At 37.7% G+C, this 144,179-nt stretch overlaps 4 protein-coding genes across 12 annotated transcripts in view; 3 read left to right on the plus strand and 1 right to left on the minus strand.

The window, feature by feature from the left end:
- Positions 1–1,538: 1,538 nt before the first annotated feature.
- Positions 1,539–73,459, minus strand: CFAP46 (cilia and flagella associated protein 46; the record flags this gene model as incomplete). Its single annotated transcript, XM_082286372.1, has 54 exons — positions 1,539–1,672; positions 3,063–3,199; positions 5,054–5,135; positions 7,266–7,378; positions 8,593–8,695; positions 12,434–12,598; positions 13,518–13,603; positions 13,981–14,102; positions 16,831–16,982; positions 17,409–17,488; positions 18,179–18,276; positions 19,092–19,259; positions 20,763–20,942; positions 22,515–22,703; positions 23,132–23,311; positions 24,029–24,164; positions 24,964–25,146; positions 25,892–25,998; positions 26,931–27,131; positions 28,417–28,563; positions 29,051–29,054; positions 29,860–29,958; positions 31,383–31,531; positions 31,887–32,054; positions 32,439–32,558; positions 34,554–34,777; positions 35,987–36,146; positions 36,574–36,757; positions 37,276–37,414; positions 37,522–37,606; positions 41,295–41,460; positions 42,800–42,931; positions 44,297–44,478; positions 46,040–46,147; positions 46,932–47,081; positions 47,422–47,632; positions 49,247–49,459; positions 51,006–51,139; positions 51,663–51,808; positions 53,147–53,277; positions 54,158–54,275; positions 56,689–56,809; positions 57,840–58,068; positions 60,000–60,190; positions 61,602–61,700; positions 63,363–63,462; positions 64,471–64,578; positions 65,357–65,451; positions 66,808–66,931; positions 68,246–68,410; positions 68,910–68,974; positions 71,830–71,961; positions 72,942–73,066; positions 73,411–73,459. 54 exons carry the CDS (start codon positions 73,457–73,459, stop codon positions 1,539–1,541), a joined length of 7,389 nt encoding a protein of 2,462 aa, XP_082142498.1.
- A 3,842-nt stretch (positions 73,460–77,301) lies between these two features.
- Positions 77,302–92,144, plus strand: TCTN3 (tectonic family member 3). Of its 6 annotated transcripts, XM_082286302.1 has the most exons (14): positions 77,302–77,415; positions 77,890–78,066; positions 80,959–81,089; positions 82,013–82,121; positions 82,196–82,314; positions 83,404–83,439; positions 83,785–83,859; positions 83,963–84,088; positions 85,361–85,456; positions 85,651–85,748; positions 86,330–86,495; positions 87,203–87,340; positions 90,067–90,162; positions 90,644–90,771. In XM_082286302.1, exons 4-13 carry the CDS (start codon positions 82,061–82,063, stop codon positions 90,118–90,120), a joined length of 969 nt encoding a protein of 322 aa, XP_082142428.1. In that variant the 5' UTR covers positions 77,302–77,415; positions 77,890–78,066; positions 80,959–81,089; positions 82,013–82,060; the 3' UTR covers positions 90,121–90,162; positions 90,644–90,771. The 6 variants fall into 6 exon arrangements, with proteins under 6 accessions (XP_082142428.1, XP_082142424.1, XP_082142425.1 ...); XM_082286298.1 differs by lacking the exon at positions 90,067–90,162 and having other exon boundaries at positions 90,644–92,144; XM_082286299.1 differs by lacking the exon at positions 90,067–90,162 and having other exon boundaries at positions 82,209–82,314; positions 90,644–92,144.
- A 1,253-nt stretch (positions 92,145–93,397) lies between these two features.
- On the plus strand, positions 93,398–125,178 carry ALDH18A1 (aldehyde dehydrogenase 18 family member A1). Of its 4 annotated transcripts, none has more exons than XM_082285643.1 (18): positions 93,398–93,416; positions 102,932–103,055; positions 105,701–105,924; positions 107,449–107,598; positions 107,689–107,793; positions 109,097–109,255; positions 109,776–109,866; positions 111,472–111,596; positions 112,881–113,025; positions 114,591–114,664; positions 115,315–115,414; positions 116,479–116,699; positions 119,382–119,519; positions 119,629–119,824; positions 119,980–120,101; positions 122,399–122,585; positions 123,474–123,569; positions 124,503–125,178. In XM_082285643.1, exons 2-18 carry the CDS (start codon positions 102,962–102,964, stop codon positions 124,682–124,684), a joined length of 2,409 nt encoding a protein of 802 aa, XP_082141769.1. In that variant the 5' UTR covers positions 93,398–93,416; positions 102,932–102,961; the 3' UTR covers positions 124,685–125,178. The 4 variants fall into 4 exon arrangements, with proteins under 4 accessions (XP_082141769.1, XP_082141768.1, XP_082141771.1 ...); XM_082285642.1 differs by lacking the exon at positions 93,398–93,416 and adding an exon at positions 102,613–102,646; XM_082285645.1 differs by lacking the exon at positions 93,398–93,416 and adding an exon at positions 102,613–102,646 and having other exon boundaries at positions 116,479–116,636.
- A 3,009-nt stretch (positions 125,179–128,187) lies between these two features.
- The window catches only part of MSH4 (mutS homolog 4), a gene marked incomplete at its 5' end in the record, with an annotated part of 24,578 nt that continues 8,586 nt past the window's right edge, over positions 128,188–144,179 (plus strand). Inside the window, 13 exons of the mRNA XM_082285942.1 lie at positions 128,188–128,455; positions 130,477–130,641; positions 131,465–131,628; positions 134,176–134,286; positions 135,040–135,155; positions 135,785–135,958; positions 138,145–138,320; positions 139,094–139,161; positions 141,374–141,448; positions 141,849–141,913; positions 142,474–142,643; positions 143,479–143,615; positions 144,023–144,126. Of these exons, the coding sequence (XP_082142068.1) occupies positions 128,188–128,455; positions 130,477–130,641; positions 131,465–131,628; positions 134,176–134,286; positions 135,040–135,155; positions 135,785–135,958; positions 138,145–138,320; positions 139,094–139,161; positions 141,374–141,448; positions 141,849–141,913; positions 142,474–142,643; positions 143,479–143,615; positions 144,023–144,126 (1,793 nt within the window). The remainder of the gene's footprint in view (positions 128,456–130,476; positions 130,642–131,464; positions 131,629–134,175; positions 134,287–135,039; positions 135,156–135,784; positions 135,959–138,144; positions 138,321–139,093; positions 139,162–141,373; positions 141,449–141,848; positions 141,914–142,473; positions 142,644–143,478; positions 143,616–144,022; positions 144,127–144,179) is intronic.

Below are 144,179 nucleotides of genomic sequence, written 5' to 3' on the forward strand. Positions count from 1 at the left end.
AAAAAGAGACAGCACTAGAAAGATGGCGTTCAAGGTAAACAATGACATTAAGAGCAGGGAAATACAGTTTCATGGCAATTAATATGTTGGAGAATTATGTGAAAATTAATATTGCACATACTTAGAGAAATTAACAATATGTGTACATTTGCTATAGTGAACAAGAAGTGTGAACACTTGCTTCCTTCAACACAAATTGCATCTTCAAACTCAGCAATACTTTAGCTTCCCAAATACCATTCATGGGATGTAAAAAAAGCAGCCATGTTATAGAAGTACAATGAAAAGGTATCTTACAAGACCTAAAACTAAACAAATCAATACCAGAACTTGGAGACTCATGCCAGTATCTGGCAAAACATGGCAAGTTCAGAGACTTGATAATATTTGTTATTATCTGAATCCTTAATTTTCAGACCGGGTAACCTCAGTTACTTCTTTACTTAATTTGTAATGTATTAAAGGCCAAGATACATGCCATAAAAAATATGTATGTCCTATGTCTAACTTAAGTTATAAGGGGAATAAAAATCATGCATGTTATGGAACACAGTTTGACAGACCAGCTGCTGTTCACATAAGGTCATGTAATTAAATGGAGTGAAAGAGGGAAGGAAGCACAAATTTATATTCTCTTAAGTGCAGAAAGTATTTAACATACCATTATTTTGTATTGTGGTCTATATAGCCCTATAACCCTTTACCAGGTTCTAACTGATTGTAACACATCAGGCAGCCAAGGACAGCATCTTCTCAGTACCATTTTGATGCTCTATCAGATACAAAAGAAGTGTCACAGGAAATAGACATCACCATTTTACTGGGAAAAAAGACTCTTGAAATTATTTTAGTTGCCGTAACAACCAAACTTTATACTTTCCATAAATGCTAAATTTTTTTACATCTATTTCTATTGCTATGAAGTTTTAAAGTGTGTAATTAAAAATGGATTGCTGTTAAACAGAGCATATTACAAAATCCATACACACAATAATCTTATTTGGGATTTTGAAATAATGTAATATATATTCATATGTTATTGAGGAAAAACACAGGACAATAAAGACAGCAAAAATTATTAACCATTTTATTTAACACTAACTTGTTTTCTAATTAAACTACAACTACCTCTATATAAAAAGATCAGTTCGTTCAGAATAAGGTCACTTGGTAAATTTTTTAGCTAAGTTCCTGATGAATCATCCATGTGAAAATAAAACAGATCAAGGAAACATTTTTCCAAACGGAAGCACTGACATCGACACATTCCAATTTATGCATCAAGGCTGAAAAATACTAATCCACTTTTCTTTAAGATATGTTGGTACTTAGCAAATTTTTAAAGGATTCATCAAGTTAAAAAAACCTTACAGTACTAACTGACATTTCTGAATTACATGTTCTATTTTCCTGACTCTTATTCTAATATCAAACTGTTTACATCTGAAAGAGGAATCAGCAATATGCAAATTTTCTTAATCTCACCTCTCCTTAGACCACCAGTGCAGGTATTCCTAGCATGAAAAGACTGACAAAAATTACCTCAGAATTATGTTTGGTAAACCATAGATCACACAATTAAAAAATGATGGATGAGTTGCAGGAAGATCTGAGGAAGTGCAAACAGTCTGCTCTTCTTTTCTGTCTCCAGGAGAGGTGTGAGAATCTTCCACTATAAAAACGTATCAAAAACCATTGTTATTTCTGAATATGACTAAATGTAAGAATGCTGTAAATGCCATAATTTAGCACACATTCTCTTTGATTAATACTTGTGGTTCTTTTACATTCTTTTAAAAATATTAACAACTGCCACTATATTGAAGAAGCATTGTTTGAAAAAAAAAAAAAAAAAAAAACCCCTAGAAAACTAGGGAATATTTCTGATGTGAATTCTTTCTCTCTTCAATTCTATGACAGTGCAAGTTATAAATAAAATTTATTTTATTAAACCTTATTTTACAAGGTAAGTCCTGTACACTGAAAAATGGCAGTACAATTTTATAGACAGTCTATTATAAGCTGTTTTACTCAAAAATTCTTCCCTGCTCTCCAACAAGATGCCAGATACTTCTTATATCTAGTATGCCCTTTAAAATGCAGACTGTCTAGAATCATTGCAGATCCTACTGATCTCTTTGCAGTCTACAATCCTGTTCCATTTATATTGTTCATGTTGTGCTCCGGATATACCTTGTTAGTAACATTACTTTATTTGTTCAGTGGAAAACAAATTTTAGCTTTTGGTCAGCTATGTCAAAGTCTCCCCAGAATTTTATTTGTAAAAAATATAGCTACTCCAATTATGATATTGTATCAGTGGTCTTTTGACTCAATTCTTTTAAGAAGTTTCAGAGAAAATTGTAATAGCTCATCTGGAAGGTTTCACTTATACCCATGAACCACCGTATTGATCTACCTATCTAAAGGTTCTAGTTAGTGTTTACAGCCAGTCTTTCATAGTAAGCCTTTTAATTCTTACTTTTAATGGAATCCCTTTTCCTGTGACTTCTACTTTGAAGAATATGAACTGTCTGCCCAGCCGTTTTACCAAAGTTCAGCAAATCTGGAAAGAAATGTTAGTTTCTGTGAGTTTTTAATGAAAGTTTTGAAAAACAAGAAAAAATCAACCATACAGCCTGGTGCTTTCACATTTAAAACTTAATGAAAAGGAAGATTGAAGTGATGTATCTGTGCAGATGTAAGTTAAATCCAGGGGCTTTTTTTCTCATAGTTTATGTAGCTACAGATGGCTGTGTCCTAGGGCACTGCTTCTCACCGTATAAATCCTATTCTTACCATAAACATCCTTATATAGTACGATAAACAAACACTCCACTAAAACTGTTCAAATAGGTTACTGTTCTGTATGAAAGATCAACCTGTCAGCCACCTGGTGGCTCCTGCAGGCAGTTCACCACCTATGGAAACTCCAGGCAAAATTTGGTAAGGAGCAAAGAAAGAAGAGACAGGAGACAGGCAGGTACACACACTCCATGAGCACACACACACAAATGTCTGATGCAATATACATACAAACTAAGACAAAAACAAACACTTACTCTCAAACAAGACCTCCAGCCTTTCTGCATTCTCCTGCAAGGTTGTGTACCACTGGGTGGCAATTACAGAACCAACACCTGTAAGGCTTAGAAGCATTGCTGTCTCTGTTGGTCTCTCTAAAGCAATATGTAGACCACTAAGGAAGATCAGAATTGTGAGATCAGTAAAAGAAAAATGTACATAAGATATAAAAAACATAACCAAATATACAATGCTCTTTAATAGAAGGAGAAAGAATGCCAACTGCATTTTCTTGTTTGCTGAGCATCAAGTGGTTTTTTTATGTTCATACAGCACTTTGAATTTAATACAATGAATTCAGGTAACTTTCTCTCTACATTTTTTCATGATGCAATTTTACTATGGGGATTACTCTCTGTCATATTACTGTAGTTCCGGACATCTCTGGAAACGTGAAATGAGGAGTAACATTCTAACTTTTACAAAACACTGCAGAAAATATTGCCAATCAGGTGTGAAAAGACTTGTTTAGACATAAAATATTGCAGGAACTGAGACCTTGTTCTTTGTCATAAATTTGGTGTTGATTTGGAGGCTTAAAAGCAAATCACTTGTAATGTGCCATTTGAGTTTTTACTGCTGAATATTTCAGTAAGTATCTTTGGTATTATTGCCTCAGTCATAAAATGGGAGGGATACTCTAAGGTTGAAACTGCAGTAAATAAAAGGTTGCATTTTGATTTTATTCAGATCTGCTTTTCATAGTAACTTTATAAAAAGATTATAAAGTTTTCTGTAATCTTTTGGGGAAATGCTGTCTGATTGTCTATGGAGTTTATGTGACTCATTTTTAAATTGTTATTCTAAATTTTCAGGAAGCTTTTGGAATTAAACAAGTAAGACTTATTGATAAATTCACCAAACTATTAAACTGAGACTTCAAAATTTTTGAGTTTGAAAAACTAGTTTAAGAAACTGTGTTTTGGTTTACTTTAGGAAACGGCTGTTTGGGATCAAAAAGGATATAAAAAAATATCAGGAGATTGTTTATACACTCAGACATCTGTATACTTACATACGTAGATGTGTGTATAACCTATCTTACACACAATTGGATTTAACTTACGCATCATTGCACTAATTAAACAGTATTTTTAGATAATTTTTTTTCTATTTCTTCTTCACAGAATGAATAACTAGAAAAGTCAAAAGATGCTCATGTCCCCAGGATGTGCTTTGCTCACTTGCTGCCCAGGCACACTGTTGGCTCAGCCTCAAAAGTGCCTTTCTGCAGGGCTGCCCTCCAGCCACCCCTCTCCAAGTTTATACTTGTGTCTGGCATTACTCTGTCACCAGTGAAGAGTCTGTCATTTTTTTCTTGTTAAATTTCATGTCACTGTTGATTGCCCAGTGTTCCAATCTATCTACATTCCTGTGCAAGGCATCTCATCCCTCAAGAGAATGATCAGGTTATCTGAAAATTCAGCATGGACTAAATAATTAACAAGTAAAATTAGGACACTGTGGCATCTATCAAGAATTCATATGGACATGCAACAAAAGAATGCAAATCCTACCAGCTGTCAACTTAAAAGCAAAGAAAATACTGAGATGCTTTTAAAGATAAAAAAGCTGCAATTAATTATATTAAAAATTCTAAACAGGTTATTTAACATGCCATAATAATTCATTTAAATAAAAATCTGTCAGAGTGCTTAAAACTTTTCCATGTATGAATCCTCAGAGGTACTCGTAGCAGTTTATCTGTTAAAGGAAAATTTTATAAATTCAGTTAGAACATTTTGAGAATCTTGATCTCAGACTTGTGAGGTACCTGTAATGTAGCAAGGTTTCTGCATCATATTTTCTTATCACTTCCACGTAAGAGAGCTTTCATCCTATTTAGTAGTCCTATGAAGAAGCTCTTCTACTTGCAGAAGTAAAGGAGAATATTCAAAACTCAAAATTTTAACTTTGTTTTGAAATAATCTGCCTTATTGTGGACTTCACTGAAATTGACTTTACCTACCTTTTGTGGATATCAGAGTTTGTAATTCTTTGGTAACTTTGCTGTGACCGTACCAGATCCAGAAGAATCACCAAACGGCATTCTGGAAAAAAATACAGCAATGGTATTTGCACGAATAATAACACCCAGCATAATAATTAAAGTAAATCAGGCATTTTCTAAGTTAATTACTTTCTTGAACATAGTCTAAGCCACTAGTATAAAATCTACATATTTCAGCCACAATTGTCAAGTATTATGTAAATGTACACGCATAGAAGTCATTGTAGTGTTATTTAATGTAATTTTGCTACACTTTTCCATAGTGTTTTGCAGGGGTTTTTTACTATGCCACATTAGTGTAATAGGTAATGAAGTCTACATACCATCTTATTACAGCCAATGACCTAGATGACCCAGCTCTGTAGTTATGAACTCCTGGAAGAGTTTATGGTATGCTGGTATTGAAATTTTTTATACCACAGTTCCTCTCCAAAAATCACAACAAGTTACATCCCTAACATGCCTTATTTTCCTTAAAGGTCTCCAGTGAAATAACTCAGAATACTCTCAGAATTAAAAGGTTTTGCCTACTGTTTGGTTTGCTGCAGCTTCAATCTGTTAATTATTCTCCTAACCCAAGCATATGAGAGGCAAATTTGTAATACTTTTCTGCCTGGAAAGTCTTCAACACACTTAAAACTTTTATCATGTCTCCTCTCAATATGTCAATTTTTCCTCCGAAAGCATGTTTTAAATCCATATAAACATACCAATGCACATACATTTTTATTAATAAAACTAAGCACACAAGCTGTGGTACATCCTTCTGACCACTCCTAATATTCTCCAGCAATAACTTATTCTATGTGGTCAATATTCTTCTCCAGTTGAGACCTTTGCAATACTACATAGAGTGGAAAATTATTTCATACAGCTTGCACATGACGCTCCTGTGTAGTTACCCCTATACAGACCTCGGGGGTTTTTTAACACTAGCAAGGGTACATTGTTTAATTTGTGATCCATCTCTTGACTCTGTTCTGTAACTCTGCTCCTTAAACAGTCACACCTTAACTTATTAATGATTAACTGATTATTTTCCCTTAAGTATAATGTCTCCCACTAGACTTTCCCAAATCACCCCTGCACAAAGGTTAATTTATATCACGATCTCGCATTTCAGGATTTGCTAAACCACTGCATTCTCTTTGTCAGCCTGGTCTCATGCTCAGATTTAGCAATGATATATATTTCATCATGTAAATGACCAAACTGAATACTTAATAATATCTGATCTAGGTTAGAGCTTTCAGTAATCTCAGACAGAATTAATCCAGGTTTATTTTAAGAGCAGGACAAAGGGCAAGGTTTAACAACTTTCCAAAAGTTGCCAGACCTGTAAGTATCAGGTCTATGGATATCTGAAACATCATCTTCAGACATGACCCATGTGTATAGAAGACATATTTTCTTATTTCTTGTAATATTTACATACAGATATTTAAATCACTTTTAAAACCAAAGCGTCATGAAGAAGCTTCCTGTTGCTCTACAGGGCTTCACAATCTGATGTGTACTCTCCTCCTCAGTTTCACACGTCAACACAATATAGCTACCCTGACAAATTCAGCACAACTCCAAAGTCAAGTTTCTTCCAGATGTGCAAGGAAAACAGGAGGAGAAAGGAAGATCGCGAATCTGAAAAACCAGTCCTGTATCTAAGCCTTATGCTACAACAGAAAGACTAAATAGTTGTGAAGAAACAGAGAAAAAATACCTTCTCAGAGTCTACAAATGCTCTGTAATACTGGAGTAATCCTTCAGCATTAACCTAGCCTTGATGGACAATTCTTGTTTGCCTCAGCAGAGACTTCCAAATTTTGAAGTGGTACTGCAGAGGTTGTTCTTACCATTAAAAAATATTTTGCAACCAAATACTTCTAAAGAAAAAGAGAAGGTTTACTGAGAAAACCATTGGATGATGACTTAATTTTTGAAACCTAAGAAATTCCATCATATTGAAGAAAGACTAAGCTTATCTGTGAGGATTAACAAGAAAGCTGTGCAACAGAACAAAACCTACATAATACAGAGGTTTTCTGACTAAAAACCCTGGATCTAGAAAAAGCCCTTAATTGCCAACATCAATACTGCGATAAAGATACAGTAGGACAGATCTAGGAATAAAAGTTAGTGTAATTAAAAATATTTCTCAATTTGCTTATCTTACTTGGGATGTTCATAGCAACCAACCAATTAAGCAATACATGAGACATGAATCTCTCCATCCCATAGAACAGAAATGCACTACAGTTTGTCAGCAGCTGCTCCCATTCAGCTTGGCTGAAAGGAAGGAAGAAGAAAGAAAGGAAGTTACTTTCATGTTACTGTTTTACAAGAATACTTTTCAGAAATTATCCACAGCAAACACTTCAGTGCTATTTACTCCAGAAATTATTGTAATAAAGTCAGCATGCAAAGCAAGGAGACAAACATGACTGCAGAATTCTGTGAAAAGTGTAATAACTCATATGGATTATTAATACTGTACTCTTGTATTAAAATGATTACTAACATCTCATAGTGAGCAATAGTGTATTTCAGATAAATAGAGGCATAGCGTATTTTTAGATAAATACCAACCTCTCCATCAAAAAAAACAAAAAAAAATCATTGTTGTATGTATTGTACAGCTTTAAAATAAGGTCTTTCTCTAACATTCAAAGGGAGTAGTTGTGTATATACCCACCAGGACATGAGCAATTGGTTTTTGAAAAGAGATGTGGATAATCAGACTATCTGGCAGCAAAAACTGCAATTTGATAATAACAATTTTTGCAATTGTTATGAAAAAATATTTGAGTACCTACTCAGTGGTATTAGCTAAGTAGAGAAAATTCCAAAGGACTGATTGCTAAACTAGCAGTTAGGAAGGAATGTCGAGCAATGGTCATGTCGACTCCTAGGGCTTGTCACTGTCTGACCTCTTGAAATCCCTTTTATTCCTCTATGGCTATGATCTTAAAAGTAAAGTATTTCTATAAAAAACAAAGCGTGTTTACGCGTAGACTCCATAAAATGGTATTAGCTTCATGATCATGTTTGAAATTGGAAACTGTGTGATGTACCTTCACTAGTCTGCCTCTGAAATCTGTGCTCCCATTTATGGTTGACTGAAGGTGCCTGAAGATGCTATGTTTTTAACACTTGGATTTAAAAACAAATATGAGCAAAGCCAGAAATTACACTTATGCTCACATATGTGTATTCATCAAAGACCGCACCAGAAGACTTTCTGTCAAAATTAGATTATTTACATATACAGCAACTCTGACAAAACCAACCTGGCTAAATCACGTTGTGGCACTTTATTTCAGATCCCTCGATTATTCTGTCTACAAACATAGATCTGTGTTTCATACAACAACAGTGGTTTGCTATGTGTTTATCAGCTCAGCAAAATGTGACCCTATTATATGACCAAAGTCTCTGACAATAGGCACAATTTTAAACCATAAACATGGATAAAACAAGAAAGAAGACAGAATATTACATACCTTGGAACGCACATATTGCCAACGACGCCTTCCCACTGCAGTGTAAATAGGTCACGGTATTTTTCTAGTATTTCTTTTATTTTTTGGGAAGGACTTGAACCTTCTGTAACAACAGAATTTCATCAGTATGGATGTAACATACTACAAACTACATTGGGCAATCTCAATTTCAATAATTTTAAAATGACACTATCATATTTAGGGGATTTTAGGTCATCATTAGATTTGATGTTTTTTGAAACTTAAGTCTGGCTTTTAAAATTGAAGCAATTGTGACAGAGTAAAACTGGGATGCCCATTTGAAAGGCGTATTTTATAATGAACAAGGATTATTTGGTAGACAGGTTAAAGACACAAAGAAAAAGTTTTAGATACCCTGAAAAAAGGATAAAGAATTGAAAACCAGTACTGCTCATACGGTTCTGTTCCAGAGGCTCAGAGAGGACTAAAGTAGGTGGATAAACTAACTGAGTTTCCAGAGTCTTGATTTCAGAAAACAAGACTCCAAGCCCACCTCTTCTCTCCAAGGACATTGCACAATTAATGATAAACAATTTTCTCCTTTCGACTACATTTTCCCACTAGTATAAGTTAAAAGACACATTCTAGAGTCAGATATTGAGCACATAAAGTGTTTTATATTCATCTGCTGTGAAGAAGAACTGCAAACGCATGGAGACATACTCTGTTATGCTACTGATTGTTCTGTAGCTCCTTTTGCATTGTGTTTAAACTTAATAACTATTTCAAGACTTGAAAGGAGCCAATAAGACAGATAGAGAGAGACTATTTACAAGAGCATGTATTGACAGAACAAGGGAGAATGGCTTCACACTGAAACGTAGTTGGTTTAGGTTAGATATCAGGAAGAAATTCTTCCCTGTGAGGGTGGTGAGGCCCTGGCACAGGTTGCCCAGAGAAGCTGTGGCTACCCCATCCCTGGAAGAATTCAAGGCCATGTTAAATGAGGCTTGGAGCAACCTGGTTCAGTGGAAGATGTCCCTGCCTGTGGCAGGGGGTGGAATGAAATGAGCTTATAGGTCCCTTCCAACCCAAACCAGTCTGTCTTCCTGTGATTGAACTAAAAACCTCCATTTAACTGTTATACTGTTTCACCGATGCACCATTTACAGGTGATAAGCTGTGCTGTTCCGATGAAAAGGAACACTTTTGCCAACATCTTGATGTCATGACTTCATTTTTTTGGTACAAAAAAATTCTAAATTCCATGGGTAGATGGTGAATAAAATATTATTTAATATATTACCTGCTTCTCTTCCTTCATTATAGGGGTCCACAATATCTGATGAACAGTTAATCACAAACAATGATATTTAAACAACAAAAGAAGGAAATTTAGCTAATAAGTAACTTATAATAATAACTTATAATAATAACTTAGCTAATAGGTGAAAGGATACATTTAAAATTACGTGCATCAACAGGCAAGCAATTAGAGGGTAGATCACGATTAACCAGTGCCTACAATTAAAAAGAATACATAATCTCTTACGTGTTAAAGTTTCAACCAAATGCTAACAGTATTGCATTTTTTGTGTCAAATAAATAAGAGAAAGACACGCCAAACAACTAACAAAGTTTTGAAAGCGGGTTTAAAAGCATCGTGATACTCAACTGTCAATGGAAATTAATAAACTATTCTGCTTTAGCTACAATGTATATACAAATATTACACATATATACACACGTGTTTGCACATAGATATATACACAAATATAAACATAGATTTATAAAGACATATGTATATACTACATAAAATACAATATATTGTTGAAGAAATTATTTTCAGTAACTTTAAGTAACTTCCTTCATGGGTTATTAAATATGTCCCATTTACAAAGTGTGATTTTTCAAAGAAAAACCCCTTGCAAAATCAACAGGAAGCGAGATTCTTTTGGACTTATGTGACATTTATTCCACTTCAGAATTCTAGCACACATATTGCTTTCCATGCAACCCACTTTCACACTTTTTTATGCAAGTTCTCTGGTTATTTATAAAAAATGTGGAAAGTTCACCATTTGGACATTCTTTTTCTCATGAGCTTTTGTATTTGTTTCTTTAGACGCTTCAACAGTTTTTTTAAATTGAGTTTCTGTGAAAATGAAAAGAAAAAAATTTTTTAATATATATGCAGTTTTAGCAAATAAATGTCCTTGAAGGACTGCATATATTTAATACGACGCATGTAGTAGTAGTAGAAGTAGTAGTAGTAATAACAACAACAACAGATTGAAATAGAAAAGTAAAAATCCATTTCAAAGCACAGCAAGGCAAGGACATTACCCAAACCTTCTTGCCTAAAAATAAAGGCTTTAAAGGGGAAAACAAGGAGGAGATGTGATCCCTTAGATATGAAAATGCTTCATTTCACTGCCAATTTTGGATAGAGTTGAACAGTGATCATCAATGCACTTTCTAAATCATTTACCATATCTATTAACTGTTGATGTTAAAGTAATAACTGAAGTTTCTCTGGACACACAGTGATCCATAGGAAAAAGGGAGTTTCACATTTGAATTGGAACTTTTATTTCTTTAAAGGAATTTTAAAAAGCAGAGAAAACTGTCCTATGTTTCTCACTGTATATATGATTATCACCCAGAGTACATGTCTCAGCCAGCTATCACTGAGTGCCCTGAAAGGTCATGGAAGCTTGAGATACACATTAATATCATACTGCTCATGTTTCCTCATTCAGTGGCCACTGTCATCATTGCAAGAACACTTTTCAACTATGCTTCCTCTCATTTATCCACTTCTAAAATTATGCAACCATAAGAAGTTCCACTCTGAAAAACGGAAAAACATAAATAGAAAAATCCCTACATGTTCTGAAACTCGTATTTCTGAAAGACCTGTTTACATACATACTGTTGTATGTAAACTGAAAATATGCTAATCTCAGATTATGTACAATTCTTTCCCTTTAGAAAGAAGGTGTGAAATGGAAAAACAGAACAGGTTATATGGGAGGCTAAATATTACTATTGTTATATACTATACTACAGATATGGACACAATACAAGAACCTCTCTGGAACAGCATGCTTTCATGGTACAGTGTGATTTTCCTCGGTCTATTTTTTGTCTTGGACCAACTGGTTTTAATAATTCTATGTGTTTTTTTATATGTATGAGAAAAATGCAGCTTCAGATTTTTAACTTCATAAATAGAAGGTATCTTTGATGCATACAAAAAATGGCTTTGTGCCTGGATTTATTACTCACTTCTAGATCTAAGAAATGAGTTTTAAGATGCCATAAGGACAAGTTTACCAACTGTCCAACTACCTTACTTAACTTCATTTTGCTGAAGAGTTTATGTAGGGTATAAGTGTCTGGAGTAGGGAAAGTTCATAAAGCCTGTGGGGATTTGATTTTGCCCAGGTGAAGCACAAGAACTGAAAGTATTCCAGAGATTAAGATTTTACACTTGGTATTTTGAGCAAAGTCTTATAGTAATGATAAAGAAAAATTAACAGAAATGTAAATTCTTACTTCCTTTTTTAAATTGCAGTTGAAAATACCTTTGAAGTTTTAACAACATGCTTGTAAATTTGTTTACAATTTTAGATTCCAATTTTTATATAATTCTTTATGTGTCAAGGTTATTTTAAACTAGGTACCACTGCACCTATAATCACCCTGTACATTACTGAAATAAGTCTACTGTACTATCTAGTCCACCTAAAATACTGGAAACCTATTGCATGTGGCTGTCTTCCAGTAAAATATACACCACCATTCATATTTAAATTTTTAAATATCTTTTTAATGCATCATTATGCTAAAGGAAAAAATGTTTATCTAGTAGTACCTGACTCAGTCCAACGTAGTCGATTGTAGAGAATCTGTAGAGAAAAATCTCTGGAAACAGAACTTATTCCTTCTTCTTTAAATATACTCAGAGCTTCCAAAGGCAATTCCATAAATAATGTATCCCCTAGTAATACCACACACAACCCCAAATCCATTGGTGTATCTAAAGAGATGTGACAGAACATGATCGAGATTTAGTTCTCAGTTTGCATATAAATAATTGCAGTTAGATGTAAAAACTTAAGTTTCCTCTATTTTATGACACATGAACTTCATGGTACTGCAGATTAAGTGCATCAAGAAAAAATATTTCTTTTGATACCATTACACTTAAGATGTTCTCAAATTTCTATGCACTTGTTAATACCAATTCTTCACAGGGAAAAATATCCCCATATTAATAACTAACCATCTCAGGTCCAAGTCCAGGTGTATGCAATACATACAGGAAAACAATGGAAGTGCAAAATTGCCACAGCAGTGATTGACTAAACAGAATAAAGGAACTCTTATCCAATACTAACTGTGTTGTTCTGTAAAAAAAAAATTTTTCCGTTATTTAGGAAAAAAGTACAAAATATTATTATGACACTATTTCTCTTCTACAGGGAAAGAGAAGATGCATGGAAGACAATTCATCCAGTTTTTGTGGAACTACTCTCAAGATGTGTTTAGGGACATACTCTAGCATTAGGCTTGCATGCAAGCTAACAACCTGTGGGAGTCCACAAAGTTACAAGCAAAATAAAGACAAAACAAAGAGATCTACCGACTTAAGAAAGTTCTTTATTCTAGCTTTTCTCCTGAAAAACTCGTTCGTGATAAAGCTGTTTCATTTAGGTGTCTACAGACTGTATGGTTTGGAAGACTCTAAATAAATGCAAAAGCATGGCTCCACCTAGCATCTAAATTTGTCTTTGAAAGAATACTGAAATATCTGACTTGATATAGAAAATAAAACAGACAAAAACAATGCTAAAGCCTTTGTCTTCTCCTTGTGTTAAATAAAATTAAAATTGAAATGATTGAATTTTGGTATCTGTCCATAAACACATACACGGAGTACTCAAGGGAGCACATACCCTGCATTCCACCTTGTTTGGTGTCCTTATCTTTCACTTTCCTTTTTCCTGTTTCAGCTGCTGAAACTGATACGCACTGGGATTCTCTGGGAAGAGAAATTTCAGTGAAAATATTACCAGCTTCAATTTCTACTTCAATTTCAGTGAAATTTTACACAAAGAATGCACTCCCTTTGTAGTTCCTGTCCTTTAGAAATCCTATCTTTAAACAGTTTAATTACAATGTTGCATCTTGAGCTTCAACTTAAGTATAACTTAAGCTGGAGAACAGTGCTTGTCAGAAATGGTCATCAGTCTATCATATTGCTCAGTCTCTTAGTCTGACATATCCTGAATATACTTTCTTTCAAGACATGAAACATTCATTCAACAGGCTACCCTTGCTAAAACTATTCCTTTATTTGGAGGACTTAAGTCACAGGTCTTGTTTTCACAAATGATAATCAAAGTCAATATATCTTACCTGACAGCAGAAAAATCAAACTGTGACAGCGTTGGTTTCAGATAGTCTTCCATAATTTCTATTATTTCAGAGAAATTGGATGTCAAATCAAGCTCATTATCATCTATTTTCTTTGTTGGAGTCTATCACACACATAGAAACAAAAATTAGAGTACTTTCTCCATCCTTGTTAAATACTATTATATATATAAATTTTTGTAATAAGTTAAATCAGAGACTAAATAAAATAATGTGAAAGATAATAAAATGGAAAATATAAATATAAGAAGTCTGTTTCAAAACTACTTTATTTCAAAATTTGGTACCAGCACTTTGCAAAATACTCTAACAAAAGAATCACTAGAAGGTGTCAATACTTATTATTTAAACAGCTGATATACTTCAGCAATTTCAGTGGGGAATGGCAGGAAAGTACAGCAGAAAGAAATTATAATGTGTTTCTCCCAGTACTGAGAAGCAATTGTGTAAGGCCAACTTTGAGAAGTGAACAAAAACTGCATGATGAACATAGAAGAAGCAAATGAAAGGATATGGAGAGATCAGTGGAGTCAGTTTAGGAAAAAAAAAGAATCAGAATGAAGAAACTAGATAAGGGGAAAACAGAATCATGTAGGAGAGAACAACACTGAAAACTGAAGCTTGTAAAATCCAACAGAGATTTACACAAAACCACTAATTGGACAAACGAGCTCAACCAAATGATGAAGAGTGTTGGTATTAATGAATGAACTCATCCGAGGCTTGTGTGGCTCAGTACAGGCTGCATGCATAAGTTCTGGCAGCTGTAATGCATATGCTTTTTAAAAACCTAAGTCACTTGTTTTTTTCATCTGTTCAATCTGACACTATTTTAGCACCTTTTCTTTACTTATACAACTACAGCAATCTTTACAAACTTGCCAATACAATAAAGGCTGGCCATGGGCAAGAGAAAGTGATCAACACTTCAACCATCTGCAGTACTCGGTAGTTTAACAGAAAGATGTTAACATGAATAAAATAGAATTATAATTCAAGAACCAGATTTTTCAATGTCCTGGGTAACCCAAACTGTTACTGTATTCCATATCTACCTGTGCCCAAAATTGTTACTGTCACTTTTAGGCCCTGCCCCTGGAACAGAAGGGGCAGGGGAGTGCCAGTCCCTTGTATAAAGTCAGTCACCCAAGCAGACCTCTCTTCCCTCTTGGCTCTCTTCTGCCTCTTGGCTTTTGCCATAAGAGCTGAGGCAGTGCAGGTGGAGGCTCCCCTTTTGGGTTTTCTTTGCGGTTTTTTTGGGGGGGTTGCTATGAGTGGGGGTTTTTTTCCCCCCAGGAGGCTACATTTCACAGTTATGAACATCCTCAGGACAAATTCCATGACTGCCTGGCTGCAGCCAGCATCACAGCAAGAGGAGCAGACTGGCCCTGCTTCGTTTGGCCACCCCAGCCTGTCAGCAGTGCCTGGCTGAGGTGAGAATGCACCAAGTTGCCCCGGCCAGCTGCCTTGCCATCTTCTCTTGAGAGGAAGGTGAAGTCCCAAGTTCTAGCCCTTGACCAAATACCAGTCACCAGAGTGTGCCAGCTGCCTTTGCTGACATAGCTGCCACTGGTGGAGAGACTGGGGGGGGTTGATGCCATTTTCCCTTTGTCTCCCTACATGCAGTTGCCCGTGGAGGGCACCATACTGGGGAAGGGGTTTCCCTGCCATTGTGAGTTTCTCTTTGTTCCCAGGGAGTCCATGAGATTTCAGCAACTTTGTAACTAATGACTATTACTGTTATTTTTGCCTATTCCTATTTCATTTTTTTTAGTAAACTGTTATTTTTTCATTTATATCTACTCACACTTGTTTCTCCTTACCGGTGGAAAGGGATTGGTTAAATCTAACTCATTTTAGTGTACACCCCTTAAAATTGTTTTAGACCAAAACAGTCAAATTAGTGTGAGTAAAACAATGAAAGCCTGTACAGAAAGTTCAATATTATCTATATTTTTTACCTTTATGTTAATAAGGGAAATAGGCCTATACCAGCTTTTTTTAATGCTATATTTAACAGTGAATTTTCTTTGGAATTGAAAAACCTAAGTTTTACCTAATGAAACCAAAAATAAAAGTAAAATGCTAGAATGTAGACTTGTACATTTCATGTGTAGAAAACTTTCTGTCACCTTGGAGATTAACAGTGTGAAAGCTGCAGGTTTTTCCAGTACCTTTATGTTACATAACTTGTGCTCACTGACTCTGACAATGTTCTCATAGAACTGAGCCTTCCTGCAGTTACAGTTACAGAAAACTTTTATTATCTAGAATTTGAGAGTGTTTTACAAACTTAGACTCCAACAAAATGTGTCCTTGAAGCAAAATTTTGTGACTAACAGACTTGGATCAACTGCGCCCAAATAAAGAGCTACAGTGCAGAAGATACTGTATGTCCAAGCAGAAGGGTCTTCTGTGTTGGAAATCAGTAATAAATCTCTGGTTAAGATAGTTTTATTTTAATTAAAGGATTACAATCTATGATCCTGCTTTTTCCTTTGAACAGCAGGGACTTTCATGTGATATGAAAGGCAGTGTACACTTGCAAATGCAAATCTCAGAAATATGGCACATTTTCAAGTAAACTGCTCTCAACTGCACCACTTCAATTCTGATAAACTACTGAACATTTCAAAACTCCTGAATGACAAATACAGAAGCAATAGCACAGTAAGATTAAATTTTTGAAGTAGAGTACAAAGCATTTAGTAACTGTGAAGACTAGGGATGCTGCACTTGGAATGAACTGAAAAATTCTGCGTAAAGAATGTCTATCATATTTCTAGCACGTTTTTCACCCAGTTTTAAATATAAGGTAACAAAATATTTTACCACATCTGTTTTGGAGACACGCTCTTGCAAGTTCTGAATAACAGTTTGTTTAAGATGACTCTTCATCTTTTGCTGCTTGTAAAGACGCATTTTGTCCAACAAAATATGAAATGCATCAGGATTCACAGGAAATCGAGAAACTTTTGCCTGCACTATTAGAAGAAGGATAACACCCGCTTAAGAGTCTTTTTGAGAAATATTTGTACTTGAAGAAATGATTGTACAAACACCATCAGTTTCTAGCCATGGTATTCTTTTAAAATAAAATATATATATATATATATATATATATATAAATGCAAAATATATACAGAAATGTACAATGAAAAAAACTCTACTATTATTTATCTGTAACAGCTTCAGCCTTCAAATGTAAACAAAAATGATATAAATTGTGACTAGATACATTACATATGATAATGAGATATATTTATGAATTTATGTTCCTTGGTAATTAAGAAGAGTTAAATTCTTTGGAAAAGTATTTTAAAATTTTACTAACTGCAACAGTGAAAGATATGAGCCTTCTCATAACATCTGTGCAATGATTTTTATCTCTTAAATGTAATGGTACTTACCCATCCGCTGAGTAAGTTTTCCTTTTTTCTGTGCAGTACTTACTTTGGGTATCTCAATCAATGAACTGTACAAATGTGATCTGTAGAAAGCAGAACAGTGCTGAATAGTTTATCTGACTGTCTAGCCTTGTTTATATGACTCAAATTTATTAGATGAGTAATTACTACCCTCTAATTTAATGTGCTCACAAATACTCTCGTGATGCAGTAACTACCCCCACCTTGGGTACAAAACCCTGCAAATTCTAGCTGGAACAAACTGAGAGTTGTAAAGTAAATTCTTTTATTACTGTATAACCAATAAGGTAGATTTCTATTTGTTCCATGACAAGTGTTTAAAAACTTTTTAAATTGGTGAATGCACTCATAGTCAGTTGTGATAGCTCAATTTATGAGCTAATTTATTGCAGATAATTAGTCTGCAATAATCAGATAATCAGTGGCTTTATAAAGCTAAATATGACCCCTCCTAACATTTCCAAGAGCATAAGCAATAAAAGCAGGAAACTCTTAACAGAACTTAGAACAGACATCAAGAATGGCCTGAAACCTTTCAAGTGACCTCTGGAGATTTAAGAGGTAATTAGGGAAATCGAAAGAACAGAAACCATACAACTGAGCTGCAGGCAGCTTTATTTCTATATTAATCAGTTCGTTATCCTAAAATTCAAGTCCATCAAAATTAGAAGTGAAAGGCAATACTCAACCAGGTAAAAAAAAGATTACATTTGTAACAAAATGTGCTAAATCAAAATGATGAAATTTTATACCTGTCTTCCGAATGCTGGAGAATAACTATGTAGAAACTGGATGGCAAATCATCCACTATATTAAAATGTTCAACAGGAATACAGAGGTTTCTCCATGCCTGTACAGTAATTCAAAAGCAGTATTATTTTCATAGACTTTATAAACCTTGTTCTCAGTTCTTTCATTAGAAAACTGATAGTAATTCTAGGAAAGAACATACTAAAAGGCCCCAACACTCAGCAGATGTGCCCAGGACAGTAGGCTCGGTCCAAACAACTGCTTCCCTGTGAGGGAAGCAAGCACTGACACAAGTTGTCCAAGGAGGCTGTGGAGCCGCCATTCTTGGAGATAATTCAGAAACCATCTAGACATGATCATGTACAACAAGCTCTAGGTGGCCCTGCTTGAGCAGGGGGTTTTTACAAGACGACCTTCAGAGATTTTTTCTAACCTCAATCATTCTATGATCATGTAACTTTTGTGCAGTGCAGAAGTACGTATAAATATTATTTAAAACAAATTACAAATACTGTAGCTTAGTCCACTCTTCATAACAACATGACTTTTATGGCCACTACACTATTTCTGAAGTTAAAATGCTATCAAATACTAGCAGAGTATTAGCAAAGGAAGTGAGTAGAATAATTCATAGTAAAATTTATATTTTAAAAAGAATTTGCTAGAGACACTTCACCAACAAGTACTATATAAAATTGTATTTGGTTTATGTGGCAAGATTTTGATAACAGGGAAAGGTGCAGGGGTGGCTCTTAGAATCTCAGAATTGTTCAGGTTGGAAAAGCCTTCAGAGACCATCAAGTGCAACTGTTCTCTCAGCACTGCCAACCCATGTCTTGTATACACACAAATGTCTCTCTGTGTGCGTTTATACAACATACATATAAACCCCTAATAAGTAGCTCGGAAAGTTACCACTGAAGCAGCAGTCAGTTGCTGTTCCACACAATTTAGAAGATCACTTGTGTTTCTGTTTTGTTTCAAATTATTCTGAAGATGCAGCAATGCTGCCAGCTGAGAGCTGCTGGTGTTGGATGTAGCAGTTAGAAGGATACTCTTCATCATCACAGCCACTGAACAACTCTGTAAAAGTTTTACATCTATTTATTTTCCTTCACAAAAATAAAACAAATAAATATATACACTATGTTTGTTATAACATATCTATGTTGAAGAAAAGTTCTCTTGCTTGAAAGGTGAAATGAACTAGCAGAAGGCTGCTGTCTGTTCTTACAGGTTAATGTAAACAGTCTGACAATAACTAAGATTTCTTAAATAAAAATAGCTGGAATTGACTTTTTTTTTCTACATTTATCATCAAGGTTCCTGCATTTAGTCATCTAAGGTCTACATGGAATGGTAAATACTGTGTTCTTAGCTTAGCCTTTCAAGTAAGCTGAGTCTTTTCTGTTTCTGTGCTTTAATGGACAGCCATCACATCACACAACAGTCTTCTACAAAGAGCAAAATAATGGGTAAAACTACATAAACTTCTTTCACCAAACATACTAATCCTGTCCTTTGAATCAATGCTAGCTAAGAGCTAAACCATTTCTCTTTTAATGCAGATGTCACATTAAAAAAAAAAAAAAAAAAAGGCAATTCAGGTTCATCTTACCAAAAATTCCAAAGGGAGGCTTAATACAAACATTTCTGGGCAGTAATAACTGAATCAGCAGAATTTTTTGCCCAGTAAAAGACATGACAACTCATGGTTTTGGTGCCTTGATATACATCACATTAGACTGTTCACTAACAAGTATGATAGCACAGCATAAATAATACAGTGTGCTGCAGGAGTACAGGAGTGATAAATAGTTAAACCACCAGACCCAGTATTAGCTGATTCTAATATACCAGAAGACCCAGCTACTCCATTCCACCCATGAGTGCAGGTATTTGCAAATTTAAGTGTTGACAGAGAGTCAGGTGCTTTCTGCTTGTCATAACTTCCTTCAGTTGCACTGATATGGCAGGAAGGAAAGTAGTATAAGGTGCTTTTTTGTATTTCTGCAATACAGATGCTGGTGTAGGAACTATGGGTGATTTGCTCCTGATGCAGGGAATATAAGCCCTGCAGCCATTCTGCATCTTCTCTTTGATGGAGGCACATATTCACATGCATACACACTTTCAAGCCATCTATGGGACCATGCTGTGCAGGTATCCATCTGACAAACTGAATGTAAACTGAATTATCCACCTCAAAGTAATGAACAAATTCAGAGAAACATTTTTAAGTTATTGATTAGGGAGGGATGAAACTGTATTTTGCAGCAATGTTGTATCTTTGCTAATTATAATACAGTCATTTATTCCTACTAACATTTTTTCATGTGTGCAATCATCAAAGAAAATGTCAGGTCAAACACAACAGATAATAGAATTGTTAAAAAACCACTGATGAAATGTTCTGAACTTTGCAAATATATCATATATTTGATGACCTGTATTACACACTAGTTCTTACATGGAACCCTACACATATTCAGTATGACCAATTTTCAGGCTATGCAAATACAGTTTAGTTCGTGCAACTTCAAACATCCTCACACTGAAAAGCAGCACAAACATTAACTGCCTTACCTGATGAAGTGCCAAAAACTGGCTAGTTGAAATTGGATCAAATTGTTGAAAGCATTCTGCCATTTCCAAACTAGCAAGAGCCAGTACATCGGTAACATTATGACTAAATGCAATAGCCATAGACTGTAGCAAAGCCTCACTGGATTGAGAAAGATACATCTGAGCCATCCTGTGTCCTGTCTAGATGATAAAAATAAAAAGCTTTATATAAAAATTGGCTAATATTAAGTATTTGTTATACTTATACCAATTACAGCATGTTAGAGAATGCTTTTTAATGAGTAATTTTAATGCATTTTATTTTTAAGGCACTTCATGTATGATCAAAATATGCAAATACTGATTAATTTTCTAGCAGACACCAACATCTGTTATACAACATTAAAATATATTTGGTATAACACAGAAATTTCTTCTAATATAAAATGTTCTTAGCATAACAGACTTTAAATTCCAGGCAATTTGAGCAGTTCAGAACCAAGGATCAATACAATTGTTTCTGTGGACAGTTAACTATATTTATTCCAAACTAACCCACAAATCTCGTACTTCAGGTATTTATTGATTTTACTAGCAACACAAACTGTACATTCCCAATTCCTAGTGTGCTTTCAACTACAGTAATTAACAGAGATCAGATCACCGAATTTCACAAATGCTTTGTGATAGAAGTAATTTCTTTCTTTGTTCCCAGTCTGCAAAAAGTTATGCTCCCTTAAAAAGGCCTATCTCTGAGGCAGAAAGAAACTGCCTGCTCATCTAATCCTGGTGGCTACATGCTCCATGTAAGATCAAGTTTGTGTTACAAACATTTCCATTATCAGTTTAAACAGAACTGATAAGGTAAATTGACTATAATTCCATAAAAAGAAAGCACGCAAAGTCTAATGCAAGCTCACAAAGTAATATACCATTAATTCCTGTATTTTCCTCCTATACTTATCATTATGACATTTATTAGTTGATAAACCGCTCTCTGTCATGTCCTGTTCACTGCATTCTGCTGAAGTCAGCGAAGATTTTCTGATGTCTGATTTAGTGTCTTCCTACCCATCACAGTATAAAAAAAAAGAACAATTAATCATTCCATTAAGTAAGACAGGCTTAATTTCTTTTGTGAAAGTTTATGTGAAAATGGAATTCATCTTAAAAGAAATCACTGCCTTAATTCCTTCATGGTGAGAGATTTAGTAATACTATCCACCATCAAAATTTCTTAGTATGTTATGAAGGCAGTATGACCAACATAAACTAAAAAGACGCCCCATACAACCTCTAAGAGTTTGACTTTCTCATATTTGTCCCCCACTAATTTCTTCTGAACACTTTAATTCATCACTGAATTTATAATGCCTCCATCAACTCTCCTTTTTTTACTACAACACAAAAGGAACTTACAAATCCAAGCTTTTAACCTACAAGTCAGTACTTCTCAATCGCATGGATTTAGAGACCATACCTCACTCGCCCTTTAAGGCATTCAAGGAATTTTTCTATCTCTCTTTTGAAAATATTGTGATTAGCATATCTCACAAACAAATCAAAAATTGTCTACATGAGGATAGCATGTAGGCAGAAGCATGTTTTTGAAATTACTCATTTTGCTATCCATTTTTATTATGGCTTGCATGCAGTATATAAAACCTAGTTCTACACAAAGAGCAGCTTTTATACAAATGTATATAGAAAAAATATTAGAGCAGATAAACTTTACACAGAAAAATAAGTTTAACTGCAGAAAAGAATGCATACCATAACATTTGGCTTCCAGTAAATCTCTGAATATACAGGATCTACATGAATGGCAAGTAAATGAAGAGTTTTTCCAGTTAGATACAGGCATTTGGATTTGATGTTGGGACAGCCTTTACAAAGATTCCGGATGTTTGCTAACTGAGCCAGTGTAATGTGAGCCATGGTGCGTTTCATATGCTTCCAATCCTGGTAAAATACATATTTATGTTTATTTGTTCATATATCCCCACACAGACAGAAATACGTAGTTTTTAAAAATGTAACATATATTCACACACAAAATACATAAATACATATGTTAAATGTGATTATACTTTCAACTACAAATGGGCTGTCTTTAATAGATATACAATTTCATTAACAACTGATTTAGGAAAAAAAAGTCCAATGTAATATCTATAAGCAAAGTTCAACCAGTGCCAAGGAAAACATGGGATAAGGGGAGGGCGCCCAGTAAATCATTCCCAAGACTAAAACCACACACTTCAACCTCAGTTGCTACAAAATTACATGACTGGTCTGGGAACCCATTTCCTCAGCAGTGGAAGAAGTTGTGTCATGGAAAACTTTGTTATACCTTTTATGCAAATCATAGGACTAATATTTTTTATTACCTGTTCTGTTGCATCATCTTCAAGGATGAATTCCTCCACAAATTCATGAAATGATGCTTCTCCCACATTTTTAAGCTTTTTCTCAGTAATGACAAGATGAAAAATATCCAAAAGAATTTCTACAAGATTGATTTTTCTAAGAGCTAGTTGTCTCATTAATGGGATACTAATATTTTTATTCTGAAATACAAAAGAAAGAAGAATTCTATTTTCAAGGATTTTTGCAAATTTACCTGAAAAGTAGTTAGAACGTTGTATGTCTTTTAACGAAAGAAGCAAACATTTTAGCCTTATCACCTCGATAGAGCAGAAATATTGCAATGAAGAAATCGAAGTAATTTAAAAGAAAAAATTCAATGCCAAATATATTACAAGGCAATCAAAGTAGCTCCATAGAACAAGAGCAGCTGGGTTTTGGATTTCACGTGTGTACCTGTACAAATATGTAGTATCTAAGAATGATACATACACATTAGCAAAGTAGGCTGCAGGCTTTCATTACCCAAAGTACACTATTTTGAAGATAGACATTATTTATAATAATGTTTTGTGAAGACTTTTTGTTTCCCCTGAGAAGAAACACATTTTGAAGAATTTTAAACTTTCAAGGTATTTAGAGAATCAAAAATATCTCCAAGTTTATACTTTTTTCTTTTGTAGCTGTTAGATAAGTGTCAGAACTAAATAAGCTTGACAAACACCAAACAAATCCTCTCTTCGTCCCTCTTTCAACCGTAAATTCTTTTGGCATCCAATATTTCCTCCTACATACAAAGCATGCTTATCATTACAAGAAGATAATTTCTGGAAGCCCCGAATGAGATTATCCAAGAATGAGTGAATATTACAACTAGACTAGGTTTCTTTTCCACAATTAAGGAAAAAAAATGTCCATACCTCATTAATTGCAAATAGACTACAAACACTATGAAATACTTCCTCTGTTTTGGATACTGCTCTCTGAGCTAAGTTATAAGCATGTAGATAGTGACTATGTTTGTCTTTTTTGTTCTTTTCCTGCTTGGCAATCATCCTGAAAGAAAAAAACCAACACCATTAACTCAAAAGAACTAACATAAGAAAGTGCTTATTTTTATGGTATCAGCACTGTTGAACATATATAATTAAATAATGAATCTATTAATTAATAAAGATTAATTACAGATAAAAAGATTAATTTTGTATATGTGGTTTTGAAATGTACAAATAGGAGAAGTGAATGTTTACAAGTTATTTTTCCAAGGTCTTCTTCTTAGAATTGTACTGCTGCAATGCAAGAAGATGCCAAGACTCAAAGAGAAGCAAGGCAGATAATATTCTAGAGTATGTATTTTCCAGAAATACAATGGCAGTATACCTGGTACAAAACATTACCTCAGTTGTTTTAAGGGGGTATCCTGTGAACAGCTGGGTTTCCAAGCATACCCTGTTTTGCACTTTTACTATTGCAGCAGTTTCTAGAGAAACATTTCAACAGTAAGAATTGTAAAAGCCTGTAAATACTTGAGAATGATTGGTGTGGCTGCTAAAATGTGTCTACAAATGGGAAGTCAAAAAACTGACTTAAGAGACCCTGACACTTTGTTTTGACCTCAAAAGAGAACAAAAGAGAACTCTGCCTTCAGTGAAAACAATTTTTGATTCTACAGTACTTTTCTGAATACAGAACACATGAAGAATGCAAACAGACATGTAACACCAATATATAAAACCTAACAATGTTATCTGCTCTTTCCCATCTTAATTAGACTACAAAAAGTAAACAATACACTTCATGGACTAGTTCAACCTAAATAAAATTTTTCAATAGAGGTATAGAGGTATAGTCTTACCTACGAATATTTGCACATTCCAGCAGTATTTCAGCGCTGTAGTTTTTATGCCCATGATGAAAAAAGTCCTTCTCAACTTGAGCTAATTTATTGTAGGATTCCTGTAGCACCTGTGGCAACTGAGCAGACTTGGCATTAACTGTCATATGATCCTGGGCAAAATGTATCTGAATAAGTGTTTTTCTAGAAATAAAAATTAAATACAAGAAAGCAGTCAGAAAGCACAGGCTATTTTTGAGAACAGACACATTTCACTCTGCTTTCCTTTAAATTCTAAGAAATCTACAAAAAGCCTCATAAATGTGTGTTTACAAATTATAGTAGTTCTGAAAAAATCCAAATATTGTATCTTCTAAATACAGATGAACTGAGAAGACTGATATTAGTCTTCCTTTTCTAATTGAAAAACTTCCCATTTATGGAAAGAGACAGGTGTGTAAATGTTGTATACTACTCTCCCTTTACCAACACATTTTAAGGTCTCTGTGCTTGGATTTCAGTGGAACCTAAATCACTGTTTAGTTTCACCATAAACAGGCTTCTTGGTTCGTGGTGAGAACAGAAGTCAATACTGTAGACTGCAGTAGTGTTGTGGGAGTGTTCAAACAGATACTTCTGCATAGACAAATATATGTTGCACCTCTAGGTAGCCTACACTGCAAACTATGCACAAGACACTGTGGTATCTAATTTACCAATGTAACAGGTAGTAGGACTACATACAAGAATTAGGGCAGGAAATACAAAAATTTGGAAAGAAATTTAAATTTTAAAAAACCAAACCACCACATAAATGACTTAGAACAAAAATATTTGAGAATCCACTGAATTTGCCATACTAAAATAAGACAGCATTGTAAAAATTACATATATTTGCGATGTAGCTGCATATTAGAAGCTGGGCATATTTTAGAGAAAAGACAGTTACCTGGCTTCAAGGGATGCAATCATAAAACCCAATTCCGATTGCCTGCTAGGTCTCTTCAGTAAAGTAGATTGAAGCACATTTACAGTACGTTCCAGTATCTCACAAGCCTGCAGGTAACACCAGAATTTTTGTAATTTTATTTTAAATGTCTATGGATAATAATAATCATTCATTTAGAAAGCTTAAATTTTTGTACAGAACATGCTAATTATCCCCAGGATGGCTGGCTCTTGGTAACTGTATGTTAGAAAGTTTGAAAGTTATCATCATACTTAGACACTCAGATACTTAGATACTTTGATGATTACATGAATGGTGCACATACATACAAAGAGAGAAGATGGAGCCAGATTCATCTTGGAGGTACATACCAAGACAGCAAATACGAGTTCAGTCAAAATCAAAATAATGCCTCTACACAACACAGACTTGCATAGTTTATCAAGACAGATTACATCATCACAGACATAAGACTATATTTATGCTGAAACTCATGAAAGGGTTTAACAGTAAATGCATATTTGATGCTACAGGGTTTTAGTAAAAAAAAAATATATATAGTGTTATAGTAGTATTTTCCAGAATCTAGAAATAATATTTATAAAACTATTTGAAATACTTGAGAAGGAAGAAGGTAAGAGAAAATAATATTGAAAGGCGTGATTTTTATTGAATATGGAAAATAAGTACACCAGTGTTAACAGAACTGTCTGAATACAAAAGAATTCTAATCAAGAGAATCAGCTCCCTGGGATTTAGTCACACATACTAGATTATACCTGGTTTTATTCCAAGAAAAGAATATACACCTTATAAAAACATCCTAAACTTCAGTGGGTAGAATCTCATTCCTAGTGGCCTGCACCTGTTTGGAATCTGTAATTTATGTCTGTTGAATGCTAGAGAAAAAAACATTAACTGCATTTAACACCTAATTTTGCATTTATTGAAATACAAAGGCTATAATACTTCACTGAGAGAGACCACTGCTGAAAAAAAACCCCAAACCACAACCTCCAAACTCAAAATATTTCCTTACCGTGCCCTGTTTTTCTTCCCCCTCTTCCTCTAGAATTGCTTCTATTAGACTAAGAGTACTGTTATACCAAAACTGCTCATTGCCTCCCAGAAGCTGTGCTTTCTCAAGGAGTGCTTTAGCTTGTCTGTGGTTTCTTTCCAGGTTAGCCAACATAGCAAGTAAGTACAAGCACCTTGACATATCAGATAGGGCCCTCAATTCCTAGAAAGAAAGAGATGTGATCTATATACCAAAAATCCACGACAGCTATCCGTATTTATGTCTGTCCATATTTTAGATTAACCTTACAGAAATAAAAAGCGAATGGTATTCCTCCAAGTACCTGCCGAATTTCTTAGTTACCCCTTATATTACGTCTACTTCATATTTCTTTATGTTCCTCTACCTTCTATCTCACAAGTCAAATAAGCTATTTTCCTGCTATTATTTAGTATGTGTATATCTGCTAGTGTTTGTTAGCGGCTGATGAAGACATGTGGTGACGAAAGATTTTTTTTGTGAACTGTACAGATACGCTAGATATCCAGTGAACTCACATTGGTTATAAGCTATGTAACTGGTGCTGTATAGGGCACAAATATTGTATCAGATTTGTATACTAGCATACAGACATACAGGACAGTAGTAACAAATTGTATTATTAAAAATACTGTCCTCCCTAATGTATTTTGAACTTTCCTCAATATACAATGCGTAATTAATGCTTTATAAAGGGACCTGTATTATTCATGAATATCATTCATATATTATTATTCAAAGTATTAATGATTATGCTAAATTTACACAGGCAGTTTTTATTTACGCAAGAAAAAATATTACACAAAATAAGACAATAGCAATTCTATTTTTTTAAAAGTAAACGATTTACTGCAATAATTGTATTTCAATAACTTGTATAATGAAGCACAGGGAAATGTGGAAAATGGTAGGTATAGGGAAAATATCTGTAATGTATAATCCTTCATAATAATGAGATGATGCAGATCTGTTTGGTGAAACATATGGACACTTATTTCAGATCTGCCAGAATTTTAAAATATAATTTCAGTTTTATCAAAACAGCAGTAAATCCATAACGAAGCTCAAAATGAAATAACCAGACTTTCAAATGATCAAAATATTGAGAGGTGGAGCTAAATTCTCTCTCTTCTGAACAAACCCTGAACATTTCCCACCTATTTAAACTAACAAGGTTGAAATATACCTATATCTTCCAAGGCCACTGCAAAGCAGACAGAGATGCTGACACTACTTCAGAAATTTATATAACCTTCAGACAACTCCCATAAAGTTCGACTGAAATGCCATATATTTAAATGTACATATTACATATGTTGAAACTTAATATGAAATTGGTTTGGGGCAGTGGGAGAAGGCTTGGCTTTGCAGTTTGATTATTATTATTCTGAGGAATAACTGCATCAAAATGAACATTTTCCCTATACATTCTATTAGTGTTTCTTTTTCTATTTAATTTTTACTGTACCTGAGTTGCAGCATGGGCCTCTGAAAGCAGAAGTCTTGCTGGTTGATACAAGCCTAGCTGAATTAGTACTTCAGCTTTTTGAATCCACAAGTGAGGGAAAGAAAGTGCACTCAGTCCTCTTCCTGTTACTGCATTTAACTCAAAACCCTGAGAAATTAAAAAAGTATTCCACCTTCATAAATTTCAGAACTAAATTAGACAGAATACAACTTGTTATTAACTATGATATCCCACAGCTCAGCTGTATTTTCTAACTTCAAAATTTAACATTATATTACAGGAACAACAGGTTTATTATGAGATTTGGAATTTACTATCCTCAAAAGGCACTGAGCTCATAAGTATACACTATTCAAACTAACTGTATGACAGATAACTACTTCAGATATGCTGCTGTCACAAAGAAGTTGATTTCTGGTAACAACTAAAACTCAAAGAGGAATACTATTTACAAGAGCTAAAAGAGGTGACTTGAGAGGGATTAGTAATTAGAAAACCCAGGTATGTTATATGCAGAAGTATGGAAAAAATATACAAAGAGAGCAAAATGGTATGATGACAATCCAGACAGCACTGCCATAATAAAGAGAAAAATGGAGGTAAGCATTAAAAAAATCAGTAAGGCAATCATTACCTTCCTGAAGAAGAGAGAGTAAAGACAGAACCGAAATATTTGCATGCTCTTAAAGCAGTATGTAAGAGGAAGCAAAACAGTACACGCTAATGTGATGGAGAGAGAAAGAAGAGAAAAAACAAGACCAAGAGTGACTACAGTATCTTTTTTGCTTCTCAGTCTTTTAATCGATTTGCATTAGTCCCCAAATCCATTTGTAAGAAAGTAGTTTTACTTTGTATCAGTAAAGATTCCAATCTAGTTCTTTCTCAGTATAAATAATATGCCAGCCAAACCCAGCTCAGCCTCAGCTAATGCTTGCTAGCAGGTAGCATGCATTTTAATTATTTTTGTGTTCATGTATTTCTCAAGTACTACCTAAAAACAAACTAGCAAGTGTACTAAAAAAGTGAAGAGTAACTGAAGTAGAAATAAAAACCTTTTCACTTGAAGTAAGGATATTCTCATTCCTACTACCATTAAGCTGAGCATTTTCAAAAGGTATTTTTATTTCTTCTGTCTTCATACATACAGTTTTTTCTTTGTTCAGTGCAATCTCTTGCCTACACCTAAATCACAAGAAAGAAAAAGTAAACTCAACTATATTTTAAAAAGCATTTCATAACGAAGTATTAGTGTGTTAGGAATCTTTACCGTACACTACTTGGCAGATAGACACTAACCAAACATGCACAGAATTTTAGGGCATAGCTAATATACCAAAGGTGTGTTCTGAGATCATGTTTTTCACTATTTTCCCCCAACAACACTTATCAGCTGTAGGGAAAACAGTCCCAACTAAATACCGCCTCAGTAGTGAAAATACATACATTGCTTGTTCTAATTCACTAATGTATACTTCTCCAGCAGCTTTCTCATGATACACAGATGCCTGACTCAGTTTTAAATCTGAGCATATCAGGGCAATCCTAAAAACAAAAAGAAAAAACGTTTAAAAAACAATCCAGATCATTCATATGTTCCTTCATATAAGCACATTATATATAAATAGCACATATTCCACGTTTGTCAATCCTGCCTTCTCATGTCTTGATTAACTCTGGCAATAACAAAGATTGTAAATAAAAACAGGGGAAATGACCCATTGACAGCGGTCACAGAATAATACAATAGTTTGGGCTGGAAGGAACTTCTAAAGACATCTAAAGGTATGGGCAAGGGCATCTTTTACAAGACCAGGTTGCTCCAAACTCCATCCAATCTGACCTTGAACACTTCCAGGGATGGGACACCCACCAGTAGCCCCAGTCTTGTCCATCAAACCTGTATCTCTCCAACTTAATGGCAAAAATTATGTACTAAAAGTACGAAAATATTTATATGGTCTCACTATAGCATGCAACAATCACCCCCCTGTCCCCCGGTGTGTATGTGCTAACCTATTTTTTTGTCCTGAGTAAAGAATAATATATTCCTATACATCTATCTAATCATATATAGACATCAGGTCATAGATATAAATAAAATACCATGAAATAAACACAAATCTTGAGGAATCAACAAAAAAGATTTGTCGGGCAAATCTTGGCTGAAAATAATTTCCTATCAGAAAGTCCCTTTTAGTCTTGTAAGAAAGCAACTCAGTAATCAATTGGTAGAGAAGCACATATATTTGTATACACAAATATCTATTCTGCTCGGTGGAATCAGTTTAGGCATTTTAAAGCTTCATTATGTGGTATTTCACAAACAGAAAACAAGACAAAAAATTGCTTATTACTGTTACTTATTAAGCAAATATTATTTAATACCTATCAAAAAAGCATGATAAAATGCTTTAACTAAAACAGCAAGAATTTTCCACTGCATGCATATTAAATATTTTTAAATCAAAACTTTTAGGGGTTATCATCCATAAAAATAACATCATTTTGGCCACAAAGACAAATCTCTCTAAAAATGCACTTATTAGGGCAACTTCTTTGTGCCCTTAAGGTGAAGAATATATTTTTGGTGCAAGTAGCGAGTCTGCCTTTTGAATACTTAATAAATAAGACTTTCATAGAACCTTTTTGTGACTTTGCTTTTGTCAGTTAGATGACAATAAGGCATTTCAAAAATTTTTCACCTGAAAGTGGCCTGGCTTCATAATCTTGTATGCTTTCCACGTGGAGATCACATTAAGTAACAAATAAACTTAGTGGCTTTAATTCCACAAACCTATTCGTCAAAATTCTATTAAAATGCATAAAAAATAAATGAAAATAAATAAAAAAACTATTACAAATATAAAACAGTAAGTCACAAAAAGCCTTGTTACTTGGTGAAATACTAATGGATGGTCCGCTCCATTCAGGTTCTCTTTTATTTAAAATAAATAAAGGATACAAACCGGAGGTGATAGAGATCAGACAGACTTCTACATTCCAGAACTTCACTAGCAATAACTTCAGCTAGCTGAAAGATTGGAAGAATCAAGTGGGGGCAAAAAATTTTCTGCAGTTCTTTAGACAAAAGGTCCATAAAATACAAAGTGCAAGTCTGAAAAGAAATTTTTTAAAATTCAGTCAGTATAAACATAGTTTTGTAGGAAATAAATTTTAAATGAATGATTACATCTTCAGTTCCAAAATAAACCTCAAAGAAGACACAAAGAAACTTTCTAGCTGAAAGAGCAGAAAGACACACAGAAAGCTGGTAAATGTCTTCTCTAAGTTAAGTTCATTTCAGCCTGCAAAGTACAGGCTAACACCTCTTGAAGTATTAATGAATACTACAATACAAAAGTATTTGGGATAGCTGTCTGAACACATACAGAGAGAAAAACTAAAATACAACCATTTAGTGATTTTCTCCTGAATAGTAAATACTTTATAATTTTGAGAAGTATACTTACAGGTTTTGGGAAATTATCCCAGTTAATACCATAAATATTTGTTTTCTGTTTAAAAGTATCTCTGATTTCATTGGGACAGTCATACTGGGCCCATTCTTCCACATTTGCTGGTAAGGTATCAACTGATTCTTTCCCGTTAGGCTTCTCCTTTGCAACAGAAACCTCAACCTATAATAAAAATAAGGACATTTAGGAGATCAAATTAACAATTCTATTGGTATTAAATATTCAGCTAAAAAACCGAACACAATTGCTTAATATCCTTTGAAGTTTTGTCAGATTTGGGGTGTTTTTTGGATCTCTAGACCGTGGGTTTTACAAAACAGCAGTATCTTGACAAAGGCAACAAATGAAGAAGTATTTGTAAATTCATGATCTGTCAAGACTGTGTGATCAAGAGTGAAAGTATGATACACAGATTCACAAGAGAAATTCTTCCCAGGTTCTGAGGGTTGGTACAGGAAAGCATCTGAACTATTTACCAAATGAGCCCAGGGAAACATCTCTTAGAAAGAGAGGTTTGTTTTAATTCCACAGAAAAGTGGGTCTTACTTGTTTCTCTTTCTTTTTGTCCTTGTCTTTTTTAGAAGTTTTTGACTGCAGTTTCTGAGGATTTGTAAGTTGTGAAGTCTTTAATGTTTTTGTAATAGTCCCTGATGCTGACAATGACACCTAGACAATCAAATAGTTACAGTTAATTATTTTCAATTTGCAATAATAATAATATTGTCAGTTTCTAAAAATAGTTATTTTCCACTGCAAGTCACTACCTACACCTATTAACAATTATCACGTATCATATTCTGCTTGCACAATAGTTTTCTTCAGAAAATAACCATTTCAGAGACTCCTGGATGCTTGCTTGCATTATTTGTACAAGCATTTCGGACAATCATGACAATTGCTGCGATTAAGCAGCAGAACTGTCAAAAGACAAGATCATCTCTGCGAGAAATGCTACTGCTACCATTTTTTAACCTATATGGCTGCAAATGCAATTCTTTTCTTTTCAAACCACTAGTCTAACTAGCTTAATTTTCTTCAAGGGATGAATTTTATAAGGAAATAATCTGCAAGATGGCAAAGAGTCACTCTGTCCTCTTTCTGGGTAAGTCTTTTACAATGCTACTAATGAATATTATATAAATTTCCAAATATTTAAGCATACAAAAGAACTAATTGAAATTGTACAAGCAAAAGCATAGATTCTGATCTTACCTAAAATTTAAAAAAAACAAAACCAAAAACCAAACAACAACCAAAACCAAAAACAAACAAAAAAACCCCGACCAACCAACAACAAAACCCCCAAAACAAAAACCACATTGATTTCTTTAATTTGAGGAGATTAATATATTCTACTGGAGGAATCAAGAGTAGAATACAAAATATCAATCAAAAAATAATGCTGGATATTCACAACAAATGAAAATTCCAAATTAAAGGTAAAAAATGTTTTAAAAAGTCAGAGGCAGCTGACTTTTTCAGAGAATGTTTTAATATCTTCTACTGAGTTATTTATGGAGTCCTAACACTAAAGAGGATGTCTGCAGTCAGGTCTGCTTTCCATTCTACACCAAAAGAAGGTGTCCTGTACTCCTTCAATACCACATGGTTATTCTTTTTCTCACAATACTGTTCAGCTGCAAATATGATTCTTAGAATTACTGTCATTATCCTACAACTGGCACTGACAGCAGCATCAACTCTTTAAATTTTAGTTTTAATATCTTATTCAAACAGTAGTACTCAAGGTAGTTTTTTCCTCTAGTACGACAGTCAAGGGTTGGATATTAAAAGTTATGCTTGTGTAAATCCAAAAATTGTCAATATTCAATTTTTATTTTGCAAATTCCTGTCTCACATCACATGTTAAACTGATTTCACAATGAATTCTTGGTCATAATTAGCACGATTAAGTGGTAATAAATTGCAGGCTTTTATATCTAACTGGAATAAAATTAAACACAAGCTATAGCTTACCAATCTAGTTGGTACGTCCCAGTTGAGACTGTTCCTATAATGATTTGTTGCATTACTATTATCAAGTACAGATTTAGTCCTTTCAAATACTTACTTTACTTAACATGTAATTGTTTTCCTATGGTCATTGCTGTGATTCTGAATAGCCATTTCAATTGGGCATATCTACGAGAAGTCAATTTGATTCATTTGAAATGCTCTAACTATGAAAAAGTAATCTGAGAAATTAATCATTGAACACTGCCAGCCTATACAATTCCTGTAAGTCAAATGACAGCCCTTTTGATTCAATTTCATGAAGTTCAATCTGAAATCACCATTCTTCAGAACTGCTAAAAATGTCTTCAGTATGTATTCTGCCAATACTGAGATTCCTCAACAAATCAAAAATACAAAATTTGAGAACCTATTGTACAAAACATATGAATGGGCTCCAGAGAAACAATGGCCCACTGCTTTTATCCTTAGTGTCTCTTCTCCATTTTCCTAAGAGAAACAATTTTCTTGTTGAATCCTTAAACCTGAGAAAATATACTAACTGCACCATAAACCAGAAAACTCTAAGGACAAAGTTAAACACCAAATGAGTAGCTGGTACCGGTACCATAATTACACAAGAAGATGTGAAATATACTGGACATATTATAATAACACAACACAACATATAATTTCATATGATCTCACCTGCCAGATACGGATGATACAGGCATATGCCATCAAACAGTGCTGCTGATGAAAAGAAGAACCATGACCAGAAAATAAAGCCATTAATGTCTGCGCTCTAAACAAAGCTTCCAGTTGTTTAATATTACTCAAATCTTCCAAATTAATTTGGGGCATGGTACCATTTGCTCCACTGTCCATCTCAGCATTTTCTGTAGGCAACGATTTTGGTGTAGCATTTTTTTCTGTTAAAAAAAAAAAGGGAACACATGCTCACAGTGACAGCATTGTAAAAATGTATTTAAAAGTTAAAATTTCTGAATTGAAAATGAAAATATTTAGGGGAAAAAAGAAAAATGGAAATCTATCTACTAAAGATGTTCTTGTTAAAATGATGCAATATTACTTGTACCACGTTTTAAATCAAGAATGTAACAGTTCTGTATAATAAATGATGTAAGTCTGACAGAGAAGTGAAATCCACGAAAGGCTGGACCAGATAATCTTTTGAGATGCCTTCCAACCTGGGCTATTTTATATTTGAATCTAATTTTCCTTATTATATTATTTGAGTTTCTATCAAGAGCTTTGCAAAAATTTTCTTGAAACTTAAGTGGTGTAAGAAGGACAGTAATCATAAGCAACCAGGTGAAACTGGGTGGGAGGATCATTACAGAACTAAAACTTAAATCACCATAGGACTGCGAAACAACCCAACAAAACCACTAACAGAAAAGTATGAACAGAATATTGCTACTGTTACTGATCAACTGTGTGACAGTAGAGACACTGAACATTTATCTTGCTCAATGAAAACACCAGAAGTACTTGCCTGATCCATGTCATCTATCCACACAAAAAAGAACAGCAGAGCAGATGCTCATTAATGCCACACAGTAGAGTATGGTTCCAGAAATCAGATACTTTTTTTCCCAAATGAATATTGGGGTATCCTATCAGAGCACTGAGGTCATACCAGTACAAGTGGATATTTGTGTTAAAGAACCAAAGAATTTTTACAGTTACACAAGTAGTTGAAAGCATACATCCCTTTTAAAGTCATTTTTGAAAAATAAAGCCAAGGAAAGGGCAATGGACTTAGGTACCCAAATCTTGGCACATAAACTATTTCCTTCAGTTTCATCTGTCCCTCCTTGAGAACTCACTTGAAACAAACTGTCCAGCACTGCTTTCTGGCAGCATCTCACAAATTAGGAATCCCTATGTAAGAGGGGAGCAGTATCTTACTATACCAAAAGACTGAGGGTAAGTCTCCATAGCATAACACAGAATTCACAGATAAACTGAAGTTGTATTGAATAAATGACAGTAAATGCACGAGAAAATACAGACAAGCTTGTGCCATTCTTTTTGATAACTAAGCTGTAAATTTAAAATCTCCCTTGTGTTTCCTGCTGAGAAATTCCTCTGAAGGAGATACTCATATTACATACCTTCCTCTTGTGAGGACTGCATAGGGAATTTCATACATAGCAGGAGATCTACTGCCCACTCCAGAGGTTTAATAGCATCAGTGAGGGGAAACTGATTACAATATAAGCATTCAGCAAATTCCATCAGGTAATCAACTCTCTGCCATTCATCTTCTCGTTTCTATAAAAGTAATAAAGGAGGAGTTAATCTGTATTTGTTTATGTAAACCATCAAAATTATATTCTAAAGTTTCATGTCATCTTAACCGAAGCAAAAAATAATTTGACATCAAGCAGTTTTATTGGTATCACATAAGCAGAATTATGATAAACAGAATGTAACAGAAAACTCCACCACCAGTTAAATCTTCATTTTATTAAAACCGCTTGCTACTCTTAGACATTTTTCTTTGGCTGGATTCAACTAAAATTTTACTGGATATAAAGATTCAACCATACAGTTTTCCTACTGAAGAGGAATCTCAAAGTTATAAAAAGTAATGGTCAAGTATATGGCCTCCCTACCCATTCAGGAACTTGCAGTCCTATGAATCACTTGAGAAACATCATTCTATCAGCATGGGAACAAACAGGAAGAAGTGACAAACCTGTAAAGCACTGATCGCATTTTGAAAACAGCTTAACTGTCCAACAATGCTTCTGGAGACTGTTACCAAGTGATGCCACATATGTGACAAATAATCTTCACTTTCATTACTGATTTTCTGAATGGCCATCATAAAATTGCATCCCGATCCTGCCCTCGGTGTAGCCATAAGTTTGAAAATCAGGCTAGAAAAAGATCAAACAAATTACCTGCACCTGTACCTGTAAAATAACTTTGTGAATAAGACACATATACTAGTTCGTACCAGTATAGTACAAAGATGCAAAGCTTATAAACTGGCATAAAAGGGCATAAAACCTTCAACTCAGATAAGATTATGTAAACAATATCCTAGATAATTTACTTTCCATTTAATGAAAATGGGTTTGCAGTTTGGAAAACTAAAGTTTCTGCCATATAGCCACATTTCATACATCTATTTGCTTGGGAAGTAAGATACTACTTGTATTCAAGCTGTTTAAGAATTAAATTTACAAATATTATTAACAGATTAACGATAGCAAACACTGCCTATGTATGTCTTTTTCATGGAAAAGACACAACAGTGTTTTGTGTTGTAAGGACAGGCTGCTAAGAAGTAATCATAATACTTTCCAATGCAAAAATAAAAAAATACTCATGAGTTTTATACTTCTCAAGAACCAAAATGCTGATTTTAATAAAAATAAATCAACCAACTTACAGTTTGTGTCTTGTCTGAGGCAAAACTTGAATAGCTTCATCCAGGAGTTTTAGTGCTGTCTCCCAGTCAGCTTTATCAGCACAGATTTGGAATAATAGGCCATATAATGAGGTTCTTAATGTCAGATCTTCCTCAGCACCTTTGAAGTATATTCAAATGATTTATTAACATGCTGCAGAATTAGAATAATGATTACAAAATACTAGTGTTTCTTTTATTACTAGATCAACAGAAAGAAGAACATGCCTGGGAGAAAGCATCCAACTGATAACCCAATATTTTGAAAATCCTTTGTAATCCATTGATGCAAAGGACATGTATCGTTCTTTTCCTAAAAAAAGGACAAAAAAGACAGAGAGACGAAAAAGCCCTTTATCTTTCAGTTAACATATATTTTTAAGTATTTTGAACTTTTGTTTCATCTGTGAACCAATCCATATCATTAATATGAATAGCAGCTTGACCAGAAGAAAGGCACAGGCATTTCTCCAGAGTTCTATAATACAAACCCAATACAAAAATAAGCAGACTTAGTAATACTCAATTGCTTACACTCATTAACTAACTTGAAATCCTGAAGTTCTCTCACAGAGTCACAGAGCAGCTGAGTTTGGCAGAGACTCTACAGAGCTCTCTGCCTACACTATCGCAATTCTCACCCAAAGGTCAGAGACTTGCCAACTGTTTCCCTCTCCTCTACAGCAGTTTGGCGTCTTCAAAGATAAATTCACTATCTTGTTTCTCAAATGGATCCATATATGTGTCCCGTTCCACTGTAAAAAGGGGAGTAGGATTTTTTTTTTTGCTAGACTTCTCAGGCAAAAATAAAGCGCAAACGCGGCAATATAATATCTGAGAACCGTTTACTGATAGAAAAGGTAAGTGTTCTTACCGAAGGGGGACAGAAAAGAGAGTAGAGAGGGGAAAGAGAGAAAAACAGAAGGAAAGAGAAGATAGGGACAGCGTTACTACAGAAACCCCGGGCGCTTTTTCGGCGTCAGCTCAGCAGACGCAGCGTGCGTGCCGCGAACCGCGGGGCGGCTGCGCGGCTGCCGTGGCGGGCTGGGCGGGATTTGCGAACAGCCGCAGGCTGCGCGTCCCTTCCGTCCGCAGGGAACCGGCTGCTGCGGCTCCGGGCGCGCTCCTGGAGCAGCTGCGGACTCTCGGGTTCGGGGCACGGCGGCGGCGGCGGCTGCTGCAAATTGGGTGCCGCAGGCTCGTCCTACAGCAGGTTGGTGCGGCGGGCAGCGCAGGAAACACAGCGGCGGCGGTGGCCGCGGCCGGCAAACGCGGCGGAGGCGGCCGCTCCATCGGGGAGGCAGCGGAACACCGAGTCGTCGCGGTGATGAGCTGGTTCGCGGGAACCGTGAAGCAGGGCAAAGCAAGTATGGGCAGGGAAGCTGGAGCACAGGGGGGGGGGGAAAAAGCGAAAGGGGAAGGGGGGCCGAGCTGACCCTACAGGCGAGCCCCCACTCCCTCCAAAATACCCCAAAGCAAATGGGTCCCTTTGTGTCGCGGCTACCTGCTTTTGTGTGCTAAGGCTCCTCCCACAGCCCGACTTCGAGGGCATTTTTTTCGCGAGCATCTGGGCATTTGCCCCACCCGCCCGTGGTGGGGGCTCTTGCTCACAGACTGATCGGGGAAGCTTTCTCTGCCCTGACTGGCTGCCAGAGGAAGCCGCCCCGGGGACAGGGCTGCCAGCGCATGTATAGCCCCTATATCACATATGTCGAGGCATAAATAAAAATCAGATTGGTCCCTCTCAATATGACACACTAACCATTGAATACATGTAGGATGATGGCAATAAGCTAACTGAGCTATAAGCCACAACTTTTGGGTAAGTATTACATTACCATCATCAAAGTTTTATCAGATTTGGTCTAATCAGCATTTACTTCCATGAAGGCACAAAGTCTGTCTAATTTAGTGGCCTTCTACAATGGAGTGGCTGCATCAATGGACATGAACTATGGATGTCATCCACTTGGATTTCTCTGAGGCCTTTGATATCGTGGCCAGTAACTTTGTTGCTATCGTATTGGACAGATGGAACTTTGATGGATGGACTGTTAGGTGGATAAAGAAGATGGATGGACTGTTGGATAAGAGTTACGGTCACTGGCTCAATGTCCAAATGGCTCAATATCAAGTAGAAACCAGTAACAAGTGGTGTACCTTAAGGGGTACCAAAGCAGGGAGACTGGAACCAGTATTATTCAGTGTCTTCATTGCTGACATAGTCAAGGGGATTGAGTGCACTCCCAGCAAATCTGCTGATGACACCGAAGTGAGTGGTGTGGTTGGTTGATGAGAAGGAAGGGATGTCACCCAGAGGGACCTTGACAGGCTTGAGGAGGGGGCCCAAGGCAATCTTGAGAAGTTTAACAAGATCGAGTGCAAGGTCCTCCACTTGTGTCAGGGCAAACCCCAGTATCAGTGCAGCCTTGGGGATGAAATGAGAGCAGTCCTGTGGTGAAGGATTTGGGAGTACTGGTAGATGAGAATCTGGACATCTGCTGTTATATCCTTCTCCAGATGTGACTGCATTTAAAAATTGCCTAATTATCCTGGTCAAGGATCACTGGAAACCAGTTCCTGCTTCTTACAATGGTTACTACAGTGTATATCTATTTTAAAAACTCAGTAACTCCAGAAATAATAAAATATAGAGCACTCTGTTAACAGGAATTATTTTTTCTAACTACTATCAGAAGTTACTCACTTCTAATTCATAAGAATTACCAACATTTTCAGACATAAAAACACCTATGCTACCTAGAGCTGTAAATTTTCATTATCTACATTAAAGTTCTGCTTTTTAATACCACTTATTAAGGATTCACTCTGAAATTATGCTGTGGTGGAGGGTTAACTATATACACATAACGAAGTATTCCTTTTTATTGGTTTTAAACATATCTCTACAAGCAACAAACTTTAGGACTGTGTCTATGGGCAATTACTGTTATGTATCTAAACACTGTCAAAGTTCCATTAAACTTAAAATTATCACTGTGCTTCCAAGTACACATTGTACTCGTCAGTTCCTACAGACCCAGAATAAGCAGACCAGTCACCATCTCTGATTATTTGTGATTTATACATGGCTTGATGAGAAATCAAAATAAAGCTTTCTATTCTTGTACTATCCTGCTTGATGATCTGAGATGCAGACTCCTATTTGTACCACTAAGTTTGGTTGCAAAAGTCATCAACAATCCCTTCAAGTGCTCATTCAAGTGCCCATGGAAATGTACAGGAAAACTCACAGCAGCTTCATTGACATGTAAATCAAATCTAGAAAAAGGAAATGGATCAGCTCCATGGAGTTTTGAAGTAAGAAAAGTTGTAAATGTGCATGGAAGTTTCAGTGTGCAGAAGAAATTCCACATAGTGAGATGTGTTATATGACACATATCACCTGCATACGGTTTCAAGGGGATGACTTACTTGGATTACATGTGCTGTTCATAATAAGTATTTAATTTTATCACAAACTCCCAACACAGTCTATATTTTAACTCCTTCCTACTGCCAAAGTCCTAAACCATCTGTTAAAAACCCGAAGATATAAAAAGTAAAACTTTCCTTTTGCAGGTAGAAGAAATTTGAGTCTGCAGGTGGGAGAAAACTTAACTTAGTAACATTTTTTTTCATGAGTTAGTGTTTTAGGATCTACTATCATATTCTCCAGATCCATTAACATACTTGCCAGAAGTGGCTTTTTTTCTGGGTTTTGAATATTTTCTAAACATTCTTTTTTGTAAGCTTCATGAAGTGAAACACTAAAGTGAAAATCAGACAGCAAATTACTTCACAGAAAACTGTTGTGAGTTTGACAATTGCCTAAAACCGTAAGAATCACCAAATGGAATAAAAGAGTATGTGACTGCAGGTGAGAAACCATAAATGTGTTTATGACAAGTCACTTTTGCCTCTTAGGAGAGGTGTCTTGAAGTTTCTTTACCATCAGCACCAATCACTAAAAACAAGCAATACCTATTAGAAATTCTTACCTGTTTGTTTTTAGATTCTGCTTTAATTATATTCTTAAGAATTATTTCAGTAGGTTCTTTAAGCTGTTCTCTGTCAAGTGGTGAGCCTAGCAAAGGTAAACATGCATTCCAAAAGTGCCTAGCTGCAAACATTACAAGGGAATAATTTCCAGCTTCACCTGCATACCTGAAGAAAGGGAAGTAGAACTTAATACGGAAAAACAACCACACTTTAGCTTTAATAAAGAATTTTACTTCTATGAACTTTTGGGTTTAGCTGATCTATGGATCACCACATGTAACTTCAGCAATGAGGACTTAGCATGAGAGCTTCACAGAAAAGCTGTTTTCCTTTTTTATATACCAAACAACTTCACACACTCAGCAGAACTAGGAATAAATAAGTAGCATATTAATGATTTTACTGTATTTCTGCATAATCTTAGCTCAGGAGCATTCATTAAAACAATAGCAGAAACCTCCTCAAGATGTTCTCCTTGGAATAATATACTTCTTTTGGCTTCCTATTATGTTGATTTCTCATTCCAAAAAAAATTAAAAAATAGAACACAGTAATTAATACCATATTATGTATTTTGCGTAGTACAGTACCACTGTAACACAAGAATATGCCCCAAATGCCTCTAGCTGCATTCAAATTGCATTGAGCATATTTCATGCAAATGATAGTTTGAATGAATAAAATTTAATAATCCTCCAGATTGTGATACAACACAGTACTCATCTGAGTGAGAAAAAGCTTGGAATTTTAGTAAAAAATCCTGGAGTGGTGCAATGTAATCACCAGTTGAATAGCGTTACTGTTTTAAAAAAACCAGTTTTTTGAATCTAGCAGTCTGATCACGCTCTAGACAGCACTCTTTAGATCACATTTAGACTGCTGCAGCCAGTTCTAGGCCACCCAATACATGCCAGACATGGACAGATCACAAGGAGCTCAGTGAAGGGCCACCAAGATGATCCAAGGACTGGACTGCACTTGCCTTGAGACGAGGGCTAGTTGAAGAGGTGGCTTTGGGAGACCTAACAAGGAGAAGTTTCTCATTAACCTAACAAAGTTATTGAGAAGCAACAGTCTGGCTCTTCAAAGTGAATGGCGGGACAAGCAAAAGCTTTAATAAGTTAGAATAAGAAAGGTTCACGAATGTCCCCCATGGGTACAGCTGCGCAGTGCAGCAAGTTACTCACAGAGGCTGAGTGTCTCCATGCCTTGAGGTTTTCACAGTCAGACTGGATGAAGCCCTGGGCTGGCCCTGCTTTAAGCAGGAGTCTGAACTAGATCCCTTCTGAGGATGGGATGATCCTATGAGACTACAAGGTCAGCTATGTGGAAAGTAGTTGAGAAATTGACTGAAGTGCAGAAATCTGTCAAATTCTTTGTTAAACATTTCAACTCACAACTATGTTGATTTTTATCAGTCTTGGGAGAAAATACAATGATCCCCAAAACCGTAATCGAATTTTAGATCTGTTTTATATTAGTTTTCTTTCAACATAAAACATACCTGGCACTCTGAACAAAGGTTTTTGATGCTGCTACACGCAGATGTTTTCTTCCAGACAAATTTTCCATTATGCTCTTTCCTTGTATACAGGCTATAGTGCTTAACATTTCTTGGCTCACCCTGGTACCAAGCCTGCATAAAGGCAAATACTTCAAGAAGTGCTAAGTCTTACAGGCTAAGACCATACCAATTCCTATTAATGATGTACTCAAGTTGCTACTATATAGATGTCCCTTGCTCTGGAAGTTAAAAATCTTTCTATTGAGTTTTCTTATAAAATTAGCAAACATATCAAAACCTGAATATTTTGTTTAAAGGTAGACTAAAATATCTTTTTCACACTTCTAATGTAAATAACTGTGAAGTCAGATTTTAAAAAACTATTACATATATTTAGCAAGGAAAGAAAATAGATTTGTCATTTTCTCCCTGTTTTTCACTATTGTACATAAAAAAAAAAAAAAAAAAAAAAAAATGGTTCAAAGTCGAAATTACACACCAAGCAATTAAAACTGGAAATCGGGAAAATTAGACAATTTTTGGTACTTTCTTTTGGGATTTGTCGTGCTTGTGTCTGGTAAAGTATGCTCAGGGTTCTGGAAAAACTGATATGGATCCTATTCTACTACATGTAGAAGAAAACAATGTAGATTTCAGTCCCAGAGTTAATCAGTTAAAAATTAATACACAAATAAGTTGATACCATTGGTTAATACTATTTATTAATAGCAGTTTAGTAAGAAAAGAATAAATAGAATTTGCAGGAGCTTTTAGTGTCTTCGTTACAAAGTGCCACCATTGCAGCTGGCTTGTTCCTACTCTGCGGTGAGAACTGCCATGCAGTCGTGATTTGTGTCCACAAGAGGGTACCACTGTCCACAGTATAAGTTAACAAGTTTAAATTAAGTATTTAACCTCCTTGTCCCCAGCTTGTGCTTTACCATGGAAAGACTGTCTTCCATTCTCTGGAAATAGCATTGACAATTCATGACTACAAAATCAAACATTTTATCTTTCATTAGTTTGCAGATTACTAGATGTGCAGCAAGTATTCTCTGAATTTCTGTGAAGTTCTGAAACTATCTATTTAATATTAAGATAACTTACTTGGTTTTACATGTGTTTAAACCCATGTAGAAAGCAACTACAAGTTTCAGGGAACAAAATACTGGTTTTGTAAGTTCAATTATTTTGCAGAGGAAAAAAATGAACGATGTATTGTATCTGAAATTTTTCACATGTTTATTTCAAACTACATCGATGTACAAGCTGCTGACTCGCTTGGATAGCAGGCTTCATCCGTCTTTCTGAACGGGGTCCAGAGCCACAATCTGGATCTCCCACTGCCTTTTTCATTTACATGTCTAACTGCACAATTTATTTCTAAAAAAGATTCTTTCGTTTTTGATTATGCGGCCAGACAGATTTACCCTATTTACTTTCTTCAAAACTTAGTTCAAGTACATTACCACATTAAGCAAAATTCTATGTACTTACATGCCATATTTCTTAATATTTCTATTGTGGACAAAATTCTCATCTGTTTCCAAGATCCTTTTGGAACAAGTCATCACGCTTTCATAGTCTTGTGATACATACGCAAAATATGTAAGTCGTGTCAGAGTTTGCAATTCCACTAAGGAATCTGACCAACTGCATTCTAAAGCCAATTTCACTAACTAGGATTTAAAAAAAAAAAATAGTTTAAATTCCAGGTTTTTATATGCTTTTTTCTACAGCAATTACATGATTACAGCTGTATCTTCCTTACAACCCACCTGGGCATGGAACAAGTATGTGATAAAGCCATCTAGAAAATGAAAGAGCTACAAGTACAATCAAAATATACAATAGAGAGGCCTCATTCACTGTGTAGTAAGTATTACCATAGTATGTGCAAATCCAGCTGTAATTGTGCATGCCTTTTGGCCAGAAGTATCTGCCAGGACTTATTCTATGTCCTCAGGCATCTTTCAAAAATCAGTGAAACAGGACTTTCAAAATTCAGAGCCTATTTTAGTTTCGCCAAAAGTAAAAATGGGACATAGAACTGTTTTTGCAACAACCAGTAATTGTAATAAATAGTTGCTATGTATACTATTATATATATGGCAGCTTGGGAGAGCTTGGGCTCCATCTTAGAGGTCTTTTCCAACCTAAACATGTATACATAGATATATATAGTTTCATATATAGTTTAATTATAGGATCTAAACATTTTCATTTCATTTCTTTTGTACATGTCAAAGTTCCACCTTTTTAGGATTGTGATAATTGTTAATGAATTCGTCTGAATGAAGATACTACAACACTGCTACACAAAAGTAAGCCAGTGAAGTGATAGCTAAAGTTAATTCATAATATTTGACATAAATCTGCAGACTAACTAGAATTAGATACCTATATATTTATAAGGACCCAGGTCCTAGTTGTCAGCAGTAGTTTCGTGGTTGTCCTGGCAACCTGCTTGTTTCGATTCACACAGTCAGTAAATAGAAACCAAGTGTAGTTGTGTTCTACCTTTCAATTGTCAAAAGTAAATTCATTATTATATGAAGTTTTCTGTTCAAATGCTGAATGCTTCTAATACAAACCCTAAATGTCCCTATAACTACCTGAAAAGGGAGGGGTCAGTCTCTTCTCCCAGGTAACAAGTGACAGGACAAGAGGAAACAGTCTCAAGTTGCACCAGGGGAGGTTTAGGTTGGATATTGGGAAAATCCCTTCACTGAAAGGGCTGCCCAGGGCAGTGGTGGAGCTCCCATCCCTGGATGAATTTAAAAGTCGTGTGGATGTGGCACTTGGGGACGTGGGTTAGCAGTGGCCTTGGCAGTGCTGGGGGAACAGTTAGACTCCATTATCTTGGAGGGCTTTTCCAACCTAAACAACTTTATGCTTCTATTAAGTTTTCTCCAGAAGAAAAATGAAAGGTTAGAAGTATGGTTCTGTACAGAATTCACCTGAACCTCTTACGCTCATCTGGCGGTTACTGAAAAAATCTGTTCGAGCAACACAAGCATAAACCTCATATTTATATTCTAATGCTATCTCATCTTTGGATAAATAAAATTATCCTGTCACAAAAATCTCCTTCCTGTCATAAATATTTCATCTCTTGGTTAAAGAAAATAGTGGTACAAGAAAACTTTCAAAAATAATTTAACTTCCATTTAAAATTGAATCCAAAATCATAGTATGCAATTTCCTAAAACTCAGAAGCTTATAAAAAAAACAAAATACCTGAGATAAGCTAGGAACAGTGAAATCCATGAGACCCAAGCCATTACATGAATACATTTCCAGACCAATAAGTATTCTTGCCAGAGGACTTTGTGCTTTGTCATTATTCTAAACAGAAATAAAAAATTCACATTAAGAGATTTTTTTTGCAAGTTAATATTATTTAGGATAGTAATTCAGATGACAAGATAATAATCATAATAATAACAATAAATACATTAATAACAATAATAATAACAATTATAATAATAATGATGATGATGTTTGAAAACCTCAATTTGCTCTAAGCAATTCCTCCTCTCTACTGTGTCCTTAAAATGGTTGATTCTTTGTATTTATATATTTTTAATTCACATTGTGAATGCTGAACTACTACAGTTTCAACACTAAAGGCACACATCAACAATACAATGAAGGCAAATTTCATATACCACTGTGGGTTTCCAGTTGTATAAGCACTATAAAATAAAAATATAAGAATAAAATATTTCTTTCCAGCTTACTAGGTCTATAATCTATATATATAAAGAGGCCGTAGCATATGTTGACATAAATACAGCTGATTTTCCTTAACACTTTTAATGCAGCGATTTTATTATTTTACATTTGTGAATTCAAAATCAATTTTGCTCAACAGTCATCATATGACAAACATCACCATGGCAGCTAACAAGAGAAGGAAGAGTTAAGAAATGTAGACTCAACTGCTATACCCAGTGTGAAAAATTTGCTAAGTTCTGTAAGGAACTACAGCAAAAAATTGTTTTTACATTCTATCAAATATACAGAAGAAAATATACCTTGATAATTTCAGTCATTATTAAATAAATTTATGAATTTAACTTTTCTTTGTAAAGTTTCAACTTTATGCAGGATTTCAGGGAAATCATACCTCCTCCTGAGTCCCAAGTTGATGTCTGATCTGCTGCTGATTTAACTGCCTTGCTTTCACCCAGGTAGCAATGATCTGTTGTTGTGCAGCAACAGAGACTTTTTCCTTAGGTATGGTTCCAGTCATTGCATTTAGGGCAAATTCACAAATCTAAACACCAAGAGGAGAAAAAATAAATGTGAAACACAGGAGAAATGTGGAAAGTTTCTTGTATGGAGCATGCTATCCATTAGCTATTTTTGAATTATTGCACATGCCTCTCTAAGCCTAACAACATCTCCTTTAAGTCAACGCGCAAGGCAAATAGAAGTTATAGTCCTCAGCCCCAAATTGGTAAGGAGCTCCAGTGTTCATCTGGGGGGGATCTGTGGTGGCAGAAACTGTAAAAGGAGGTAGCTTTTTTTTCTTCCAAAATTTCTACTATTGAATTTATAGGAATTACAATGTATGACAGCAGAATGAAAGGGACTACAAAAAAACGGGTTTATACCTCTAGGGCAGCTTTGATGTCAGGAAGTCCACTGGGATCTACTGAAAAAGACTGGATGATATTTGCTTTTTCCTGTTTCTTTGCTGCAGCTTTTCTGCTACTGTCTATTGCTCTATCTTCTTTCTTCTCAGCAGGCTTTGGCTTTGGAATCCAAGAAATAATTAGGCCTCGAGCCAAAGCATTACATAACATCACTAAAATTTCAGCACTTCTGTAGAAGAAAACAAAAATCAGAAGTGCATACTGCATCAGATCAAAATAAAAGGCAAGAATGAAGTTATTGATTTCAAGAAGTAAGCATTACTTGAAAATCTAGTTTTTTCTTAAAACGCAAAATTATGGATATTACAAAAAAATCTGCTCATTGGTAAAGCAGTTTAATGATTAAAACTACAAAACTCAGAATCAGTTTTCAGTTTACATCAATTTTTTCACTCTTTGTTTAACTGAAGTTTCCCTTTTATCACAGAAAAAAAAAATTATATATATGTCAGACCAGCATTAAAAACAACTTTTTATTGATGGGTTATAATATATGAAAAGAGTAACTATTTTCTAAAAAAGTGTTATGATACGACACAATGCAGAGTCCCCAGGCAGGTGCAAAGGACAGCCACTGTATTGCAAAAACCCGGCCTTTTAAAGCAGTTAGCTGGTTATTAGTTTACACAGTTTTCAGGCATAACAAACATAATTCAACCAACCACCATACACCACGATGTGAGCACGTGATGGTCACGCAGCATGTTTTTCTACCCCTAATTCAGCTGTGTCTCTTTGCCACAGTCCTTTTCTACATAGCTGAAGTAACAGGCCTGAGCCATGATTTACAAAGGCAACATTTCTTTTGTAAGGTTTTACCTATATTCAACAAAAAAGTACCCTAAACCAAGCCCTTCACATATTTTTGTGGTTATCATGCCAGTCCACTGCCAAGCTGGAATTTTCTTCTTTGTTTTTTTTTTTTTTGAGAAAACATGAATTTAATTACATCTAAGAGATTATTGCTAGTACATACTGATGTGTCAAAATTAATAAGCAGGTATTACCAGTCTTCATCTCTGCACAAACTGAAATACAGATTTTATTCCCCAGTACTGTTAAAAGAGACTTCTTTGCTGCTGGTCCTTACTGTAGCTGGTGGTGAGGTCACTGTCAGTGAAGTGCAAAAATATCTAGGATTTTGTCCCACGGTCAGATTTTGACTAAAGTATCTACTCCACAGTGGTCAATCGTTCTCCCATTGCATTTACTGCAGATCAGGATTTCTCTAAACCACTGTGGAATCTATGTTCCCATTTTCATGGTCTACTAATGTGCACATTCCCTTTCTTTGTTTTCTATTTTCTCTTATTTCACAACCAGTAGTAATCGCCTTATGCTTGTTAGAAATACTTGCAATGAACCTATGAACAATGAACTTGAATTGTATTTACAGTATAATTCAAGTTCAGCGAACTGACAGCGAGCAAATGCATTTTGAGCTGTTGTGCAAATTCAGAGTCTAAGAAGTTTTCCCAATTTTCTGACTAACCTAACAAAATGCTATTTTGCGTGCACGTGTTGCTATTCCACAATGAAGAGAAAGTAACACTGATTGGTCTAAAGTTAGCATGGCTTGCAGTGTATAGTAACAAAGAACAAAGAACAAATAGAAAGGATTAACATTTAGTTTTCACAATTTACCTCCTGAGCTACTCTATGTATACCAAGGCTCTTTCACTACCAGTGAAAGCCAGCAATAAATATTTCACAGCACAGGTGAATGTTTCAATGTTTGTTTTAGAAAAAAAGATTATTTTCATATCCAAACATCTAAATTTACCCGTCATGCCCGACAGTCTTGATGGCTCCAAGAAGAGTCTGCAGATACTCGATAATGTCCCTCTGTCTTCCTGAAGAAATCAGATGTCTGTTATAATTTAAGATATACACCACAGCATTGTGAACAATCCAGGCTTCATTCAATTCTTCTCCTATTTCAGCTGCACGTTGGAAGTTTTCCATAGCATACCGAGATAAGTTGTCTATCCATAAACTAAAAAATTAGTATAAAGAAGCTGTTATTCCAAATCTTCAACACTAGAAGGGATTATATGGTAAGGTTAAATATGCAGTACTACATTTCAACCAACAACAAGAACAAAAATTTGATTACTTTTCAGTTGCATTTATTAAGTCCTCATCCACTGACATATTTTACTTGGATGAGAAGCTGGTTCAGAAAAGGAAGTGGTATCAACATGAAATGAGTAGTCTCTGACATTGAAAAAGCTATTAGCTTGAAAGATATTGTCTATGGTTCATGTTCCTTCCACATGTTCGGGTTTTTTAAATGCATGTGAATCCACCCATCAGTGCCAGAAATCCCTAAATAACCATGTCAAGGCTCTACTTGAATATAGAGGTAAGTGAGGCATGCCATCTAAGAGTTAAGGACATATCCTTTTTACTTAAAACTGCGTGTTCTTGCACTCAAAGACATTTCCAGGTGATCTGAAATGCTGTATTTGTTTTAAAGAGAATATCATTGTTTTCACAATCTATGCGATAACTTTCTTTCAATACTTTATTTTCTTTCTTTCTTAGTTATCAAAATGTACTATTGCTAAGAAAAAACAATGCTAAAAATACAGTCTTGAATGATCATACAGAATGGCCATGGTTACAAAGTCATGAAGTCAAAAGCACAAACTGACACTGGGTATTATTATGTCAACAATGGTACAGGACACAGAAGACCAAAGTGCTCTTTTTTCTATGGGTTTTTAATCTAATTAGGTAAACTCAAAAATAGCAAGTAGCAAATTTTGGAATTCTCATCTTCTTTGCCCCTTGGCTCTGATTAGTTTATAATTTTTCCCGTTCTACTGAATATTTGCAAGCAGGCAGTGTGAGAAACTTTAATTAATTTTCAGACTTAATGAACAGACCTAGGGACACAACTCTGCCATCCTGCTCTCTCAGGACACAACCACTGTAACAGTAAGGCTAATATTACTATAAATGTGAACAGCAGAGAGTCAAAGCATCATCTTCAGAAATCTCTCTCCCCCCTCTTCTCCTTTGCAAGAGATAATCATGTCAGACTGGTAAAAAACATATTCTACTGTCCCAAATTAATTTCAGTTGATTGGATGGAACACACTAGATTTGCAAACTGAAACAATTCATCGTATGCATTCAGTGCTATGAAATCATTATAGGTATAGGAGCTATAAAGCAAGACAAAGAGCTTTTTGATTTGGGGAAACATATTTTTAAGTGGAGAATTTAATGATCTAAGTGTCAATATACAACAATTTAATAGTTTTTCAGCTTGGAATACTAGCTTCTCGTTTCAGAGAAATAAATGTTAAATGAAAAATAAAATCCACACTCCAGAATGAAAGAAAACCTAAGAAAAAATATTTCAAACTATTTTTTAGATCCTTTTCCCATTTCCCATGACTATCTACAAAAGTGAAGAATCTGGTGACAATGAATTTTACTAAGGCAAAATAGCTTTTACAATTATCATCTGCGTCTGATAATAGTGCTCTGTTAAGAGTTCCTAGGTCTCGATATATATTATGGAAAAGCACCTGTATGTTTTCCATTCTGGAGCACTTTCAGGAAGATATGAGATACAACCTCGATGACACTGCTTTGTAGCTTCTGGAGGTATAGCATGATCATTCAGTTCAATTCCCTGCAATCTTATTAAATGAACAATTGCCTGAAAAGACACGGAGAAATAAATTATCTACCCAGGTTATCATTGTAAAAACAGACTATGACTTCATATTAGTGCTGTTACCTCTTCAAAAATTAAAAAATACTAAATGCTTTGTGAAATGTTGTACAGGCATGTACAACTATATGAAATACAATGCTTAGTACTTCATAATCTTAAAATTGTCTACAGCTAATAATATTACTAAATAATTACATGGAGAAACAACCATAATTCTTATGTGTAAGTTTTTAAATCATGCTGGAACTTTAAGGATCCAGAAATGTAATGTCAGATGTCAAAAATTTACAGTAGAATCTCTTGTAAAAAAGTGTTATTAGAACCTGCAGTAAAACTATTGCTATAGTTATTTTCACGCAGTATTTTGATAAAGTTGCTTCATGAAGCCACTACTTTTACTTCCTAGGGAGATACAAAATAACTAAACTCAAAATTCCAGTGCTTCAAGATTTATATATAAAACAAAACTAAACAAATATGAATGACAGTTGTGTAATTTCTTTACCTCTGCATTAATAAATCTTATTTCTGCTAGTATTCTGAGTAAATCTGCTTCAAAAGAGAAGGATTTAGCAGGTAGCAATGATTCTCCTGATAAGCTGTCACCTTGACCGTCAACCATCATAGTTGCATTAGCTTTGTTCTCCTGTGCTAAAAATAAATAAACCTATTATTATTTCCATGCAAATCATCATCTTAATTTTTAAATTTACAAATCCTTACATATTCTTAAATTCACAAGGAATAGTTAGCAAGAAAAGATTTCTATTTCAAGCAACTAATTTTTTCATTAGTACCATTTATTGCACTCAAAACCTGTTCTCAAGCAGTGCTGAGGCATTTGTTACCTGTGATTTTGCTGCATTTGTGCATAACCTTCAATATTTGCAGCAAATAACTTTCTCCAGTCATAATATACATACTGAAATTGCACTATTAATAGACTCCATGGCCTCTAATTCAATTTTATTGCATTAATGGAAGTGGAGCATAGAACTGTATTATGCAGAGGCAAAAGCATTTGTGTTTGAATCATGGACTGGGCTGACTTTCTGGTAACACGCACATCAGTAACGAGAAAAAATAGCATTCTTTTTAATAATTTGGTTTAATAATAATAATTTAAAAATTCAGTTTAATAAGAAAGGGAAAGGTCTAAGATTATTTTAATATAAGCACAAAGTTTGTAAGAACACAGCAGTTTCTATTCATTACTCTTTTGGCACACGGTTGCCTTCAGTTTCTGGTAAGTGTACTTATTTTTCCCTTTAGTTTGGAAAGGACGCAAAAGATTAAACTAGTCAGAAGATGCAAATATTCCAAAAGAAAACTGGCAAATTAATGTCCTATATTAAGTGGACCTTGGAAACAATATAGAATAGGTTCGACTAACATTGGCTAGTGAGGAGAAAAGCCATTTCATCTATTCGGAAATGTGAGTTTTGTGAACTCCCTGACAAAACCAACTTTAAAAGCCAGCAAGCAGAGAGTGATTTGAAAGTGCTTTTCCCCCAAGTTAAAAACTCTTAACGTGTGGTAGGTTTCCAGCAGACCCTCAAGGAACAAGGTACAATGTTGGACACCTCAGAGGAACCTCTCACTAATAGGGGATTAAAGAGTAAAAATATTAACACGTGAGCCTCATACAAAGTCACTAACAACCCATTTTTCTACAGCTCCCTCAGGCATGAATGATAGGGACCTAGAGGACCATTAGGGAATTCTTAAAACAGGTAGATGTATTTCATAGAAGTGCTTCTCTACAGCACTGGTGAAACTCTTCTGACAGCTTCTACAAAAAAACATGACTGATTTCTAGATTTGGAAGTAGAAAGAATATTCCATGTATGCCAACATGCAGTGACAGAAAAGATGCTCAGGGAACTTTGGGAATGGAAGGAAAGAAAACAATATTGTCTGACTCCTTTTAGTAACTTTAATAAATGATGAAATAGTTCCTTACAACGTTCAAAATAATTTGTCACTTACTTGTTTTATGCTTTGTTGCCTCCCTAAACAAAATATCATCATACAAGAGGCAAAATCTACATGCTGCACGGCAGACATCCCACACTTCCTGTTTACGTGCAACTTTTGCCAAATCTGCCCAAAGAATAATTCTACCAAAGAAAAAGCATAAATAAAATTAGTTAATAAGCAGGATTAGGTTCCACAGTTCAGGATTGACAAAAACAATCATGTCAATAATGATGGCCATCAGGAAAAAAAATTACATCTAATCTAGCAAAGGTAACACTATTACTTTATTAATTAAGAAGAATCTCCTCAGCATATCAATAGACAAAATTCTTATCTTGGATGGTAATTATACTGAAGTTTCAAGATGTGTGTGACAACTCTCATTTTCTATCTCATAAAGTAAACTAAATATTTCAAAGCTAATGTTGAGTATTTAAAAATAAGCCTTGAAAACAAGTTTGGATTTAGAATCTTATAGAAAACAACTGCCTTTAAATTTCATCACAGGAATTTTTAATGCAGAAAAAAAGTAGACACATCCTTTTAAATAAGGAGTGACAAAATGAAATACAGTCAAAATGAAGCCTGTCCTTTTTCTACAGATTGATCTGTCTGACTTTCAGAATGAACTACTTAGCTTTTTCACCAAAAAAGTTGTAGCACATGATGTGGTACAATGACCTAAAAAGACACTTGCAAGTTTCAATTCTACATCAAGTACGAGCCTTAATCCAGTCATCCCTCTATATGCTGGGCTCATATCAATAGAACAGGTGAGTTTAAGTGTGCATGTGAGAAAGAAGATTAGAAACAGGGAAAGACTAAAATCCTGCACAGCATGGAAATGTAACAGAGCTTTTTGGACAAGAAATTATACACACACTTCAATGTGTTGCCAGAGGCTGAAATATTCTGCCTCTTACAAGATACCATCCAGTAACTTAACCTCTGAGAGAGAACCTTTCCTCTTAGAGACTTCTACAAAAGACGAAAGAGACACTTCTGGTCTATAGCAATTACCTCTCTCTGCCATGTTCGTTTCTTAAGTGTTTTAAATGTTCATCAACTTTCTCCACACTTTTAGTATGATGTTGGGCTTTTGCACAGAGATAGCTTATTTGACTATTGCCTGAAGAAACTTGGCAAAGAAATAAAAATTAAAGGTAATTTTTATATATTAGAAATTTAAAAATCCACATGAAAGGCAAACAATTTAATTCATGATTCCTTGCTGAAACACTCAAAATCCAGCTCTTTTCTCATTTCTTCAAGCTTTCCCCAAACCAACCAACCAGCATTAAAAAAAACGTACCCCACCAGCATCTATTTTGGTTTTTTCCTGTACCTTGAGATACAGTTGTGCCATCCAAAACTGATCTGTGCTTGTTTAGTACCCAAATATCTCAAGTACACCTCTTTTCTGACAGGACATATAGAGTTGTAGTTAGGTTCATTCAAGAGCAAGTGAATGATGTAATATGTAAAGTACACATTCATACTGAATTTTAAGAATGTTTATCTAATCAAACACATTTTTAATCAACTTGTTTTGTTTTGGTAATACTGATTTTCATTTTACTTAGTCAACAAGGTATTAGGCAGAAATATTAATAAATAAATAACCAGCACAGAAAACTGATGCAAGGGAAAAAGAAGCTGGTTCCTGAGGAAAAAATTACTCCAGCAGTACAAATACATCAAAAAGAGATTTTTTTTTTTTCTGTAGTGTAATGACAGAGAAGACATGCTTTGCATTAGAATACAAGTAATTTGACATGATTGGAAAATCCAATGAGTTTATACATTCACCTGAATCTAAGCAAGGGTCCCTAACATAATGCAGACAGAACAGGTTTTAACTTGATCCCCAAAAATTCTGCCAAACAATATCAGCAAATACATCTAAAGTACTTCTGACTTTAAAATATACATATAAGCAGGTTCACTTACAACAAAAAGAGGAAGGCACAGCATCTTACCATTCTTGCTAAATATATTTTGCAATGCATTGTCCAGCATGTGATACCTCTGTGTAACTATACACGTAGAGCATCTGATAGAAATTGTCCAGTATAATGCACAATGACAGTTACATCATGTAAGGTTGAAAAGAATTGTGGATTAAAAGAGGACATTGTTCTTTGGATCCATGGGTACAGTTCTCACTAAATAAGTCAAGCGTGTTCATCAAAATAGAATGAAAGTTTTTTATGCAATCAAAAAGAAAATATAACCCTATAAATCAGATATTCTGTCCTATGTACATTTTATATAATAAATTTGCATATATATTTTTGTGCTCCTTCAATACACATGTGTAAGCTTGTGGCAGCTTAAGTCATAGAAAAAGCAAAAAACTCACTGCTTGGATGACAGCCTCAGAAACAACTGGAATTTCTCAGAACAAAATTTTATAAAATGTTGTGTCAAATGAAGTCTTGTAATAGTTTCAATGTTGTAATAAACTCACTCATTTTAATGACTCAACCTGGAAGGCTAATGTGTGCTAAGATTTATTCTGAGGAACTTCAAAAGTAATTGTATAGTTGTCAAGTCAAAATTTAAAATCAAAGAGATGTCCATGATTTTAATTCTTTTAATTTTACAAATACAATGCATTCTGTAACTTTAAATAATGTATGAAAATGTTTTCCAGCAACATAGTTTTCACATTACTAAAAGGACTGCACAGAGTGGAATAATTGATCTGTAAATAAGACTCTGGCTTGTAAGTGATTAGTTGATCAAGTTTGGAATGGGGATATGCAAGGTAAACTTTGTGGCCTGGCTGAACAGATGGCATGAGAGAACTGCATGGCCTTCCACAGCACAAATACACTGCTTTGGAAGCAACAGGACTCTTTCTGTAGCATTCCCTTCCTCCAGCATAATCTCTACTGCGTAAGTACACTGGGTCTACTCAAAGTTAGTAAGATTAGTCACACACACACTTGTTATATTGCTAAGATAAAACTAAACAATTTAAGCAATCTGGAAAGTCTGTTCCCTGACCACTTTTCCTCAGCCAGGGGCTGCATAATCAAAAACTGAAGCTGTTTAGGGCATAAGGAATGTGCCCATTTATGTTCCATGTTTTAGAAAGCAAATAATGAATTCACACCTAAATCTCTGTGCAAAACTAGAGCTCTAAAAAACAAGATTTTAGAAGAGAAAGATAATTACAATATAGAAAGAATACCCAATGTAATTAACACAGGGTATTATTGGCTGAAATTTCTGAAAACGCCACATTAAAATGACCTTGGTTAAAAACACTCCAGAGTTGTACATAGTGAAAATAGAACTACTTACAGTGCACAACAGTAAGATTCAGATGAATTTGGAGGTGGAATCAACACCTTTTCCAGTATCACCGTACAACTTTTAGATCCCTAATGAAAGTGATAGGAAGTCTGCCACAGAATTCGGCAGAACTATCACTTTGTCTGTATTGCAATATTCCCTGCATGTTGCCACTAGATGCTATGTACAGCCTTTAAGAGTGTGCAAAGCTAAGTGTAGTAACTTTTAGTCACACACACATACTTTACCTTTAGCTTCTTTTTCACTGTCAAGGACTATTTGAAATGTGTCAGGAGCTAATGCAAGACCTGCATTTACCAGAAGGGATCTCTTTTTCCTCGCATTATCCTTTTGTTTTCCCCTTTTAGCCTACATAAAGAAAAGAACTCATTGTTATAAGGTTGATTTTATATTCCAACTAGATCTTATTTACTAAACATAACAGAATACCTATCATGTAACTTGCTACTACCAAAAAAATACGTATAGAAATTGTGTATCTTTAGGTATCTTAGACATCATTCTACAGTATTATTGTCATTGAAGGTGACCATGGAACTTCTGTTGATATTCACATGCTTCCACCAAGGATCATTTAATACAAAGTACTGTTCATGCTTCTCGTCAATCTTTACAGTATATTCCTCATTATGACATTATGTTATACCTGACATTATGTTATACCTTCTTAAACAAAGAACAGTATTTATTTACAACCCATGGTAACATATCCTGTGTGTAGTAACTAGGAATTGCTACAAAATATTAAAAGTATCCTGGTCTGCAAAGAACTAGCCAAAGTCAGAGGAGCCCTGGGTTTTTTTAAAGCAACATTTAAGCAGAGTAAGCTTGCATGGAAAAGTATTGAAATCAGAAAAAACAATCAGTTGCCAGTATGATTTTTGTTCAGGTGCTAAGGCAGCACAACAGAATTAGATGCACTAACTCCTGACAATGACTACACTGTGACTGTAAAATATATTATTTAGTGGCATTTGTAAGTGTCACATAATATTGATTTATCTCATAGCCAGCTAGGATGTTTAGCAATTTGGACACTGTGCCTCTCATTAAATAAAACACTGTTTCATGCAATGAAATCCTAATTACTGACAACTGCTAATAAGCTTCTTTTTTTGCTAGTATTTCTGCTAATTAACAACTCCCTGCCTTCCCCAAGAAGTAAGCTTTGAAATAACTGGGAAAAAAAATCCTCTGATACAATTTTCAGACTGTGAGGCAGCATAACCACTTCAAGGCAACAAAGCAAAGACAGTTTGCTGAAAACAAGCTGATGCTGTCTCCACTAATATGCAGTTCTACTAAACAGGTGTCTCTCCTCCGCTGGAATTTAATAAGCAAGCCTATTTCAGCTACAGACCTTATTCTTCATGCTTACCTGTTCAATCAACATTACCGCCTGATCCTCTGGATGCTCGGGTGATTCATACAACATAGCACTCAACCGAAGGCGATTAAAACTCAGTCTTAGATGTTCTTGGTACTGCCCACTGTTGTTCAGGTGCATAGCTTTTTGCAAATGTTCCAGAGCAGCTTCTAGTCTATCCCCATCTTCTTCAATACGAGCTATTTCCATATGAACTTGGCAGCGCAACAAAATCAACATGCTAAGGATTACAAATTTAAGTGTAAATTGTTAAAATAAGGCACACTAACATTCTCAGACCTAAAACTCACCCAAAGGTGAAACTCAATATTTAAAAGTGACTCTAGTATTAAAATTGATATTCCCTTTTTAACCGACTTGTATCTTTAATTTTCACTATCATACCTTTTTAATTAATAAGAAAATTTAACTGCATATTACTTTCATTAACCCTGCAGGAGAAAGCAACACATCTTGTGGACTAACTGATCTTCATATATTTGTGGAACTCTTTTTCAGTACCGCTTAGCTGTGCAAATCAGGTGGTTTTCAAAAGTAGTCAGCTGCCAGAGAAAGAATAGTGTATTGAATGATGACTTTTGACAGAAGTTCACTCTCTCTTCCTAACATTTAGGTAGACGCTAATACTCCTAAAAGTCTAGCCCTAGTTGCATTAGCTCAGCTCTTTTAAAGATTAGGCTCACCTCAGGCATACACATTCACTCTAAGTACTCTCTCTACCCAAGTGTGGTTGACACCACTCTATGGAGCTGGCGTGTTTTCTGCATGTTCTCCAGTCTCAGGTATACTCGGCTCCCTATCCATCACCTGCCCCAGGAAGCTGTTCATGACAGCTCAGAGTTCTACATGCTGCTTCAGATTATTTTCAGGAAGAAAAACAAAAAAATCAGATAAATTAAAGCAATGTTATGAAAAAAACAGAGAAGAGAGGTTTTCAAGCCTATCAAATATCATGCCACAGAACTAATGTATGTCCACATCAGAGCCAGCCTGAGGAAGTATCACCCTTTTCCTGTGGACCAAAGTAGCCACAATAAATGCTGCAATCAAAACAAAAATTGAGACAGGCTAATTAATAGAGACAAGTGACTTCATTCAATCTCTAGTGACAGTACCAGAGCAGAGTTGAGGCCGAGTCTACTGGATGGTTAAGAATATACATATGACAAACCCCAAAGCCCTAGTCCCCCCAAAATCTCCCCTGCAAGCTTTTAGAGCAAAATTGTCATTACCAACATTTAGTACAAATTTCAAAGTTGCCTGTGCTGATCTTACACTCTATATACGGAAAGCATAAGAAATGCTTGAATAACAGTACAGTAATACAATATAGTGCTTTCATGCATGTGTATATCCACTCTTTATGCAACAAAAAAAAAAAATTTTAAACCACTGAAACTAGATTCCTCACTTTCCTCTGCAATACTTGCATCAGAAACCACCTAAGGTCCTGCTCAAGTGGCAGATTGTGTCGATTGCAACTCACTCGACTGCAGAAGTTCTGATCTCTGTTCTTAACAGTCAGATGATGTATAGGTCCAAACTCAAGCAAGCACCAAATAGTAATGCTTACTTGTCTGACTAACAAAAAAGGTGAAAATATTTAGGTGCTATGGGTTAAGTACAGCATAATAGCAAATAGAAGAATATACCTCAAAAAATTATTAGTTTTCTTAATGCAGTAGGATTTTCAATTAAAAAGAAGTATCACCAAAGATACAAAAAGACTATCTTGCAAGAAATGTCTTATTTAACATATAAGACAGAAGCCATGATGTTTTCTCAAAAGTAACTTTTTGAATTTTAATTTCTTAACCAACAAAAGTGATGTTAACACGAGACTCTAAACCACAGTCTGAAACACATACTGCAGCTTTGGAATTTTCTCACATAATTTTGATTAACTAGAGTATTTTTAAGTTCCTAAAACATTCCAATATTTGTTACAGGTCATTAAACAGTGTGAGATTTTGCCTGAAAGGAACCTATATTTAAATGATTAATAGGGAAATGTATGCAACATACAGACATGCATTTATTGCAAACTAGAGGAAAATTTTCAAAGACACTTAATGTCACAGAATTTGAACACTTTTAAAGGAGTTTGATGCTTTGACACCTTCCAAAAAAGTACATAGCATTGAAAATTACCTGTCAATCTCTTCAAGGACATCAGCAACTGAGATTAATGGCTTTCGCACATGTTGATGCAAATTGTGTTGTAGTAGTGGTAAGCACAGATTCCACTGGGTTGCACAAACAACCTGAATCACACCAGGATCTCCCAGCTGAACTGCACGTTTTAACATTAACTCAAGATTTCTTATCAATTTCAGCTGAGCCTACATAGACGAAGAAATAATTAGCACTACTGCATTTAATAAATTGAATATCTTACGTGTTCTCCAAATTTTAATCTTAGGACTGTTTTCGGTAGAAAGCAGTCCCTTAGCCAGCAGACTTTAGAAACTTTTTGCTTAATAATTCTTCTCATAAATTTTTTTTTGTAAACGGGCATCCATAACTAAGGAGTTTTTCTTTTCGTTACTCCAGGCTGCTACTACATATTTCTGGCAGAAGTCTGTCAGCTATTCCCCATTCTTATGATAAACAAAAATTGATAATCGTGAATACTTTAATTGATAATTGTGAATTCAGAAGGTTTGGCTGTTTTCTTCACATTCAGCTACAGATGCAGGTTTTAGGGGTTTTTTCACATTCAGCTACAGATGCAGTACAGAAGAGGAAAAAAATAAATATTATGAATGGAATTTGCCATACCATCAATTAAACTTGGTTCTTATTGAATTATGTACAGTAACACAGTTACCTACAGTAACAGATGTGCCATTTATTACACTATTTTTAGAGGTTATGCAAGAAAAAAAAAAACAAACCAGAAAAAATCAAACAAAAAACCGCTCCAACTGCATATACTGTGGGCTTGAAGTTCAGAAATACCTGAATATCCTCTTTTACCTTTTAGTATTAGCAGTGTTTCATATTATGAGGAATTCATTAACAAGGGTTTTTTTCCGAAAGGTGAGTGGAATTTCTGAACTCCTAGATAGGAGTAAGTTTTCGCACTACCAATTTCCATTAAACGTATTCCTACTTCCCACCATAGCAACTTTAGGTGACTCTAATAGCTGGCCTAAATTGCTCATTGTAGGCACCTCTCTAATCCCTTTGATAGTGTTGATATTTAGGCTTCTAACTTCAATGGTCTGAATTATAACTGAGCCAACTGACCAACTGACAAAAATTCAAGAAAATCCTCCCTAGTGTGACAATTTATCAGCAACAATCTGGATTTCTCTGACATAAGAATTTGTATGAGATTGACTATAATATGCAATCACAGCTGAGATGGACTCAATGATCCGTAGTGGTCCTTTCCAACTCAAGATATTCCATGAAAACACCTCCCATCAAGGCAAAATGTGAAAACATGAGAGTGTTGCCCTTTCATGCCTCAATGCTACCATCTTTGCTCTTAGAAAGTAATATATTATGAACCTTTATGGTCAGACAGAAGACTTCAGGGACGAACACACAACTGTGTGTTTATTTTTCTTTAAACTTTAAAACTTTATTTTTCTCCATTTCCTTCTTGGAAGTCCAATTTAAAAGAATAGAAAGGTTTAAAGAATTCCTGAGCAGTGTAACTTAATTAAGACACATAGTCAAATGCAATTTTCCACATTTAACAAATTAAAACTTTTCCTTTTCTCTCAAAGTTAAAGAACATACCTCAACAACTCCTTTGGTATAATTCACAATTTCAGTGCTGTTTTTCTTCATTTCATATTCACATTCCAGACATTCTATCTCAATAAGTTTCCCTTGCTCCTATGAAGTATTAATACACAAAATGCTAATTTCAATAATTAAAAAGAAATATGATAAAGATTAAAGTCATGCAATTACAGTAACGCAGCACTGCACTTCCCTACTAAGAATCCCACTATACTAGCTAATTAACTGAAATAACACAAAGGGAATAGAATTTGTTATTTGAACTGCAGACACTTTTTACTAACTGGAGGCTGCAAAATAAGTTCTTCATTGCCAGACTTTGCAGTAGTAAAACCAGTGTACACCTGATTCCTCCTATACCATAATTTGATTTCAGTTCTAATAGAATCGTAGAACCACAGAATGGTTTGGGTTGGAAGGGACCTTAAACCCCATCCAGTTCCAACATCCTGCCATGGGTAGGGACACCTTCCACTATCCCAATATGCCCCAAACCCCGTCCAACCTGGCCTTGAACACTTCCAGGGATGGAGCAGCCACAGCTTTTCTGGGCAACCTGTGCCAGGGCCTCACCACTCTCACAAGGAAGAACATTTTCACAGTATCTGATTTAAATCTGCCCTCTTCCATTTACTCATTTAAAAGGCCCATGCTTGGAATAAACAAGTGCTAGTCAAGACAGAAAGGATTCAGCTTGATGGGCAGTGAAACTTTTAAGTGAAAAATGAAGTTAGACTTTTAACAGCTTAGGAACGAGCTGACTATTAAATCATATAAATGATCTGTATTGATCATAGAAACATCTAAGATACGCTCTATTTGGGTTAAATTGGTGTAGTGAGGAAATTTAGACAGCCTCTACATTCCTAATTCATTATGAGCTATTATCAAATCACTCAGCATGACCTTTAGTAATTTAACATCCCCATGACTGGAAAAGAGAAGAGATTGTGCAAAACTTAATGACAAATACACACAGAGATGGAATTCATGTTATGGTAGACAAATTTATCAGTACTTGGCCAAAGCCAAGGAATTGAAGCTTTGACATAGATTACTGTCACTCTACTATGAAGAAATCATGTCAAATGATGCTGGGCAATCTGAAGATGGTCACTTAAATAACACATTAACTCCAATGGACAAGGTTGAAATTGAAGTAAAGTTTCTCTGTTGCTGCCACACAGCAGGTATTTACTACTACTGTCTACACAAATACTCAGATTAAATCCTTGTGAATCTTTGATCTAGGGGATTTAAACACATCTTCCAGTGGAATGCTATGGATTTGTATATGATTTTAGACTTTCAGGAAATGTTCAGAATGATGGGCCTGAATCAGACACGTGGAATAAAAAAAATTCCGTGAGGATAAGTTCAATTTTATAAGTAATGCAAAGCAGGATCATTATAATAGAAATTTGAATTTAACTTCCAATCAAACTCTTGCTCAGGTCACATTTCAAAAACAGAAGCAAAAATTTACAGTTAATGTTTATTTGCCAAAACAAACTGCACTGCTAATCACCCTGGTCTATCCACACCCTACCTTCTGACCTTCCATGTACTTCTCTAGTTTAGGAATAGATCAAGTATCCAAATAATTATTTATATCAATTAATATATAAACAATACACAGATGGACAGAATACCATAGAACCATTTGTACTATTTTTTAAATATAAACACAAAAGGGGTGTGGGAGTGTGAGAGTGTGTGTAAAAGAACCCCCAAACCCACATAATTAAAACTTACAGTAATCCGAGCACTCTTCAAATCAAGTATACAATGAGCCGCGAGTTCAGTGCAGTTTACTTTCAGAGAAAAATGAGCTAATTCCAGAATCAAAGGAATCCTTCAAAAATACAAAAACATCACTCAGAGAATTTGATATTGCTCTTTCATGGAATTAAAAAAATACTATTTGAAAGTAACAATGTACAACAAGTGCAATGTATCTGAAAACCTTGAAGTCATATGAATATTACAGGTATTATTATGATAATGCTAAGTATTACACTAGTAATGTTCACAGTTAACAAGGAAAAAGGAAAGAATTCAAAGTTGGCTACATGAAAAATACAGAAGTTAATCTGTTTGTGGAAAATAATTAGCATACTCCTATGCAGTCTGCACAAACAGCTCCTGAAGAAGACAGAAAATACAGAATTAAATGCATGAAGCACAGACATGGTGAAGTAAGAAACTTCAGATTGCAGAAGGACTGCAGAAAATTTTGGAAGTACAATTCAGTGAACTGGCACACAAAGCAGTTAAATGCATCAGTCTGCTACCTAGGAACTAAGAACCCAGACACACACACGGAGACTGTTCTAACTGGGTGTCTGTAAATAACCAGATGAGCATAGTCTACTGTCTGGAAAGGAGAAGTAGTAGTACACCTGAATATTGTCAAAGAGGGTTTACCTTAATGAGTAAAAATGTAATATTACTTCCATATGTAACAGCTGTGATATAATTACTGAAATAGCGATCAGTTTAGTCTTTCGAACTCATGCTGAAGAGTTGGAAAGGGCCCCAGGAAGAGTTAAAAATTTACTACAGTCTGAAAAGCACATGTCAATTTTAAGACCTTTTAAAAATCTCATTTTATCAATAAATTATTATGGAAAGATTTAATTGTGTTATACAAATAGCTGTATGGAAGAAGATATTTAATCTTGGGTTCTGTAACAAAACCTAATAGGATTTTGTCTTTTTTTAAGATGACCTATGTGTTAACACAACACAAACAAGTATGAATTCAATCTCTGCAAGGTCATCAGCAATTTTGACAGACTTCAATGGAAGCAGGATCAGCTTCATCATCAACTTCCATGGGGCTATGACAAATACAACTCACTTCATATTGAGAACAGATGCTGGAGGTACATCATATTGTTTCAAAAGCACATATAAAGAATTCAGATTTGCGGTGGCATCACTTGGAAATATATTTGTGTCCCACTGCCTGCAACATATGAGGAATTGGGTCATAATTTTTCATGAGAAATAATATTGCATTAAAAATTTGAAATAACTCTCCTAACTTCAGGATGGATGGCTCTTATTCCAAGGTATCAGTGGGATACCTGGATTTTGAAAAAACCAAGAAAAAAACCCAATAAAACCTGACTTCAGTGTGCTAATTAATTTCTCAGACAGTGAATTTTATTCCAGAACAAAACAAAAAAATTATGTGCAAGACTCCTTTCCCATAATGTCAGTATAAATTAATCCACTAAGAAAAGAATCTGTATTTTTAAAATGCAGAAATCTTGAGACACTGAAAAAAAATTACATGAGGCTTTGCTGTGAAGTCTAAATTTCAAAATTTTCTTATGCCTTTAAAATTTGAAGAGTTTAAAAAGCATTACGCTCCATGGTTTGTACATTGTATTTTAGGTGATTTCCCCACTTCATCTTTGCTTTCTTGTACACAGCTTGGGGATAGAACTGGAGTCCCTTTGGTATTAAAATGTCTTTCAGACTCTTAAATTCTTTCTCCTGACAATATCTGTACAACACACTAATCCCTACATTCCCAAAGAGCTAGCTCACTTTTTAGATGAGGCTGTTCTCTAGACAGACCTGACAGTTACTACCCAAACTGTCCTTATAATTTTCCTTTTGAGGAATTAATCTCTGCAGTAGATTTTTCTACAAGCATGTGGGATCCCAGAACCTGATTGTACCTCTATAATATGCAGCATCAAATTACAAGTGGAAGGATACATTTTCATACTTACAACTTTAACATCTGCATTTTATAAATAACTGAAAGATGGATGGAATTTTGTATTTCCCTCTCTGCCTGGGAAATATCCATTAGTTGGTGATACACCTATAAAATAACAATTTAATTATTATTTGATTAAATAAGCAAAGGACAAACACTCAATAAAATAAAATAAAGCAGGTGTGTTGACTGTTTTTATGGACTTCAAGGGCAAGGTGGCTACTATGATAATCTGTGTTGTTCTGCATAGATAATACAAACATCACCTAGGTAGAGCTATACTGACCTTCCAATAGTCAGGATCAGAACTATTAGCAGAAATATAAATGTGGAACTACCTTCTGAATTAGAATTCTAATTAATGCATTTTTAACACCTTTTGATAGAACTCATTCTGAAATCATCTCATCCAGCTGTAAGAAACAAGCCAAATCCGTACCTGTAGATTATAGGCAGGAAAAGAAGTACTATGAAGACATTACAATAAACTGCAGTTACTTCAATTTAAGTGCAGACTTACACGTTAATAGTGTGCAAATCATTTCTTCTTACTCTCACACTGACTGCCCACAGCTATCAATACTGATTACTTAAGCTGTACTGGAACACTAAGTTTTGCAGGACTTCACTATGCTGCTACTAAGGCACTCAATAGTTTGGATCATACTTCTGTAGCCCAAGCACAATTTTAGAACTACTTCATTCTTCTCTTTAAGGATGTTGTCAAACAGCTCTGCTCAACAATTCTTCTAAAACATACAAAAGGAATTTCAAGCTTGCCCCAGTGTGATTACTTCATTGTTATCACACCTCTGGAACGCTGTATATTAGTTCTCTTAATTCAAATAGAGAATCTTGAAATATAAACAATACACTTTTGAAATGTACTGATTGGGGGGTGGACAGGAAAAGACAACAGTGTAGTAGAATGAAAGAAAATATGCCTGCACGCAGCTTCTGAGTTTTATTTGCCTCTTTCTGCTTTTGCCACCTTTGTCTTCACCCTCTTACTTCTCGAGTTAAGGGCATGCAAGAAATGTGATCTATTGTCATATCCTCCAATTTCCAGAATTATTTATAGGGTTCAAGCTGGATCACTTAAGTATTTATCAGCATGAGAAAAGTCAAGAGATACTAAATATGCCCTCTGTGGCATGTCAGGTTAAATTGCTCTCACTACACCTACTCTTTCAATAGTAATTAACCCGAAACAGAATTGTTAGGGTTAGCCACAGTTATTTCCATTATATTATGATTCATTAAAAGAACATGGAGCAGTAGGGAGCTTATAATATCAAAAATATACAATTTGTGAAAATCTCTGCATATCTACGGAATTGTTTGGTAACTCACAAAATTTAAATGAAGAAAACAGCTTATATAACAATTATAACTACAATCTTATGAACTGTAGACAAAGCTCCTGTCTTAATGGGAGGTTAAAATATTTCTCAGCATTACCATTAAAGAAAATATTTGAGAGTATTTATCTGGAACATTTTCCTTAATAAAGATTGCGGCAGTAGATGAAAACTCTTTTGCTTCTTCCAGTTCTGAAGCATCAAGGAAGCACTCAAGTAAATTTCTGCAGATCAAAAGAATGTTGGTATGAAATATTTATTAACACATCCCGAAATAATTCTTATTTATTTTTTTTTAATACTCTTTGTATTCAAGGTACCATTTCTAAATGCAGTACAAGTGCTTAGTGCTCTAATGCATTGACTCAACACAAAAGAGATCCTCTAACTTCTACATCTTTGTTTTTTCCAGATATATGCAGCTGCTAACACATATTTAGTGCAGATTGCAACAAGAATCTTGGGAAATTTGCAGGTTTTTTGTGAAAACTTTTCTCAACAAGATACCCATAATTAAAAAGATCAATTATTTAAAAGTGTATGAAAAAAACATTTCTGTGAGATGTATCCTAAGGTTCTCCCTTAGCTACCAGAAAGGCAAGTATTTCAAAGCCATTTAGCAAAAGAAAACTGTTCATATTGGAAACTGCAATATATCTACTGGATTTTATATACTTTATCTGATTTAACTGAAAAAGAGCCTGTGACTCCATGACATAAATTAACAACAACAACGATAATCATAATAAAAAATATTTTAAAAATAAATACAACTTTAGGAAGAAAATGCATTAGTTTTATAACACAAACACACTGTGAGTATGTGTTTGTTCTCTTCAACTCCTCAGCAAGAGTATGTTTGGTACCAAGAAACTGCATGCATGGTATTCTAGATAGTCCTTAGCATACCCCTCGGAATGTTTTGTTACTTCCCTCCAGTTTCAGCTTATAAAGAAAATGCTACATAGCAATAAACAACAGTCATAGACTAAAGAAATAGAAAAGTTCACAAAGAGAAAGGTAAAAACTATGGTAGAAATGCAAGAGGAACTGGAATCAGTCTGTAGAATAGCGGATCAAAACATCTCTGAGAAAAGGTTGTGGGACCTTGAAAAATCACATGGACACTCCACCTTTTGCACATAAAACTATTTCCCTCAGTACAGTTATCTCAAGGTTTATGCTCCAGCTTTGCTCAGGAAATGTGAGAATGATAATACATTGGTATTTATACATCATTTATTTCCAATGACTATCAATGAGTCAAACACTACATCCAAAGTGACTGTGAAACCTCAGATCTGATCTAGGTCACAGCTGTCTCTGCCACTAAAACTTCAGGCTTAAAGTAAATATTGAAATGAAGCACCTTTAATGTGCAGTACATTTATGTCTCTTTAAAAAGTTATGAATTAAGCTTCTCACAATAAATACGTCTGCAACATTACCAGTGAAAAATATCTTATTAAAGACTACCTCAGGTAACAGTCCCAAAAGGACTACAGAATGCCCATATGAAAAAATACAGTTAAACTTACATCATGAGTTCTGCTCGCCATTCCTTGTCTTGCTCTTCAATTTGGTTTAATGCTGTAACAATCTGTGAAAGGCTGGGAATAAGGCAATAGCGGAATCCAGGCTTAAGAAATGGCCTCACAAGTTGCCAATAAAGAACCGAGGCATTATATATCAAAAAAAAATACCTGAAAAATAAGAATCAAAAATTTAGTATTTCATGAACTTGAATAAACATTAAATTATAGCTTGAGCACTGTAAGATGCATCTAGGAAGTTAAAAAGTGCAACTTTTGTTTTCATTGGAAGAAATCCTGACTAAGAACTGAGAATACAAGTACAGCACAAGAAGAATATGGTTACTCTTGCAACTATACCCAGTAATTAACCACTTAAAAATAAGCTAACATGGTGCTCTGGTTCTATAAATCATAACTGTAAAAGGGTAAGAAATGCTGAGATATTTGCCAGCTTTAAACAGGATTATTCATCCTGTCAATGTAAGACTTCAGTATTCTTACGTTGTTACAGCACTCACAGCAGTAACAGAAGTTACAAAATGGAAGGAAAGATCTAAAGAAAAACCCCAAACAACACAACTCCTAATGAAAATCGAGACACACAATTGAAAAGCCAGATCAGTAGCATTTCCAGGGATTCAGAGTTAATCCTATCAGTAGGGCTTACCTTCTGTCATGGGATGCAAAATCTATTGCCTTCATAAAAGAGAGCACAAACTTTTCAAACTCTTCCTAGAATAAAACAAAGAAAAGCTAGCACAATTTGAATATGGATTTATAAATCAGTACATTCTTTTCCTATTTTAGTATGTTCATATTTCATAAATTTTATTTTCAGACCAATCTCAGCTAAAACATACTGCCATAGTAAGCTGTTGCTATAGAAACAGAATAACTAAAAACTGGTTGATAGCCTATTAATGTGTTTTTCTGGTTTCTAACTTTAAGACGGTATTTTCAGCTCCTTTCATTTCTACCAGATATTAATTATTGAGACTGAAATTTTCCACACCTACAAAGCTGCATACTTTTTAAGCTTCCAGCAAACGAAGTTCAGAAATATCCAAGAGCAAATCCAGGGGGAAAAACATTATAGTCATTTGTCCCATTAAAAATCTTGAGGAATAATTTTCTTCAAAAAAGTTCCAACAAGAATTTGTCAACTGAACGATGTGTCAGGCATGCCTTTTTATCACTGAAGGAGCTGGGAGCCCGCTCTTTAGGGGAGGAACTAGACGTCCCGGTGGACACCAAGTTGAAGAATATCAGCCAGCAGCATGCCCTTTGCTGCAAAGGTTGCTGACCGTGTCCAGGAATGCCTTAGGACGAGTTTGGCCAGCAGGTTGAGGGATGGGATCCTTCCCTTCTACTCAGCGTTGGTGAGGCCACACCAGGAGCACTGTTCCCAGTTCCAGGCTCCTCAGTATGAGAGAGACATGAATGCTATGGAGAGTCCAACACAGGGCGGCAAAGTTCAAAAAAGAACTGAAGTATCTCTCCTATGGGGAAAGACAGAGAGCTGAGACTGTTGAGCCTGAAGAAGGCAACTCAGGGAAGGCCTCATCAGTATGTACAAACTCCTGAAGGGAGGGTGTAAAGAAGATGGGTAAGATAGTAAAAAGGGATTTTTGAAAGTGTAGGAGAAGGATGCAGCGCAAATACCGAAGCCGAGGTGGAGCTGGAGGTGCAGGAATGGGATGATACCAGAGGGGGTCTCTACAGTATGCTAGAAAAGAGAAACTAAAATCTCCAAGAGAATTGGGACTGACTTATTGAGTTCTGGAATGGTGTAAGAAGGGTACTGAACACCAAGTGGGAACTGCCTAGACACAGAGAAAACCAGAGATGAAATATGTACTGAAGTGAAGAAGTTGCACTTGGCCCTTAAGAACCCAAGCATCCTAAAATTAAGAACACAAGTATCTTAACCAATTAAGAAGGGTTCCTTAGGATGGAAACCAAAATAAGGACAAATTTATCTTTTCTAAGTGAATGATGATTACTTAGTCGCACAGCATGAGATGTTGTGCCACTCCTTTTTTTGTAAATTATCTAGGTACATTTATCTAGCGAAAAAGCTTTACAACTGATGTGAAGTGTATCTTAAAAGATCATTACAACACATGACACAAGGAACCAAGGCAGGACTGCACAATCTGAGACCATCCTTAACTTCTAAGAAGTTAGCAAGAGTCAAGAAGAAAACAGAAAATTTTGATTGAGATTCACAAAACATCACAGAATAGTTTGTTAATTTAGAAACATATGGACATTACAAACATGCATGAAGTCTTAAAGTGACCATTGACCAGTTATTCTGCACGTGTGCTCATAGAAAAAAGAAAGTACAGAAAATGTAACAGAGAAAAGATTCTAGCTTGAAAGTTAGTTCAAACATTATTCAAAGAAACTACTAAAACCTCTGTCAGGCATATTTGTTAACACAAGTAACACAAACTGTGAGTTACAAAGATGGTAAAGGCCTAGTAGGGAAGCCATATGAGGTCTGGCTGAGGTCCCTTGGTTTATTTAGCCTGGAGGAGTCTGAGGGGAGACCTCATCACATTCTGCAGCTTCCTCCTGAGGGAGAATGGAGGGGCAGCACTGACCTCTGCTCTCCATAACCGGGAACGGGATCCAGAGGAACTGCTGGAGCTGTGTCAAGGCTTAGGCTGGACAGAAGGAAAAGGTTCTTTCCCCACAGGGTGGTTGGGCACTGGAACAGGCTCCCCAGGGCAGCATTCATGGCGCCAAGGCTGACAGAGCTCAAGGAGCATTTGGACAACTCTCTCAGGCACAGGGTGGGATTTTTGGGGTTGTCGTGTGCAGGGCCAGGAGTTGGACTCTGACGATCTTTGCGTGTCCCCTCCAACTCAGAATACTCTATGATTCTAAACATCTGTTAAGGCTATTTTTAGGGGCTAGATACCATTAACAGATGATCAAAGCTGACTGACCACAGTACAAGGACAAGTGAAACACTGAAGACAGAAAACAGATCCCACTCCATTTTAAAATCGGCAAACTTTTCATATATAGGGAATTGTAACACCTAAAAGCAACACACAGAAGCAGAAGTATCCTGCTGAGATGCTACCACCTCTCACTACAAAAAGCCAAATCCAAGTACTACGTGGAAATGTTACTGATGAATGCTGGAAGTACACTGCCACAGAAATGAACTGTACAACCTCTCTGAGGGCCTCTTCAGTCCACCACTTCCCGCAAGCCCATGAAATGCTTCCCAAATAAAACCGGCAATTATTTTAACAGTTACGGCTAATTTGGTCTGAAAGGACCATATTTAAGTAAAAAGTTAAAAGGGTGACTTAAAACAATCGACCACCTGAAAAATTTTACAAGCATTCTTTTTTATTGTCTTCTCCAAAATATTTGAAATATTAGTCTGATTCAGATGGCAAGTTTTGTTTACTCACAAACTACTTGTTAATATATTTTCCTTTGATTTTTCCCACAGCCCTGATTATCCTTGTGTATTTTAAATGACTGAAAGCAACACATAAAAACCTAGGAATAAGTACCCATAAAAACAGGCTTAATATAAAGCAGCCTTTGTAATTTCTCACCAAATTATCTGTAGAGTGTGGAGCATGCAACTGGCCTTGGCACAAATATGCTCTGCCAAGAAACTGGTTCACAGGAAATCTTCCTTTAAAATACATCTGCAGACAGTCACTGCTGATTTCCAGATATCCCAGCTAAAACCCAAAAAAAGCATTTTAATACTTTTTTTAAATGCAACTAATAATTAGGAATTGATAGCTTTTAAAAATGCATGCCTAATCAAGGGTAACATCTAACTCCGTAACAGTATGCAAGCAATATTCCGTAGAGATGCATACCAGTTGTGGTATAAGCCCGTTACAATTTATTAAAGGTATAGTTTTGTCATTCCAAATGTATGTAAAAAGATAGCTTCTTTATTTAACAAAACTCCTCAGTCAGTCATAGAACTGCTTACAGTATCCAAAAAATGTTTCCTTTTTAAACACAATTGTTAACATAAAGACAAAATTCTTAACAGAATTTTGGGCTTTTTTTTAAGGAGGGATATTAGCTGGCAGGATTTGTCAGTGCTACATCTCAATTTTCAGACCACAGACAGATTTTGATGGGATTGCAGCTTGGGGGAAAAAAAATGTTTTACTACAAACTCTGTCTGCTAAAAACCCAGTCACTTATGTCCGTAGATTGAAAATTAACAAGTACTTCAAAATTAAAAATCTCTACCACATTTTATAGAAGTCATTTCAATTAGCAACAACCTTTCATAATTAGAATGTACCAGGATCATTATTATTTTTTATTAGGGTTCTTTTGCCTTCTTGAACATATTTTCTTCAGTCATAACCAAATTGCTTAATGTTAAGTTTTCCATAACAAGAAAAAACAGGCATAGCAAAGTTTTTTTTATATACTATGGTACACCTTGCTAATTTTGTTCTAATTACAAACTTCACAAAGCACACCTTGCTGATGGACTATAAAGAAATGATAATTTAAGGGCTGAGTTTTAATGGAAAATGCATGTTTAAACAATTGCTCTCCAAAACCAGAACAGTGTAATACTTTCCTCAGGTACTTCTGAGATTTTTAAAGTAGTAACTGTAACGGCTGTAAATACAGTGTATCTATACATGTTTTCATTCAATACAGCTAAAAGACCTAAATTACAAACCCGAAGTGCTTGTTCAGCACATAAAACATATAAGTCGGTGCTGATGTTATCTGACGAGTCAAGTGCAGATTGTCCTTGACTGGCTGATTTGATCAACTCGTAAGCATTCTTCAAAGCCTGAACATCTGAAATAAAAAAAAGGAATGAAGAATTTTTGCTTCCAGGTGTACTGACATGATTGTGTTCAAACGAGCCACGTGATATGCAGTCTCTCCTTTGCAGAAATAATTTAAGAATGTTTAAGGAAAACAATGTCACACACACGTTGTTCGTTGTTCGCAGTTAGGCATGATTCTAAGATGAAGAATTAACAACTCTCTTGCTATTTAAAATTACTAACGTTAGCACACTAGAAAGTGAACTTAGAAAACAGATTAGGATCAAGCTATTTCCCTGTTTGAAGTGGGATTTTAATTTCACTTCTTTTTAAAGATGGGCTCAAGGTCGCAGCCGCCGCCCGCCCGCTCACCTCCTCCGCTCTCTGCCGCGAGCAGCTGCCTCCTCACCGCCAGGTCCATCCCGCCGCTGGACGAGGCTTCCCCGCGAGGGGCATGGGGCAGCTCCAAGCCGCGAGCGCGAGGCCTTTCCGGAGGTCCCGGACGCTTGCCCGGACAGCCGAGGGAACCGGCTGCCAGAGGTATCCGCCAGAGACCGCAGGCGGCCCCTCGGCCGTTCGCGGTTTCCACAACACAGGCGCGTATCCCGGCAGCCTTCCCACAACACACACGGACCTACCTTCCCTCTCTCCCTCCCTCTCGCCCTCCCTCTCTCTCGCCCCTCGGCCTCCGGCCTCGCTCGAGGGGCCGAGCGAGCCGGGAGGGAGCCGCCCCCGCGGCCCCGTCGGGCGGAGAAGCCGTTAGGAACCCGCCGCGGCACCGGCGGCACCGAGAGCGGGCGGGCACGGGCTCAAGGGCTGACATAGGCAACGATTGATGGCTTCCTGCAGATGAAAGCAGTGCTGTCACCAGTAATTTTTGTCCCCGTCTTGAGAGCTTCTAAGGCGAAACCTTTTGAAATAAAGCATACACCACCAGTGGCTGAACCTTTGAATTAAAGCAGAACAAAATGCCCAAGAACATTTGGATCATATCTGCCAGTGCAGGAAGAAGTCATAGGTGAGGGTAAATAAACCTTCAGGGAAAAGAAAAGAAAAAAGAAAAGAAAAGAAAAGAAAAGAAAAGAAAAGAAAAGAAAAGAAAAGAAAAGAAAAGAAAAGAAAAGAAAAGAAAAGAAAAGAAAAGAAAAGAGAAAAGATGCCTGACATCAAGATATATCAAAGGAACTGTTTAGAGCCTCACCACTGCCCCTCAGCTACTGAGTCATACCAGATCCTCTGAGGGAAATCATTGTGGTCATGAAGACAATTTAAAGGCTTACATACATAAATTCAATTTTAAACCTAAATCCTTTGCTCTTTAAGGTAGACTGCAATTCTGTACCAGTAGGCTATTCCAATACAAGGGTCTGTAAAGAATTCAGGAGTAGATTCAGTCCCTACCTGTACTGCATAACCCCCCCCCCCGGCCACAGGGCCCATATAAATTGAGTAACTGTCTTGCTTCTAGGAACATTGATTAACAGAAATAAAACTAATATGAAACTAGGTGGGCAAGAAAAAAAACCCTGTAGCAAACCTGTGTCGATTTCTGAAGCAGAAAGCAATATATTGGTCTTGTGCAATTATGTAATTATAATGTTTACTGTGGCTTACCATGATATACATATATGTTGTTTGTAGCCAAACTTTGTAACTCTTACTCAGCTACAGCCCAGACACTTCTGGATGTCTGTTGGCAGAATCCCAGACTCCGGTAAGACTAGTGTCTTCTCATATAGAAATGAGTATGTGAAAGCTCAACTTACTCAACTGACTTCTGTAATGTAGATAATAGCCAAAATGGCACCACCATAATATAAACATCTGAAATTTTTCTATTTATTATTCATCCCCATGAAATACCTGTGCTAAGACTCTGGCTGTATTATCCCCAATTTCAATGGAAAATTACTGGCTGCTATATAATGAAAAGTGGTCACTTGGTTTGTGATAGAAAAGTAACTATCAAAATCTACTACTTATGTCATGGTAAAACGACGAGGAAAACATAGAAAGGAAACAAACAAGACCAAGTTAAAATCAACTATTGGAATTAATTTTTAAATGAACTGAAAGAAATTAAATCAAAGAACTGATTTTAAAAAATTGTAGATTTGGGCGGGGGTCATCTATCACTTCACTAAACTTTTTGACTTCTCTTAAATTGTAACCCAGTGTAGAATGACTGGTACTCAAATCTGGAAACTAAGATATAGGTTTTCATCCTCCCAGTCGTTACCCAACAACAGTTATGATCTCCTGATACTTTATAAACCAGAAACCAGTGGCAAATTGCTGGCAGCTTTCGCTAAAGGGTCTGTGTCCTTTACTGCCACTAAAGTCACCTGTCTGTACAAATAACGAGATTAAAGTAGTCATGTTAACCAACATAGTAAAAACTTTAAAAATAGAACATCTTCCGTAAATGGTCAAAAGAAAGTGCAGCAGGGAGACTACTTCACAGTCCAGTTGCCTTTTATAGGATTTATTTTCCTTGAATAGATGAGATACTAGATAACATGCCTGATTCCTCCTACAGGCAAGGTGAATCTAGAAAGAATGAGAAATAGTACAGTCCAAATACTCTCTAATGAGAATAGTACAGATGTCAAAGGAACCATTGGTTTTCTCCACGTGCTTTTTTATTATAATTACTTCCTCATTCTTTTGCACTCTGGTTTTCAGGTTCAAAAATCTTGTTTCATGTGTCACATGTTTGTTCTTCTCAGAGGGCTTGGTTATGGTGAGTTTTTCTAACAGTAAGAGAATATAAAAATGGTTTTCAGTAACATTTTCTCACCTATTGCTCCTTTCTGTTCTGTGCTAAGGCAGCTTAAGGGCAACTTCATTATCTGTACTGTGGGTGCTGTCCCTTCTCATTATGTACCATGGAATTCATGTATGACCCTGAGGAGACTAGACATGTACATTCCATTTATTCCCAAGCTGCATACTAAGGTAGAGCCATGAATGCACATAAAGAGCAATGAAGGAGAGAAACAAAATTTCTAGGTGGCAAAGAGATTTAGACAAACTGGAAGTATTATCTATAGACACTATCTGTAGACACAGTAGGCATCTTATTATCTTTGTTTAGAAATTGATCATGAACATGTAACTTGTATTATTAAATCATTTTCCATTATCAATTCTCTGAATAAAAGCTTATATCAATCTATTTTTATTTAAGTTGAAATTACGTGTTCCTAGAAAGCACTTATAACCAAATCACTGAAGCAGTTAATCTGAGGAGTGGGTGTATTTTATATAGAATAAAAGACAGCGAGTGACAAGTAAATATCCAATGACACAATGCCTCTGTTGTCTGCGCTGTCCTTACTCGCCAAAAAAATAATGGCTCAACGTATCTCTTCTCCATCTCGGATTCTGGTGAAAATCTAGTACACAGTGAACACAGGAATGGAACTGGATCAGAACAAAAGCCTAGCCAGTGAGCTTTCCTTTGACAGAGATGAGCAGTAGAAGGCTAAGGAAGAGTTTAGAACAGGGAATTGCAATATTTCCAGAGTAAGGAATCCCTGAAGCTTCCAACAGCTCAAAACCAGCAAACTTGAGCAGTCCCTGCTACAGTACCTGCAGTTTTAATGATCTTTGACATGCTTTTTCTCATGAATTTGCCCTATTTGACTCCTTGAACACATACAGACTTTTTAATCTCCACTATATTGTGCCAGGCAGATTCAGATATTAAATAAATATTGCATGAAAAAGAACCTCACAAAAAGTACCCCCCAAAATATTTTTATTTAAAAGATACAACTATAAAAGCCAAACACTCCCAGGACTTAGCTGTGTGGGATTTTAACTAAGCTCTGGCACTTGTTTGAGAAAAATTTTCATGATGTCAAAATTAAGAATCTTCTACCATCTGGTCCACCGTGTGGAAATGCCTGTGATACAAAGTCTAGCATGAGCGAAACACTGTGTTTTTACCTAGACAGCTCTGCAGACTAATTTATGCACTCGAACATAATGTAAAGCAGTGATTACTTAGTGACCCACTCAATTTATATCATTCAAACGATAGCAGAATAAGATCACTCATGTTGAATGTTAGACACAAGCGCTCTTAACGCAATCATAAGGCCATAATATGAATTCATTAATTGCAGATAATTTCTAGCAGCTGTTAACACAGAGTAGCTACAGTCACTCACAATCAACTCTTTTAAACACGCTATTTCCGAAGAGCGTTGCCCTGCCCGGCCCCGGCGGCCGCGCAGGCGCTGTGGCTCCGCGCGTGGCTCCGCGCTGCTGTGCGGCCATGGCGGCGCTGCCCGTGGTGTTGCTGCTGCTGCTGGCGTCGCGGCCCCCCCTCAGCCCCGTGGGCGCGTCCCGTCGCTCCGGCGGCAGCAGGTGGGTAGGGGATTGGCTTCTGCCGCTGCTGGCGCCGGGCCGGGCCGAGGCGAGCCAGGAGACCGGGCCCGGGCCCGGGCCCGGGCTCCCGGCGGGAGCTGTGGCTTAGCCGCCGGGGCTTCGTTGTGGTGTTGTCGCGCCCCCGGGCACGGGGACGTCTTAGCGGTGGGCCAAGGACTGGGAAAGACTTCCCGGGGCCGACAGCACAATGGCTGAGGTAAAGCGAGGCTTAGTTACTCCGTGATGAGGCAGCTGGCGGTGGGAGCTGGGAAGTCTGGGCTTAAGGAAAAGGAACTTCGGTGCGCAATGAGGAGACGGTCAAACAAGTACAGACCGCAAAATGCTGTCAGTGAGGAAGATGGTCTCAGCTATTAGAGAGTAAAATCTGTCTTTGCAGATTGCACTTGGGATGAGGACCGAGAGGAACTGTAGTATATGGACACTGATTTTGTTTTTAATCACTCTTTCTTCCAGGGAATGTCAGAGTGATTTCTGCTTATACTAATAGAGTGTCCACAAAGTTACTACAATGACAAGAGAGGCTTTCTGTAATTGACTATCAATGCAGATTGTGCAACAGTTCACCCAAACTGATGAACAGTAATACTGTGTTGTGTTGTTGGCATTATGTAATGTAAAATACGAAATTAGGTAAGTATAGTCCATCTTACAGTTTGCCGTGCGGGGGCGGGGCTTGTCTTTACAGGTCTGCGAGTCAAGTGTGTGTGGAAAAGTCACTCATTTTCAGAAGTAACACCCCTTATCCTACAGACATCGTTTCTGATCCTGGTGTATGTGATCTGCTGTTCTGTGTGCGGCTGGATGACTGTAAGCAATCTTTCTTTTCACATATTTTGTTCATAGTTTGCCTCTGCTTAGGGGATATTTTTTTGAACTACACGTTACAATTGTTGCTAATTATTTTGGCTGTTACAGTTCCAGAGAGACCATAGTGAATCAGGGTCTGATCACCAAAGACAAAAAAAAGAAAAAGGTTATTGCACTCTTACTAAGGGTAGGGTCTCTGGCTGAGCACAAATAAGTCTTTATCAATTGCTTATGCGTCTGAGGTACCTTACATAGGTGGCTACACATAGAGCAGCAGATAAGGGTTGACATTTGAAGTATCCCACTACTATAATTTTCAGAAAGTGTTTTCTTAGTGTGTTTTGGATTCTTTATTATATATGCTTATTTTGAGCCTTTCTTCTCTGCTGGTGATGATTTTTTTCACTGGTAATCATGTATCCTTGTAGGATGTGCCATTAACATTCTTTTCACTTTCTGCTTTCCACATTGTACTTCATTTGAGTGATTCAGTGTCCAGTTCCTGGCATTCAGTGCAATTGCTGTGGTGGTCTCACATTTGAGCACTTAGCATTTTCCCTTTTGAGTTATGTGTCTACGAGTTGTGACCCACAGTTCCATCTGCTTCTGACCTAAGTCTTTGAGTATCTTAGGCTGGGAGGGGCTCAGGAGGTTAACAGGTACAACAGCTAGTCAAAACAAGGTTAGCTTTTTATTACCTTGTCCTGCTTTCAGCTCTTTACAGATGTTGCCTGAGTGTTTTGCATACGGGGAAGAACAAAGAAATTATGAGAGCCTCATAATATATAGTGTGATAGGTAGTAGTGCTAGAACTTTACCCATTCCAATTTTCAGTAGATCTCACAGTAAAGATGAATTTAGATGAGGGTTTAACCTCAGCTTAAAGTGCTGTCAGGCTCCTGGGTGTTTCAGCCTGTAACTTGGAATCTAAATTTTACCCTTTTGCCACACCATTCATAGTATCCTAAAAAGAGGATTAAAAAGATTCTGAATTTTAAATGTTATCCACAGAAAGGATGATCTGTGTCCAGATTGATGGCACCAGATTTTTTTAGCCTTTTAATATTTGGGCCTAATGTGTATCTATCACATGATAAGGCCCACTGAACAGTTCTAAACATTTGACTGCATGTATATGTTACTTGCAGCACACCTGGGAACAGAATTCACTGTTCACATGGCCTTTTCCTTTTCTGTGCTTGTTGCTGGAAGAACACATGGGGAAGACTTTATTTGGGAATCTCCTGAAGGATCATAAGGTTTTCTGGTAGAACAGCCTTCTCCCTAGTGGCCTTTCCCATGGAAATATAGGAACACATATCTTTTCATCAGCTGATTGTGGCAGCAGCTTTTCCAGGATGGTGTGATGAGCTACCACTGCCAGAAATATAATCGAACCCTAATGAATTATCATGGCCAGTGAAAGTGATGCACAGGTCAACTTCACCTCATTGAAACCATTGCTAGCAGCTTAAATTGTCTGAAATTTCATTTTGCCTTTTTCTACAAGATTACATAGCCTTCAGTATCTAAACTTAAGCAGTTTGAATATCTTAAGTTTTGCTGCAGATTTCCTTCCAGTTTTCAGGTGTATTTTGCATTATGTAATGCTGTTAGCCTGTGGTAGCAAGTATTCAGCTTTGATAATGGAAGAGTATGTGAAGAACTGGATCCCAAATCGATTAAATGGCTATGAGTAGCACAGCTGCAAATGTTTTCTTTTTCAGTCTCCCTCAAGTGGTTATTAAGCAAGCACCTATTTTTGTGAACCTTGTAGGAGGTTGATATTCCTTTGACTTTTATCTCCTTGAAAGATTTGACTACTTAATTAATGGTGTATTTGGATATTAAAAAGCTTTTGTTTCTGCTAGCTGTGCTGTACCTCTGAGCATCTGCTTTGCCCTTGAACAGCAGAATTGCGTTGAGAGCTTAAGGTTCTTTTTATACTGTTCTTTTTTTTTCCCCCCAAACCTGCTGGATTACGTAAATTCTTTTTGGTTCTGTTGTAATTGAGAATACTGCCTCTTGTTCCTGTTGTCAGTAGGATATGTAATCCTTGCATCTTCTAAGATGCTTTATTTGGATGTATTGAAAAGTTATTCATATTAGGATGAGTATATGTAGCATGCCTTTAATAATTTACCATTTTATAACAGTGCTTTGGCAGTAATAATTTAATACATTATAGCATCATAACCATATCATTGAATACCACCAGGTCAGGAAGGTATAAGTGGTACTGTAGGATACCAACAGAAAGTCTGTTTTTTTAGGATGCCTGTTGTCTATTCACACTTATCTTGAGTATTACCAACCTTAATTATTTTGAATCCATTTAATGTTGCTTTAAGTGAACTAACAAATGGGCTGTGCTTTGTAATTAAAATGTCATGTGTGTCTAATTTGGACATCTCACGGAAATTACAGCACATGTTATGATAGCTGTTAAGGAGTCTTCATGCTTTTTGGAAACTCACTTTGTGTATTAGTATCTGTTTCCCATGACCCATACAAATTAGTACTCATGATATCATCCCGTTTGTAGATCATACTAGCCTATTAGAAGTGTTATTATGGATTAATTATTATAAGGCACCAGCTAGCTTACAGTTACTGAAGTTATTCCTTTTAAAAATATTGGCACAGTATTTCCTGTTATCTTTTCTAGTAACTTAATATTGGTGGATTTCTTTTTTTTCTCTTTTCAAAATATAGCAAAGCTGAATTATTTTCAACAGCCACAGGATATCAAAGAATCTGATTTTGTGGAGTTCTTAGAGAAGTATGGCAGGCACTCTTTCTTAGCACCATCACAAGTCCAGCCATCGTTCTCTGCTTTTTACCGTGTGAGTTGAAAGAAAATAGTAATCAATTTGCACGTATACTCTTATTAAAGCTGTCTGTAATGATGTCTAATGAGAACAGATTGGAAGATTCTTATTTTGTACCTAGAAGCCATATTATCATAGGATCATAGCATATCCTGAGTTGTATGGGACCCACAAGGATCATCGAGTCCAGCTGCTGGCCTTGCACAGGACGCCCCAGCGATCCCACCCTATGCCTGAGAGTGTTGTCCAAATGCTCCTTGGGCTCTGTCAGCCTTGGAACTGTAACCATTCCTGAGGAGCCTGTTCAGTGCCCCACGGCCCTCTGGGGGAAGAACCTTTTCCTGATATCCAGCCTAAGCCTCCCCTGACACACTTCCAGCAATTTCCTTGGGTCCTGTCCTTTGTCACAGAGAGCAGAGATCAGTGTCTGCCCCTCGGGAGGAAGCTCCAGAGTGCAATGAGATCTCCCCTCAGTCTCCTCCAGACTGAACAAGCCAAGTGACTTCAGCCATTCCTTGCATGGCTTCCCCTGGAGACCTTTCACCATCTTTGTAACCCTCTTCTGGATGCTCTCCAGTAGCTTTATGACTTATGTTGTGGCACCCAAAAGTGCCCTCAGGGCTCAAGGTGAGGCCATACGAGCATGCAGAGCAGAGTAGAGCAATTGTCTCCCTCTAGCAGCTGGTGATGCTGAGTCGGATGCACCCCAGGATACAGATGGCCCTCCTGGTTACCAGAGCACACTGTTGAACTGTTTATCTCTCAGTACTTTCCATTCCTTAGTGTATAAAAAGTTTCTGATCAGTTTCCTTGTATTTAAGAGGTTGGACAACCTTTTAAATAAAACTGGGTGTATACAAAGAAGTACAGATTTGTCTCTTGCCCTCAGCCTTAGTATTCCACAGTAACTTTGTGATTTCTCCAAATTGTCTTTTCAGGCTGGTGATCCAATCCTAATCTACTTTGATTCATCATCTGTATTGAGCATGCTCAGACAGCCAGTAAAAATGGGAGCCAGTGGACTTTGTGTTGATGGAAATCCTGCTGGTTAGTAAAGGGGGAAGAATCTCTTAGGATGGTTTGCTTCTGTTTTATCTGTTGTCATGTCTTAACTCACCCAGGCTTCTTGGACAGTAAAAGCACGAGCTGTACTCGGATTTTTGCCAACTTGAGCAAGAGCTGCATGACTGACCCTGCCCTAGATGCTGCTTCCTACTACCGCGACTTCACTGTGCTAAAGGTGCATTTCATATTTCTTGCTTTTGTTCAAAATCTTAGTGTTTGACTTTGCATTGCCTTCCACTGGGACTTCAGGTAACTGTAAAACTGAAGGTCATCTGGTGTGTCATCGCTGATCTCCCAGTTGTTGAGGCCTTCTTGCTGGGAAACCTGTTAAAAATGTCACGACTGGTGATAATCCTTCAATTCAAACTACGTTCCAATAAATTTCCATTATTAGCAAATTCTTAATGTATGTAACACATACTTCGTTGATATTTCATAGTTCTAATGGTTTATCTAAAACTCTCTCACATTTTAAACAGGTTGTTTATCGAAGTGTTCCTGTCTGTTCCATCAGCTTGATCAACCAAGCAGTACATGTTCTCTGTAAAGAATTAGGGTGGTTTTTTTTACATAAAGTGTTATCTCTAAAATCATACTGAAGGCCCCTTATTAATATTAGCTCTATTTACATCCATATCAATTTCTCTACTATTTATCCTGACAATAATTTCAAAGTAACCAAATTACTGTTCTGGGTTCATCCTACTGGTCTTACTGAATGCTTATATGAAAACGTCTTCTATCTGTAGAATTTTCCAAGAGGAAACAACGCTGTAAATATGAACACTTATTAAAGCTGATGACTCATTTTACCTTTATATTGGAAATCTAAATCTACATAACTGTAATAGAGAGTATTCTGTTGATCAGATTTAATTCATGTTTTCAGGGCTTTCTTTGTCACTGTTGCCAACAATCAGTTTTTCCTTAACTGGACGCTGAAGTACTTACTTGATTGCAGAAGATGGGGCTCAGGAGTGGATCAGAGATGTGATACTTAAAAGTACCTGCATTCTGCAGGGCATTAGCAGGGCCAAGTTTAAGTTTGTCTTTTGGTATTTTAAAATGCCTTCTGTGGACTGTGTCTGTGATCTATAGATTACAAAATGATGACAAGTTTTCACATCTGGAATAAACAAAGTAATTTTGTCACTGTAATATTCAGGCTCTTTTGTAATGATTTTATGGCTTTAGTCACTTGCAAACACAGCAATTTACTTAGCTTTTTATTGGTATTGTAAAGCGGTTTGTTTATTTTCCCCAGGTCCCAATTAATGATGCCATCATGCAGCCCATGAAGGTCAGTTTCTATTCCCAATGAAAAGAATTTCTGCTTCTGAAGGGAAAATTGGAATGTGCTGTGTCTGAGGCAAGATTTTTCTTGACAAAAGTAGGACATTTTGGTAAAAAAAGGACATAAGTAAGGGCGTATTTTTAAATGAATGGGCATAGATAGGACTAAAGTCAGGCAGGTAGATTATTTTCTTGGAAAAAGATTTGGGATCTGGAGCAGTGTGATGTACCCCTAGATCACAGCTACAGCAGGGAGGTAAATCTGACTTGGATGGAAAAGCAGTGAAAAAGAGTAAAAAATGCACACTCCTTTTAAACTGTTACTAATTGTTAATATGCTTACTGTCTCCAGGTAAATGTCACTGCAGTCTCACCACCTGGAGCTCCCCACATGAAAGACAACACATGCACCAATGTTGTTTCTGAGGTATGTGAATCTTCTTTCCTTTTAGAGCAGCTTAACACCAGCTTAAAGTCATTGCCCTATTACCTTACTCTGTCTCTGCTTATTCTCTAAATTGGACTTTCAGGTGATCTATGAGATAGAATACAGTGGCACAAGTGGGATTCAGAGTGTTTCTGTCCGGTTCAAAGCGAGCAACATCTCTGGGAACTCCAGATCCTCTCTGCAGCAGCACTTCACCATGCACTTCTGGGTCAGTATCCCCACCCTCCCTGGAATTTTACCAAGTTTGTAGTCTGTAGTTTGTGACTCATTTTTGTGCAGATGAGACCTGAAAAGATTAGAGCAGTGTTACTGTGGTATAGTAGTAACAGAACGCTGGGGTGCAGATGGTGGTGGAAGATAGGAGGGGAGGCATTTCTGGTCTCAAGTAAACCATGCTAGTAGAAAAATCCAGGCTCAGCACAAGCATGCAGTCTTTCATTGCACAAATTTCAAGGAGCTGATTATTTTTATATGACTATCTTTGCTCTTGTTTTGGTTTGGTTTTAGGTGGTTTTTTGTTTGTTTGGGGGTTTTTGGTGGGTTTTTTTGAGGGTGGGTTTTTTGGCTTGTTTGTGGTTTTTTTAGTTGGTTTGGTTTTGGGCTTTTTGGCCTTTTTTTGGTTGGGTTTTTGTTGGGTTTTGGTTTGGTTTTTTGTTTGTTTGGGTTTTTTTGTTTGTTTGGGGGGTTTTGTCTGTTTGTTTTGTTTTTTTGGTTTGTTTTGTTTTGGGGTTTTTTTATTTTTTGGGGTGTTTTTGGTTGTGTGTGTTTGTTGGGGTAGAAGGGAAGAGGATAAGTCAGCAGCATGGCCTTGTGAAGGAAAGGGTTGAAGCTAGGGCTGTATCTGACGTGTTTAGTGTTTGTGAACGAAGTTGCTAAATTTATTCCAGGTACTTGCTTAACTTTGCCTGCGCAGCAGGAAAGAAAGTTATTTTGGAAGGGGTAGAAATCTGGGAAATACTAATGTGTGTTAAGTTCACATAAATCATGTCCCATAGAGGCAATGTAAAATTGGATAAGTGGTGACCTCAGGGGTTGATAAATGTGCAGTGCAGCCCTGTTGAAGTTATGCCTAGAGGCTCTTGCCATACAACCATTTAGAAGTGGAATGGTCCACTAAGAATCAGGGTCAAGGCAGGGTTTGTTCTGCAGCTCTTCTGTGGAGTTGCCCAGACTGATCTGTTTACTTCCTCAGAGACAAATGTTGAGCAATAGCAATTCATTGTATTGAGAGCTTTCCTGGTATTATCCACATTTCAGGATACTGACATTTAGTTTTTTTACCTCCTGGACTGCAAATGAAATTGGCCGGGTAAGAAAGAAGCCTTGGAAACAAATAGTTTAAGTAGTGTATAATAGTCAGTCATTCAAAAAACAGCTTACATTTATATTTTTGAGAATGTGAATTTGATCTTTGGAGATGAACGGATGTCATTGGTGGTAATATGTTCATCTTCTGTTTCTTCCCTTTGCATCTTTGTAGACCAGGACTCTTTCTCATACATTGCCTAGAAGTGGAAACCCTGGCTATATCAATGGAGCACCACTGCTGATTGCAAACAGTGGTGCCATGCAACATGTATCCTTTTTCTGCTATGTGTTTTTGTTTATCACTGGGATTTTTTGATTTCTGGTACTCCACTGTCTGGACTTCTATAGTCCCCTGATAGGGATAAGGAGGAATATGGGGTGAGTGGATTGTTAAATACAAGATGAGTGTTGTATGTTGTCTGTTTATACTTTCGTTTGGCTTCTTGATGTGCAGTCTGTCAGATGAGCATATTACGGAGTGAAAGTGATGGAAGTTGTTCAGGGTTCCTCAGACACATAGTACAGTTTGGAAGGAATATGAGAACAGCCTGCAAAATCAGGTAACAACACACTCTGCAGTCATCCTTCCTGACAGTCAGAAGCTGTGGACTCACTTAGCATGTTGTTCTGTAGTCTCTCGTGTAGTGCTGTGGAGCTTAGGTCCTTCCCTGAGGTCACCGGTGGGTCTCTACAGATCTTTTGTATACTCCTAAGAGAACTTGAATATTGGAAAGATGATGGGCTGCTAGAATAATACGAACATTGTGAAGGTCTTCTGGGACATTTTGAGGCTGTAGTCTGGCAGTATGTCTTGGGCAAGAGTGGAGTTGAGGAGTGAATCTTAAAAAGTGGTTGTTTCGAGGATTTGGATCGTTCTTCTGACACGGCAAGTGTAAGACCACTGATATGGTAAGATGGCTAAAGAGCTGTCAGTTTTCCTTATCATACATTACCTTGCCATATTTTTCTCCTTTCTCATTGCAGAGAGGATTGAAATTGCATCTGTTTAATACCAATACTTGTTGATTGATTATAAGAGCAGAAGAAATACTTACTGCAAAGAAAGGATGTTGATAGTGGTTTGGGGTTTTTTTTTGTCCTGGAAGTCACTTTGGAAAAGGTGTTGTTTTCTCATTTCCAGCCTATCCCCAGTACTGGAAGACAATAACTGTAGTTACATGCAGCAGAAGTTATACAAGGCTTTTCAGGGGATGAACAGAACAGAAGACTTTGCTATAACTGGCAGTGCTCATTCAACCCAGGCAGAAGAGTGGATGACCATTCTGATTCAGAAATGCAGCGTGCAGGTAATATGAATGCAAAAGGACCATCTGTTAATATTTTTCCTTTCTTATCTTTGTACTGCCTTGGGGAGGTGGGGCTATCTGGACTTCTTCTGTGTAATGCTCCTATGACTCTCAGAGGTAAGCGGTCATTGTATCCTAATAATAGGGTAGCAAAAAAAAAAAACCAAAAAAGCCCCTAACAAACCCTGACAGGTTTCCTCTCTCTTGAATCCTGTTCCTGCTATTTAAATGGGCAAAAAGAGTGTAATACCAAATCCAGTGTTAATTACATGGTTTTCTGACAGCCTTTTGGAACTGATAGTAGCTGTTTACTTCCTATCAATTATTATTATAATCCTTTTTTGCTTTTCCAGAATAGGGAATATTTTTATGGGGCTATTTATATCCTATTATATTACCTAATAAGGATAAAGTTTGTGAGCCAATTGTGTTGTAATAATTGTTAATCTGTGGGGGGATGGCTAAGTGGAATGTGAAATCCAAGTGGTAAAGCTGAGACAAATTCCAGTTGGAAATGAGATGACAGTGAGATGGATGTAGCTCCAAAATGGGTGGTTGACCTGACCAGAAGTTACAGAGTTAGTGCTGAAGTGATCAATTCAGGTTCTGTGACCTATATTATCCAAAACATTAGACTTTGACAATAATGGTCCTTTATCACTTTTAAAATACTATATTGAGTTGATTGGGGTATATTTTATTTTCAGGCTGTGAATTGCACTTCCTGTTGTATGGTTCCTGTGACCCTGGAGATACAGATATTGTGGACTAAAGTGGGCCTTCTGTCCAACCCACAAGCTCAAATACTGGGTGCACGGTACTTTTACCAGTGTCACCCCCTCAAGGTATGGAATTAAAAACCTTCCCTCACGCACAGAGGTAATTAAATGGAGTTTACAGGTTATTTAAGAACCAAGGAATCAAATGATCTTGAAACTAAGTAAGTTGAGATTTATTGAGTTTTAGCAGTTGTCCGGCTGCAATGGCAGCCTTCCATAGAGGAAGGTTGTTTCGTGGTCTTTTCAGTACTGTCCTCACTCAGTTGCATAACAGGGAAAGATACCTTCTTTCCAACCCTAAACCACTTTCTGCCACTTAAGGACTCCGTCTTTAAACTTTCAGTTACGGTTGGTATACAGTTGTAGTTACAAACATTCAGTGACTCCATGTTTATTTAGTTGTCTCTTAAAGCCTTGATATGGAATTCTAGTTGAGTAATGACTCCACAGAATGCTGATAATCTGTGCAAGAAGATATTTCTTTTCCTCTAGAACTTCTGAAATCACCAACAGGTAGCTGAGGAAGTGACTAATGCTGATGGCAACATATTTAAGGAACTGGGGAGGATGGCTGTAAGCCAGAAAGAGGGTATTCAAGGCCAGATTGGGCAAAGTTCTGAACAACCTGGTCTAGTTGAAGGCATCCTTGCTCATGGCAGAGGGCTTGAACTAGGTGACCTTTAAAGGCCCCTTCCAGCCCAGACCATTCTGTGATTCTGTGATGTCAGAAGGAACGTGTCAGCTAACACGTCCACAGAGGACGACTCAATGACTAGTCTTTCTCAAGAAGGTGTCAGTGGATCTCATTGTGATTTTTTTTTTTTTTAAATTTTTTTTTTTTTTTTTTGACATCACATAGTCTTTTGGGCAGTAGATACATTTCAAGGTTTACGCTTCTCTGTAAGGGCTTTAGGGGGAGCAGCTGACACCCACCTGGGCATTTTCATGGCTGTGAGGTATGACATGGAAAGTATCTGTCTGATCTGTTAAGACTCTTTGAACTTCAGACTCAGTCTAAATGAGATTTTACACGCTTGTTTGAATGGGTCTCTTGGTACCCCTTTGTTCTCCCTTCTTGCAAAATACATGAAGAGAAGAGGATAGGAAAATGTTAACCGTGTGAAACTCATATTGCCCTGAGGCAAATTGACACCCCTACCCCATGAAAATATTTTTTAAATCACCTGTGACATGGCTTCATTAACAAAACTTCTGTCTGAGGAAGAAGACTTGCATTCCTAGTAAAAGTGCAGGGTGTGAATCCCTCAGTAAGAATTAGCTAATCAAGAAGAATGAGATTCAGATTTGATTCGCTTGAGCAACTGATGCTCATTATTTTAGAGCTTTAAGGTATATTGCAAAGCAAATTATAAGAAAGCAAGTTTCTGGCAGCAAAAAACCCCCATGCCATTAAAATCAGTACTGACTTCATCAGTGACAATCCACAAATTAGGATTGTTAGTAAAGACATTTTAGCAAAGGACCAACTTGCAGTTATAAATTGCAGCTATGTGTAAGCATACAAGACTGCACGTTACTTTCAAATTACATCAATTCCCAGCTTTAGCCTACAGATTCTCTGAGAACTATCCTCTAGTTCCTTTTATTATTCTTTAGGGAAACCTTTTTTTATTTAGACCACACTGTATCACTGGAAAGTTGCCTAAGTAACTGACCAGAAAACAGAGAACCCAAGGAAGACATCCCGATTTCCACATCCATCCACAATATCTAGTCATAGTTGTACTTGAACTTCCTGAAAATACAGGACATTTTTAAATGATGTAGAGCTCTACAAGAGCATGCTGGAAGTTGCTGGTGGTTGCCTTCTCCCAGCTGTTCTGGAGGGGTTGTGTATGGGGTTTTTTTTCCCTGCTCTAATCTCTCTGATTTTAAGGCAGTTTTTGAAGGTCCAGACACTAAATCAATAATCTTGAGGCTTCTTGTTGCCTAAAGTGATTTGGCCTATCATGTGTTTACTCATTGGTAGGAGAACTTCTGTCCATCAGAAGTGATGGGGAAATTCTACTTACAACTGCTCAGCAGTGGTAAGTTGTCACCGAGGGCTGATCTGGCATGGAGGGCAAGAAGGGGTTAAACTCGCTAGAAGCAGGAATGCCAGGACACCTTGCAATCGAGTGAAGTTTCCAAGTGATGAGAGAAGAAGCAGCCTCAGCATTGTCTTGCAGTCATTCTGGAATGGGAACTGCTCAGGGGCCACGTTTGAGCAGCGGAGCAGGCCTGGGGCTGGCTGAAGTGCCCCATGGTGATGCTCTCAGGAATGATGCTGCTGGTGCAAAGGTGCAAAAGGAACCTGCTCATTATGCTTTTTTGCAGACTCCATGTAGAACCACGTGCTGCAGTAGGACTGTACCCAATGCATTGTTCATTTTATTTTTCTTTTTTATTTAAGCACAGGAGTATTTTTTTAATTTGCCTTGAGGAAGACCACAAAAATTCCCCAATAGGAGTCTCAGAATTTTTGTCTTAAGAGTCATGAACTCTATCTTGCAACTTTTTTGAATGCTTCCTACAGAACTTCACTCTAAAGGCAATCTTTGAAATTCTTCTCAGGGAAGTGAATGAGGTCGTAATTTCACAGGTTGGCTTAAACCAGTGCAAGCACTGAAGGTATGCTGCCAGTGAATTCTGTCTCAATGTTAGCATGCAGAGCTGGCAAGTGGGGCAGGGCGTGAGGTTGATCATTTGGCAGCAGCATGGTCTTACATCAGCCCAAGGTAGCCATGAAACTCCATGCAGCTCAAAGATGAAGTGTATTCGTTTTCTTGCAGCATTCTGTTAAAACAGAAAGAACTGAGGCTTTAAAAGTTTACTCCCCTGTTTGATCTTCACTGATCTGTCTCCTTCCTGAAACAACATCCTAAAATGTGAGCAATAAATTTATTATGGTATTGGGTCCCTGCTTTAATTTATTGATGTTTTATTGATAGGATTGCATTTTGTGGCAGTTCTTTCTGGTAGCAAGCACTTGTCCAAAGAGCCAGGCGATCTTTTATAAAAAATAAAGCTAGCTTTGCATCTGTTCTTATTACTAACTAGCTGGTATGCCTTTCCTCTGAGTAGAAGGCTTATTATAGTAGAGCTTGAGTCACTGCTGCTGTTTTGGAGATCTGTAGCATACGATGCACAGTAGCTACTGATCTTTACTATACCCTCAACTTACCTGCTAAGTATCAATTTTGGGAAAGAGGGGCTACTCCTCTGAAAACTTAGGACACTTAACTCCTGCCATCCCAAAGACATCATGCTTGCCAGTCGTCTACAGTGAGTCCCCACTAGAAAATTGTGGAGGGGTATGCCTTTTGTTTGAAGATCGCTACACTCTTTCTGCTTCCCTTCTTGTTGCAGTTTCTAAACTTGAGCACGGTACCTGTGACAACTGTCGTTACCTTCACTGACATGACGGATTGGCCGGAACCTCCACGAGGCCAGCCCCAAATGCACTGGAAACTCCCATTTGACATCTTTTTCCCATTCAAGGTAGCACTGAATGTAGAAAGAAGTTACAGAGGTGATCTGGCTGGGTATTTTTTGTTGATTCTAATAATGTCTAGTATTTTCTGCTTTTGAAAATAGATAGAGCCTGTGCTTAAAGTTTGGTGAGTGAATTGATATATTCAGGATACGATCCAGATGATGGGCTTTTGTCTTCAGGTTTTTATACTGTGTCTGTGATATCTATGTACCTTCTGTTCTGGGATTAAGCCATGCAGACAACTTCTCCTCTCATGTCCCTCTTCTCGGTATGTACCATCTGTGAACGTCACTGCAGTGACACACTTGAGAAATGTAGGGATCCAAAGACATTGCATTAATGAGGGACAAGGAGGAAGATGTTAAAATGATTAGTCCATGTTCTCAGAAACCAAGAATGCTCTCTAAATGAAGGAGTATGGAGAGAGAAGCAGAGTTCAATCAAAGCATTTTGGAGCTGCTTTCAGTTAGCTCCCTGTTGGGGAAGCACCTGCTTTTTCTATATGGAACTAACCAAACATATAAAATACAGGAGCCCACCTGGTCAGCCTGAATTCTAATTTTATGACATGTGTAGACATGTGTGCCAGTCACTCCTAACCTGTCCTTGTTAGATGATGACAACCACGCCTCTGTGGCACTTTTTGAAATTTGCTTTTCTGTGTCTTTTCAAATACAGATATTCAATTGAAATTCTCATGATTTAATCACTGTTTACATTAGCAAGAGCATTTCACAAAGCAAAGTAATTGTAAATGCCATATACTCTGAAATACAGTTGAATTTTAATGGTTTGTCAAAACATCTTCCTTCCTGATCTTTTTTCCCCCCCCTCCTGGAAGAAATGGGCCCAAATATAGTTTTTTCTAGACAAGAAACATTCTCTTGTGGCTCCGGATAGGAACTGAACTGAAAATTATAACCACTAAAATTCTAGTGGCACATCAGAGAGAGTTGTGAATAGTTCTAAAGCTAAAAAATTGATTATTTTAGGAAAATTTGTAGATGTATTATGAGACTGAAGCTTGCTGCAATACCTTACCTCTGGCTCAGTCTCTGGGACCAGGACATAAGTTTATTGTTTTTGAAGTTAAAGGTGGTGTTCTGATTATCTAGCCTGCCCCATACCATCGCACAGGAAATCTGCTCAATTGTTCCAGGAAGCTGTTGGATGAAAGTATATTTTTTTTTTTAGCAAAAGATTTATTATTATTTATCTTAAATTCTTCAGATGATGGAAAAATCTGCCCCATCTGATGCCAAGTACTCCAATGGAATCAATAAGGGTCAAAAATATTTAATAAAATGTATTTGTTGCTTTTGTACCTATACTGCACATAGCAACTCTATTGCTCCTCCTCATTACAAACTTAAAAAAGAGTGCAAAAATAAACTGAAAAACTTGTAGTTAGTCGGGTTATCAAAGGAGATAATACGAATAAAACAAAACTACAACCCATCTAAAAGCTTCTGGGTTAATGTCGCATATTTATCTTTGTGATTGTTTGCATGGTTTATTAGCTGGGAACAAATTCCATGCAAGTGTCTGCTGCTTCCATTGATTCCTATTCTGGGGCAGCCCAACCAAGCTGGTGTGAACATTGAGAACTGTGTGCATTCCAGTATTACACAGGGCTGTACTGTTACACAGTACAGCAATGACCTTTGATTTTTAGATAGATGTGGCTTCTCCGATGTGCCTGTAATACCGTTGAAAAGCTTTTATCAGAACACATTTGTAGTCCCATGTCCTCTCATGTCCATAATTTGTGGAATCCAGGAAATTAATTTAGAGGTGACAGTAACTGAATTACAAAGGGTTAGCTGGAGAAACTTCCCAAATGTCACACGTCAATGCCAAATGTATTGGGATAGGGCTTGAATGAAAAGGATCTGGCATCCTTATTTTCTACATTATTGAGGTAACCACTTAGGTATGACCACAGAGATACTGTTTACTCTATGGGCTGCATATACATGAAGTGCTGGAACAGTGCATCACCTTATGTTGTAATTATCTGCCATACCCCCAACATACCCTATTTTCTAGCTCATGTTTGGCTCCTTTCACGTTTTGTTATAGCAAGAAATAAAGCTGGAAAGAGCCTTGTCCATAACCTTGTCCAGCCTAAATTAAGGCATGTTCAAATTCTAGCCGTGCAACAGCAATGCTTGTGGCTTTAGGCTCTGTAGTTTCCTGTAACAGTGCAATTTTGGGTCTACTTTGTCACGTTGTGTTCCCCCCGCCCCGATCTGAAATAGCCTGTGTTGCAATTCGGTATCAGGCAACTTTATGACAGTGTCACGCACAAGGCAGACTCGTATGGCAGATGTACAGGATGGAGTATTTGTACTCCTTGATAAAGGGCTGAGACAACACTCTTATTTATCTGCTGCCAGCATTCTAGCTAGAGCCGTCTTTCCAACATTTCCCTTTTTTAAGGCAGTAGGTCTATTTTTGCACTGTCCGAGTGAAGATGATCTTTACTCGATCATTTTTAAAGTCCGTTCCAAACCTAACCCTCGAATTTTAGATTTCAAAGCAACAGCAATTGTAGAAGCCACGGGCGGGGTGGGGCCGGAAGCGACGTGACGCGGCGGTGACTGCAGCAGCGGGGAGCCGGCCGCGCCGTGCAGAGCCAGGCGGGTGAGTGGGGACGTGCCGAGCCGAGCCAGGCAGGGCAGAGCTCATCTGAGCTGGCTAGAGCAGCCTCGGCCGTGCCGGGAGCGGAGAAGTGGGCTGGGCTGTGGGCGCGGGGTTGCGGCTCGGCCCGGCCCGGCCCGGCCGGGCGGGCGGAGGTGGCAGAGGGAGCGCCGGGGTTGCTTCGCCAAGGGGCGGTCCCGTGCTGGGTTGTGCCCGCCTTCCGCCGGTGCTGGCCGTTCCCCTCCCGCGTGGAGAACGGGGAGCGGCTGCGGTGTCGCTCGTGACAGAAGGTTGAGGGCTCTGGAGGGAAAGGACAAATGAGTTCAGCCTTAGAACTGCCGGGGAGCACCCGCTCACCGCCGGTCTCTCGGACCCCGCAGACTTTCCAGAGCCGTACATATTCGGGGTCACTTTTTCTCGGCGGTCTCAGAACGTTACTGCTGCGGGGGTTAACGGCAGTGCGAAATCGCAGTTTGATCCCTTGCGAGCACCAGACGAACTGGTAAGAGCTGCACGGGCCTCATGCATCCGGAGATGTTGAGAGCAGAGCTGTTGCTCCTCTTGAGGTTTCTTTTTACTTGCTGGTCTCGTGCCTACTTACAAGATTTCTCCATGCTCAAAGAAAATATTTAAACCCTCCTGACACTTCCGTGACAGCTAACAGTCACTCCCTAGGTTTTGACCCGACTTTGTGATAAGCCCGTGTTCTTCACATAACTGTTTCTTCACAGCAGACAGAACAGGATCAGATTAGAGGTTTTTTTAAGTAACCTGATAGCCTTCTGAAAAGAGTAATCAAACTCTAGATAATGGAGACTTAAGAAACAAAGCTTACATGGTTTACCAAAATTATTTGACAACTGTCTCTATATTACGAAGTCAAGAAGAGTTTTGGTTTTTTAAATGAAAAATAACTCAAATATTTCTATATATTTATAAAAATTTTCCACATGCTTATACCTGTGCTGACTCTGTACCCTAAAATTGATGGATAATTGGAGTATTTACCTTCTTCCCAGATTTGCTTTTGAAGACACTGAGAAGAAATTTACAAAGGGTTAAAATAAAGTTTTCTTCTTTCCTGTTCTATAGTCAAGTATTTATGTTTAGTCATTTCAGAAACTGTATTACCTTTTCCATATTTGTGTCATTGAATATTTTTTGTTGTGTAAACTGCTTTGCTGATTTTTTTTTTTTTGCTGTATTTCCTTGGTCTTCTAAGCTACTGTTTTGCCAGGGTTGTTATAAAAAATGTGTTTTTAATAGCAAAATAAGCATCTCTCAGGCTTAGCTTCAGTAATTCTTCAGCTGTTCATATTGCATATTGTGTTACTAGGAATATAAAAGCAATGGTATTTTTACATTTTTCTGCAGCATCCAGGGAAGAAAACATCTGAGAGTCACTGTGCATGATACTCTGAAAAGTCAGTTCAAGATGTAGTGAAAAAAAAAAAGCAAATAGAATGGTAGAAATTATCACTTAAGGAATGGAATGCAGAATAGAAGACCATATTATACCAATACATTAATCCTTTATTTATCGAAATTTGAGTACTCTATGCAGTTCTGGAGTCTCCTTTGGCTAGCATGCACCACTGTGTTTGGGCTAATCAGGGAGGTGGAAGAAGAGCAATGGACATCATTGTATATATATGTATATGAAATAGCCTTGATATAAGGAAAGTAAGAGCATCCTATGCTGATGTATTAGTGGCAGTATAGTCTAAGGAATTGCTGTGCTTCTCTCTTGCTGGTGCTAATATTCACTTCTATAGATGGGTGAGTCAGTTAGTCTTTGACCAGAATATTAGCATGAACAACCTGTCTTGCTTGGGGACAGGAATTGCAGCTTTGAGCAGAAGGGGTGGTGCACCTCTGGTGCTAGAATTGTTCAGGGACAACTTGAGCATGACAGCAGATGGGGGAATGAGGTGGTAGGTGCACTGCAAGCCTGTAAAATCATCAGTGGTATGAAGGTGAATAACCTCAGTCTCCACAAAGCTGGCAACTAGGGGAGTATTCAGCTAGTTTTGATTGCTTTCTTGTCCTACCGATGTACTTTATCTGGGCATCTGACAGACTGCTGCTCTACCTACGAGTTTTATTTTGTTTTCCTGAGTGATGTTTGGCAATTGTACAACCTTCATTTGATGGGTGTAGGAAAACTGGAACAGAACTGGGATGCTAGTTGTATCATCTTTATCTTAACAGGTTGTGGAACCTGATGTTTTGCTGCTCAGTGCTCAAAACAGGTGGTAGAAGAAAGTAGCAAGATTTGATTGAGGCAAGAGTAAAGAGATGTTAGGAGGAAGGAAAAGCTTGAAAGATGCTAATTAATCCTATCTTGAGGTTTGTTAATGAGGACTTGTGCATGATTAAATTAACCTGTCCTTATGTTCGTCACTTAGAAAGCTTTATTAAAGCAGCTACGCTGTGTGAATTTTTTTCCTTTTTTTGTCTTTTTTATCTGGGGAATAAAGTATTTGCACAGAGATGTACTTATGTTTCTTGCAATTACGTCTGGGATGCAGGTAAGTGGACCGTAGCATGTGTGCCTACACATGTGGTTATTACCATCAGGATAGTTCCATGCTTTTTCTTGAAGATGGAACTCTCTTTAGGATTACTGAAGGTTCACTACCTTTTAACTGTCTGAAACCACAGTTTTACATTGCTCACTTCTTACTATGCCTGCAAAGTACACTGAGGTAAGTAACTGCTGACCATGTAGTAAATCTAGCATTCCCTGCCTCTAACAAGAATCCTTCCATAAAAACTACTGTTTTCATGTGGCAAATGAAATACTGATTTATTTTGTACGCCTTTTCTCTTACTCAAAACCAGAGGTCAGATTAGTATCTGAAAGAGAAAAGCAGCTCCTCAGTATGTGAAATGGTTATGGGGAACCTGTTGCTTTTTATTTGGAAGCACAGTTCAAAGAAGTTGCGCATGCTAAAAATTGGCCAGGTAAGCTTAAAATGAGAGCATTTCCATTTCTTGTTAGCTATTCGAAATGAATCACAGAATATTCTGTGTTGAAAGGGACCCACAAGGATCATCAAAGCCCACCTCCTGAAAGGCTTGACTTAATATAAAAAAGGCTTGTCTTAATAAGAAAAAAAAATCAACTGCTGTGATACACCTTTAATCACTGCTGTGGTTTTTTTTATGAGTGAGTGACCAACATTCTGGTGTTGTCATTGTTTTTTTTCTGCAATTGCTACTAATTGGGAGTGGGGAGGAGGGGGAGAGCAGGGCTTACGTGCACTGTGATGATTAAACCAAATCCCACTTCTGGCAAAGTAAAGATCTCCAAATAGTCTTCTAACAAAGTGATGACCTTATTTTTGGGGTATGGTTTTTTTGTTTGTTTGGGGTTTTTTGGGGGGAGAAGGATGGGGAGCATTGTGTAGTTTTGGTATTTTTTCTTCTTTTTAGGGGGAGAGTTGTCTAATTTCCCTTGTTTGGAGAAAGTGATATGTTAATGTCAGATAATTGTGAGTTGGATTTTCTGTTAATTCTTGAGACACTGAAGTTTTTCCAAATGTCTTGAACTCCACTTCCCACCACTTGAATATTCTTCTGCCTTTGTGAAGTTTTCTCCACGATTTTGAGACCTTCATTTAAGATTGTTTCCTGATCCTATAAGGTGATGTGTTAACAATTTATAAAAACAAAACTAAAAAATAAACAGCCCCCTAAACAAATAAACAAAAATAGCCCACAGAACAACTCCCTTGCAACAGTATGGGAATTGATACTGTTGGAATTTGTTTGAATTCTAATAGGAATATAATAGTGGTAATATTACGTAGGTAGGGACAGAAAACAGTATAACTAGTGTCTGAGTTAAACTGGGGGATTACTGTGGATTTTGTGGTGTCTTTAAAGATGAAAAACTGTAGAATTGTGGTTTCTACCAATTGCAATGATGAGTGCTTGCCAATGCCACTGAGCTGGGCAGAAGTGTTTATCTGCTGTTGTGCAGGAAGGCTCTGCAGAAGGATCTGGACAGGCTGGATTGATGGGCCAAGGCCAGTGGTATGAAGGTCAACAAGGTGAAGTGCTGGGTCCTGCCCATGAGTGACAGCAACCCCATGGAGTGCTCCAGACTGGGGGAGGAATGACAGGAAGGTGCCCGGCAGGAAAGGACCAGGGGGGTGCTGGTTGATAGTGGCTGAACTATGAGCCCAGGTGGTGAAGAACACCAATGGCAGCTGGCTTGTATCAGCCATGGTGTGGCCACATGCCCAGGGTAGTGACCATTCCACTTTACTGGGCACTGGTGAGGCTGCAGCTTGAATCCTGAAGTCAGTTTGGGGCCTTTCAACTGTTAAGAAGTACATTGAGGGACTAGAGTGTGTCCAGAGAAGGGAATGGGGCTGGGGAAGGGTCTGGAGCACAAGTCTCATGAGGAGCAGCTGAGGTAGCTTCAGCCTGAAGAAAAGGGGGCTTGGAGGGGACCTTATTGCTCTCTACAACTCCCTGACAGGAGGATGCAGCCAGGTGGGAGTCTGGCTCTGTTCCCCAGGAACCAGTGACGGGATGAGAGGAAATGGCCTCAACAAGTGCCAAGGGAGGTTTAGGTTGGATATTAGGAAAAAATGTCTTCACAGAAAGGGTGGTCAGGCATTGGAAAAGGCACAGACTGCTCACAGCAGTGGTAGAGTCACCATCTCTGGAGGGATCTAAAACACCCGGCAGAGCCCGTGGCAGCTGGCAGTGCTCTTCCTGGCTGCGTAGATGTGACAGGGGTGGATTAGGGCCACCACGGTTGCAGATTGGCCACGTGCAGGATTGGTGGAGTTGATGGTGTTAGGCTTATGGTTGGACTCAATGATCTTAAAGAGGTTTTCCAGCCTAAATGTGTGCAGTTCACACTTACTGGGTGCCGTTCTGGCACCATAACATAAGGAAGGTACTGAGCTATTGGAGAGCATCCAAAAGAGGGCTACAGAGATGGTGAAGGGTCTCAAGGGAAGCCATATGAAGAGCTGCTGAGGGCACTTGGCTTGTTCAGTCTGGAGGAGACTGAGGGAAGACCTCGTCACACTCTGCAGCTTCCTCCTGAGGGGCAGCGGAGGGGCAGGCAATGATCTCTGCTCTCTCTGACCAGTGACAGGACCTGAGGAAAGTGCTGGAGCTGTGTCAAGGGAGGTTTAGGCTGGATACCAGGAAAAGGTTTTTTGCCTAGAGGTTGGTTGGCCACTGGAACAGGCTCCCCGGGGCAGTGGTCATGGCCCCAAGGCTGACAGAGCTTAAGGTACTTTTGGACAAGTGGTGTGATGGTTGGGGCTGTCCTACGCAGGGCCAGGAGCTGGATTTGATGATCCCTGTGGGTCTTCTACAGCCCAGGATATTCTATAGTTCTAAATTATCCTGATTCTGTTAATTTAGAAGTGAATTCAAATGGGATGTGGGAGGTAAGCAGAGAGCAAAGCCAGCACTCTTGCACTTGTGAAGATGTTTGGGCTGCAGTGGAGAAAAGAAAGGATGTAAACGGCCTGAGAAACTAAAGTCACTCTAAGAAGATTGGCTGACTGGATTTCATCTGCTATCTGCACCAGACTGCAAACATGTGAGAGCGAGGAGAATCCAGGTTAAGGGAGGCCGCTGTGGGAGATGGCTCAGTAGCCTGTTCTGTGGGTAGGGCTGTCTGGACTAGTCTGGAGCTAGACAAAAAACAGTTGTTAAGGCTGTAACTTGCAAAGGCCAGGATTTTGTGCTGCAACGTGGACTGGAATTACATCATCTGCCGGGACAGCCGGAGGCGGGGAAGGAGCGCGTGCGGGGGTGGCGAGGCGGCCGCCGGTGACGTGACGTGGCTGGTGCCGCCGCGGCCGCGGATTGGCTGCGGCCGAGGTCGCTCCGGGCGGGGATTGGCTGCGGCGGCTCAGCGGAGGCCGCGGCGGCGGGAGCGCGGCGCGTCTGTCTCCGGCTCCCCGCGCGTGCTGCTCCTCGGGACCGCGGCAGGTGCGGAGGGCGCGGGGGTTCGCGGCGCTCGGGCGGGGGTGCCAAAGCCCCGGGGAGACCCGCGCGGCCCCTCGGCTACCCCTCCGCAGGGAGGCCGCCGAGGGCCCGGCCCTGCCGCCGGTGCTGCTGCTGCACAGCCCCTCTTGTGCCGCAGAAGTGATTTATAGACTGGGTCTGACAAAATGGAGTAACACCAAGCTCCTGCGGGTAGTGCCCTGTGAGGCGCTCGGGCACTCGGAAGGGTTCCGAGGCCAGGACAAGGTGCTGCTCCGCCGCGCCAGGCAGTACTGCCGTGACCGCACTGTAAGTGCTGGGATGCGTTCTTGAGAGAAAGGAATCGCATGGTGCTTGGTGCTTTGAATTGCCTCTTCTCTGTGCGTATACCATCTGCAGAACCCGGGTGAACCTATATGCGACCTGCTCTAAAGACCATTTATTTGAAGTCTTCCTTTCTTTTAGTCAGTTCTTCTGAACTGGCTTCCCTCTGGGAAGGTTTCTAGGGTTGAAGTTTGCACAAAGAGCTGCAGATCGATTTTTTTTTTTTTCCCTTGCAAACGTTTCAGTTGGTAAGGTAATGAAGCTGTTTAAATAGTAAAAGCTTCTGAATGTTACTGAGGACTTAAAATTTGTGTTGTGGTAAAGACTTGCTTCGTAGAAATTCTGTGCATTTCCTTTGAACTTGATTTATCTCTGCTTCTGTGCTTAAGTGTTTTGCAAAATAGTTCTGTCGATCAGAGTTTGATTTGGAGATTTTTTTCACTTGTGGAATGTCCTAACACTCTGAGGTATTTGCCTTTATATCTGTGAAAACAGTTTATTTAGTTTAATTTAATCAACTCACTGCAAATAATTGTGGACATGCTATGGCTTTGCAGTCAATAGACTGAAAAAAGGGTTATAGACTGTTGGTGTTCAAGGCACAAGTTTAGGGTTTGGGATAGTTGATTGCTTTGGAAGCTAACTTAAGTCTCTTTACACTGATCTGGAACAGTGTCTAAATGTACAGTGCTACTTCACAGCTGTTTTTAAGATAATAAATACATGAAAACTGGGTGATGCTATCGCTTTCTATGAGCAATAATACAAGGATAACTTTCATTAAAGAGGTAATAGGAAAAGGATATTTTTAAAGGTCATATTTGGAGAGTAGTTTGGAAGAATTAGGTTTTTCTAGCAGTGACAAAAAATTTTTTTAAGCTGATGCTAGGAGAAGTACCTGAATAATGCATTTTGCTTTTTATTCATTGCTTCCTCCAAGTAAGGCAGGAAAGTTGTACTTTTTTTTTTTAATCTTATTTTTAATTATATACCTTTTAAAATTTGTTTGTTACTGAATATCAGAACCATTCCAGCTATGGAAGTGGTGGAAATGCAAGTGGAATGGAAAATGAGGATTGAAATTACCTTTAAATCCTAGAGTGAGAGGAGAGAAAGGAGTTTGATTAGCCTGAAAGAAAGCCTGTAGTTTACATCATACCGTAAACTGTGCTCTGTCTGTGCTTTCTTGGCAGCATCCATTTCCATTTCACATATTGATACCTGCTGCTTCTTTAAACTCTCTGTTTTCTTGTTAACTTGCCTTTTCTCACAATCTAGTTTCAAAAATGTGCTTTTTTTTCTAATCTTTTTCCTTCAAAAGATTCACACTGTCTGACTTCTCACTCTTCATCATTTGCTTTGTTTTGGCAAAGTTGTGTCTGGCAAAGGGAAACAGGAGACAGTCTTCCAGAAGGACAAGGTTGCTCTTAATTGCAAGCAACCTGTAGTGAGAACATGAAGTGGTTCTCCAGCCGGTCAGTAGGAGCAGCCAAGGAGATGGCACAGCTTGATCTGGCCAGCGTGGGTCTGTATTCTGTTACAGTGAAGCACCAGCTGAAGGTTATTACTATAGCAGGAGTTGAAGGCCTGACAGGAGAGGTAACAGAAAGTGTCTGGAGGTGAAACTTCCAGTAGAGTGCCTGTTTCTGTCCCCTAAGCGGCACAGTCTGTAAAGGGAGCCGAAGGGGAATGGGCAGTTCCACTCAGGATATTTGTGGTGGCAGCGGTTCTGGATAAAGGACCTGGTGTTTGCCAGCTCATATCAGGAGCTGCTGGATTTTGAGCATCTCTCTGCGGCACAGCTAAGACCCTCTTGAGAAGACAGTGTCTGACTGTAGAGGTCAAGGGGAGCTTCAAGGTGGAAGGCTGAAACATGAACAGTGGGAATTGTGCAACCCTGGAGGCAGGTGCATGAGGTGCCTGGTAAGGGTTCAGAGGGGTAATGTCTGATTAGTACCGTTCCCCAGCTTCTTTAAGCTTACCATGTTATGAGAAGAAAACTTTGACTGCTTGCTTAGTTGCATGATCTGCTCAGAGTCCTTTGTCTGCCTCATCCTGGCAGTGGCCAGTATTGCCATTTCAGATGAAATACAGAACTGGAGGGACATTGCAGATTAATATTATTAAAATGCCATGCAATGCAAGCTTTACTAGACTAAACAGGAGAAACATTATGTGCTGGTGGCTGCCTTGTCTAATGTAGAGGTGTATATTTAAGGATTATAATGAGCGATAATAATACACTGATGCAGGGAAATGAGGCCCCTTCAAGTATTCATGTACACGTATACCAGAACTGTCAGTGCTGTAAATGTCGTGGTATTTGTCATAGCAGTCTTCCAGTACAGTTACTATAAGATCTCCTTGTCCTCTTTTCAGTGCTTTCTCTGTACCATAATTTGTGCGGTTTTGTTTGCTTTGTTTCAATGGTGCAGGGAAATGGATTGAAAGCAAGTAAAGGAAGCAAAGTTTTGTAAAAGGGGAAGGAGAGTTTTCGTGGTTTAAATACCATCTGGGAGAACTGGATTCTTTTTAATCTCGTTTGTTTCCTTGGTGAGACTATATGCATTACTTCGACTAGACCTGTCACAGGAAATGGCTAATTGTGTATCCCTTGTTTGCTGTGTACTTGCTCTAGTGAATTTTAGAGTTAGAAGAATCCTGAGTGTTTACAGGTTCAGTCAAGGGAAACTAATGCCATGTTCTTGGAAATTTGTGTTCTTACTTGTAATCATGGATAAGATCTCATAATTCGATAGTGCTCAGGGAAAAGTGAATGAGCATATTTCCTATATTGAATAGGGCTGAGATTCATTGGAAGTATAGTAGATGCTCTGTTGTGGGGTGTACAGAGAACTCTGGATGATACAACCTCTCTCTCTCTATTTTTTTTTTCTTCCAGGCTTCTCCGTGAACAAAATTATGACTTTTATCCATTGTAGGTACATTTGCTAATAGTGTTTTCCCTTCTCAGGGAGCCATGTTTTATTCTTTACCTTTAATAAAGATCTGGCAGCAGGTAGGGGAGAGGGGCCTTCAGTTCTTCTATATCATAGTCTCTGTGCAAATTCTGCAGAGTGGAGAGTGGGCACGAAGAAATTGTACTAGGATGGTATGGGACAAAGAGGAGTTGGACTGGGGGAGTGGGCGAGGAGAGAAATATGGATGGAAAGTAATTGATATTTAACCAGTTTTCCCCCTTCCCCCCCCTTCGTTTTAACTTGCAGATATCCTTGATTTGCAGAAGGCATCTCAAAATGTTGTGTCGAGCTGCTCTGAGCCCTCTTGTCCGTTCCCCTGGATGGTGCTTTGTGTTACCGCCACATGCCATCGCAGCCATTTCCCGTTTATGTATGTATGAGAGAAAGCACACATTTCTAAAATGTTGGTCAGTATGTGTCTGGGCATGCCTATGCTCTTTCCTATGTTGAAAGGAAAATCATCTCATTAACATCATTCAAAACTTACAACCTCTGAAGTGAACTGCAGTTGAAGCTCTACTTTCTCAGTGTTACTTTCTCCCTTAGCTCAGTAATATTCACATGGATGTCTGTGTGTTTTTCATTCTGACATGCATTTCGAGGAAAAAAAATCAGTTATGAAAGTACTTGTGCTGTAAAAGTTCTTTATTTCAATCTCATACATTCCTGGAAAACAAGATCTGATTGTGTCTGCTCCACCATCTGCATTTTCAGATGTCTTGAGTAAAGCATAGAGCAAAACTCAAATTTACTTGGATTAGATTCAAGTGGAAAGATGCATGCAGGAAACCTGAGTGTAAATACATAGGTGCCCTGTAAATAGTTCTTCCCTGAAAACCTAACTTAACCATTCAGTGTCTGCTTGATTAGTGGCCTGAAATAGAAAAGGCAAGGATAGATAAACTCTATTATATCAAGAGAGTAACTGTTTACCATTGCATACAAGATTAATTTCCCACTAGTCTGTGTGTTATCAGTTCTCTTTTATTAATGATTATATGAATTAGATGTTAAAATCTTGAAAATTCTAAACTTGTTCTTTATGAGCTACAGCTCTGTTGACTTCTGTATTTGTAATATTTCTAAATATTCCACATTTTCTGAAGTCAGTAATTTTCATAGTGCTAACTATGAGAAGTTTGTTCCCAAGTATTGACAGTATCCAGCAGTGGAGCAACTCTTGCCACTTCATCAGTTGTGATCTAAAGCTGCAGTGATCATATATCACGGGGATTTTTTTTCTGTTCTCCACTGTTTTCTGTTTTTTCTCCACGTTTTTTTTCTGTTCTGTTCAGCTTGTGTATTTTGAAATTCTGCTTCTTTACTCCTGAGAAGCAAGCCTTGTGCAGGCTACATAGAAGGATCTGCGGTGCCAAATGCTTAAGTGTGTTTCATATGTTTCCCTTCCTTTATTAAGGAAGTGAAACTGTTTACAGGTATGGGATATAAAAACTGGAATGCCTTTAAACCTACTTGTCCAAAACCTGGACTGGATGGCTATGTCAGTTCCTCCCTGATTGCATGTGCAGCAAGTTAATGGGTTTGCATTTCCAGAAACGTTTTGCATGTGTAACGTGGGAGCTGATTTCACATCTCAGTCCCATGTAAAATAACTGAAAAAGATAGATTTATGCAGCCACAGAGGAAGATTAATGATTAGGACTTTAGTGGAGATGAATTGAATTCTCTGCTTGTTCTAGAACTGTTGTCTTTTCCCTTATTTTTCTGAAAAAATAAATGGTTTCTTTTCAGATACTGGTTATTTCTCAACAGCTGTCTTCTTGGAGCTTTCTAAACCCTGAAGCCAAGAGAACTGGAAATTAACTCCTTTCTGGTTATACTGTGTAGGTTAGGCAAATACTAAATAGTAGTACTAAACAGTAAGGAGTAAGGCTGGAAATAACAGTCAAATTGTACTCCTTTGTCCAGTCTTTCCTATGTATTGTAGACCTTATTTACATTCACAGGTATTCCCTCGTGAAAATTGGGGTAAATGAAACTCCTCTCTAAATTCCATTTTCTTTTTTTGTATGTGGGACATGTTAGTGCAGCCTTCATTTATGATTAGTCATTTAAGCTTCTTCTGTGTGTATAATGAACAAAAGATTTATTTAATTAAAACATTGTTAAATTACAAGTTTTTCTTCTATGTAGCACAATGTTCATTCCTGTCTTTCTCCAGTAACACCAAGAATAGGCACTTTAACTTATAAATGAATCTATTTCGTATTATAGAGCACCAAAATTAGAGATACTGAAGATGTGAAATAAAATCAGGTAACTCTGACCATGGCATAGAATTCAGTTTACTGGGTTGTAAAGAAGCCTCTGCATCTTCAGATGATACATTGGCTAGGATTGACTAGAATAGAATAGTTAGTTGTAAGACTCTTAGAGTGGTCACCTAGTCCCACAGCTTGATGCTTCGGGACTGCCCAAAGCTAAAGCACATTGTGGACGTTGTCCAAATGCCTCCTGAACATTGACAGGCTTGGAGCACAAGCACATCTTCAGGAGGCCTGTTCCAGGGCTTGAACACCACCATGCGATGTTGAGCTCCTATGTCCGTCTTCTCCCTTCAATTCTCCCTAGCTGAGCAGTGTGCAAAAATACCTGGCTTCAAGATGTTGTAAAAGCTGTTTCTTTTCTAACAGTCAAGCTCTCTGTGCTACTTTAGCCTGGAAAACTCTCTTAACTGTATCTAATGAGGCAAGGCAAAGGAGATTGTTTTCTAAACTAGTCCTTGAGATGTGAGCTATATATGCTCTTTCACAGTGTCTTTCAGTTTGGTCTTCTAGATTCCCAGAGTCAGAGCTCTGTGATGCATGGGATATTGCCTTCTATACGTTAGGTATGGTTAGTGCTGCTCAGACACTCCTGTTTCTCAGTTTGTTTTGGTGAATTGAAAGCTAGCTTCTCGTTCCCAGTCACTGAGACGTGTGTATTGTGAAGGGTTAAAAGTCTGAATGAAACACTTACAACTGCTTTTTCTTTTCTTTTTTTCTTTATCCACAGATGTCCCTTGCCATAACCAAAGGTTAAGGAATGAATCCATCCGTTGTTGGAGCAACATTCCATTTATCACCATGCCACTCAGCCGTGCACATGGAAAATCATTTGCACACCGCAGTGAGCTGAAGCATGCAAAGCGGATTGTAGTAAAGCTGGGTAGTGCTGTTGTTACTCGAGGGGATGAGTGTGGCTTGGCCCTTGGGAGGCTGGCTTCTATTGTAGAGCAGGTAATTCTGTGACTGACCATTTGTGTTAACTTCAGGTACTCAGTGATTGTTGGATGTTACAGAAGACTGTAGTGAACCATCGTAAAGTACTGATAGTTCTTTAAAACAATGTGTTAGCCTTTCCCCTTCCAACCCCCATGCTGCAGTACTATGAACCATGTAACTCAGTAAATTGTTTTTTGAAGGTGTGGTGGGTTGATTGTGACCATCAGCTAGCTAAGCATCCACACAGGTTTTTGTTTGCTCCCCTCACCTCTGCCCCACCAGCAGTGGGATTGGGAAGAAAATGAGAAGAGCAAAAGTAAGAAAACTCATGGGTTGAAATAAAGACAGTTTAAGAAGTGAAGGAGAGGGGAAAAGAAATCAGTGATGGCACTCAGTACCTCACATAAGCAGACTGACGCCACCCTGCTAGTCCTTGAGTGGTGGCCACCTTGGAAGACAATCTCCTGTGTTTTGCTATTCTGTAACTCTAATTTTATTACTGTGCATGACATTATGTGGTGTGAGAAGTCCCTCTGGCTAGTTTAAGGTCAGCTGTCTCAAACGTGTCCTCTTTGAACTTCGTGCCCAGCTGCTAGCCTACCTGCTGGGAAGTGGAACAAGGAAAGCTTTGATGGCTGTGCAAGTGCTGCTCAGCATGGGGGAAAGATAAGGCTTTGATGCTGTACAGGCACTATTTAGCAATAGGCAAAACGTTGGAATTTTACAAAACTGTTTTAGAGCTGAAATCCAAAACACAGTATCATACAGACCCCTATAAGGAAAGCTAACTTCACCTTGGCCAAACCCAGTATAGAGGGAGAGATTTGCACAGTGAGGTTTTTATGCAATAAGTAAGGCATGGCTGGGGCATTAGTTGTCTCTAGTGGGAAGGTGGCACTGAAGTATGGGAACTCTGCAAAACAAATAAGTCAACCCTTTGTTCTTGATCAACTGAGCATTTGCAGAGTTGTTCCAGAGAAAAGCCTGAAACCTCATTACTTGTAGGAAAAACTGATGGGATCAACTCATGTAGTTCTTCTTTAAAATGAAAGGGTTATCTTGGCGAGCACTGGACATGTCCTTTCTGGGAAATAAAGTTAACGTAATATATTAAATTCATGTAAGACATTTAGCTTTGGGGTTTTGAAAGGAATCTGGCCAGATACATGTAAGGAGGAAGTAATCGGAAGCTTTACTATTGAGAGTTGGCCTCTTCACTTCCAGAATTCAAAGTTACTGTATAATGGTAGCTTTGGGAATAGATGGATTCAAGCATGTTTTTGTCACAAAAGCTGTTATTGTGAAAAGATGGTTTATCAGAAGTTATAGATTGCATGTCGTCCTTGGCACAGCTCCCAAGTGGCTAGGAAGGTGTGCAGAAGTATCTTGAAGGCTGATTGCCTTGCTTTGCACATCCATAGAGAAATCAAAACGCTTGTGTCAGCAGGAGTTGGTGAGCATAAGGTTATAGTAGCCAGAACTGTCTTGCTCTAACTTGATCGTATGCCAGGCCCTATTTCTTATTTCCTGTATTTACAGGTCTCAGTGCTGCAGAATCAGGGACGAGAGATGATGATTGTCACCAGTGGGGCTGTAGCTTTTGGAAAGCAGCGGTTGCGTCATGAGATCTTGCTTTCTCAGAGTGTGAGGCAAGCACTTCATTCAGGCCAGAGTCAGCTAAAAGATATGGTGAGAGGCTGGTGGCACTCCTGCTTTTCCTTGAGTGTTGTGTACTACCTGTTCAAGTCACTGCCTGACAGCTGCTCTTTGTCTTTGTAGGCTATTCCAGTCTTGGAGGCCCGAGCCTGTGCAGCAGCTGGGCAGAGTGGACTAATGGCTCTGTATGAGGCCATGTTTACACAGTACAGCATCTGTGCTGCTCAAGTAAGGAGTTCCTTCTTTCCTAGACTGACTTGCTACTTTTGGAGCTTATTATTGTCACATAAATGGTAGCTTATACAAGAGTGCCTTGTTAAATATTTCTGAAATGGAGTTATCTATTGTCAAGATAAAATGAATATGCTTTTTCTTATTGGAGTTCAGGTGTGTCCTGCTCTTTTGTAGTGGGGAGGGTCTGTTAAGATCTCTTCGCAAAAGCTAAAGTTGGTGGTCCAAAGTGAGGGTTTAAAAACCACAAGTGACTAAACTGCGACACATTTTGTAAAGCTGACGGAAGTGCGTATCCACACTTTAGAACTTGCTGTCCGTCTGCACTGCGAACCTTTCCAACTTGCAGGAGATGATATCCCTGGCCTGGGTCTTACACCTAAGGCTGGAACTGTATCAGCTGAACTACTCTTAAAAAGGCTTTGCTTATCTTAGATACTCTGAAAATACAGAATTGCTTTAACTGTAAGGCCTTATTTGTTTAGACACTTCTCACGAATTTAGGAGCCTAGTATGAAGTCTTCTTACTGTAATATGGTAGAGCTGGTATGGCCAAATTGTTTATCATACAGCTAAAAATCACTATAGGTCATGCTGGATTGTAGTCTTATTCAAATCTGTAGACAACTATCATTCCTTTGATATAAAAGAATTAATTGCCCGTGCCAAAAAACAGCATAGACATTGATTCCAAGTGCTATTGTAACATTTGAGTGGTGTAGTTGTTTGCTTAGTTCTCAAATGTTCAATGACAGAGTAAGAACAACAACAACAAAAGTCTCTCCAGAGCAGACATTGAGGGGTTTTTTTGTCTTAAAACACCAAAAGAAAGGGATGCTATCTGCATGCAGGAGGCAAGATTATTTCAGAAGAACAGGTGAGTTCTAGTGAGCAGAAGAAAAGTCTTGATATAAAGCATCCCTTCTGCTTGCTACAAGTAGGAACATTAAGGCGGGAGGAAAAACTGGAAAGGCAACATCTTGAGCAATTTATTGAATTGTCTAGGGTCTTAGTAGTTATCATCAGCATCTATGTTCTGATTACAATCTTTTTTTCCAAGTTCATTCTTGGAGGGTGTGACCTATCAGCTTGAGATAGCCTATTACAGGCTTCAGTGGAATAAACCTGATAATGTTGTGGAAAGAATATTTGTGGCTTGTATTCTATATCTTTTAAATGTGGCTTTTATTTCTTTAGTGACCCAAAAAGCATGACTGTGTTATGTCATGTTAGTACATAAGTTTATATAATGTTCTCATAGGAAAGGTGGTAGGCTAAGTAATTTCTTTCTTCCTTTTAGATTTTAGTCACCAATCTGGATTTCCATGATGAACAGAAGCGTCGCAACTTAAATGGAACATTACATGAGCTTTTAAGGATGAATATTGTCCCTATAATTAACACTAATGATGCAGTTGTTCCACCTCCAGAGCCAAACAGTGATCTGCAGGGGGTAAATGTGGGTAAAGTATTGCAAGGGGGTGGGGGGTCCTGCTTGCAGAGGGTACAATGCTGATGTGTACTTGACTAGCGCCATAACCGGGGACCTCTGAAGTCTACAGCAGAGAAACTAAGATACAGAATTAGTATGTGGACAGAGGGTACTGGAAGGCTATGTTGACTTGTCTGTATTTGGCATGATACGGTGTTGTAGGGTGTAACCAGGGCAAATATTGTCTGCTTTACTGAAAGAAAGCATGCCTCTGCAGGTCATCTAAGCCAGCACCCCTTCTTAAAACAGTGTCAGTTAATCTGAGCATTAAGGTGGAGAATGCAGGTACTGCTCACCCAGCTTGTTATTTGGATACCACTTTACTAAAGCGTATCACAAGATCACCTTTGAAGTTTCCAGTGGGTGTGGAAAAAGTAGCTCAGAAGGATTTGTTAGTGCTGAGGTAGATTGTTTTTTTTGTGTTGGCACCACATATTTCTTAGTTCCTCGCACTATTCACTGCTTCTGGTACGCATGTGTATTGCAGGTTATTAGTGTGAAGGATAACGACAGTCTGGCAGCGCGACTGGCTGTGGAAATGAAAACCGACCTCTTGATTGTTCTTTCAGATGTAGAAGGTTTGTGAGTAATTTCTTTAATTTCTGGTTTTAGTGAAGCACATCAGATTGTCAAACCAACCTCTTTTCCTGTTTTACTGAGCTCTTCAGTTCATCTCTTTTACAAGGACAATTGCAATGTACTGCAATAACTCCTTAAGGCCTATACCCAATGTTGACGCTGTGGCATTAGCCAAAGACTGTCTGACACACTGTTGAATCTGCGTAGGTGAGAATGCACGTGAACCTGAGACCTATTCCAGAACCCACAATACCACATGTACTGTGGTACTTCTGCTAGCTTCCGAGAGTTGTATGATAGTCAGGAGTAGTATGCAGGATAAAAGCTATGTGTCTTGAATCAGGAGTATAAACCAAATACTGTTCTGCAGTAGTTTGTTTCTTCTGGCAGCAAGTTCTGTCAGTGAATTTTCAGTGTATTGCAAGTCCTGGTCATTGTTTTCCAGATACCTGGGTCTTGCTAGCTTTTTCTGTCTCCTTTACTTTTGGCTTACACTGCTCTAGTCTTCTGAGCTGTGTTGTTGTGACATAAGCTTGTCACCTATGGATGTTGAACTTCCTTATCTACAGAGAGGAGGGTAGTGGATACAGTTTCATATCAATGCAGTCCACATCACCCAAGTCACATAGTCTTTTCATCTTCTTCAGATGGGTTTCTTTCAGTAGATCCTGGAACTCCACACATGCTTGAGGCCCTGAGGAGGAATGAGGTGTCTTTCCATAATCACAGTTTCTTTTAGCAGATACAGCCGGGTTTCATGCTTGATTCTAGTCAAAATGACTGTCTTAGAACAACTCATAAAAGCAATAGTCAAAACAGTTTGTAAAAAAACCCAAAAACCAGCACACCTGTCCTCCAAGCTTATTCATTCAATGTGACAACTTGTTTATGGAAAGATGTGTGTCCTCTACTTCCCAAGCTATCAAGGCTGGACACAGATAGACTGTGCCTGTGCTCTCTAATTTGTTGTGGCAGTATTTGTTCACATAGAATTTCTGGGAAGCGTAGTGGTGGAGTTGAAGTTTAATATGTTAGGTAAACCAAAGTGTCATTCAACTCCAAGCATAGTTACATTAAATTGCTTGATTTTAAAAAATATTAATAAGAGTATGTCTCAGTAGTGTTGTGTTTCTTCTTAGTAGAATTCAATAGTTACCCTTTTTACATATTTCTGAATTGCCTGCTTTCTCACTGTGCAACCTGCCATTCAAGAATGTCATCTGAGTCTTTGGTGAGGAGGACTATTCTTTGCCTTTTCAGTTGGAGGTTTGTGTGTATGTAAGCCCTGACTTTGAACATCTAAAACCTGCAAACTGTCTCAAACCTCAAGCAAATGTCATTACCTCCAAGCTTGCTTGCTGCTATTCCGCGTGTGGGTTTTTGCTTTTTTGTTTTTTAGGCTTTCAATAAACCTGTACCTTTCGGGTCTGCCAGTTAAGTACTTTGTGCTTTCAGTTCCACAAAAAAAATGGAAGTTTTCAATCCTATAAAGTGGAACACAGCTTTTTAGCCTCATGTTGGTTGTTTTTGTTGGGTTTTTTTCTTTTTTCATGGGTGAGCTTTGGACATGAGGGTATATAACTGATTTTTACTATTTATTTCAGGACTCTTTGACAGCCCTCCAGGGTCTGATGACGCAAAGCTTATTGACATATTCTACCCAGGAGACCAGCAGTCTGTAACATTTGGAACCAAATCCCGAGTGGGAATGGGTGGCATGGAAGCCAAGGTAGAAATATGGAACATTTGCTTCGTATTTGGGAAGGAAAGGGAGCTACCTGAGATGATTATGCTTTGTGCTGCTGTTCAGGTGGATTATATTTAGTGCTGTGTACAGTCAGCTGGTCTCAGTATTCATTGCTGTGAGTACATAAACATGGGTGCGTTATGAGACTTCACCATATATGTCCCTCATGAGGCTGAGATACCCACTACTGTAGTATTAATTGCTGCAGGTTTCCCAGGGATGTATCTGGAAAGTTGTCTGTAAAAACCAAAGTAGATCTTGACTAAGCAGGAAAAGACCAAAGTAAAAATCTTTACCAGTTATGTCACTGATTATTCCCTTTCCTGAAGAGTCAGGTAAGGCACACTCTTGAGTATCAGAGCGTGGACTGGAAGGTGGTAAAAGGAGGAGGCATTTGTAACTATGGGATGTACAAAGCTAATTCAGAAATTACTTTCCCTTATCTGTCTTCTAGGATAAGTTTAAACAATTCCAGGTATTGAAGGTAAAGCTGCCAAGGTCAGAGAGTACTTTTATTGTAAAAGTAATAATCTGTTAGAGTTATTTGGTGTCTTTTGAGTCCCATAGAGGCAAATCTTGATGCAGGTGTTGTAACAAAAATTTGCTGCAGTTGAGAAGGTAGGCGACATTTTTGGAAAACTGTAGCATCAATAATAGGAAACAGATGGTAGCTCAAAGAACAAATCTCGATTTTCAGCATGAAATTTGAGCAACAGTGAAGCAGTTGATGGTCTTTCGGTAGCTGAGTTTGATATGATAGGCCTATATGACATTTGTGTCATAGTACCAAATTGTACGACCATATTAGGAAAGCATAAGTGAGTAATCAGAGAAGCTTTCACAATTAAATAAATGACACATACTTAAATATAGCAGTGGATAATACTGCCCAAACCTTGACTGGGAAGAAAAATGAAGGAAACCACTGGCAGTACCTCTTCGGCAAGTAGCATCTGGGATTTGAGAGAAATGGTGTTCTGCTCAAAAATGTGGAAAGAGGCTAATCTTAGGACTAGTCATTACACCAGGATTTCAAAGGATCCTTACTAATAAGCTAATCCTGATGTAAACTTAACATACTGTAGAAGGACTAAGCAAATTTCAGTATTCCAACACTGAAGTTCAGAAATTCTTGAACTGTGTTGAATGCTCTTTGAAAGTGTAAGTGATCAATCTGGACATCAGAGTGGGCCAAGAAATCTTGTTGAGAGTGGTGATCCAAATAACAAATGAATCTCTTGCAACTGGCTCTGTCCTTTGCTGTAGGTGAAAGCAGCTCTGTGGGCCCTGCAAGGAGGTACTTCTGTAGTGATTGCAAATGGAACCCACCCAAAGATCTCAGGCCATGTCATCACAGATATTGTAGAAGGGAAAAAAGTTGGAACTTTTTTTTCAGAGGTAAAACCTGCAGGTGAGTACAGAGGTAATATGTACCTTGAGAGCTGTAGAGATTTCCTGAAAAACTAGAGTTAAAATTTGTCTGCAATAACTGAGAAACCACCCTCTGCTTGCAGAATGGATTTTGAAAGGTATTTTCTAAAATAGGGATAGAAACTGCTGAATTCCCTGCTCTTCTTCCCTCCAACTGATAAACTGGTGCATTAGACTTGCATTTGAAGAATGCAATGAATAGAGTAGAAATTTTGCCTTTTGTAGTCTTGGGAGTTATCATCAAGTATCCATGATTTCAGTGTGAAAATATGGACATAGAATGTGCTGCTGAACTAAGGTCGTGTTTAGGTTTATTTTTTATCATAAATTCTTTTATGACTCAGTCTTCTGGTATGGTAGGTAGGAATGTTTTCCTGCCACTGCATTGCTGGAACTGTGTAATGATTGCTGGATAAAATCAGACCAAAGATCCATGACTTAGCAGAATAGATACTGGAGTGATACCTTTGACTTGCACTTCAAGCCAAGTGAATTTCTTTGTGTATAATAATCCTTAGTGGATTTCTTGTGTAAGTATGTCAAATCATCCTTTGAACCCACGCATCATTATGGTCAAGTGCCTTTTTGGTTAGCCCCACTATCATAAGCTGGTATCAGCAGTAAAGCTTTTAATCTTGTGGTCCCATTCTGAGTCACAAATATGGTAAATAGCAAAAGTCCGTCCCTGTGGACTGTTGTGGTGTTTACTCCAATCGTCTCTTTGTCTTCTATCTTCCAAAGCCCGCACTTTGGAAATGCAAGTAGCTTTTAAAAATCAAGTATATCTGCTTACATACATCATTTTCTCAAAAAAGAGTAAAAAATGCCGTATTTTGTAAAGTATGATGTCACTTCAAAAAGCTGTTTTAAGATGTCTTAAATACCCCTCTATAATTTCTACTCTGGCAATTTCCATGGGACCCTTCTTAAATGGAAGTTGGGTTCAAGTCACCTGGTTTACAGGCTATTTCAGGAGAGTTAAAAATGACAGTTTATCTGCGAGCTACTTGTGAATTCTTTGCCGAAATGCTACCTGAACACGGTGACTTGAAACAGAAAAGAACCTGTTGTATATAATTTCAGCACCGTGCTTCTAAAATGCATACAAGGAAAGACAGAGGGAAAGCAGTTTTTCTGCGAGCTGTTATTAGGGTTTTGGCTTTCATTATTGTTTGTGTGTTCCCGTGCATACATTCCTCAGCTGGATACTTAAACTTTTCAAAATTTGCCTCTTTTCTTTTGGTAGCTTACTATGCCCTGGAGACTTCGCTATCCTGTTGTTCTTTTGCCCTTTGTCAGGTCTCTTTGATACATGCTGCACATTTGCTGTGACACAGGGACAGAATCTTTGTGATGATTTTTTATGTAGGGACCATAACAGTATTTTTATGTCAGGTACAGACTTTTCTGTCTTAGAATACAAGATTTTTCTTGAATTTGTCTGTTAAAAACTGTACCAGCTTTCATGCTCTGAACAAAGAATTGGAAGACAAACGGGCTAATGCTCACTTTGTCTGCATAGCATATTTTTGGGTTTTTTTGCAGGCCCTACTGTAGAACAGCAGGCTGAAATGGCTCGAGCTGGTGGCAGGACCTTGGCGGCTCTACAGCCTGAGCAGGTGACAAAACAATATGGCCAACTCGTTAAGACTGTGCATGTGTGGCAAGTTTTACAGCACAGACTTACAACATAGATGGGCCCTTTGGGACAAGAATCTATTACTTCTGTGCCAGATGCATTGTTGGTATTGTAGCCTGCTTAAAGATGAGAAAAGCAAAAAGATCGTGTTCCTCTGTGAAGTAATAAGGGCTTTCATGTGGGGTTTATAAAAATTTTGATAGCATCAAATAACACACAGAAGTGAATTGTGATCAGAGCTGCTGAAGAATTGACTGGAGTAACCTGCTCCATTCACACCTGTGTGGAGTTCAGCATACAACACGTATACAAGAGCAGAGCTGTAGACAATTACTGCTCTGCAGCTGGGTGGGTATGATGTGGTAGAAGGTGCCCTTAAGGGAAGGACATGTGAGTTTGGTGAAGAAGACTGGGCAGGGAAAGCAAGATAATAAAAAGCAAGGTAAAGGCTGAAGCAGTGTTCAGTCTTCTTTTTCAATGTGATGCAGGCTGGAAAAATCAGCTGGCCAGGTATCAGGAGAATTAAGATAGTGAGAGGATGTGGTCAGCATAAATGGACTGTAGGAGCTAGATGTCTAACAGCATGGACTTTGAGTAAGAAGTCAGTTCAGAAACTGTTTTCTCTTTCAGAGAGCAGAGATTATTTATCGTCTTGCTGACTTACTAACAGACCAGAGAGAAGACATTCTCTTGGCAAACAAAAAGGACTTGCAGGAGGCTGAAAATAAAGGTAATGTTTCAAATCCTTCCATAGTAATGCTATGATCTTGGACCTCTCTGGGCCTCAAGACAAATGAGCAGAACTTACAATCTTCTGTCACCTGGGATTGGGCAGTGTGGGTGACACGGAATAGTGAACCCAGGAATTCGAGAGCTTGTCAGTGTAAACAGCTGCAGCTTCCTTCATTGCATAAAACAGATGCCTTCATCAGAGAAGATACTGAGGCAGTGCAAAACACCAAGTGGTGTATTGTTAAAAAAAAAAAAAAAGAAAGAATGGAGCAAATATCTCTCCTACTGTCATGCATAAAGTGAGTATTTTCTGGACTGGTTAATGTAATACTTGGTTCCTGAAGGGCACTTAAATTGATGCTCTCCAAAGAGAACCGTGTCCCCTTCTGATTGAGGAAGGTTCTCTTTAGGTGGCTCAGATGAAACCCATCCTTTGGTGTTAGATTGATGCATTCATTGAGAAGCTGGAATTGAGATGTGTATATGTTGGCATAGCAAATACGTGAAAAGAACACATCATGAATTGTAATACTCTGTGGAAGGCACCACTGACCAGAGCATTTGAGGGGACATTGCTGGGTTAACTTATTGTTTGAACATGTTCAGACAGAAAAATTCAAGTTGTTCTTGCCCAGTCTGCACAGAAATGCTATGCATGTGTCTGTGCTTTTGTGCTTTCTGTTTGTAAAACGGAAAGATGAAATTACTGCTCAGACCTCCCAGAAGTACTGCAAAGGTAGAAATTTGTAAGAAATTCAGTCATGCATTCAGTACATGAAATAGGACAAACTTTATCTTTCTGGGTGTTGATGGTTTGTGCAGTTGCTTCATGCACAAAGCGCTTAAACCACATTAACTGAAAATGTGGTGGGTGAAATCATCATATTTGAGGGTTTTTATTGTAACTACTGGACTTAATGCTGTGTATGTTTAATCTCAGGTAGGTTACTTGCTAGGGTGTGGGAAATACCTTAATTTTCCTTAGGTTCAGCACTCGTTTAAGTCGCTTTTGCTTGAGCCTAGGAAGACCAATCTATCTTCAGCACATATTCTTTCTTTTAGGGAGATTAGCACTCCCTTTGTTGAAACGCCTAAGTCTGTCTACTTCAAAGCTGAACAGCTTGGCTATTGGTCTGCGTCAGATTGCAGCATCCTCGCAGGACAGCGTCGGCCGTGTGATTCGACGAACTCGCATAGCAAAAGACCTGGATTTGGAGCAGGTGACAGTGCCAATTGGTGTGCTTCTTGTGATCTTTGAGTCTCGTCCTGACTGTCTTCCACAGGTATGTAAGGAAGGTAGATTACACTGTTGGGTATTTCTGTTGGCGAGCAAGTAAGAGACTACAAGAAGTATTGTTTCAAAGGACTCTGGCTTGGATTCATCTACAATTGATTTTGTTGGCATCCCTATTTTTTTATGCAGAGATCTTTTCAGAACTTGCTTCTGCAGTGTTCAGCTAATCATTTGTCTTATGCCAGGATTAAGGCAGGTGTGTTAAGGGCAAATGCCTTCCTTTGCAGCACTGTGTGGAAGTATTGCTGTAAGTAAATGCTGTTATAAAATGCATGACAATATGGGTGCTGAACTAATGCTGCAGAGGCAACCTTGGTCTTACTTTCTTACTCCTAACTACTTTACTGACCAACTGAAGTAGATTTTAAAATGAAAACAAAAAAAACCCCTTGATTATCAACATTTCTTCCCACAATTAACATTAGGTATCTCGGAAGCTTGATTGAGGAGTTCTCTAACATATGAGCAGGTGTTTGAGTAGAAAAGGATGGGTACAGCCACTTCAAGAGGATGTGAGGCTCAACTAGTGGACAGTTTTTACTTCATGTCAGATTTTTGTGAGTAGTCCCCATTTCACAGTGAAAAGGAGTATGCTGTAGGAAGAAACAAAAGGGCACTAGTCTCCCTTGACTACCAGCTCAGTTTGTTACCGATAACCAGTACGTTACGTTGTTGAATTCTAGTCTTGTCTTCCTAGACTTCAACCCAGGTCTCTTGCCTTGTGTAGCTGATGTCTTCCTCTTTCTCTTCACTCTGTCTTAAAACTAACAGCAGACTGACTCCTGTTGGCTTCCCTGCCCTGCCCTCCCTTCCCCTGCTTTGTTTTACAGGCTTGGGATAGTTTGTCTTGGTAGTTGCTGTGCTTCTTGCCTATTTCCTGTCCTCATACTCACATCGGGCTTCCTGATGCAACTTCAGAGGATCACCTTTAAAACTCTGTGTTTGAATTGCATGATTTCTGTCCCATCCTGTATCTGATAGCAGGAGGGTCTCTGATTGCAGAGGAGCAGTTCCCTCCTCTTAGTTTACTACTGCATCTCATGCTTGTTTGGGTTAAGATTTAATAAGCTTCTAGTGAGCATATACAAACAGCATGTTTGCCTCTAATACAAGGCAAAATTGCAAGCATCCTTCAGAGACTGTTTTATATAAATTCCACCAAATTCAGTTGTTGCTCTGAACTATAGTCATGCTCTATTAGTCTTTGAGACTGAACCATTTTGAAACCCCTTACCTTGTGTCCTACTTTTAATCACACAAGTTTTTGATTTTTGTGTCTTAATTCTTGGTATTTTTTTCTTCTCCTTTTTTCAAACCAGATCAAAACCTTTCTTTTAATCTTATGCCTCTTTATTTAAATAAGCTTATTTGTTTAGTTTTCATTTGTGATACTGATCTGGAGGGGCAGATACTTAGAAGGTACTTTTAAAATACAATCAGGCGGCTTTTTAATGTCTAGTTATATAATTTAAAAAGACACACGATAGCTATGTAAGGCAGACTTCCCAGACTGCTATACTTCCGTGTGTTTTTCTAAAGTGTTTCTTATTTTTCAATATTCTTTTCCAATGAGGTAGAATATCCAGCATTGTGATTATTATTACCCATTTGATACTAGAAGGGGAAAGATCTGGCTGGTTATTTTATGAATCAGGATCTGAGGTGTGCCACCAAGCTAACTTCTTGTTAGGTGTGAGCCTGGCTAATTTTGGCATCAGCATCTCAACAATGTACAGTAGATACTCTGATGAGTGTAGGTTTGGTGATGGTATATACAGGTGATGATGATGATATGTATAATCTTTCCCAGAAGATAGTAATACAGCAAAATAACTTAAAGTACTGAGTTTGTTTATTCTAAAGGTTCTGGAGCAGAGGTGATTTTGTTTTCCGAAGGAGTACATGCTTTTTAACTTAAGTTGGTGGACAAATTGTGAGTCCATTGTGAATGAAGTTGGGATGAAGAGTACAAAAAAGGATACAAAAGTAAAATAAGTTTTGAAAAAGAGATTTATTGTGTCTGACATGCTCCTAGGTAGAAAAGAACGAAAACCTCTTGTGTTGCTGGACTTAAATGGGTGAAATCTGACACTTTAAACAGAAGGGTAGCAATATCTGTTGGGTTCTTCTGGTGATAAACATGGAAGCAAAGATGATGCTGGGCCTATTGTCTCAAATTTTTTTTTCTCCACACTTAGAGCAAGTGTTGTCTGTCTGTGACTGCTATTTTAGACAGCATGATGAAAATGTTTTTCCTGTTCATAGGAAGAGCTTATTTGCACTCTGTGCTGGAATGGCTAGGGACGAGAGTTCTTGCTCCTGAAATTATTCTCCTTGGGGTAATTCCCCACACAGTTACCCAATTCATATGAAGCCATATGAAACTATGTCCATAGTTTCCTCTGACTTGTTCACTGTAGTGTTCCCATGGCAATAGTACCCTGAAAACTCAAGTTTGTTCCTGAAACACTAGCACATTTAATTTCTGGAGTTAAATGTGGTGCTACTTGTAATGGTCTTTTGGAGCCAAAAAAAGAAGACTGTAGACAAATATTGAATAAATCATCTGAACAAAAAATCCTGGTCTTATTTTGTGGGTGTTATTCTGACAGAAGAACCAAATGATATTTAAGGGTTGTTTTTTTTTCCCTGTAATAAACTCATTTGACAGGTGTCTGCTTTGGCTATAGCCAGTGGAAATGGTTTACTACTTAAAGGAGGGAAAGAGGCAGCAAATAGCAATCAAATCCTTCATCATCTGACACAAGAAGCACTCTCTATTCACGGAGTCAGAGATGCAGTGCAACTGGTAAGCACCTAGGGTTAAATCAACTATGTCTTTGGTATGTTATGTATAAAAAGTGTAGGCAAAACTTGAGAGTTCAAACTGTAAACTCTTTGTATTGCAACTACCACAGGTGAACACAAGAGAGGAAGTAGAAGATCTCTGCCGTTTGGATAAGCTGATAGATCTTATCATTCCACGTGGTTCATCACAGCTAGTCAGGAATATCCAGAAAGCTGCTAAGGGAATCCCAGTGATGGGACACAGTGAAGGGATCTGTCACGTGTATGTTGACACGGATGCCAGTGTTGAGAAGGTCACACGAATAAGTAAGCTGGGGGAGGGTGATTTGAATCTCATGGGTGTAATTGAACTTTAGAGTATGCAATGTAGTTATGGTAATTTATAATTCATATAATATCCAAAATATTTGTTGTAAATATGTATGTATTTATGTAACCAATTATTTACTCTTAAACCTCAGTCCGAGACTCAAAGTGTGAATATCCTGCTGCTTGTAATGCTCTGGAAACTCTCTTAATTCATCGAGACTTGCTGAGAACCCCATTGTTTGATCAGATCATAGACATGTTGAGAGTAGAACAGGTTAGTTACTCATACTTGTGTTTTGTTTTGTGGTTTTTGTTTGATTTTTTTTCTAAAACTTTAGAAGCATTTGGTCTGGCTGGTGTAGCCCTGTTTACATGGCATAACACTTTAGTTACCCATATGTGTCTTTGTACATGTCAATGAAATTTGCTTCTACATACAGTGTCAAGTGTTTCTGTAGAAATTATCTGAAAGTAGCTTATTCAGGACAGCTACAGACTGTTACTGGGATACTTTTGCTATATACTTCCTTGTATATAGCAAAAATAATCTGCTGCCTTAAAAGAGCATATACACAACCCTTTCTCTACCCTTTCAAATTCAGCCAGATGCAAAGCCTCTTCTTCCTGAATCTATCTGTTAATTTAGCTTATTACCCAAGTGAATTCCTTTCTGTTTTTATCCTTTCTGAACTTGCTTCATACACGTGTTTTTTTTTAAATTTTCCTCTTGCATGCCCTTTATTCTCACCCGTTTTCCCTCCTGGTATGTCAAAGGACATCAAAAGGCCAGTTGTACTAATTAGTTGTCTAGACACAAGCAATGTTTTTTCAGTAAAGGTAGCTGAGATGCATCAGGAAGACATATCCATGAAGTAGTATGAATTGCACATAAATCAAGGGTTTTCACACAGTACCGTGTATTTGACAAACAGAGTGTACAGGCAGTGATTAATGCAGGATAGAGAGGTCATACGTTTCGATGATGTTAAAAGGGTTATAGTAAAAGAAGCTGATAGGTAGGCAGGAGCAAGTTCTCAATGTTTGGGGCTTTTTAATGTTTCGTTTGGTTGTTTCTTGGGAAGGGTAGACTGCAGGGTTGATGCATCTTGGATGGGAGGAATATGAGTACTAGTGCATTTCCACCACCACCCACCCATCTCCTTATACAGTGGGGAGGATATTACCTCTGTCCAATCTGACGTGACAACAAGAAACATGCAAATATTGGGCAGGATTATGCAATAAAGTAATTTAATTTATAGTTGCACAAGAAAATGCTGGTTTATAGATGTCTTCTTAAAAGCCCTCACATTTAGTAGACTTAAGCCTTATTTCCCATTTATGCTTGTCTTGTCAAAATTTCTTGTGTTTCATTTGCATGGGATTTCTGTGCTGTATCTGTTCTAAATTATCTCTCATTGTTTAGGTGTTTCAGCAGAGGTTGATAATGTGTTAAAATCTTCTTTATAACAAATGAAAAATATCCGTGTGAGTTTTCTTGGCTTTGGACCCAGTAACTTTGTGTCTGAGATGTTCTTCAGAGAGGGCTGGTATCGATTTATAAAGTAAAAGGATAAAAGCCATTCAAGATGTTAAGACTTCTGTAGGTGCCAACTTGGAAGCATTCCTTTTGTTATTCTCTGCATTGCATTGCTGTCTTAAAACAAAGTCTGGCTGCAGATTTTAGCTGTTTTCCCAGCAGTGCTACACTGGCCTTTTCTGCCTGATGACTAAGTGATGCAATTGCTTTAAGTAATTTCAGATGATTCCTGAATTAGGAGCTTGTCATGGTGGGTAGCCAACCTAGCATGTCAGTTATTGTACCTTGTAGCTAATTCACCTATGTGCCAAGTTTACTAAAGTATAGGTGTATTTTTCTTACACTGCATGCATGTTGTGAATTAACTCCAGTCAGTGGCTAAGCACCATCCAGCTGCCTGCTTACTCTCCCCTGCTCCAAGTGGGACAGGAGGAGAAAATGAGAGCAAAAGCAAGGAACCTTGTCAGCTGAAAGATAGCTTGATAAGTGAAGGAAAGAGGAAGAAGAAAGGGGACAAAGAGGAGGAAACAGCTCAATAAAAAAAGTAAACCCCAAAACAAAACTAAAAACCCACCGCCCCCCCCAAAATACCCACAAGGCAAACCTAATTATTTGCTGTCTGCCACAAACAAACCAATGCCCAGCCAGTCTCTAGAGCAATGCCTACCTTCTTCAAAAACCCCCTCCCCTCAGTTTGTATTGCTGCACATGACATTATATGGCATGGAATACCCCTTTGGTCAGTTCTGGTCAGCTGCTGGCTCTGTCCCCTCCCAACTTTCTGCACACTCCCAATCTTCTTGCTAGGGGCACAGAGATGGAGCAGGGGGGAAGAGAGAGCCTTGATGCTGTGCAAGCTCTGTTCAGCAACAGCCAAAACATTGGTGCGTTTTTAACACAGTTTTAATCACAAGTCCAAAACATAGCACCACAGGGACTACCATCCATCCCATATTGAATACAAGAAGCTACACTTTCACCTGAAAGGCTCTGGTATGGTCAGTAGCCACAAAATGTTTCTGGTATTGCAGGTGAAGATTCATGCTGGTCCAAAGTTTGCATCTTACTTGACATTCAGCCCTTCAGAAGTGAAATCTCTGCGCACAGAATACGGGGACCTGGAGTGCTGCATTGAGGTGGTGGACAGCGTTCAAGAAGCCGTTGAACATATCCACAAGTATGGAAGTTCCCATACGGATGTTATTATCACAGAGAATGGTTAGTGACCAGGCTTCTTCTTTAAGCTGCTGTTTTGGTTTGACTGCTAATTCCTGGTGTTAGTGTAAGTAACTATATTGTAGTAGTTCTTCTCTTGGGTCTGTGCCAGTTCAAAACTTTACTAGAGCTGTGCCAAGGAAAAGGTTGACTCTCCAACCAAACCAAGCCCAGAACTTCTGAGAATCAGCTGCAGTAAGGTCATGTTGATCTGCGGCTGGCCAGTGTGAGTCAAGTAGGCTTCTGTTTCTGTACTTCTTTCTGAGCTTAAATGCATGTCACTAAAAAGCATGCATTTGATACCATAACCACTGCCACAAGACCTGGTGAAACTAGTGATTTGTACTGGAAATAGAGTTGCTTTTGAATGTCTGTCTTGTTGCTACGGGCTACTGATCTCCAAGTTCACACACTTGCATGTGGCATTTCTGCATTGTACGTCTCAAATATTACCTGCAATAGCAATTGAGTTTAGGATTTTTCAGTAACTGGAGCAATTCCATGGTTGACACTATTGGAGAGCTGACAGTAACTTAACTGTCACAGTTTGAATGACAAATGCTGTTTGGGGCAGCTGTTCTTTCTCCCTGGTCATGCAACTAAATCCCTCTTTGAAGGCTCTAAACTAAATGGAGTTAGAATTGGACATCTTTTTGCTTTTTTCTAATCTTTGCAAGCTCCTTCTAAGATTTGCAATATCTACTTGATAAGCATACTGGGAGGAAGGTATAAATGAGCTTGGCTTAGCCCAGGCTGTTTAAGTACTGTCTGGTAAGGTGGCATGTGAAAGATACGTTGTTATATCCGTTCGCTGTTTTGTGCTGTGTTTATTGGAATACATGATCATTCTGTATGTAACAGATTTTACTTTTGTCTCTGCCTCTTTCGCAGAGAAAACAGCAGAGTTCTTCCTCCAGCATGTGGACAGCGCTTGTGTTTTCTGGAATGCCAGTACCCGATTCTCTGATGGCTATAGATTTGGACTTGGTAAGAGGAAGGATATTGTGGGGTTGTGACTGCAGAATTTTCTGGTGTGTGAAAAGTGTGGCAGTATGAACCCTGAAAGATAGGATTAGTCTCATATCTTACTGTCTAATAAAAGGTTTTCAGGAAAGGTATTGTATGAAAAGTTGAAGCCTAGAAATTTCGTCCACACAAAGATGTTTTGGATCCTTTGAAGCTCTATTCAATTGCAATAAAGTATGCTGCATGCATATAGTGATAGAACAATGCAGTACAGGATGTGAAAGTGCTGAACAGCTTTCCATTTGTTTCTCTTTCTAATAATGCTGTAAAGAATGCAGTGCTTCGGTCCTGCTGGGCAGATCCAGTGTGCCAGTCCTGTAGTAGTATTAAGGAATGAAGGGCAGGAACCAAACTGAGTATCAGCTGCTTAAATAAACAGGTGCACCTACTGTGAATTGCAGAAGACAAGGGAAACATTCTTTCGTGAGGTGGAAAATCAGAAGTCTCCACTACGCACTATTACTGTGTCAGCTGGAACAGTATTCCATGTGACTAAAAAATTCCAGTTAAGGTCTTTCAATATCTCCTTAATGTGATAAAAAAGGACATAAGATCATAATCTTTACTAGTTTTGCTTTTTTTTTTTTTTTTTTTTTTTTTAAGGATTATGCCCTCAGATCAGTCTAAGATCAGTGTAAGAGATACCTCTCTCTCTCTTGCATCTTTTTCTTTCTGAAAGTAACTGTAACAGCCAGAAGTATAAACATTACAATTTAAAATGTAATTGTTAACTCCTTGAGCTTCTCTATCAGGTAAATAGAACTGGTATTTGGAGAGGAGCAGAGAATGGCAGGTCCCTGCAACGCAGACAGCTTTTTTACTTAGAGGTGCAAAACCGTTTAGTATGAACATCATCAGAGGATTAATTGGCTTTATCTTGGGTATTTCCTACAGGTGCTGAAGTGGGAATTAGTACTTCGCGTATCCATGCACGTGGACCAGTGGGAATTGAAGGACTCTTAACTACGAAGTGGTTGCTGAGGGGTGACAATCATGTTGTTTCTGACTTTTCAGAGCATGGGAGCATGAAGTATCTTCATGAGAGCCTTCCTCTCCCTCAGAGAAATGCCAGCTAAAAACGTTGGGGAGAAAACCCAGGGGTATAATTATTTCCTGAAGATGTACAGGCTTCAGGATAATCTCTGGTGAAGGAGTTCATTTTTCATCTTCAAAAACATTGTCTTTGATCATTGTGCAGTACAATGAATACAAAATGATCCCATCAGTGAGAATTTCCCCTCCCCACTTTCAGTTTCCTTAAATAGTATCTGCAAACTGACTTCGTTTCTCCTAGAGACAGATTTTTTTCAAATCATACAGGTAACATAAGGAAGGATTTCAGTATCGACTACATTCCTTTTTTATCCCAGTGCTCCTTGTAGCAAATATGTTTGGTGGTGGAGTATAATTTTTTTTTCCTAAGTTTTGTTTTATTCAGGTACCTGTTCTGAAGAACAGACTCAATAGTTTTGGTTTTGAGGGGTTTTTTCTTCAGACTTATGATCATGGCATCTCTTTAAAGCCAGAAAGCTTTATGCTTAATTTCTTTCTATTTGATCAGTCTTGAGATAGGGGGACAGATGTTCCAAATGTATAGTAAGCTTTTGACCAAGAAACCTTTTATATCTAATTCTTTGTATTGTTGACTATTGTAGATAAATAACATAATTGTCTGCTACATTAATTTTGTTACTTATTTGTACCAAAGGTTTATTTTTCTTTGGTTTTATATGAAACTTACTCCAACAACACTTTGATGATGGCTTGTCCAGAATGAAGCTCTCCTTCTGCACGAACGCTCCCCTTGGTACACTGCAGCCCCGCTGCACGGCTGGTGGCCAGAGCTCCCCACCAGCTGCAGGACATCCCGCTCTTGGTCCAGCACTGCCGGGGGGTCCCGGTGTGATACCGCCCTGCCAGGGCGCCATTTCCTTTCCTGCCCACCGCTCTCCACCACTGTCCTGGCATGGGTGGTGGACGCACCATGCTCAGGATCCTGTGCTGCTGCACCCCTTTCTTCAGTCACAGGGGCATCATGACAGCACGGGGTGCATCTCCCCTCTGAGTAGATGCTGAGGGCCAGCGGACATGGGTGAGGCGAGCGAGATTCCTTGGTAGGTGTGGATGGCTCCTGGTCACTGAAGGTGGCATGGCAGGGGAACTTAGGTCAGCACCAGCGGGTTGAGACACAGAAGCTTACGGGGGGGCTTTGCCTGGCCATGAGGGCCGTGGTGCCATCGCGATGACGGGCGATGCGTGCGCTCAGCCCCGGGTACGCAGATATCTGGCAGTGGGCGGGCCCAGCGCAGGGCAGTGGTACTGAGGCTCGCCTGCCTGGGCTTGCTGGCGAGTAGCAAGGAAGATGGCTTCAGACCCCTATTCCTTGGAAGTGAAGGTGAGGGAAGGACGCTGAGGAGGGGGGCAAAGTTGGGAACTGCAAGGAGGGGTTTAAAGTCATTGTAGGGGGAGAGAGCTGTTCAGGAGCGATTCCCTTGGAGCAGGCCAAGGGAGCAGATTAGTTCTCGGCACAATGTGAGGATTGTGCCCAGGAAGGCAGTTCCAGCACCTGTCTGTATTGTGTAAACTCTGTTAGTCAGTCTTCTGCATTGTACACTGTACCTTCCTCGGGTCTTGATGTCTCCGTAGCTCTTAGTGATCACTAGGCACCTCCCGAGAGTCTGAAGTGCATTGCCTCATCAGTGTACTGCCTGTTGAGCCTTTCTTGTCTTGAAATTATAGCTTAAGGTGTGGATCTGTCTGGTGTCTGTCATATTGGAGATATTTCTGAGCGGTCACATCTCACAGTGGTGAGCCAGGTGGTGCCTTCAGCTCCACTTCTGTGAGTTCTCTTTTGACAGAGTTGTCTTCAGGGATTGCATCCCCATGTGCGTAACAGTCTTTTGTCTTAAAGCTTGGCTTCTTGCTCATCCATTGTTCTGCTTTTCGTGGCTCTCATCTCCGCTGATGGCTGCAGCAGTCACCACTTTCCAGGGCTGCTGTAGAGCACCTGCGCTGTCCTGGCACATGGCTGGTGGCATATTCCCTATGGGAGTCATTCTTGCTCATGCGCTTATCACGTCTCACAGTCACGTTGCTTGGGGTGTTGGGTGTCTGTGTCATGGTTGGAGCTGCCCTGCCCAGGGGTGTAGCAATACTAAAGACAGGGTAGCACAGCCTCAGGGTGGTGTGGTAGTACATTCATCTGTCTAGATACTTCTGGCAAAGCTGATACAGTTAATCTTTGGGCTGTAGATGGCTGGCACAGTTACCTTGATTGTCTTTTGAGGGCACCAGGCTCTGGCCTTCAGGGAGCAGTAGTTTGTGCGGTAGTGGAGTGGGCTGGGTCATGAATATGCCTTGGCTTTTACTGGTGGGGCTCAGTATCTGGGTTCTTTTAGCTGTGTTATTGTAGAGTAAACTAGAACTGGACAAAGTTGTTTTTTGATAGACCTTGTCATGAATTTCAAAAACAAAATGTGAATTTGAATGCTCAGGTACTTCTGATGAATTTTTAAAGCCTACAGGCTTCTAGCTGCTGAGTTGCCTGATGAATTCTTTGGTCAAAGCCTGGAATTTTGTTTTTCAAGGTTTGGAAAAAAAGTTACAATAGGCTTTGTGTTGAGTGTGAGGGAATGAGAGCACTGATCAGGTTTTATTCAACTGTAAAGGTTAACCAAAAATTTTAAAGTACCTTTTTTTTTTTCATAATGCTTTCCTTTGCAAGTGCACTTCTTTTCATCTAGGAAAACACTGTTTAGTAGAATATTGCTATTTTTCCATGTTGTGTAGACAAAATGGAATCATCTTCAGAGTTTCTAGTCTCTTACAGACTGAGACAGCCTGGGAGTTAGTATGTGGTATTGCATAGCAGTGTAGAACATTTCACTCTAGACTGAAATGCTGTTAATATTACTGGAGTTCGCCAATGAAAGTTTGGTCGATGCAATCTCCTAAGTCCTGTGTGTTTTCTAAAGATCTTCTAAGATTATAGATTAAATAAGGTATGAGTATATGGAGTGTTATGATGCAGGTGTATTTAATGCCAGAGACAAAATTGTCCCTAGTCAAAATGTGAATTGAAACATTTTAGTGGTGTATGTTACATGATGCTAATATACAAAGCAGTGCTAGTGTTCTAAAACATTCGTACAAGCACGTGTTTAAGACAACTACAGAGGTAAACAAGCTTTGTGGTTATTTCAGGGATCTTTCTGTCTCCCAACTCCTGAGCAGGAAGAAAACATTGGTGAAGCTCCTATTAAAACCGTCTGAATGGTGAAGGATTAATACGGGGTGAATTACGTTTAAATGCAGTACTCCTGCTTTAAAGAGCAGAGCAAGCACTTTCCTTGTGTTCCCGTGGCCCTTGCGTATTTATAATGAAACCCGTTGCAGGGGCAGCAGCTCTGTTTACTGCTGTTATCAGTTATAGCTGCTGCAGCTCGACAACTTCTACCAGCAGGGCCCATCTCGGAGGGTGAGGGATCGGCCCCGGGCGGGCGCGCCGACAGCCGGGCCCGGGGTGCCGCCATTGCCGGCGGTGGGCGCGGGGCCGCGGGCGGCGCTGAGGGGTCGCACCATGGCGGGCGCGGGCGGGCGGGCGGCCGCCTCCTCCATCTCGTCGGAGTCTTACACGGGCCGCGGCTCTTCCACCCCGGGCGTGGGCGGGCGAGCGGAGCAGACGTTCCGCTACACCTTGGGGCTTCTGCAGACGCCGCACAGCACGGAGAGCAGCGCGGGCTCCTCCAGCGGTGGGGCACGGCCGGGCGGCTCCAGCGGGGAAGGTCTCGCAGCCGGCCGGGCCGCCGGGAGCGGCGCGATGAAGCCAGCGGCTTCCGAAAGAGGAGGTACGCTCTCTGCCTTATCTCTTTCTTTATCCTCCTGGTCTCTTTGCTCGGGTCGGGTTCCGAAAAAGCTGTTAAAAGCGGTGCTTACTGAGATGGGGCAGCAGCAACTCGCAGTCATGGAGACCTTTTTTCATTTAGCCTGCCAGAACAATGGGAGTCGTTCCTTGCACTTCTTTAAATACATCTCTCTTATTTTCTGTAGATAGTAGTAGCTGAGTTCTCTGGTGGGATCAATAAACGTGTTTGAATTGCTGCACGGTGTTTGCTTTACAGCAGAGAACTGAAACATACTCAATTGGTTATGAGTTTCGGGGTTGTGCTTGATTTGTTGGTTGTTTTGGGAGTTTAGTTGCTGTTGTTTTTTGGTTTTGTTTTTATTTTTTTCCCTAGCTTTTGAAACAGTTTTACGTGCCTGTCGTCCTCGATGTGTGGTAAGAATGTTGTGGTCCTACAATGCAATACTGCTATTTGCCATCCTTTACATAAACCTACTATCAAAGTACGTATCTTGGCAGGCAGCAAAAAAAGTTAAAATTCTGGTGTTTTTAGACGAAAAGAAACTGAAAAGAGTTGGAAAGTATTTTAACGCTTGCTGCAATGAATTCTGAAGTACATATATCTCCATTATACATAAATTTGAAATTAGGTAAAATGGGTTTGGGTAATATATGTACGAGTACTGAGGAATCCTAAAAAAACCCAAAACAGAATGCTAATTCGAATAGGGCATGACTTAAATGTTGGGTTTAAGAAGTACCTGTATATGGTTTGGTTTATCCGGTCTTTAAAATTACTGTTTTCCCCCTGTTATGCCAGATTTGGTACCTTCTAAGAGAAGTCTCTTCTGCCAAAATTCTGAGTGAACTTATGCCAAAATCTAAGTGAATGCTATTTTTAAAAAATTGTCAATATGCATTGCAATGCTGATGTATGCACTCTTAAAAAAGTTCCCAACCAAACAGTCTGAACTAATACTTTTATCACTTGTCACAGTTTTAAGATTAAAAAACAAACAAACAAACACAAAGAAAATCTCACTTCATCCTCCAAAAAACCCAAACCCCAGAACCCCAGTACTGTAAATATTTTTTGTACCAGCCAACCTTGATAAAGAGTTATGCAGTTAATTGATCATCTAAAAACAGTACTGAAGTATTTTGTTTTGTGCATCAGTTTTTAATGTAATATAAGAAACAGAAACATTTGTGCTTGCATGTTTTGTAATACCTGGAGTTTTTAAAGTTTTTAGTGGTTCTGCTGTTTATATTTTCATTCATTTTCTTAATCTTAAAAAGCAGCTATCTAAACTAGATTAAGGATGTCTTCAGTCATCTCAAGAGAATTGAAAACAAGTAAATTATGTAAATAATTTATTGGAATTTAAAAGTGTTCTGAGACAAAGATATTTTGCAGGACTTAAAAAAGTAGGTAGATCTTAAATACATGTGTAAAAGAAACTGCTGTTAACAAATACATCCCAGATTGCTGTATGATTTCTGAGAGTTGATCCCCATAAATTCAAAGGGTTATTGTTCCCAAGTGGTTCTCTGTTTTCTTTTATTGTCCTGTTTTTTAAAAAGAATGCTCAGCTTTGAAAAAACGGTTTTCATAAACGTATGTGCAGTTTGAGGTAATGATTTTTCAAATGATGGGCAGCTGTGAGATAAAGTTGATTTTTAGCATTCTTTCATAAATCTAGAATTTTTTAGAATATTAAATGATATGTAGTAAAGTGACTTCTGTTGTATTATTTCAGTTCAACAGCGTAAATTTTTTTACTGGCACTGCAGGTAATCTCATTGTAGAAAATAATCATAATAATGCAAGCTTGTTTTCAAAGCAGTCTGATTTTTACTTAATTTTATACTCTGGAGAGCTTTCATAGAATGACGTTTTGTTTGGATATCTCTATTTCTACTAAAAATAAATGAAGTTTTGTAAGCCGTTTTTTGTATATTGGTTTCTGCATAAAAATTTGTTGTGGCTGTTTTCATAATTTACTTATTTCTCTCTCCCCTCAGAATCATATTTTGGGGACAAAAGTTCTTGTGTAGAAAATGCTAACACCTTGAATCTCACGAGTTCTTCTTCTGTGCGAGGCCTGAATAGCACACGTGTAGGAAAAACACCCCTCTCTTCTGGTAGATCTGTTTGCAGGAGCCATACCCCTCTTATGGGATATTCGGGTAAGATTAACAGCTCTTAGAGGAAATAGTCCAACTTACATTTCTGATGTTATTTTGTTAAACATAGTTTAATTTTTAATGTGATATGTTAAGATACTAAAATAAACTCAAAATACAATGTGTTTTGTACTACAGAGGATGCTGCCAAGGAGCAATACACCAACAAGAAAATACTACTTTACATACTGAGAAGATGTTTTGGTATTGCATCCTCTTGCCACTTACTTTGCATTCATGTGTGAATTATCAGTGTAGTTAGAATTCAGACTTTTTTCAAATTGTCCAAAATTGAATTATATTTGTGGACGTGTGGACATGTAGTGTGGTCCCTAAAGAGCCCAAATTCATGCACATCTCTAATCAGGTTTTATTTTTAGGCTTGCAGTGCATTGAACATCACATGTAACATAATCATCAAGTTTCTTGATGCAAGTTTTTATGTATTTTATGTTGGCGTGTTCAGAGGTGTAGAACACTAGTTTTTCAGAGCACTTACACAGTAGCTGATGGGAGTACATTTTGCAGTGCTTCATATGAGCAAAATGGTGTTACAGGGTGCCTTGTGATGCCTTGTGCCATGTTATATGTGCTCTATATGTGCTCATAAGTGCTCTAGTAATGCAAAAGTAATGGCATTTAAAGGTAGTTCTTTCATGGTCTGACTAATCATTATCAGTTCAGTCTTTAGTGTTCTTAACAACTTAACTGATAATAATTCTTTCATGCATCATGTTTATCCTTGCTCTGTCATTTGTGATGCTCCTCGATCAATCTTTCATTCATCTGTATTGAATGTAACTGAATATATACATCTGTTTTGCAGTTACATCCTCATCTGCAGTTTCTGCTCATACTGTTGCATCGGTTATTGTAGCTGTAGTAGAAGGAAGAGGCCTTGCCAGAGGTGAAGTAGGAATGGCCAGTATAGACTTAAAAAATCCTGAGATGATATTATCACAATTTGCAGACAACACAACTTATGCCAAGGTATTTTATGTGCTAATTGTTGTGACTTACTGTCTTGAAAAAAACTTACGACTAATGGGAAGTTAAATTTCTAGTTTGTGGAAGAGATTTTTCAAAAGTGGAAGTAACAAGTTCTAGAAAATGTGCAGTGTTGAAAAGACTGCTATTTTCCTTACTGTGCCTCAGATATTAAAGAGGAAAGAATGTTTTTCGAAAGAAAAACAGGCTCTCTGCAAAATACACTGTACGTGGGACTGAGATGCCTTGTTTGGAAGAGCATTGGGCAATATATGGTAGTAGAACTTGCAAGTGTTCTTCATCAGGCAAAACAACTCTGAGAACAGAACTGCATAAATGTGTGTGTGTGTGGTAATTATAGGTCTAGCTTTGGTTACTTAAATATTTCTTCTCAGTTAGAAATGAAATTCGCTCAACTTATGGCCAGCACTGCATGTTCTGCATTAATTTGGTGAGTAATCTCTGGTTTATGCAGCAGCACCATTAGTGAAACATCTTTCATGGTTTTATTGTAGTTATGCATGCTAGAAAATAATGTGGCTTGTAGCATCTTTACAATATTCAAAGAAACAAAAGCTTTATTAGGACGGTAACTAGCTCTGACTCAGGATGTAAACAACCATCAAATCTGTTTACTAAAACAGATGTTGTATAATGTTTGGGGTTTCTTTGTTTTGTTTTATTTTTAAGCATTAGTGCTTTTAAAGCCTGTTCTGGTCTTAACACATAGCTACATATTGAACATCCTTTATAACTGCCTCTCAGGCCATGGCCAGATTGTTCATTGTTTTTCTGCCTTACTGTTATAAAAGCTGGCGTTTTTATTTGTACACATATGTTCCTAATTTTCTATTTAGATTACAGAGTTCTCCATTCTGTGCTCATACCTGATACTGCACTCACCATTCAGTCAAAAGAAGAGAGATGCTAGTGTACAACTACTTTTCCCCTAATGCGGGAAACGCCCTAACAGCCTAATTTCTAGCCTTAATCTCTCATACCTTTAACAATGTGTGAAAAAATTCATGTCGCCAGAGGTTTATGTCCACAGAGGAGACAGAGGTGTCCTGTACCTTTTATTCATGAACAAAGGGAGAGGCCATGGTGCATTTCCCTATGGGGTCTCTCAAATTGTTGGAGGACTGCAGCCTCCTTTTTATCCTAATCTTCTTGGCTGCATCACCTTTGCCCATTCCGTATTGGCTGAGGTACTTGGGAGATACAGACTTCCCGATCTGCCTACTACATGTCCCCGTTAATATGCTCCCCCCTGTATAACGTATGATACATGACCGTTAAAATGAGCTGTGAGTTCACCCTGGGTGGGGGAGTTAAAATATTCATAACCCTATTGAGTCTTTGTTCTTCTCGAAGTTCAGGAGTTGAGCATGACCTTGGCTAAGCAGCAGTCCGTATCAATTAGTACCAGTTTTTGAAATTGATGGTTTGTCCTGTTACTTCCTTATCTACAAGTCTCTGGCCCTATCTGCAAGCAGATTCACACAATCTGTAAAGACACAGTCATGTTACTCCTTTCAACAATATTGTCTATCTGCCAATCAGCTGTTTTCTTACACTCTCAGAATCCATGCTTTGCCTAGTGATTGGTATCCAGCCTGCTGTATTTTCTCCTTCTTGTGCATACTTTTGTTTTTGAATGTTCTGCAGATAAATTCAGGAAAGTTTATTGTATTCTTTAAGTTCTTCAGGATTTGCTGAACTGTGATGCCACTGGAAAAAAACTTTCTAACAATTAGTAGATATGAAGGGCAGTGACAGCCCTCCCGCCCCAAATGCCCTTAGATTTATTTTGTTTATTTTTTATGCTTGTTTACCTTTTCATTGTGACATCATCTGTCCCTTCTTGCACATCCTAACTTCTAAGCAGTTAAAATATAGTCTGTTTCTTCATGTTCCTCCCTTGAGAATTTGTGAATGCTGGTATAAATGAACATAAATGCATAATGTTGTTTGTCCTTTCTTATACAGTCAACAAGTAGAAGAGCATATAGTCTACTTTAAATCTCTACAGAGGGTGGGCATAACATAAAGCTGGTAAAATATACACATTTTTAGCCATGTTAATACCGAGATAAATGTTACTAGAGGAGGTTAAAGCAAAATCAAAAACTAGTCTCAATCGAAAGATTAGTAGTATTCTGATGTTGCATTTCTTCATCATCCAGAGCACCCTTAACCTTTCAGCTGCAAGCCCAGAAAGCTGCCATCTGTTGAAATAAGTCCTTTTACCCCATCATAGCCATTGACTATAGTTTTGGATATTTCTCTCTTGCTTCAACAGCAAGCATGATTCTGTGTTCAAATAACAGGGGATAAGCGCTATATTTTGTTTATTTGTTTGTTTGTTTTTAATTTAGTTTTGTGTATATTTAGATACATATGAATTTGACTCATTAGTGTAGAAAATTTGGAACTTGAACTGATTTTAAAATACAAGGGTTCTGTATTTCATGATTGCTGTTCATTATTGTCTAAAATATTTTAGATCATATCATTTTTTAATTGAATTATTTTGAACTTTTTGTTCAGGTTATTACTAAACTCAAGATTTTAACACCGCTAGAAATAATAATGTCGAACACTGCTTGTGATGCAGGGAACACAACAAAATTGTTCAGTCTGATAACGGAGCATTTCAAGGTAAGATCTAAAATTTCTTTCGATGTTTTAGAGTTCTTGTTGATCACTTTTACACGATGGTCGATTTGAGAGTTTTACGCAACTTTTAAAATCCTCAATGCGGACAGATTTTGTTTTCTGTGATTCTCAGGTCTAATTTTACAATGGTAACGAATAAACTAAATGCAGCTCCCATGCTGCTACTTCTAATACTGACAGTTACAGAGATAAATATATTGCTGATTAAAGCTGAAAGTCTTGAATTTGTGGCATTGAGTAATTTGAGTAATACCGAACCTAGGAAAGATACAGAAATTTTAAAAAATGAAGTATTCTCTTTGCTTCTCCCTTGTTCTCTCAACCTGATAAATCAATGGCGCTGATGTATCATAGAATAGGAAAAAGAGCACTGTCAGGATAAAAGAGGATGAGATGAACTAGTATAAGTAATTTATGAGTACTAAAGCTTCAGAACCTTTAAAAAATGATTAATTACTACCTGAACTGCTTCATGCCTACAGAGCTGATGGCTTCTTCATGAGTGCTCTTCTACTTCCTGACCTCTCTCCTCTTTTTCTCACATAAATTACTTGTGCATCACACACCTTCCGTTACATTGACCTGCTTGTGCTAGTAAGGTAGAATGAATACTTCTATGAAGACAGATTGCAGAATCAGTTGATAGGTTTCTTGGAAACAGGTATTACTAGAAAAATACAGAAGTCTCTCTGATGCAACTTTTAAAACTATTTGCTTTCATCCCTGTCTTCATAGAATGTGACTTTTACAACTGTCCAGAGAAAATACTTCAATGAGACAAAGGGTTTGGAGTACATAGAACAATTGTGTGCATCTGAATTTAGCACCATTTTCATGGAGGTCCAATCGAAGTACGTTTAAATAAGGAAAAGCATACTGTGTCCAGATAAGTTTTTAACAAAATCGTGTTATGTACTCATTACATATGTCTGTGTCGTGTTGCAAAAGTTAGAAAATCATCACAGAGCTGTCTTTTTATTTTGCCCTCCAGTGTTTCTGATATATCTAGAAATATAAATGGAAAGCCTGTTACATAGTCGGGTGTTCTTTTGAGTTTTCACAGCTTTCCACTTTGTCTTTTTCATTCTTTCCTTAAAGATACCTTTTAAGAGCTATGATTGCCTTTCTTTCTGGCCTCAGCAAGCATTTTCCATGTATCAACAATTTTAAGTGTTGATACTTGGTGACCAGGGTCTTCAAGTCACGTGTATGTGTTGAAATATATATGTTCACAGTACCAGCTATATAGTGTAGGCTGTCAAGTGTACAGAGACTCAAACATTTATGAATATTTGATTTGCACGAATATATGTTCACTAGACATGGGTTCATGCATATTTAAAATATACTGCTTTTTCAGTGCTATCAATTGCAGTAGTTGCCAAGCTGCAGTAGTGTGAATGTTATTTCTGTAGTGCACTGCTTTTGTGGCATTTTAGTAGCAGTATTCAACATTCATTAAAGATTGTTTCTTTCCAAGGTATTACTGTCTTGCAGCTGCTGCTGCTTTGCTAAAATATGTTGAATTTATTCAAAACGCCGTTTATGCTCCTAAATCGCTCAAGGTGCGTTTCCAGGGGAGCGAGAAAACAGCTATGATAGATTCGTCATCAGCACAAAATCTTGAACTGGTAATTAATAACAGAGATTCTCGGTAAGAATAGTTTTTCCAAGTTACATTTTTATAAAGATGGATTTCACTAAGTTTCCTTGACATTTGTGTCAAAGAGCAGGCCATTATATTTATTTCTATATGAAAGAACTTGCATACCATTCAGTGCTTCTAAAAAAAATATTTTGACAGAGAAATACGTTACAGTTCAGCACAAAATTTCTAGCACAGGAAATCCTAAAGTGAATTGTAGAAAGAGATGATGCATAATCATCTTTACATTGCTGTGTATGCTTTAATCAGACTTAAAAATTTTATTTATGCAGAATTTCACAGACTAGTAAATGAAGAGGCAGTATTTCTGCAAGAAGTTCCTTATGTTGGATTGAAATACCTGCATTTTACTCATTTTACGCAAGATACATGCTTCAGCCTTGAAAGGTTGTTTCGTTTTTTTAGATCTAATGGTGGCAAAGAGAGTAATTTCTATACTGATGGTAATGTGCAGTATGGTACTTGATTGCATGGTAGTTTTCCATATGGAGGTCAATTCTTGGAGCGCTTCCTTCATTGGGAGTTAGTTGCCTTCTAGGCAGAAGAAACTTCAAGGCTTACCTTCTCCAGACTGTTACACTTCTGGTTAGCAAGAGAAATACTTGGAACTTGCATTTTGCTGCCTGTCAGGTTCTGAGATCCACCTCTGTTTAGATGTCCACTTAACCACCCCGATATAAAAAGGGGAGCCTGGAGATTCTTCATTCTTCCAAGTACTGTTTATAAGAGCTTTCCCCTTGGAGAGATGCAGTAGAACCACAGAATGCCTTGCACTGAAAGGTACTTTTGGAGCAATATTTTTCTGAAAAAATATTTTTCTGTTCATAATTTCACAGATGGTTTTGAGAGGAAGGTGGTTATAAGAGGAACTGAGCAACAGTAAACTGCTTTAAGTTTCTCTGGGGGTTTTTTTTAGCATTATTGATGAAGAATTTTTGCTGATCCATTGGCAAGTTTGAATCAGCCAAACATAGCTGTTTTTATTACATAGATCTTACCTCCAAAGCTGGGGTAGATACCTTTGTATTAGGTATCAACAGGTAAAAGTTAATAGTACAGGCACGCACTAGAAATACCTAAGTCAAATTTGTGTGCCAGTCTTAATTCTGGAGGAACTTGGTCTCTCTTCATTTAACTGTGCAGGGAAGTAAGTCCTCAGTTGCTTAAGGACAGGCACTGTGGATAGCCTCCCAAATGTAGAGTTCCACTTAAGCGTTGTCATGAGTTGCATGGTATGGTATATGCACCCTCAATACAACTGGGTTTGGATTTCCTCCCCTTTTTTTAAATTCTTTTGGCTATTGCTTTGCTTTTTTACGCCATGGTATTTCAGGGTGTTTCTGCTCGCTGTACCTGCCTACCTACCTACCTATCTTCATGGTGTTTGTTTTGTGTAATTGTATCAGGTTTCTTCCTATTTGAGTTCTGGTTTAAATCAATATGTTAATATGGCCCCAGTATTTCACGGGTCTTCTTCCAGCCAATAGCAAAGAAGATTTCAGGTTTCTAAAACTGTTTAGCTGTGTAGTAGGTGTAAATATTATAGATGGCTTATTCTACACAGGTGCAATCACCCTTAAGCGTGAAACCCTGGGATATGTTACATGTAAAAGCCAAAAAGATTAAAATAGTATTTATAAATTATAAGCATGTTATTTAGCTCCTGTATTGACTGAAATAAGTTCTTTTAAAAAAATAAAACCAAAGATTATTTCTCTTTTGGACTTACAAGTATTTTAAGTAATTTTCAGAAATGTATTTCAAGTAAATTGTTCTGCTTAGTATTTGTTCTCTGATTATAATTTGAAAATTTGCCTCCTTGTGTAGGGTTGATTTGTTCATTTTTTAGTTCATTTTAGTTTTGTTCATTTTAGTTTAATTGAGAGGGAAAATGTAGATGTTACCACTGTAGTAGCGATGGAATGCTACTACAAAAAATGAATAAAATGCTAGGTACAAATGTATTTCTATACTTACATAATTGAGGGCTAATATTATATTAAATTACATTGAATCTGGCTTACTAAGCTGCTGTAGTTCATATAATATACATGGCAAACAGGGAGACGCTAAGCATGCCAAAGCATGCCTCAGATTTGTAGGATACTCTTACGTGACACTTACCATCTCTTTTTTTGGTGCCTGTATTCTTCACGTCTATTTTATTTTCAAAGGAATGGTCACACACTTCTTGGTGTTCTAAATTACACTAAAACTCCCGGTGGAAGTCGAAGACTTAGATCCAATATCCTGGAACCTCTAGTTGATGCTGAAACAATTAACACAAGACTGGACTGTGTTCAGGAATTACTCCAGGATGAGGAGCTCTTTTTTGGTCTTCAAGCAGGTAGTAGTTTATTTTGTAACACCTAATATTAAGTTTCTTTTTAAACATTTTTTTCTAATATAGGAAAGTATGTAGTGTGACTCAGTATGTTTTGAAAAGTATTTTTTAATGGTTTGTTAGGTGGCATAGTGGGAACTTAATTTTTTGAAGTTATCTGTATTATCATAGTGATACGCTACTCAAGTATTTTGTTTAGAAAAGTGAATTTCTCTGATAAAGTGTATAGAAGTCTGTGAGCCAATAGCCTTTTCAAAGAATTGGAGTTTGTCTCTTTACCTGTATGGCTAGGTATGCATTATGTTTGAGGTATGCGAGCATATATAATGTATACATGAAAAAGCAAACACCTTGCTTAAGTAGTACTTCTGTATAAATATTTTTTTCCAGTTGCTTCAGGAAAAAAACATATGGTCCAGAGAAAGGTAAAATACAATACTAGAATTAGTCCACATGAAGCTGGATCATATAATCTTAATCTGTATCACAAGAGAAATATGATTCAATCTAAGAAAAGAAAGTATTTCTGAATTTACAGATGTCTACCTGTACAATAGTCCCTGCATGCTTAGGTATAGTAAGTATTGTTACGACAAAATAATGCAGAGAGTAGCTATTTTTAACCTAGTTTTTACCATATATGTCAATAATTTGTGACAATAGAATGTAAGGAAAAGATTAGCATTAGTATAGCTAAGTAACTTTGTGCTTTAAAAGAAAATACATCTTCTTACAATTTCAGTTTAATTTCTGATGTGTCCTGTACTTTTGTTTTACAGTTATCTCAAAATTCCTGGACACAGAACAACTACTTTCAGTTTTGGTACAAATTCCAAAGCAAGATACAGTATGTTTCAAAATACACCTTACAAAATCAATTATCTGTCTATAACATTCAATATATAAATGTGATATCTATAATTCATCTTAATTTATGCAAATATACTTCCAAAAATGTTTACTTTTTCATCACTCCCCACCTTTATTCTTCATAAGTATACATTTTATTCAACAGTCAACTCAGATGAGAGAGAGGAGAGGAATTTTCTTCACATGAGCATAAATGAAAAATGTGTTTAGTGACTTACAGTCCTAGTGACTGTTACATCTCAAAGCAAGATTACTTTTTTCATCCGACCTTCCCTCATATATCAGTCTGTATGTTAACACATGTAATACAAATACCAAAACTGAATAAATACATGTAGTTCACCAGTGGATCTTGGTTGACACCAGACCCAATAGTTAACTACAGTGAGTTTGAGGTAACTGAACCTCCACTCTGTTTCCAGTAAGAATATTGAAACCACGCTGTTCTAAGTTAGCATTGGCCTACTGTGCTTGAGTTGGATATTTCTGCCACTGCTTCTGAGGCTGATGATTCCTTATGTTCAGGCTCGTGTACCAGCATCTTAGATACTGACAACTCTTTCACCTCTCGGTGTCTTTTCACATGCTGATTTACCTGCTTAGATAAAGGATTTGTCTAATGCTAGTTAAAGAAATCAGGCACAGACTCAAACAGGACAGTAATAAATGCAGGTAAATGTCTTTAATGACATAATCGAAATCCAGAATGTGTATTGCTCCCAGCTTTCCTTGTAGAAATGTGTAACATGAATTCATGAGTTCATCTGTATGACTAAAACTGTCACACAGAACACTTCTATGTATGCACAGGACCATGTACACCAAACCTTTTTACTGCAGTGTTCTCACTGTTGGCTGGTTCCAGTATAGCAGAGTATTCATGCAATAGACATGCTTATTCAAGTGCTAGCTCAGTTGCTTTTATCAAATGCTGGATTAGGCAGTTCAGTATGTTTCATTCCTGCTCTCCATAAAAATTTTCATTGTAAACCTTCCACCAGTCAGCAGATGAGATGCACATCTGAAAAGCCTACAGTTTCAGTTACTAAATGTGTGAGTGGTGTGTTCAGCATGAGCATTCTCTCATCCTAAGGAGGTTGTCAACTGACAGTCTTGCTGAGATGTGGTACTTGAAAAATCACGTCAGTGGTGAAATCATTTACTGCCTTTGGTCTTAAGTGTATCATGTGCAAAGATTCACTTTTAACACCAGTTCAGTTAAAATTCCTGTGAGAACTAATTAGTCAAAGATCCATTCCACTACCACCTTTTCATGTATGACCACATTTGTTCTTTTGATCTCTGATTCCTTCATGGGACTTCGACCCCATATTTATTTGGAGATTATCATTTCTCCATTCATGCATTTAGCACTCTTCAGTTCTATCTTTTACAGAAAAAAACTTTATATGACTGTAAGATAAGAGATGCCCTCAGTCACAAGAGTAAGGAGATACTATATATGAGTGAGAAAAGATTTCACATGGGGCCATGCTCCTATGTTTGTGTGCTTATCTATGCTTACCTATGTTATTTCCTTAAAATCCTGTTGCACAGTGCACGCGTACTGCATATGCTATGCCCTAATGTCAGCAGCAAAATTCTTCATCGTAAGCGTTAATGGGGCGTACGAAACAAGGTTGAGGGTTTCTGTGAATGAAAGATTTTGAAGAACAGTCGTTATTGTGAGAAAAAATTTGAAGTATTTACTGGATTTTTTGTATTATCATGTGAGCAGATGTTTAAGGATGTACATACATTAACCAAAGAGAAATCAACCAAACTGGGTTATGTTGTGTTTAACAGCATCAATGGAAAAGGTTGTGTGCTTCATTATAACACATAATGTATTTGCTTTGAAATAGTCTACGAATTGTGTAGCGCTTCTATAGAGTTAAGTGTATGTAGAAGATGAAGTTTTCACAGCTTGGGCTGGCAGGGTGTTCTTAGAGTCAGTCATTATCAGTTCAAACATAGGAAAATCTTAACTACTGATGGACAAACTATCACAGAAACGTAAAATTTAGGTAAACATTTTTTGTGCAGACACAAAGTTGTCAAAGTGAGCTTATGAAGTGTTTCAGGAATTTTCATTAAATGTATAAGCCTGTTAGTGTGAAGAATATGAGTCTACTAGTTCTTAAGTAGTTTTTAAAGATACCTCCAATATTCGGGAAATTTTTCAACAGGTTAAAACCGCTGAATCAAAAATAACTAATTTAATCTACCTGAAGCATACCTTAGAACTTGTGGAGCCTCTGAAAGTAAGCTGTCTTTTTTCTTTCTTTTTTTTTTTTTTTTAAATAAAGTGCAGACCATTTTGTCCTTATTTTTATGAAGCACAGTTTATTAAATTTCATAGAATATCTCAAGTTGGAAGGGATCAATAAAGTAAAAAAGGAATATCAGTCACAGAACACATAATCCCTTGATTCTTAACACCAATTAAATATACACATTTGAGTCTAATACTGTGAAGAGCAGGATTTCTACCATTACCTGAATAATTGATTATATAACAAACATTTAACTGAAACTCCTGCTCAGATTCCACAGACTATTTACACAACTGCTGATTAGCCTCACTGAATCTGAAAACTTTCAGTCCTTGAAAAAGGCTGCAAAAAGAAGTATCTGTCATGTCCGTATTTTAATCTTCAACAGGCTGCTTTAAGAAGCTGTAGCACACAGCTGCTGAAGGCTTATTACAATTCTCTTGAAGATACAAGGTATTTATCTTAACACTTAGCTACTGTGTTAGAAACTCTCATCTCAAAAGTGCCTGTAAGATTAAAGATGTTGCATCTTTGCTCATTTATAGTTATGGGTATAGCTTAATTTTTTTGGCTAAAAGCTGATTTTAATTGTCAGAAAATCCAATTTTCAACTAAAGAATACAGGAAAAAAGCAAGAGAGCTAGCCGTGATAGTGGAGTTGCTGCTGAACTGAACTCCCTTAGAAATAATTCTGAAAAGACAAGAGTAGTGGTTTCTTAGAGTCTCCATAATAATGCAAAAATCAAGTGTTGTGTATTTGAAAAAAATGTATATTTGAAAAATAATTTCTATCTCCCAAAGATGTGAATAGTATTTTTAGTCAGACTTTGGTATAGTCACACGTCATTCTGAGGTGAAAATAGAAATGAAATGTAGTGTTTTGTTTTAACAGTAGATAGTTTGAAAGTAGCTTCACTTATTTGTAATACTGTTACTTGTAATTTGGGGATGATGTTGCAAGTAAAAATTGTAAAGTATTATGTATCTAAGTAGTGATACAAATGATATTGCAGATTTGGAATTATACTTGAAAAGATTACAACTGTAATTAATGATGATACAAGATACACAAAAGGATGTCTGAGTATGAGGACCCAGAAGTGCTATGCTGTTAAGCCTAACATCAATGAATTCCTTGACATAGCTCGTAGAACATACACAGAAATTGTTGATGACATAGCAGGTATTTCTAAACTAAAATTTTTATTTATTTGGAGTTTAAAGTACATTGCATTTGATGTCTAGAAGCCATGTAATTATATATGTTACAACCTTATCATATGTAAAAAGTATTTAGTATTGGGATGAATTGATTGTCGTTGATAAGCAACTGAGATTCTCCATTTCTGGATAAAAACTCAGTTTTATTTTAATGAAATTGAATAATTATATGGCGATTCCTATATTCAAAGCTCCGTTAGTCCTTGTCCTCCTAAAGTGCAAAAAAAGTTGAAGTAAAGGAACAGAATTACTCCACCTAAAACATTTTGCATAAAACATGTAAATCTTTCGTTTACCTTCTTCATTTAAAATATCTGAGCTCTCTGTTCTTTATATTTTAAGTAGTCTTGATCTATCTGTAGACTACCTTTTAACTAAGGTATTAAGAGTTGGAAAATACAAACAAAAGGAGTTTTAGCATGATGTGGGTTACTGTGTTTTAGTAACCTTCCTGTTTATCATTATGTCAAAATAGAAGAAAAAAAATTCTTCTGAAACTGATTTCCTTTTTTTTAGTGTAAATTGTTGATCTCTAGCTAGAAGGCCATCTTAGTTTAGTCTATAATTGGAAACCTAAAAGAGTGTCAGAAACTTTAGCACCTGTCGTATGTTACAAAGTTCCTGTCTTATTCTAATTCTACGTTCATACATAATGAAAAATACAGATGAGACTAGTTTTTTATTCCTGAAACCTTCCATTAACAGTTTCCATCTTTGTACCGGTGCAAGTGTGTGGATCTGTGCTTATGTACGTGCATGTATGTAATTTGGGTTAAATCTTTGTATGTGGTACGTAGGTATGATAACGCAACTTGCAGAAAAGTACAGCCTGCCAATGAAAACAAGTTTCAGCTCTGCTCGTGGATTTTTTATCCAGATGAATGCTGATTGTTCAACATTACCTAATGGCCAGCTTCCTTCAGAATTTACAAAGGTATCTGTACAAGATATGTTTTAGCATAATATATTTATATACTTTACTTAAGATATGTAATACATTAATAAAGTACACATTATACAGTAAACAACAAAAAAAATAATTTCAGTGAAGATATTTAGAAGTAAATGAAGGTTTAATTGGGATGTTTTTATAACTACCCTATATTCAGTTACATAATCAAAAATGTGCAAGTACATGCAGTTATGTTTTGTGCAAGAATAAAGCTGTGTATCTTGCTAATTGATGTCTTAAATGGAATTTTCATTAAAACTTACATAGTAAAAATGAAACTGGGCACTGTTTTTTCTGTTTCCCCATATGGTTCCCAAACTGGTTTTTAGAAACTGTTTTTCTTTCTGATAGTAAGGCAAGCTCTGATTGTTGGTTTCAATTTCCTGTAGATCACAAAAATGAAAAACACATATAGCTTCACTTCAGCAGATTTAATAAAAATGAATGAAAGATGTCAGGAGTCCCTGAGAGAAATATATCACATGACCTACTTGTAAGACCTGTTAAAACTAGTTAATATTTGCTAAGTACATTTATTTTCTCCAA

This window comes from Coloeus monedula (assembly GCF_965178545.1).
Source record: "Coloeus monedula genome assembly, chromosome: 8".
NCBI classification, from domain to species: Eukaryota; Metazoa; Chordata; class Aves; order Passeriformes; family Corvidae; genus Coloeus; species Coloeus monedula.

Bases quoted from the DNA above. Each gene is read 5' to 3' on its own strand.
- TCTN3 (XM_082286298.1), top strand. From the start codon at position 82,061: ATGCTCAGACAGCCAGTAAAAATGGGAGCCAGTGGACTTTGTGTTGAT. The intron at 84,089-85,360 runs GTCAGTATCCCC...GCATCTTTGTAG, and splicing joins ACTTCACCATGCACTTCTGG to ACCAGGACTCTTTCTCATAC. The intron at 85,749-86,329 runs GTAACAACACAC...TCTCATTTCCAG, and splicing joins AGAACAGCCTGCAAAATCAG to CCTATCCCCAGTACTGGAAG.
- ALDH18A1 (XM_082285643.1), top strand. From the start codon at position 102,962: ATGTTGTGTCGAGCTGCTCTGAGCCCTCTTGTCCGTTCCCCTGGATGG. The intron at 107,599-107,688 runs GTGAGAGGCTGG...TTGTCTTTGTAG, and splicing joins AGAGTCAGCTAAAAGATATG to GCTATTCCAGTCTTGGAGGC. The intron at 123,570-124,502 runs GTAAGAGGAAGG...TATTTCCTACAG, and splicing joins TGGCTATAGATTTGGACTTG to GTGCTGAAGTGGGAATTAGT.